At 45.5% G+C, this 140,478-nt stretch overlaps 11 protein-coding genes across 12 annotated transcripts; 9 read left to right on the top strand and 2 right to left on the bottom strand.

The window, feature by feature from the left end:
* The first annotated feature begins 47,590 nt into the window (after window positions 1-47,590).
* LOC117581994 (roundabout homolog 3) lies at window positions 47,591-88,792 on the top strand. Its single transcript, XM_034269489.1, has 14 exons — window positions 47,591-48,167; window positions 71,147-71,337; window positions 72,373-72,475; window positions 73,663-73,950; window positions 74,031-74,171; window positions 75,860-75,991; window positions 76,077-77,014; window positions 77,081-77,200; window positions 77,279-77,693; window positions 80,962-81,057; window positions 81,131-81,377; window positions 81,512-81,675; window positions 83,458-83,749; window positions 86,499-88,792. Exons 1-14 carry the CDS (start codon window positions 47,924-47,926, stop codon window positions 87,547-87,549), a joined length of 4,422 nt encoding a protein of 1,473 aa, XP_034125380.1. The 5' UTR covers window positions 47,591-47,923; the 3' UTR covers window positions 87,550-88,792.
* Window positions 88,793-101,017: 12,225 nt separating this feature from the next.
* On the top strand, window positions 101,018-101,533 carry LOC117582141 (kinesin-related protein 7-like). Its single transcript, XM_034269726.1, has 2 exons — window positions 101,018-101,091; window positions 101,179-101,533. The coding sequence occupies exons 1-2, from the start codon at window positions 101,077-101,079 to the stop codon at window positions 101,476-101,478; spliced, it is 315 nt and encodes a 104-aa protein (XP_034125617.1). The 5' UTR covers window positions 101,018-101,076; the 3' UTR covers window positions 101,479-101,533.
* A 2,048-nt stretch (window positions 101,534-103,581) lies between these two features.
* Window positions 103,582-104,510, bottom strand: LOC117581932. Its single transcript, XM_034269412.1, has 3 exons — window positions 104,373-104,510; window positions 104,198-104,311; window positions 103,582-104,131 (listed from the first exon to the last, which is right to left on the bottom strand). Exons 1-3 carry the CDS (start codon window positions 104,442-104,444, stop codon window positions 103,670-103,672), a joined length of 648 nt encoding a protein of 215 aa, XP_034125303.1. The 5' UTR covers window positions 104,445-104,510; the 3' UTR covers window positions 103,582-103,669.
* Window positions 104,511-111,108: 6,598 nt separating this feature from the next.
* LOC117581999 (insecticyanin-B-like) lies at window positions 111,109-112,099 on the top strand. Its single transcript, XM_034269495.1, has 6 exons — window positions 111,109-111,263; window positions 111,327-111,454; window positions 111,507-111,592; window positions 111,663-111,695; window positions 111,748-111,846; window positions 111,906-112,099. The coding sequence occupies exons 1-6, from the start codon at window positions 111,138-111,140 to the stop codon at window positions 112,043-112,045; spliced, it is 612 nt and encodes a 203-aa protein (XP_034125386.1). The 5' UTR covers window positions 111,109-111,137; the 3' UTR covers window positions 112,046-112,099.
* Window positions 112,100-112,264: 165 nt separating this feature from the next.
* On the top strand, window positions 112,265-113,595 carry LOC117582306 (apolipoprotein D-like). Its single transcript, XM_034269949.1, has 6 exons — window positions 112,265-112,391; window positions 112,461-112,584; window positions 112,890-113,020; window positions 113,076-113,155; window positions 113,219-113,317; window positions 113,392-113,595. Exons 1-6 carry the CDS (start codon window positions 112,372-112,374, stop codon window positions 113,529-113,531), a joined length of 594 nt encoding a protein of 197 aa, XP_034125840.1. The 5' UTR covers window positions 112,265-112,371; the 3' UTR covers window positions 113,532-113,595.
* On the top strand, window positions 112,357-116,427 carry LOC117582304 (apolipoprotein D). 2 transcript variants are annotated; one of them, XM_034269948.1, is made up of 6 exons: window positions 112,357-112,391; window positions 114,662-114,785; window positions 115,449-115,579; window positions 115,635-115,714; window positions 115,776-115,874; window positions 116,026-116,427. In XM_034269948.1, exons 1-6 carry the CDS (start codon window positions 112,372-112,374, stop codon window positions 116,259-116,261), a joined length of 690 nt encoding a protein of 229 aa, XP_034125839.1. In that variant the 5' UTR covers window positions 112,357-112,371; the 3' UTR covers window positions 116,262-116,427. The 2 variants fall into 2 exon arrangements, with proteins under 2 accessions (XP_034125839.1, XP_034125838.1); XM_034269947.1 differs by lacking the exon at window positions 112,357-112,391 and adding an exon at window positions 114,524-114,592.
* Window positions 116,428-116,604: 177 nt separating this feature from the next.
* On the top strand, window positions 116,605-117,562 carry LOC117582307 (crustacyanin-A2 subunit). Its single transcript, XM_034269950.1, has 5 exons — window positions 116,605-116,643; window positions 116,699-116,926; window positions 116,989-117,074; window positions 117,133-117,231; window positions 117,292-117,562. Exons 1-5 carry the CDS (start codon window positions 116,621-116,623, stop codon window positions 117,429-117,431), a joined length of 576 nt encoding a protein of 191 aa, XP_034125841.1. The 5' UTR covers window positions 116,605-116,620; the 3' UTR covers window positions 117,432-117,562.
* A 3,725-nt stretch (window positions 117,563-121,287) lies between these two features.
* LOC117582336 (pseudouridine-5'-phosphatase) lies at window positions 121,288-122,395 on the top strand. The gene is made up of 2 exons (XM_034269988.1): window positions 121,288-121,442; window positions 121,725-122,395. Exons 1-2 carry the CDS (start codon window positions 121,376-121,378, stop codon window positions 122,378-122,380), a joined length of 723 nt encoding a protein of 240 aa, XP_034125879.1. The 5' UTR covers window positions 121,288-121,375; the 3' UTR covers window positions 122,381-122,395.
* LOC117582337 (probable pseudouridine-5'-phosphatase) lies at window positions 122,388-123,206 on the top strand. Its single transcript, XM_034269989.1, has one exon. It carries the CDS (start codon window positions 122,465-122,467, stop codon window positions 123,179-123,181), a length of 717 nt encoding a protein of 238 aa, XP_034125880.1. The 5' UTR covers window positions 122,388-122,464; the 3' UTR covers window positions 123,182-123,206.
* A 119-nt stretch (window positions 123,207-123,325) lies between these two features.
* On the top strand, window positions 123,326-126,019 carry LOC117582335 (probable pseudouridine-5'-phosphatase). Its single transcript, XM_034269987.1, has 3 exons — window positions 123,326-123,447; window positions 123,513-124,332; window positions 125,909-126,019. Exons 1-3 carry the CDS (start codon window positions 123,336-123,338, stop codon window positions 125,988-125,990), a joined length of 1,014 nt encoding a protein of 337 aa, XP_034125878.1. The 5' UTR covers window positions 123,326-123,335; the 3' UTR covers window positions 125,991-126,019.
* Window positions 126,020-132,605: 6,586 nt separating this feature from the next.
* LOC117581840 (dynein light chain 1, cytoplasmic) lies at window positions 132,606-133,110 on the bottom strand. The gene is made up of 2 exons (XM_034269294.1): window positions 132,987-133,110; window positions 132,606-132,913 (listed from the first exon to the last, which is right to left on the bottom strand). The coding sequence occupies exon 2, from the start codon at window positions 132,875-132,877 to the stop codon at window positions 132,608-132,610; it is 270 nt and encodes an 89-aa protein (XP_034125185.1). The 5' UTR covers window positions 132,878-132,913; window positions 132,987-133,110; the 3' UTR covers window positions 132,606-132,607.
* Window positions 133,111-140,478: the final 7,368 nt, after the last annotated feature.

The following is a 140,478-nucleotide window of genomic DNA, read 5'->3' as shown; positions in this document are numbered from 1 at the left end:
TTATGGGAAAGTTATGTTGAAATTAAAGAGTTCCTCCCCAGAGTTCCCTTCCATTGCACACCTCGAAAAAAGGGTTCCCATGGGTGACACATAGCAGTCCCCTCTGCACCTCCCTCCCCACAACCATAATTCAATAAATAAGCTTCCCATTATAATTACTGAATAACTCACTCAAAACTTGCTCCTGTGGCATGCCACATGTAGTACGTACAAAACCCCAAAGATACACATGGTGCACGTTGCAAGCAAATGGAAATATGGCTCCAGAATGCAACAGCAGCAGCAGCAGCAGCAGCAGCACTCGATGGCTGCTATCGTGGGTAATTAATAAGCCATGGCAATGGCAATTTTTTCCACTAATCGTTGCAACAAATTGCGGCATGTGTGCAGCACACGTTGGGGCACACAGAGGGAGGAGGCAGCCCGCGCGCTGCATTTCGACTACAAATTGCAAATGAACGCAAATCGATTAAGTTGTTTGCTCTGTGGCTCCTCATGAGACGGCGACGCTGCGGAGGTAGGGGAAAATATGAAATGATCATGCAAATTTTAGAGGGGGGTGCAGGGGCAGAGGGTTGCACGTGCTGCAAGACAACACATTAGCTTTGTTCTATGGAGTGAAAGTATCTTTGGCTTCAGCGATCTTTTTCAATGCCTCTTCCTCCCTGCCTGCCCGCACACACTCCGCAGTGTTGTCCATGGGAGCTGTCTGGCAGCGTGCATCTTCCTTCTATTTGCAACATTTTGCGGCTAAACAATGCACTGCTTGGCTCTGCTGCCCCACCATAAACCGCTTGCCACTGCTGCGCCCCACCAACCGCTGCCATTGAACTGGGAAATGTTTATTTAAATGCGCAAAATGCGTTGTGACTAGAAGTACAGTGGGCAGTCGATGGCAGAAAACTGGTCAAAAATAATGTAAGAGTTTAGACACATTTTGGGTAATTTTTAGACGTTTTGGGGAACACTTTTCCATGTCAATTTCAATATTTCATCCATCATTTATTTTATGCCACACTAAATTCCCCTTTCCCAGCTCGGCCCACTTAGTGAGTTCCCACTGTGTGTTTACCTGCCGCTTAACTAGCCAACATGTTGGAGGCACACAACCAAAGCCACAAACACAAAGGCAGCCAGCCACAGAGCCACAGAGCAGGCAGCCAGAAACCACGGCACATCCGACCGAGGACCGAGCGAGCGAGCGAGCGACTTGATTGCCGGAGACCATTAAGTGCAGCCAAAGCCAAACTGTTGCGCATGCGCACAGCCTTCGCTCCATTTGCTACTCCAGGTGCCCCCTCCCCGCCAGCCCCCTCATTGATGGTTCCCCTTCCCAAGCTGCTGCTGCTGCTGCTGCTGCTGCTGCTGCCACCATTGAGCTCCTCCGTCTGTGTAAGCGGCGGCATAATGAGCCGCGCAGTTACATTTATTTTAAATCTGATATACATATTTCTCTCTTTTTTGTTTGTGCCTTCTCTTCTTTTGCATTGTGTTATTTGGGCCTTTGTTTTGGTTTGGATTTGCTGTTGTGGTTGTTGGTGGTGCTTTTTTTTTGGCCAGACTGCAGCTCAATGGCCATTGTTGCCCCACCGTCCCTCGTTCCACTGTAGCCGCTGGCTCTGACTCTGGACTCTTACAAAGACTTTAACCAAAAGCCTAGGCATGTGGCTTCTGATAGATTACAGGGTATGGAGAGCGTATTAGAGCTTTGCCATATGTAAATGCTGTAAAGGAAAGCACTAAGAGAAGAGAACGGGAGTGGCTTTTGCAAGAGAATGCAGAAATGCAGGGCCAATGGATGCAGGGAAGAAACTTTAGCCAAAGTAGTTCAAAAATGAATAGACATACATTTGTGTGTAAATTAAAATATTACTTTAAATTTCCAACAAAACAAAAACCAACTGAAGCATTTGTGTAGCAGGCTAACGGACAAATACATGAAATGTCTTAACGTCGCTCTCTTAAAGCGCAAGCAACCGATTGACTCTCTGAGCTTAGCCGAAGGTTTCATTTGCGAGCGCAATTACCGTACGCTTAAGAGAACGATAGAAAAAATAAAGAGGCGCCTCAAACGCAGGTAGCTTAACTTTCGTTCTCTGCTTTCACACTTGTGCGTCAATTGTTGATTCTTTTTTGTTTTCGTTATGCTTTCGATTCCCATGCAGTCGCACATTTAAGAGTCATTTAACATTCGTTACATTCCGTTCAGTGCAGCGAGCCTGCGCCTTCGCCTTCTTATTTTGATTGTGATTCGCTTGGGTAAGGTAAGAGGGTGGGGGACAGAGGACAGTGCCTGCCAGGCTACGCATGGGTGCTGCTGCTGCTGCCAGAAACGCAAATGTATGCAAAGAGCCATTGAATTTGCTGTGCGGGGGGAGGAGAGTGCAGGATGGGTTGACTAAAGAATGGTTGCAGATTCTTGCGTCTAGATTTTGTGTGTTATTTTGCCCCGAACAATGCACATGAATAATGTGTGTGAATCGCGAATCGCGCCCCGAAAACCTGTGCAAAGATCGGCCCGAGATCTCTACCCCAACCAAATCCCCTCCCCCTGCTGCTGTGTGTGTGTGTGTGTGTGTGTGTGTGTGTGCAGCAGTTTTGTGGCATTAATCAAAGCGCACTCGCCGACAGCCAGAGTCGCCATCTCACTCGTAATGACCAAATATAAGAAAATGAAATAAGCCCCGCAGGCCTGCAGGCCTGCCCGCCCCCCTTGACTGACCGACCAAACGGACCAAACAGTCAGATCTCAGACGGATCTAAATGCATTGGCAAACAGAAAGGCATTTGGCATTTCACACTTTTACAGCCGAAAGGCAGAGGCAGTCGACCAGCGACAGACCAGCGACAGACCACCGACAGACCGTACCAAACGTCGAACCTATTGATTTAAACAATCTTTTCCTTTCCTTTGGTTTTTTGTTGTTTTGTTGTTTTGTGTACTTTTGTGATTTTGTGTTCGGGAAAGCGTTAACTTTGTTTTGAGAATTAAAATTTGAGCGAAACGCTTACCCTCTCTCGTAAGCATCACAAAATCACCAAAAACAATGTGGGAAAAAAATCAACGATGCAGAGAAGCAAATCATGGGAGTTGGTTTCGTTTTCCAAGTTTATTTTTGATTAGTGGATAATAAACATAGTTTTTGTTGGTTTATTCATTTTTGGGTTTGTTCTCCATGGAACATCGACTGTACGAGTGCTTCTGATTCAATTAGGTTCTTATTTGGTGACTTTAGTTCCTTCCAGCAGTGTTGCAAACGTCTGGGAGCCAGCTACTTTTTCGTTTTGCAGCACTGTTGCTCGGGAACCTCTTATATTTCCAACAATTTTGTACAATTTTCCTTGCTTGAAATATTTACATTTCTTGTCTTGCAAGACTCTTAATCTTGTCATTAACTGTTTATTGGTTCTTAAAAGATTAAATTCTCCTGCGAATGCCATGATCCTCGGATCCTCTGATCCTCTTACTCGTGTTTTGTGTGGAGATTATCCTCCGCTCCATGGCGGTGCTGCTGCAGATCCTTTTTGGTTAGCCGAACAAGAAAGTTGAGCCACAACTGAACTCCAATATGACTTTCATAAAACTTTGCATAAAACATAAATAAATACATCAAAAAGTGCATTTCAAATTTAAAGCCAATCTTTCATTTGTCTTCTCTTGGGCTGCCTGCTGGTGTACCGTTTGTGGCCTTCATTATCATTTTGCAGTAGGTCTAGCTCCTGGCGCAGACACAAACTTTTGTTGGCTTTTTAATGGTCAAATAATATTACAGTTGCAGGCGGCATTTGGCATTTTGTTGAATCTGGAAATCTTTAGTCCAAGGCGGTGTTAACATCGCCCCCAAAATTCGTGACCAAGAAACGGAGGAGTTCTGCCACCAGCTGCCTGCTGCCTGGTGCCTGCTGCCTGAAATCATCATCATCTGAAGAGTAAATGTATGTACATGTGTGTGTTTGTATGTATTCGTACCTGTGCATGTGTATGTGTGTGTATATGGGGGGCTGCATATTGGCCTAAACAATTCCAATTCCTATATATTCAATTATTGTCTTTCTGTTAGTTGCTCGCTGGCGGATTCAAGGCGGATTCAAGCCAAGTGCCAGGAGAGTAGACGTCGCCGTTAGAGCTGAAGAATTCGGCAATGGCAACCGAGGGGATGCGCTGTAAGTACTTTTCGTATGATTTTTGTTGCCAGAGAGTCAAATTCCCAGAATTTCCTCTGTATTTTGCTTCACTTTTCAAGCTCCCATTTGATCTCCGATTAGAAGATTGATCCATTCATTTGTCAAATCTCTGACAGTTCCCCCAATGTACTTTTTGTGCATGTGGCAAAGCCATATGCTCTTGCAGCTTAAGTGTAGAACCCTTTCTTCTATTTTTTGTTGTCTACTTCTACTACCGGCGGCTGCGGAGTCAAAAAGTTTGTGGCTGCCGCTGCAACTGAAGAATGCAACAAGAAGCATTGATTTCAAATATATTTTGCTGCCGGCCAAATTGTATGTCGGGTGGCGGCTCTTTTCGGGATAGTTGTTTGCTCCATCGAATGGGTGCGGATCGGGTATTGGGTATTGGGTCTGAGGCTAGGTCTGGGTCTGGGTCTGGGTCTCTCGATTCGTGCCGCTTGCTGCTGCCGCAGCTGTGGGTGTGTGTCTTGGGTGCGCGCACAGAGACAGAGGCCCAGAGATATGGAGGGGAACAGACGGACATATACACACGCCCCGATGCAGGCGCTGATATGGGATGCATGTAAATGCAATCGTATCTTACGGCTGTGCACTTTCTAGTCAGAGCCAGGGACAGAGCCGCAGACACAGCCACAGCCACAGCCAGGGACAGGGACAGGGACAGAGCACAAGTTCAAGTTGCACGTTGCACGTTGCACGTTGTTCGCGCTGCTCTCCATCTGGCATTGTTTGCTCTTCATTGTTGTTTTGTTTTTTTTGTTTTTTGTTTTGTTTTTCGGGGGATCCGTTGTGTGGCGGTGGCTGCGGTGCGGCGCTTTGGCGCTGCTCCTGTTATTCTACTAAGTTGATAACCATGTTCAAATAAATCACCTTTTGCGTGGCTGCAAGCGAAAGGCGACTCTGGACGATGGCGATGCTGCACAAGCACAGATGTAGATGGCAGATGGAGAGAGAGAGTCGGGCGGAGGGTTACAGCTTCAGCCACATCCGTGTGGCATGTTGCGGCTGTTTGCGGTAGGACCAACTATGAGTCGCTTGTCGCTGCATTTCGGCTTTTATCTTTTGTTTGCAATATTCAGATGCATCTCTCAGATAATTTGTTGCTTTGCTAACCGAAAAGGTAACGTTGGCTTCGGTTTCGCTTTTGGTATCGCTCGATCCTCACTCCCCCAACCCAACCCAACCCAACAACTACAGCCACCACCACAAGGCATTACGGCCGCATGCCACCACCCACCCAGTGAGGGGAACAGTGGTTGCAAGTTCATTTGAGAGGTGCAAGTGCATTGGGAATAAGTGTTTTCAGGGTATGATTATGAGCAGTCAGATCTTATGTGCTCGGATTTATGAGCTTCCAATTCCCTAACTTGCAAAAATGATGGCGATCAAATCATTATTATAGCCACAAAAGAACAATTTTCACAGCGTGGCTTAGCGCTCTCATCCTCTCTCTTCCGGTTTCTCTTTAACAATTCTTCAAAAACACTTTCGCATCTTGCAGGTTCTTTAATGATTCTTAAACCTTTCCGTTCCCACAACCCTTTTCCGTGGACACTGCACCACTGTCCCCCTGGTCTATGTGCGATTATTTTAGCATAATAAAAATATATATCTGCAAAATGTTTTTGTTTATGTGGCTGGGGGCCCTGGATAATGGCATAATGTGCCGCAGCAGCAGCAGCAGCAGCAGCAGCAGCAGCCAGGGCCTTTGATGCCATATCGATTTCAAGGCACAAAAATTGCCATATCCGCCCCCTCAGTCGCTGTCTCTCACCTCGCTGTAGTATCTGTATCTGGCTCTGGCTCTGTATCTGTATCTTTGCAGCTGCCGTCAATTTCCAAGAGACTTGTGGGGGCCAGACTCAGACTCAGGCCCCAGGCTGTTGGTCTCATTAGCCAACAGCGAGGGCACAGAGCAGAGGGGGAACAGGGTTGCAACACAGACAAGTTTTTGCTACGTGACAAAGTCACAACACTTGACACACACGTTCTCACACACAGGAGCAAAGGAGCAAAGGAGCGAGAAGGAAAGAAGAGAGAGAGAGGGGAGGGGAGGGGAAACAACAAATTAGCAAAAGTTACAAATACTTGACCTTTTCCTTGGCCATGTACGTACCTCGTCTGATTAAGTTGTTGCTTATCAAATGACATTAACTAATGGCAAGGAGAAGCTGCGAGAACTCAGAGGGCGGCGCTGGCTTCGTGTGAAATGTCTCGAGGGTTGCTGTCCCATTTGAAGCCCATTTATAAATTTCGAATCTCTCTTTCTTCGTCTCCTTTTCTGTTTGTTCATAATCTCACATAAGACCCGCTTACAGCCTGAGTCCCATCCGCGACTGGTATGCCGATTGTGTCAACCCGCCCATTGGAGCGTGTAAAAGTTTTGCGCCATTTGATTTGGATTAGTTGCGCCGTAGAGGAAGGCCGAGGCTCAGCTGCTCCAACAAAGAATTGTCAACAAGAAGAAAGTTTTACTTTCGAATCGGACGCAAACTTTTGCCAGCAATTGTTTAGACTCTCTGGACGCGCGGAGATATTGCAGAACGTTAGCATAAAGTCGACAGCTGATGGAGCACAGCAGATGGGAATATGTTTGGGTGGGGGGCTAAAGGGATGAGCGGATTTTACTGCAATTGGAATGGAAGTCAACGTTAAGCAGGTAGCAAATGCCGACTCACACATAGATAATAAGTGGGTGAAATGGAAATAAAGGCAAAGCTAAGCAGCAGGTACCAGAGCTAAGTTGGAAGAGAGCGAGAGGGGGGAGTGGGAGGGTTGCCGTGAGAGCGAAACAACGGACACAGTGACGAACGAACGCAGAGAGCGCAATGAAACGGGATAAATGCGGTGCGCAGTGCGTTTTGTTTTTGCAAAGAACAAAAGCTTCTACCTGAGCAGTTTTTGTGGGCACGATCGGGGGGTGCCCAAAGCGAAGTGCAAACAAAAATGCAAAAATCACAGGAGCTGGCTCTTAACCCTAGACTGTGTCCGTTATGTTTTGTCATTTTATCGCTGTTGTTGTTTCGGACATCTCAGAAGACTTTGATGCGAAGCAGTAAATGCTCACTGCTCTGCCAACTTGCATACAAATGTTGATTGATTTTGTGGGAATTGTAAACATAATTCAACTTCAACTATTACCAAATTTCCGTTTATTAACTGATGCAACCCCAAAGTCTAGCTTATTACTTAATCGCCTGCTGAAATCCAGCTTACATTGTCGGAGCACACCTGTAATTAGCTGATTACCAAATGTTTCTCTTCTGTAATTTGAAATACGAAGCCTTTGACATGAGCCAGCTGCCAGGCTGATTTCTGACTTGTTAGCTATTATTTATGCCACAAAAAGGAAATGTGTCTCACATTTAAAATTGATTGTCATGTTGTCACACAAAACCAAAACCAAAACCCACCCACCACACACACACACACACATAATGAAACATTTGGCAATAACCAACTACAAAACCGAGAAAACCAAAATATGCATGGAGGAGAGCCCATGCCTGCGGAGAGAAAGAGAGAGAGAGAGAGAGAGAGCTTTGGTAAACGTATTTAATTACATTTGCCAATTGTCTATGAATATGTTAGCAGCGTGTAAATACAAATGAACAAATTAATAAATATGTATGCACAGAGGGCAGACGGGCTGCCGATGGCTGCCCAAAAACGGAATGGAATGCAGTCATCCAGCACGGCTGTTGTATTGTCCTTGAACATGCCGAAAGATAAACTTACTCCGTTCTGTGTTTGGGTTGTCTGTCCCTATGTCTGTATTCGCCCTCCCTCTTGTGTGCACAAATCTGCCTAAAATGTTTGCTTTGAAATGCGTATACCATTGATAAGCCCCTGGCCCAATGGCTCCCACATGGCTCCACGGCTCCACACCCGAGCCCTGGTTCCTCTGCTGGTCACTGATTGAATTTCCAGGGCAGACCGCAAAAGACCGAGCGAAACCCAAAACTCATTTACATCCGCATGCGGCGGATAGTACTCGTCCTATGTATGATGAAAATTATGGTCGAAAATTAAATACACATCTCTGTGCGCTATCTGGTTGGGGAGGTTGGTTTTTGTTCGATTTGTTGCCTCCCGCTGCTGCTGCTGCTGCTGCTGCTTCATTGTATGGTAATGAGGTAAACGATCCCTTTCTATTGTATACTAATTATTTTGCATTTTTAGTCATTTAACAAATATTTTCCTGAATATATTAATGTTTTTTTTTCTGTCTGTTGTTCTCTTGAAGCACCCTAGTGACCCTTTCGTGCAACTGTAAAGTTTTAATTCACTTTTGTGCAGTCAAAAGCAACGCAGCACATGAATAGAGAGGAATAGAGAGAAAGGAGCGGACTGACTCTCTTTGTAAGCGTTTTATGTATTCATATTTGAAAGTCATTTCATTGGCTTCATTGAGCTTTGATAAAGTAAAACTACAACCATTTATCAGTCACTTTGTGTTTCTTTTGCAATCTGTTTGAACAATAATTTATGGCAGATGGAGAATACGAATTTAATTTCTAGCTGGGATGTTGTTATTGGTCACCGTATAAGGGATAGCATTTCATCAGATTTATTAGCTAAAATATAAATTGGAAAATGTTTCACTTGCGTATGTAAATATGAACATACAAATATACATATTCTGATATCCCAGAGTTTTGTTGACAGGTTTTACGTTACTTGATCTCTTTTTACACAAGGATGAGTATGCTCTATTTTTCTTCTTACATCTCCTATACTTACACAGAGGACCCTAGCATTTTACTCCGCCACTGCGTCGCTTGCTGACGCATTTGGATATTTTTAGCACTGAAGCGAAAGCTCCGTTTCCATGACCAATGCAGGCGCTGAGTGGTGAAGAGAGGCAGAAGTGGGAGAGAGCGGCAGAAGTGGGGGAGAGAGAGGCTTCTGTTCGTGGGCAGCGGCGAATGACGCAGTAAACGCAGCCCACTGCAAGCGTAGAAGAGAGGAGCATGAGAGATTACCCAGTGATACACTCCGCACTGAAGCTTTTTTTCAACAAGCACGAATGAAGTCACTTTTTTTGGCTGTTGCATGTTTATTGATATTATTTCCTTTGAAATTCCTACACTGTAATCACGACCCAAAAGAGAGCAGGGGGCAAAAGAGATCATTTAAATGGAAAAAATTACTATTAAATGCAAATTATGTCAGAGCTTCAGTTTCGTCAATGGGAGTGTGCTGCCCCGCTACACCCCCGCCATAACTACTCCTCTCACTGCTAGAAAACTTTTCTGGCATACAAATTAACAATTATCGAAGACACGACACGATGGGACACAAAGCTGCCTTCAAATGGTTCTTTTTCTAACGCTTTTGGCTAATTAAAATGGATTCAATTGAAATTTAGAACGTTGCGCATGGCACGTGATTGTCGTCCGTTGTCTTTGTTCTCTTTTCTTTGGGCTGGCCTTTTATAAAACGTAATTAAAACAAGAGACAACGGTAAAAGAAGGGGAAACGGGAAGGGGAAAAAGATTCCCGTGTAATAATGAAAACTTTATGGCTTTTCGATAAACGGTTCCGAAAATATTCGTGGGACAACGTGCCTGGAAATTCGAATGAGGTTAAATTTTCTTTGGAGCTTGACCCACTGATATCTTTAGATTATCTTTAGAGGGGCTCTCTCGATTATCTAGTTAATGCGATGGTCCAAACTATTTGCATTTCTCTATGGCCCAGTTCCTTTGATGTTATTTTAACCCGAACATTTTTGTTTACAATTGAAAAGCTAAAGCATATTTTTTGCTTTTTATTTCGCTAGAACAACACAAAATAAATGCTTAAAATGCGAGTGACTGTGGGAGCCAGAGAGAGAGAGAGAGAGAGAGAACGCAACCGATTGAGTGTGGGAGAGAGCGGGCAAAGACAAGAAAAAAGAAAAAAGAAGAAAGAGAATGGGAATGGGAAAAGAAAACACCGAATTCAACCGGAAGCCAATGTAAATAAAGTGCCGAACATGTTTGTTGGTTCCGTCAAAGAACCGGGTGAAAAAAATAGCACTTTGATCTGTGTGTAAAGCTCTCGCTCGCTCGCTCGCTCTCTCTCTCTCTCTCTTCCCCCGCTGGCGCTCTTCCAGCGAAGAGTTTTGTCCATCGCATCAGTCAATGATAAACTTTCCGCGGGGGTGGCAGCCACAACGCACACTACTCCGGGAGAAAAAAAGGGTTGCCAATGTTGCTGCCTGCCGGCCTGCTTAAGTTTCTGTTTAGGAAAATTGTGTGTTCGTTTCCCCAAAATTTGTTTACACTTTCCATGGGGTCTGAGGTCTGTGGGCTGGTCTGGGAGAGGGCCAGGCCGTGGCCGTTGGTGGCTGCGTAATTAGCGGATATGGATGCGTTCGTTGTGTGCGCCAGCCAGCCAGCCAGCCAGCCACGTTTTTCGTCTGGTTTGCATTTCAAAGTGAAACTCAAGTAAATGAAATACTCAGAAATGGAAGATGTAGTTCAGCGCTAGAGATGGCAGCGTGACAGTGGAACGGATCGTGATGGCAAAGGTTAAAAATTTAATATCAAATCCAGCCTTGCACTTTCCCATCTCTAGCTGCATGTGCACAGTGCCCTGAATTGATTTATTTATTTGATTTTTTTGTATTTGTTTGTTTTTTGGCTAATTTGGTGGATGCTTCTCTCCCTTTTTTGGGCACTGCTGGCCCAGTCTCCTTCTTCAATCAACACTCGCCCTGATTGAGATTGATTCAATGTCCAAATGTTGTTTTTCTGTATAACAAACGAAGTTCCAGTGCCGCTGAAAGATCCGCGCGGAGAACATAAACTATTCACTCATTGACAGGAAATGCCAGCTCAGAGCAAACAACGCTGGAACTTCTGCAGTGGCAAAAAACAAGAAAAAACGAAAGCAAACTTCAACAGAAAATAATAATAAAAAAAGTGTGGAAAAAACTTAAGCCTCTTCACACTTGGGCCGGCACCAGCTCCAGCACTCGCTTAGGTGGCTTTGCAACGCAAATCCCCAGCTTCCTACATGCCACAGCAGCGGCAGTGGCAGCGACAGTGGCAGTGGCAACAGAGTAGCGATGAAACTAATGCCGCCCGACATCTTCGCATCTTCGCATCTGAAAACGTATAGAAAATAAAGTAAAATATCATCCTCATCATCATCAACATCGTTCTGGCTTACTCCCACATGGCAGAATGGGAATGGGAATGGGGATGTTGCCGCAACAATGTCTGCCCCTGCCCCTGCCCCTTGCGAATGTTGCACGTTGCGCATTTGGCTTGAAGCGCTCTCTCGTTTACGTTTAATTGAGTTTATTGATGCATATTTGAAGTTCGAATGCCTCCTCCATTCGATTCCTCACTCGATTGTAGGCGGAAGGCCCTCCTTCAAGGGCCCGGCCTGGGCTCTCTGGCTGCGGTTGCTGCTCCGGACATCCACTCGAAAGTGCAAAAATGCAATTAATTAAGCGCATTTATTTGCACACTCAATGGTCCGTGCACTGAGTGTGTGGCAAGGGTGGACCTGGCGGTGGATGTGTACGTGGGACCCAGTCGTGGCGTGGCACGCGTGTCGCTCTCTACTCTACCCATCTGTAGGTACAATCGATTATGTGGCCCATTATTCGGTTGCTAAATATTGATTAGAAGTCACAAAGTTAAGTGAAAGAGCTGGCATATCAAGTGGCGTACGCTGCTAATTGTGACAGTCGTTCAGGGAGCTTTTAGAAACCGATTTAAAAGGTTAATTTGGGTGTGTTAATGCTCCCCTGGCAGTTAGAGTTTAATATTTGTTTTGATTACAACGGTTTTTGTGCTTGCGCTCTTAATTATGCGTGACTTTGTCTTCGATCATTGAGCTTGGCTTGGTTCTCTCTCGCCGCTTCTAATCTCTTTCTCTGTTATTTGCTCTGTTAACTTTACAGCCTCTGTTGCAACTGACACACTGCAAAGAGCAATCTCTGCAAAGGGTTAGCTGTAATTAACATTTGCAAACACAAATGAAGAGAGAGGTAATCGGTATTAATCGCAAAGTAAAGTACAGCAAAGCACAAGTTCCGCTGTTCAAAGCAACTTAGTAAAGAGAGCGCCACTCTGTGTATTTTCGGCGCAAATGGTTTTTCTGTGCTCAAACCTATCTACACATAATTTATGGAATACAAAAATAAATATGTGCCTACATGCACATGTACTTATGAACATCCATCTTACATGATTATAAGTTAATTCATTAGTTCCGTCCTATTGATATTTTCCAAGCTTGAAATCCTAATTTAAATGCTGCTTCAATCGTTGCCCTGACCTCAAGTAATATATCACTTTGACCTTGGAGACCTGCTACGACCACTCGACCACGCGCTCTCTTCCGTTGCCGCTCTCTCTTTCTCTTTCTCTTTCTCGCCGCTTGGACCACTGGCCATTGCACGAAGATGAACGCAAGACGAACCGCGCTGCAACGAAGAAATCTCCACAAACACTCCCACACAATGTTGCTGCTGCCGTTGCATTGAGTTCATTAAACGCCGCCGCAGCTGCTAATTAAGGCGCAATCGAGTTAATTTCTCAACTTCTGTGCTCTTCTAGGCGGGTTAATTAAGAGCGCAGACAGTGTAACAGGCAGCGGGCAGTGCGGGGGAGTGACGGAAATTATGCACTAATGTGTCAGCCACAACAGCAGCGCTCTCTATACTTTGGGACTGGAATATGTTATGTGTGTGCTTCGTTTCGTTTCGGTTTTGCCCCCCTTTGGGGCATTTTCGATTCGATTGCGATTGGTATTCGATACGATTGTGGCGGCGGCTCCGCTGGGCATTCGCTTGGGCCATTGACTGCTGCTGCGGTCGGTCTCCAATGTTAATTCAATTAAATCGACGCCCAGTGGCTGCCTGCCATTGTGTTTAGCTGTGGTTTGTTGAACTCTCCTCGGAATCCGCCTTAATATTAATCCACACTCTCGGCCCGCATCTGAACTGCAGGCCACGGCACGGCACACACACTCCACGAACCACGAAGAGCCGCCCGCAGTTTCTGGGGCGCCATAAACAAGGTGACTTTACTGGCTCAAACTGTGCTTGCTTGCAGTTTCCTCCCAACGAGTCAGTCCCTCTGATGGCAGTCTCTGGCAGTTGGTAGTCGCCTTCGCAGCGGGCAGCCCGCTGGGGCAGGTGTGTGCCCGCCCGCCTGCCTGCCGCAAATGCATATGTGAATGGCAATATGGGAGTTCAAGGGGTGCGATCGATGAGTTATGTTTATGGGGCACTCACTCTAGGCTCTGGCGCTTTAAATTGCATCATGGATCAGGCTTCATCGTGTTATGAGTGGCTTAAAACAGCGTATCTAAAGTGTAATGGATGTGCCAAGAGGGTGGATTGAGGAGTTGGCAGGAAAGAGAGCTTGAATATGAAAGAAAAGCCATTACAAGTTGCCCCTAGAGGATTTTTTACTATATTTTCTTAACACAGTGTGGCTTAGCAACTGTTAAGGGTTGCCTAGCGATAATTCTAACTATACTTCTCTCTCACAGTGTGGCTTAGCAATAAAGAATTGAGCATTGAGGAATATTAATTCATGTTTCATCCGAAACTACAGATTCCACACTTTTTTCCATTAATTTTCATTCCTCTATTACTCTCTCACAGTGTGGCTTAGCAGTGGCAATTTTACTTCCTTTTTTATATCTCCTCTCGCACATTCCGCAACATTCAAGCCACATCTTTCGAGCTTCCTTCAGCACATGGCAGCACATCTCCCTCGCTGACTTAGTCACGTCTGCTCCGGCCTTATCCAATGGCTTCGCCATAAAATCCACGAGTATTAGCGAAAGATCTGCGCAGAAACCACTTCCAAATATCGATTTGAAGCTGGAAACTGGAAATTGGAAGTGTGAAAATTATAATTCAATTCAATAAAGTTGTCAGCCCCGATGATGGCATTTTGATTTTGACTTAATTGCTCAACGGCACTCGCCCTGCTCTCCAGCTCGTCCAGCTCTTTCCCCTTTTTCCTGCATGAAATGGCAAATCTTACGATTTCAATTAATGTTCAATGGCCATGGGGGGGACGGAACGGGTGCCATCAAAATCCTGGTCCACTCAACTCCTCGATGTGACATTAAATTACGTTTTTATTTCGTTTGCCCGTAAAACCGGAAATTGCGACATACGCACGGAAGTCAAGTCAATAAATGGTGGAAGTCCCCTGCACTCGCTCGAAAATCCATCCCATCCAATGTCCCATCGCTGGGAAAAACTAGTTACACAAATTGCTACGAGAGAAACTCAATAACATTTATGAAACTTGAGCGAAAGCCCCCGCCGACCACCTCCCACACGTGTCCTAAAAAAAGAGAGAGAAAATTCCCACACAAAAAGGGAAGAGAGGAGCAACAAAAAAAATTGTTTTTCAATTAAAAAGTTTATGTTTCTGGCTGTGCCACTGCCACTGCTGCGTGCAGACAAATTTGCCATTCAATTTGCCCGCTGGACACGAAGGTACGACTGTCCGACACCAAAGGAGTGTGCGAGGTGTGGCAAGGTGTCTGTGTGTGGTCGTCGTTCCCGTTGAACGTGCTCTCAGGTGTGCCCTCAGGAAGCTGCGGCATGTATCCGATCTGAGTTAATATTTGTTTGCCATCATTTTTAAAGGAAATGTAACAGAAAATGTTGAGAGTTTGAGCTAGTTTTGAGGGAAATCCACATGAGAAGAGGCAACAGATACGATGGCTTTAAGGCACAGACGTAAGGGATGATAATCAACTCTAACTGCTAAGCCACGCTGGGAAAAAGTCAGCGAGATGGCCAGCCAGGCGCCTTAAAAAAAACTCTTTAAATGTAAAGAATTCATACAATTATTTTAGCCTTAAGTTTGCTTTGGTTTTTACGCTTCCCTGCTCATCTTTCACCGCTTATCGACACTCAAATGTCGCACTTTTTCCACACAGATTAACCAACTTGCAGCTGTTCTCCCACACGTTTGCTAAGCATATCTTAAGGCCGAGGCAAACACAAGAAATGTTTCCACATTAAAAGATAAAAAACAAACAAATTTCCTCTCTGTTTGATCACATTTACTGAGAGAGAGTGATGAATCCATTGGCATCATTTGCAAATATTTACCAAAAATAAAAGTACAAAAAAAAGGAGAGACAGAAAGCCTTTTGATCAGAGAACACAACGCAAGAGGCCGACCGACATTGTTGTGGGGTTGCGGCACGCGTTGTGTGTTTGGTTCTGGTTATTAATCAAAACAACAATTTTTAATGATGTTGGCAGGCGACAATCGCAACCCCGAAGACTCTTTGTTGCACGTTGCACGACTGCGATAATATTTGGATTAGTTCAAGTCAATTGCATCTGTGGGGGGAGCGCGTGCTGGGGCCAACGAGTCTAATGTTGCACACGTGTCCAGTGTCCAGAGCGAATGTTGCACTCCACGGGTGGGTGATTGGTACCCCCAAGCTCTAGACTCTCGCCCCTGGGCCCAAAGATAGCCGCCTCAAGCCTGAGTTAAATGTTGTGTTAAGATTAACAGCAGCCGCAGCCGCAGCCGGCCACAAGCAGCTTATCGCAGGTTTCAATGGGGGATTGCCACTTGGACTGGGGCTCCTTGTCAATGAGAAGGGTTTTCGACGTGCCAAGCATTAATAATACAGAAAAAATACATCCCACATATCCCTGGGCCAAAGGACCCCAAAATTGTGGAATTTTTCTAACGCTGCTCCTATGCCTGGTGACTGCTAATGATGCCCCAGGAAATGCTGGAGCAGGTGTTGCCCGCAATCATGCCAGGCAGAGGCACGTCAAATATGCTCACACTTCTGCATAATTTATGGCACATAATGCAGGGACAGGGCTCCGACAGGGGGGGCGAAAAAAAAGAGCATGTTAAATGCTATGTAAACTTTGCCTCGCCGTCAACTTATCAATGTAAAGCGAAGTCGAAGCGAAAGAAATGTGCAGGAAGGTAACTTTAACACCTTGAAGACGGCGCGGGTGGTCGGGCCGGTTGTTCCGTCCCGCATCAGAGATAAAGAGCTGCTCAAAGAGGACATGCAAACAGCGTAGAGTCAACTATGATTTGATGGCAGTTCAAATTTGACTGGCAGTTGGACATGCTCTCTCATTGTCTCTCTTCCAGTGTGGCTTAGTTGCTTCAACTATTTGGGCAAGAAATTTGACAATTTGAAATGCCTTTGTAACATCTAACACGAGGCAGCTAAGACACACTGGAAGAGAGCATTTTTCTGATTTATTGCAAATCTCATTCTTCTGTGTTCAGACTGCGATCTGCTCTAAGCAAAAGACAGCTCAGCCACACTGGGAGAGGACATTTCTCCCTCTCTCTTTGCCACCGTTTGTGTCACTCCTTGCTCCCATCTATTGCATTGTCACCCCTGCTAGTCTCAGCTGTTCTCTGCAGTTCGATCTTTAAAACGGAGATACATTTTATAATTTGTTTGTATCCATTCCAAAATGTAAGGCGCCACTCCGAACACATCGGCAGCCAGCTGTAGCTAAAGTGGAGTAGCTCCCCCATCAGGTTATTGAGGCTAAGTGAAAGTAAATTTTGTTTGGTTATTTTTATGGCGGAGACACCCATGCGCTCTCGAATGCCATTAATGTTGCATTCCATTTGTGCGGCGACTTGTCAAGCATTTCTTCCATATGTATCCCAAAGTGCCACAGAGTGTTGAAAGCTCTTTTGTTCCAGAGAGTGCAGCAGGCAGGCACTTCACACACCGAATTGCTTAATCAGAGTGGGATTCTAGTGCGGCTTCCTTGGCATATCTCGGTGGATCTTTGTGTCTTCGATTGGGGCATAGGCACATTCTTTGTATGGCTTGACAAAGGCGATTAAAATAATTGGCCAGCGATGGACGCCGCCCCTCAGCCCCCTAACCGTTTTCGTGGTAAAAGCCATTTCCATCTGATTTATTGCATTATAAATTTGTGCGCATGCCTAAGTAGATACGATTTGAAATTTTTAGAAAGTTGTCAGCTCTCCGAAACCTCCATTGGAGAACACTCACGCTCCACTCCAGAATGAATGCTCTTTCGGATATTTTATTAGCGACTTTGCATCCATAAATTATGCCTAATGAGCCGGCTAGACGTCGAAGACAACAAAAGTCTCGTAGTCTGTCGTCTGCCTCCTTGGGGTGTGGTGTGCCGGTGCGGCCCCTCCGCACTTTTCCGATTGTGGAGCCAAAAATTGGTGTGAAATTGTAATTGGATTGGAGAATGCGCAATGAGGCGGAAATCTAATGCAAAATGTTGTAATAAGTGTCTGTCTGCTGCTTGTTTGTCAATTAATGTGTGACCATAAAACATGTCACAATTGATGAATGTCTCCCACCAGCGGGATTTCATAATTCCCCAAAAATAAACACAACGCAAACACCAAATAAATCGAGTTAACATTTTGTGGCACAAGCAAAAGATATTCGTTTCATTTGCTGTTCAATTTAATGGAAAACGAGTGGGAGTGTCGCAGGGAAAGCTAAGCTACTGTGGGTAACTCTCAGCTCTTCAGCCAGAGATCTTTCAGCGAAAGAAGCTGGGCTAAGCCACACTGTGACAACGAGGGAGAACGCTCATCCAAACATTAATTATTTTAAGTATTATTATCCTGATAACTCCTTAACCAAGCCCCCAAAATATCAATTAATTTCCCACAACCCAACATCAAAACCTTCGTTCTTATCAGCAAAGGGGGAGAGTCCCACATCCACATACTCGCAGTGGATCAGTCGACACATCATCAACGTAATCTGCAGCACCATCTTCATTTGCTTTCGGGGACAAGTTCTAAGTAAATAGGAACCCTTTTTTTTTGTTGGCCAAAAAGACTCCTAAAGAGGGTCTACTGGGGGTCACAGCGACAGCAATAATTCAAACGAGAGCAGACATTACTCAAAAGCGCGTTTTGTCTGCGTGTGTGCCTGTGACGGACGCCAGCGAGGGGTTTTCCCTTAGTTTTGATTCATGGTCGTTGTTGTTAGCCATTGGTCTGTCTCGGCCTTTGCCTTTACCTGGGCATAATCGCCTTGGCGACACCTATTCTCGTAGGCGCGACATATCCACTCCAGCATCCACAGCATCTCCACTGCTCAACGGGCCACAAGCCATGAGCCACAAGCATCTTTTGCCATTACCATTGCCATTGCCAGACCGTAACTAAAATGAGACGCCAAACAAAAAGCAATTACGTGTGTGCCTGGCCTTTTGAGTGGGGGTCTAGGGTCCAGGGTTTCTCCCCGAATGCTTCGCTTCGTTTTGGGGAACTGAATAAAATTCCTTATCGCCAAAGAGAAGAGTTTTACACTCGAGAGTGAAAGAGAATAAAAGAGAGAGAGAGAGAGAAAAGATTGGGGATGGCAGCGTGATTTGGCAATGGGAATGGGGGAGATGTGCACATACATATATGTAGAAGTGCGAAAGTTAAAGAAAGAGCGGGGATAAAAAGCAGCGGCCGGCTGCGCCAGCTCTGTGCATAGAAAAAGATCTCAGGCAGCGCAGTCGGCAGCGCACAGCGTAAACGCTTCGCGTGGCTTTGGCAGCGGCAGAGAAACGATTTCGTATGTCCTCAATGCACTATTGCTCTGCTGGCGTAGCGGCAGAGAAGCAAGAAACGTTTTTCGACTTCGTCTCTGTTGTGTGTGCAGTACCTGCCTGCCGACCGCGGATTTAAAGCTTCTTAAGCGACAGTCGCGGCTTTTAAAAGTGTCGCGGCAACTGCAAACGTTTGTTCTGATTATTCTTCAAATAATGCCTAAAATCAGAATTTCAAAATAAAATAAACTTTGCTCAATCTCTTACACAAATCTTATATCAACTATCGCTGCAAAACATCTCTTCTTAGTAGTAATCACGCTCCCATCGCTAACCCCGTTGCGTTGCCTAGGCCCCAGATATGAGCGAGTGAGCAAGTTAGTGACTCTGCCTGCCCCAACAAAGGGCTGCCTGCAATTAATCTTCGCTTCTGAGTTTCGGCCTCAAGGTGAATTGTGTGGCATGCGCCCTCGAGGGCCCCAGCCAGAGGTACGACTCCGGAGTCTTCCTCTGCCTTGTTGTGCGACGACTCTCGACTGTGCCTAATGATTTGGCGGGTTAAACGGCGTGCTGCATTCAACTTTAACTCTCATTGAATTATAAATTATGCCTGCCCCTGCCACAGCTTTGATTTGTGGAGGTACCGGGCGAGGAGTACGTGCCCAAGGAGAACTTTTGGCAGCCTATTTTAGGACCCCCCCTAATCGCCGTACCCTGCCCAAATCGCTGCCATTGGCACCATATGTAGCCAAAGCCACGACCTGGGTAATTTGCTTTATGATTCAAAGCCTCGACCTGAAACCCAGCCAAGGATGTCCGAGGGAGCGGAGGAACGTGTGAAAAGTCAGTCAGGCGTAAGTGCGTCCGGGATATTTTTGGAATAGAGAGAAGGAGACAGACAGACAGAGAGAGAGAGAGAGAGAGAGAGAGCCATCAGATTTGGGTTCCGTATTCAGTGTTCAGTGTTCAGTGCACGTGAAAAATATGCTACCGTTGCTGCTGTTGTTGTATGCAAAAGGATCAGGCAGGGGAATTCAGTCGAGTGTAAAGCAAATCACCTGGAAGTAATACCCATCGTATATCTATGGCACTGGACTGCACGTTGGACAATGCCAAATATTTTTCTGCAATTTATTGATTCTGTCTGACATTCAAACTGGAAGCCCGGATGATGTCTACATTTGTTGGTTAATATTCAAGATGGATGGGGGAAGTGACAAATGGACATTTCTAGGGTATAAGAGGGATGGGACGGGCAGGGATGACACTTTGAGTGATTATAGGAGAGCAGCCAGTAAGTAGCCTTACGAATTTTAGATGGCAAATATAATCATAAACTAGTAGCATTTCTTTGGGCTCAGATTTCTCATCTCGAATTCCCTGCAGCTGGCTTGTTGCTTTTGCATTCTCTTCATAAAAAACCAAGTGGGTTTCTGGTTTCTTAAGTTTTTTTGAAATCTATGGAACATCAGACTCAGAAGTGCCTGCGAGACTTGACCCACATATTATCCAGTCTTGGGGGCTCCAATTCGAACCTCATTTCATCTCATCTCATGGCATCTCTCTCTTGTCTTTTGTCTATGATTCCATTTGCTTTCAGTCGCATGGCTGTTTTTTTTTTCTCGGTCTTTGTTTTTATCTTAAGTGCACTTTTGAAGTGTTTTATTTATTGCACGGCTTTTTCCTTCAGTTTTCTCTCCTCCCTCTTAAATGCGGAAAGTGTTTCATAATTCAGCGTTGGAGTCGGAGTCGGAGTTGGAGTTCCGCTGCGGATTCTCCCATTGGTTGGGGACCACACGGGCGTCAGTGTCAGTGTCGCCAAGTGCTGGCAGGGCTGGAAAAAGATGTGTAGAAGATGATGGTATCATCCCGATTCAATGTGTGATTTGTGTGTGGCTTTTATGGCTGCAGCCATAAAAAAAAATAGGTTTGTGTTTTTGTTGTTGTTCCTTTTGTTATTTATATTTGTTACAGTTTGAGCTCATCATTTAGGTTGGTTTTTTGGTGGGTTTCCTGTATCTATCTATCTATGTGTATCTTTCATCTGGGCGCTGCCTCTAATTGCATGGTAGAACTGCGGCCGCCCCTTCATATATGGCTAAATATATGGGCATCTTCTTCACAGCTCTCTGTTGTTTTTTTTTTTTGGGATAGTTCTTCTTTGATTGCTGCTGGTCGACAGAGAGACCTTTAAGCGGTGTTTTTTTCGGCTCTCAGATGTCTGGGAACAACGCTGGTCTGCTTTGGCTTATGATTGAAGTGAAGCCGATGCGATGCGGTTCATAAATCCATAAAAATGTGCTGATAAGAGATCGAACTTCAACTGCGTCTAAAGTGAGGCAAAAAACATTCTGTGCAGACAAGAAACCTTTGAAATTTAGGAAAGAAATGTTACAGTTGTTATCTGAAATCCATTTACTGTTCCCATTGTACATCTCATTTCATTACGCGCACACATTGATTTTTGCCCAGAAATATAACGGAAAGCTTCGCTATGCGTTTTGTTGCTGCAGTTCTCAGCCGCTGCGCTGCCGCTCACGTACACGAGGAACTAATTTCAAGCATGTGTATGTGTGCTTGCCGAACACAGTTGTAGTTGTTGTAGCCTTTACTGCAAGCTTCTCTGCTGGCTTTGCAGGTAGAAAGAATCAACGCAGAAAACGAAGCTCAGTCCCGTTGCGCTTCGCACGAGCTTACGCATTTGCTGAGAGCGAGAGAGGCGTTTATCAAAGTGCACGCAAGCGAAGACGTGAATGCTGCTGAGAGAGCGAAGACATTGCGGGAGTTGAGAGAGTAAAGACATAGCGGGAGCTGAGAGAGTGAATACATAGCGGAATAATGCATTGCGTGAGAGAAGCAAAACCAAAACTCTCATTTAAATCTAATGATTAGAGTAACAAGTGAATAACACTCGTATATTTCCTCTTAAAGAGTCTTAATTTTATGGAAATCTTCGAGCATTATTATCCCCCACTTACAGCTGTCATAGAAACATCTCAGAGGCCTCCACGCCAGACGCCCCTTTAGTTGCTCTTATCAACATTAATTACTCTTTTGTTTATATTCCCATTTGGCTTTGGGGTTTTATTTCCTATCGAGTGTTAGAGGCATTTTTGAATTGAAATTTGATGCTAGAGTTTCTCAAGTGGAAACATGAACCCTCAGCCCCCCCCCCCCTTCGATCGAATATTGGTTTTAATTTTCTTTTTTTTATGATTTCCCAGTTGTTGAAATGCAGTTCTTATCGGCAAGAGTCGCAGATAACCTTCACAAGTTTCCAAAAGAGAACAAAGTACATTTGAAGATTGATATGAAATTTCCCGTTTTTCCCGCGCACTTCAAACTAACCCTCGACGAGGCCTGCCCTGTGCTCCCTTTTCCGATTCCCACAATTTGAGTTGTGAAAAGCAATTTGCAAAATGTGTTGAACATCTTTTTGGGTGATTAGACAGTCCGAGAAAGTCCTTGCAACACCGTGTGGCTCGTGTGTCATTGCCAGCCAATTGATTGATATTCGATCCAGAGGAAGAGTGTGAGAAGCGAACTCCGGAGAGATATTTACCAAAGTGATAAACCCCGCACGAGGGCCAGATTATGTTGTGATCCGATCGCTCACGTGCCACACGCGACCTTCGGTGACTGCGACACATTTTCGCAACATGCGGCAACCTCTTGAATTTCAACACGGGCAACGGCAACGGCAACGGCAACGGCAGTGGATACAGGGGTTGCCAGCCAGTCTGTGGCAGCTGCAGCAGCAGAAACCCCGCAAAAAAAATGAAAACTCTATATCCCAAAAGCCTTGCGTCTGTCTGCCGCGACTCCATGTCCTGACTCTTTTCTATGGCTTCCTTCTATTCCTTTTTTTTTGCATCTCTGCATGGCGCTGTCTATGCGGCAATAAACTAAATTAAAATCACAAATTAGCCAACTGCAGTGGCCTTGTGCTTTTGGCCATGATTTATGTGGAAAATTTAAGCTAAAATGTTGTCCGAATTTTGGTGAAATTTCTAAAGAGTAAAGTCGAAATATTAGGTTGATGAAATGTTGCAAAGGAAACTTATTATAATTATGATTATATTTATTGAAATATTTCTGGCTTTCCATTGATTGATTCCTGCCCGATTCAATTGCAGTTGCATATCTGATTACATTTATTTTCAATAAAGAAAGATTTTATAACCCTCTAGAGTCCACGTGGTTCCCAAAACTTCTTGCTGTCAATCTTTATTTCAGAAATATTATGAGTCTCCTCTGTGGTTTATTTCTGTGCCACATTTTGACACATTCAAAATCATCTTTACACCTAAAAACCTATTGAGAAGCCCACATATAAATCCCACATACAGAACCCTCCTCAAGTCCCTAAAGAATTCCAACCCCTGTCTGTTCTCCCTCAAAAAAGGCGAAATTCTGACCCAGATTTTGATAGTTTTTCACAACAAATTCTTAGCGTCCAGAAACCAATAAACAATTATCCTTCATGATCACCACGAAGGACTATTACCACCATATATCCCACACCCCACACACCGGCGCACACACGCAATGTGAGCGACCCCTTGCCACCGCATGTGGCAGCCACCAGACAATCAGTGGCCATTGAATTGCATTTGCGCGTTCGCTGACGCTCGGCCGGATTTATGCGCCATTATTTCGTGTAATCCCGCGCTGACCCATGTGAAATAGGGGCAATGGACATGCAAGAAGTACTCGAACAATTTCCACACAATTTTTGGGAGAATTTCCACTCGAATGCTGCTGCGCAAGCGTGTCCGGAGTTCCGGAGTGTCCAGAGAACAGGATCACATTAGCCGGATGTCCGCTCTATAGAGCGTTGTCCTGCCAGCACATAAAAGTCCTTTAGTTCCACGCTGCAAATTTCGCCAAACAATTCAAATTGCATTTGTACACGCAATTTAGAAACAATTTTGAAGTACACAGCCGACCCGGGCGGGGGGAGGCTACAATATTTGACATCATGATCAGCAGCCAACAAAGTTGTCGCTTGCCAGCTGCCACGCCCACAGCCCAACAACAAATCACTCAGAAGAAAGGACAGGAGGCCTGGCCCCATGTCAAGTCTTGAGACAAAAGAGTTTGAGGCTCTCCGCCACGGAAAAATGTTTAACAGCGAACAAAACTGCAGTTTAATTACCGTTCGACGTTGTTTACTTTTTTGTTGGTGTTTTGTTTTTGGTTTGCCGGCGGAAGAAGCATAGCAAAAATAAAGGGGGGGCGGCAGTAGGGGAGGAGGGAAGGCTCGTAAAACGGCACTCGGTGCGGCGCTGCCAAAGACAAATCTGGGGAAAATGAAAGGTTTATCTGTGGTCGAAACAGCAAAGAGTAGAAAATAAAACCAGCACAACAGCAACAACAACAAAAACGACAAATTATGAAGTAAACAACAACAACAATAAAGCTGGTGGGGTACATGTCATACAGTGCGAACAAATGCACAGTGGGATGAAAGGAGAGAATTGTTGAAGAAAAATAAATTCTGTAAGTAAATTCTCTTGAACAATTTTCCATAGTGTTTCGTCCCACTGTTCTTAGTCACATGTGGCCATCCATCGCCCATCGCTGGGGCACCACATCCCCGCCCAATCCCCATGCAAGAGCTCTGCTCTGTGTGGATGCAACATGTGTTCCGGGAATGAGCCGCGTGCCGCGTTTTATACACGGTATGCTATAAATTTTATTATTGTATGCGTGTTCTGCGTTGTTTTTCTTTGTGCGCGGAGTGCGATGTGCAATGTGTTTGTGTGTTTGTTGCATGCTGCAACGTCGGTGCCCGTTGTCTTTGCCTTTCCGGCCTTCCTTTGAAGCGCCTCGCCTTGCCTTGCCTCCACACAGCAAGCAGCAGTCAAAGGGCAACCCGATCATAAAGCAGCTGACATTTATGATAGATGTAAGCAGAAGAGACCCCCAGTCCGAGCATCGATGGCTAAGAAAATTCCCTCCTCCATTTGGGATTATTTGTCGCCGGAATATCTGTCGTATTTTTCATCTTCTTCCTGTGGCTGCCATGGCTGCTGCTGCTGCTGCTGCTGTTCCCAATGTTGATGTTGCCGCTGTGTCGCCCACACAAACTCGCAATTACGTTGTTTATTCTAGACGACATCCCGGAATGCTCATCCAGAACTTGTAGAAATAAAAACATGCCAGCAGCAGCAGCGGCAGCATTATTATTATCATCCCTTTGTCAGGGCATGCAAACATCCAGAGACATGGATGAGAAATTGTAAGAATCAAACGGCAAATAATGCCGACAACTACAACTAATGACAATAGGAAAAAAATAAAGAAAAAATAAGCTAGGAGTTGAGACTGGAGAACGAAGATTGGATGTGCTTTAAACGTACTTAAAAATATCTCTAAGTAATCCCTAAATGATCCCTTTCTTATGCATTTTATTGAAAGAATTCCTTTTATTTTTTACTGATATATTTCCCTGCCCCGCAACTCCCTGACTAAATCGAAGTGCTCTGCCGCACTGCAACTCCAAATCTATATCTAAGAATGCCACAGAGAAGCCACAACAGACAGACAGGCAGACAGACAGACAGACAATGCTGTGTCCTGTGTGCCAGTTTCCACTGGCTCCTTGTTCTTTATTTGTGCAGCAGAAATGTGGAAATAATTTGAAAATACTACCAGTACATGGAACATGAACACTTTGCTGTGAGGCACAATGCCACCAAATTATTTCATATTTCAAATGTCTGGGCTGTGCTCCTCCCTTTGGTCACCAGTTGGGGATCTCTCATATAGGAAGGAAGCAACATATTTTTGGGATTTCCAATTGGTTTTTGGTTGCACATTTAATGAAGCCCAGCCACATTCGTTTTGTGGCATTGTTGCCAAAAAAAATTAATCTGTGAATATCATTTGCTGGGAAAAACTCTCCAACAAAACTGTGCCCAGCGGCAAAGTTGATTTGGCAACAAATGGCGCCGGGAAATGGCAGCTAGAGCTCTCCCCTCTCTGGATTCTCATCAGCTGCTGTGAGTGCACGGTGCCAGTCCAAGTGCCATTTGCAAGTCAGCAAATTCCTGCATCATTAACTCCTTGCAACGTTCAACATTCAACATTCAACATTCTGCATTCAAGAGTGCAACGTGCAATCGCAGCACAATTCCCCCTTTAACAAGCAATTAAATCGAAACAAAAACTGGTGCCGGGAAGCACCAACCCCCCGGATGATGCAAGAGGTGTTAGTTTGTGCGTGCTACACGATGCGTTTTTCACCGATGGATATTCTGGAAGCTAGTTGGGGCAATATAACTTGGCATCGTTTGCAGTCATCTCTTTTACGTCATTTACTTGTGCTCTCCATGCGACTGTGCATCGGTGAAAAACGCACCGTGCACGCAAGTTTTCAAACTCTCGAGAGCGAGAGGGATTCCCGGTTGACATTGATTTATTTTAAGCAATTACAATGCAACGTAAATTTTATAATTATTGCCGATGTAAACAAGAAATCTGCACAAAAGGTGAGAAATGGAAAGCGCTAGAAAGAGTCACTGAGAGAGCAGCTAGAGAGAGGGAGAGCGGGAGAGCGGGAGAGCGGGAGAGCGCGTACCATGGAGGGAATGAAAAATGAAAGAGAAAACAAAGAGCTAATGCCAGCGAAATGTCAAACTCTCGAGTGGCAGCTGCAACAAAAAAACTGTAAAATTGAAAAGAATGAAAGAGAAATGAAAAAAAAAACCCTTGGCGCCTGGACTTGCTTGAAATAATTACTTTTCGAAAGTGAATGCAGGCTTAGCCCACCGCCTGCACCCCCAGCCCGCTCTAGAGAACAGCAGGGACACCCCTTTTTGACCACGCCCACAGTAAGTACCCCCCCACAGCCTTTAGGCACAGCTTTACATACACAATATGTACTATGTATGTATGTACATACATATGTCGCAGTTACGATTTTAATTTTGAAATTTATGCTAACAGCAGTTTTGAGAAACTGCCACAGCAGCACGCAAAAGCAAACAAGTGAGCGAAGAGAGAGGTGTGCGTATGGGCCACAGGGATACCCTGCACACGAAATATATCATGGAAGAGAGAAGACACTTGTGTAGAGCAAACGCTAAACCAAACCAGCCTTCTCTCAAGCGGTATTCAAAGCATATAACACAAAAAAACGCATCCATCAGGCAGGCTAAGCAGCAGCAGGTTGCCAAGGGGTTGTCCTCACAGCAGTGAAAAATATCTGGAAAAGGAGTGGGGGCAGGGGTGGTAAAGCAAATGAGGCAGCCGTATGACATTATTTGTGCAGCACTTTTTGCCATTTACCCAGCAACCCCACCCGAACTCCATCCACCCATTCAAGCGCTCTTCCTTGCGCTTCTGTCTTTTATTTTTTTGCAATGGACCGATGGAGTGGCTTCATCAATGGACCGCCGCTGCTTCGGTCGGTCGGTCGGTCGGTCGGTGTCCTGTTCATCAGCCTCCTCATCAACGCAAAGCAAATATTTGCATAATGTGCAGCTGTGTGTGTGTGTCGCATTCTCTCACTCGGTCTCGCCACCCATCCCCCGGTGTAATTTGTGGGTGGCAAACGGGCGACAGCAGCACTTGGCATGTTTACTTTACAAAATGCAATAACAGAAGCAGCAACAGAAACAGTAGCAACCCACAGGCAGAAGGAAGTGAGAGGGAGAGCGGCCAAGACCAGGACAAACCAAACAGCATTTGGGTTAGCCTCAAAGTGAAATGCTGAAGAGGGGAGACAGAACCCTTGCAGAGCGATCATTTTCAGTTTTTAGAGCATCTGTTAAGTCGCAGCATAAATAATTGGAAGCTCGCAGTGTCACCAAATCCCACACTAAAACCAAACATCTGACTAAAAGGCTAAAGTTTCCCAACATTTAGATTATAATTGTTCACTATAATTGTCCGCTTTGCCCACTGTGCATACATTTTGCTACCTGCTTAAGCTCCACGCAGCAGCGGCCGCTTTTTCGTCTCCCTATCCCACCCACCTTCTTCGTTTCGTACCAGCAATTGCAGCGCCCAAGCTCTAGCGTCGAGTACAGCGCTCTCTTTCTGTCGCTTTCGGGTAATTCAGCCCCCCCGACCCCGCTGGTAGCCAGAAGCTAATCGTCATAGCAACGAGCATCACTTGTCATCGTTCTTGCAAGCTCAGCAGCTCAGCTTGAAAAAGCTCGACAGCTCAACACCCTCAACAAAGTGCATAAAGAGGAGAAGAAAAGAAGAAGGAGATGAGTTGTCCCCTGCCGCGGCATGACAAAACGAAACATTAATTGAAATTGTATTTTGGGGGGCTCATTTGAGTGGGATAACAATATGCTCAATAATTATTCAAAAGCGATCGAACGATCCCTCCCTCACACCCAACTCAACGAAACTTGAAACTCATCAGCAGCGGAGCAGCGCCGTTCCCTCACAACATGATGTCATGGAAGAGGTTAATCCTTTGGAGTGCACCACGGAATGCAGTCAGCCCATCAGCGTAGTGATGAATCATCATCAATGAGGCCGATGATTGAAAGATGTACCATGTACATCTGCCGCGGGTGGGTAGGCGGGGGGTAAACATATTTTGTAGGGATTTGGTTTGTAAACTCGAGTGGAAACAATGCAGGGGACCAGAACCCTCATCTCCGAGATGATAGAGTGGCCAAAACAGCGGTGCGGCAGCTACAATGGAACATATTTTCTATTGTGTGTGGAATATTTGTACGACCAAAGTTCTAAGGAGAAGAAATGGAGAACGATTCATAGAGGAAATTCCTACATTTCTAGTAACATTTTTACTTTTATTTTTACCATCTTCTAACTATTTGTTCCTTAACTCCTTTAAATATTGCTAGTACCTTAGAGCCACTCCTCCAAGCATTAAGTTATAACTAATAACCCCTTCGAGTGCCCATAAATTCCCATCAGAAGTCTCTTCTCTTAATGGTTTGACCATATGACATTTATCAATTGCAGCGCCAGCAGCAGATGTGCGGCAGCAGCAGAAGACTATCCATTCCTCAGAGAACTCCTATCGCCTGTCAGTGACAAAAACAAAGCAACAAAAAAACCATATCGAAGTGTGCTTCAGGCCAAGTGACACGCCCTGCGCTATCGAGAGCACTTCAGCATTCGCCACACATGATTCCTGCTTATGTAAATAGCCGAAGATGGTTGAGAGGAGCGTCGTCGCGGGGTGAGTGAAATTGATAGTTTGTGAATGCAATCGACACACTGTTGCTAATTAAAATGGAAAATGGATGATCGATCGGCCATCGTTCGGGGAGGATTCGCACAAGGAGCAAAAACAGCCCTTGAGAACCAGAACTGAGTTCTCTGGCCTGCCCAGAGGGTGCCAAAACTAACGCCTAGCATTATCCTTAAGCCGGCTTACCGACACCTCGCTTCTCCTTCGAGCCTCAGGATCAACTCTCGCTCTCTGCTCCATTTCTTAGGGACATTTCCTGAGCGAAACACGCAAATCTCTTCTGACAACATAAATAGAAACATGATTTAAGAGTTGCGGGGGGATCAGCGTCAGAATTACAGCTGGGATTACAAACATCCATCCATCCGGACTGGGACTGGGACTGGGACTGTGGCTCTACGCATGCCTGCCCCAGGATGCTGCACGCTCGCGCCGGGTGGTTCCATTTTTTACCATTCATTTTCGAGGGTTGATTCGGATGTTGATTAGCCTTCTGCGCATCGCGGAAATGGGCTTCCACAACGTTTTCTCTCCTTTTTTTTTTCATGCGCTCGCACCATAAATTACAGCCCAGAATTGGGTCTGGGCTGTGTTCCCTATTGTTGCGATCCATGTAATTTGGTTTGGCATTGAGCAACGGCCATCGCCAGGGGGGTTCATAATCAAAAAATAACAAACTACGCAGGATAATTGCATTCGAGAGTTGTATCAATTCTGTTTGGGCGAAAACAATGGCCAAAGGTTGATTTTTACAGTGGGTGATCCCCGCACCCATCGCGCCGAATGCCATGAAGGGAACTTTAGTTTTTGTAACGTAAAATGAGAAATTTCGGTAATCAAAATGTGTGATCTAGCAAGCAGAGAGTTTGAAATTAAATAAAATTCTGTTCTGAATTTCTGTTCGTATAATTTTATAGCTCAAATATAAGTTTCAATTAATGTATTCCTTTGGGACTACCATCTTAAGCTTAAACTTCCTGAACTCATTTCCATTAGCCATCAGCAACGTCTTGCTCCCCCTTGATGTCTCGATCAGCTGCAGCTCGTAATCATCATTAACTGATCTTGTTTTCCAATTCCAGTGTTCCAATTTTAGAGCTTCGCTTGCAAATGCAAAGACTCCAAACAGCTGCAACGCCCTTAACAAGAGCTGTTGCAACTAATGTGTGGGGGCCAGGACCTATAAAATTAGCACAGAGCGACCCCGACCCCGACCCCGAAAAACTAATTGCATTAATATGTCAACATAATATACACACACGACGCGCACTGTTCGATGCTGACTGTCTGTCTGGGAATGGGAATGGACTGGGAATGGACTGCGACTGGGACTGGGAAGTGAGTGTTTCGTGCGAGTGTTTCGTGGATGAATCAGTGTGTTGGATGGGTTTTGAGTTTATGAGTGTGCACGCCGCACAACTTAAGATTACACAACAAAAACAACAAGCAGAAGAAAATATTTCGAAAAGTACTTAAAGATTTTTATTTATTTTGCTGCTCGACACGCAAAGCATGCGAGGAGGAGGCTGTGCGAAGTACTCGTAAAACCCCCCGAAAACCTCAACAAAAATAATAATAAAATTGATGAAAGCAAAGTGAAAGAGGGGCATAAACGGATGCCCCAAAATTAATTCAGTTGCCACCCACTTGGCGGCGCTACACAAAAATTTTGTTTTCTTTTCCATTTGCCGGGGGGGAAAACTATTTTTTCTTCACTTTTATGATTTATGCCAATATTCCAGCCCAGCCCAGCTCGGCCCTTTGGAGTGCCTTTGAAGTGGCTTTCCCCCTTTGTTTTCCAACACTCAAACGATGTGCTAATTTGGCAAAATATTAAAGCAACAATTAAATATCCATTCCAGTGTCAATTGCAGCACATTTGTTGGCCTTTTTCCTTTTCCCTTCGGATGCAGCTGCAGGAAATTTTTTCGAAACTCATGACACAACGTTGAAAGGGTTAATGGGGGCGGCTGTGTTGCATTTCGTTGCATAATCGATCATTATGAGGTGGCACCTATCGATTAATGAGCTTTTTTAGTTTGCCTTGAGAGTTTTTAGCTCGATGTTTATTTTGTTTTGGTTATTTTTGGAGTTTTAAAAGGGAAAATATATTTTCAGTGAGTGTTTCAATTAGGAAACAAATTTTTCAAAATATTTAAGGGAATGGTTTTAACAGCCAAAATTAATCTCTGCCAAAACCGAATGGAATTATTTATTTGTAGACTTTTAGAGAAAAAAAAAAATTTTAAGTATTTTCCATAGCCTACAACTACTCGTAAAAAAAATATAAAAAGTACATAAATAAAATATTTTAGTTTCAGTGAGCTTTCAACAGCCCATAGCCCATAACCTCCGCCTAATCAGCGCCACTCAAAAGCGTAGCTTTGGCTGCACGTGCAAGCTCAACATTTTGTGATGTTCGCCGCTGGCTGACAGATCGGCAGGCCAGTCCAGGCAGCGGCAGCCCATTGATTAGGCATATCAGCAGAGGCTTGTGTAGCGGACCCCCCAAAACACCCAGGAACAATGCAAATGTGGGGGCTGACTGTACTCGGGCTGTGTGGCTCACCCACTCACACACACGCACTGTCCAAAAATGTAATTTATGCGCTGGCAATTAAACATGCATCATTTACGTTCGCCTCTGGAAGCGAGCGACATTCGACATCGACATCATTCGACATTCGCCGGGAAACAGCGAACGGAGACAGCGACAGCGACAGCGACGCCAACGTCGACAGACACAGCCATAGCGACAGAGAGCGGAACAGCGACGCCGACAGCAACAGAGAGCGCAACAGCGGAGGCGGCGACAGCGACAGCGACAGCGACACGAGGCTGCTGCTTCGCTGCAAACTGCACTGCCAGACCCGCTCCACTTCCCGACCCCACTCCACAGCCAGCTCCGTCCATAGATCTGTCAACACTTGGCGCAAGGCAGGAAATTCGGAGAAGGAATGGAAGCGAATGAGCAACATGACATGGGGCCACAACTTGTGGCATTGTCCAATGTCAAAACTCCCCAACGCCCCACCCATCATTTGTCAATATTAACTTTAATTGGCGAATATTTCGACGACTTTTTGTGGTCTCTTTTTCTTTGGGGGCTTCTAATGAACCACAATTTGTTTTATTCGATTGGGGGGTGGCATTTACTTAATTTATGAAAAGTGCAAAGATCGTTTATATTCATTTATGTTTTTTGTGGGTGTGAAGAGATTTTATAGGGGAACTTAGGAAAGAACTCATCTTCTTTCTCCCTTAAAGAACTATCAGAGTTCCCCTCATTTAATGACACATTTTGTGACATATTTATTTTTTTATTCCACATTTTTTCTGCCTCAAAGCGATTGTTGCAAATGTTTTTCAATCCCATCGATTTGTGTTTGCAATTAATATTTAACGTTGCCAATTGTCAACACAAAAAGCATTCGCAATTAATTATTAACAAACTCATTTGACGGATTTAAAGCTACAAAACACTCAACCTTAATGTGGATTGCAGTTTGCACTTTCAACTGATTTAAGAGCACAAAAATCAAGCGAAATCAAGCGAAATCGATGCTAAAAAGTCTTTCAAATGGAAAATCTTGTATGTACATTTTTTCACATGTGGAATCTGCCATCAAGTTCGACCTCGATTGCCGTTAATTGATGAATTTTTAATAGAACGGCCGCTGGGGTAATACCTTTTACTTGTTGAACAGGAAGGCGGCTACTCCGACTCCACGGCAGTCCTCATTCGTGTTTTCTCCTCCGTGAAAGCAAATCAAATGTGTGGCCAAGAACGTGCGAAATCTGAAATGAATTGGTAATTTATTATGCAGTGTCATGGCTTTCATGTGGTGTGGGGAGAAGCTGCTGGGTGAAGGGGAAACCGGCAAGCTGCTGGGCTAATTAATGACCAAATGGATCTGGTCATGTCAGCGCTTATCTGTGGCAGAGAGAGGAGTGCGACTGGAAGGGAGTATCGACAACATTTTGCCAAATTAATGCAAATCATGCAAACACCAGAAGATCCAACGGATGCTGATGATGATGAGGGAATCTGCTTTCGTATCAATACCCAGCCTAATGAGTCAAGTGGCCAAAAAGGATTTTCGGTGGGTGCGGAACTTGCGGTTCGGCATCTCTCTCTGCTGTCTGCTGTCTGCGGTCTGGCTAAATCCCCTTCCCAGCCAGATAAAATGTATTTTACTGTGTGCACTGTGTGGCAAAATGAATGAATCACACACCACCACAAACTGGGGGTCAAGACAACACGGACAGTGTCAGGGATAAGACGAGATACCTGAGAGCGAGAGCGAGAGCGAGAGAGAGAGAGAGTGCGACTGCGATGAGTGGGCCACACAGCAACAGCGACAGAATAATGCCATTTGCCTTTATCAATTCAATCCATCATTCGACGCATTCAATGCATTCATTCATTAAGTTTCAGTGCGGCCCTAGGGGCGTGGCACAGCCACAACAAAAGATTGAGGTTGTCTCATGTGAACAATTGCGATTGAGAGGAGTCAAAATGTGACGGAGGATGTGTGGAATCTAAGAGATCAAGTGAGCGAGAGGCGCTGCTGCGGCAGAGAGAAGAATGCTCAAAAGTGCGTCTAAGAAGTGAGTAACGAGAGAGGCACACCTGGGCGCAGCTAATAAATTCCCCTTTTGAAGTGTTTCCCTTTGCTGCTGACATCTTTCTGGGTCAAAGCAACACAAAATGCAGCTCAGATAAGACAATGCAGTCAGCCACAGCACCGCAAACAATCCTCGGAGGACAAAACAACCCAAACAATCCATTCATAAAGACTTTGCGACTTCAGGGGAAACACACAAAAACTGCCAGAAAGATGGCCAAAAGATTTGCCCCTTTTGTGAAAGTGTGAAATATTTACGAGAGTTGGCCAATGAATCTCATTTTGGTGTGAGTATTTTTGGGTATTCATTGGGACTCAGGCTTTCTGCTGAAATGGCCTGACACTTGACGTGGCCCGAACACGAGACAGCAGGCAGGCAGGCAGGCCGGCAGGCAGGAGGGAAGCGAAGATTCGCGTTGAAATACGCACATCCAATGGCCATAAATAAATGCGAAATGCATTAAATGCCGCGAACAAGCAACCAAACAACAACAACAGCAACTTGCAACAACAATCGGCCACAACTTTGGCACTCCACTCGATGCCTTCCCCACCCGTCACGATTCTCTCACGTCTCAGTAATTAATTAAAGCATTAAGTGCTAATTTTACGACAACTCGATTTGTGCGTTGTGTGCACCCGTTCCCCCCTCTGCAATTCGCAATTTGCATGCAGCCACATCGAGCTGTAGCCATCGCTATGGCCGCTTCTCTCGCCATCGGAATTTGGCAGACGGCAGACGGCTGCCAGCAGCAGCAGCAGCAGCGAGGGGAGAAAAGGGAGAAGAAGGAAGCAAAAGTGTCGTACGATAAGGATGGGGGCGTGACACGAAAGTCGTTCAAGCAGATTAACAAACGGGGAAATAATCACATGAAGGCGGTTCATCATGTTGGCAGGAGGCGGAAGATGCTCAGATTGGAATCGATAAAAATGGATGCTCCTTTATGATCCTTCTTCTGATACATTCAACGATCTTTTATCATAATATTTTCACCCAAAAACAGCGCCTAATCACACGATTATTATGATAAAAGTAACTCTTTCTTTAACTTACTCCCAAAAACTAGCAACGAGCTTCTTTCGATATAATTTTCATTGAACTTCCCTGAAAATTCCAACTGCAACTCCCATCTCTAGGTCTCATTGCACCTCAAGAGACTTGTGCCCCCTCCAGCCCTGTGGTCTTCCCTGTGTCTCAGTGACTGTGTCGACTGTCAAACGTCAGTGGGGAGTCAGCTCGCCTGTCAGCCAGACAGTCAGCAGATGAAGACGAAGCCAAAACTGAAACAAGTTGCCCGGCGATATCCAACCGAAAGCCTATACGATACGTGTAACAACAACAACAACCACAACAACAACAACAACTGTTCAACATTTCAACTGTCGCCAAGATTTTCATCAGAGATTTTTATATTTTTTTTTTTTTGGTTTTCCTTTGGCCCCTCGGGGCACGCTGCTGACATCTCCCAAAACGTTTTGCAGTTTGCAGTTCATATTTTCCATGTGCCTCGGCCTTTTGTTTGCTTTGATGTTTATTTTTGAATGCAGTAAAAACGCTCATTTGTTGGCGCTGTCTCCCGCTGTAATTAATCATATGCATTTGCTTTCATTAGCCAGTCAGTCGACAACAAGAAAAGCAAAAGAAGATACTTTGAGGAGTATCTTACACATCGAAGGAAGGAACGAGCCGAGAGTCGAGTGCTTTGACAACAGAAAGTGGGCAATGGTCATTGGTTTTGGGTAAGGATGGATGAGCATAGCCTGCACAAAGTGAAGCTGCAATGGGAGAGAGAAAGATCATCAAAGATTTTACCAATCTATAAAGAAAATATCTTCCGCCCAGCTGTTCGAATCTTTCTCTTCAAACTCTCCCAACTTGTGGTTATTTTTAGCTCTCTTCCCATTTCCCCCCAGCTATCTACAGAGCACCGTTTTACTTCTCTTGCCACAACAAATGCCCGTCTCTTAGTCATCGTCGCCACACACAATGGATTAAGGAAAAAAAAAAGTGAGCAAATAATGAGCGGATATTTATCAGTCGGGCAGTCAGCCTTGTGCAGCTTTATAGACGGCCATTAAGGGATTAAAAACCGCAGAGATTTACCTGGTTGAAAAGTTTATCAATCCTTTGCGATTGTTGGCTTGAAGGTTGAACGATCTGAATCATTTGCTCGAATGATCACAGCCGGCAACAAATAAGTTTTTGCATAAAATGTCGACTCGATTTTCCCATTTTGTCCAGGTAGCTGCTGCTGCTGCTGCAGCTCGGATGGAAAAGCCATTAAATTTGTAGCACAATTGTTGGCAAAAATGTCTATAATTACGGAGAATGGACCATGGCAACCGTGTGGCAGGAGGCAGCACGGGGGGTTGCATTCTTGACTGCATTTCCGATTGTTCAGGATGTGTCGGTCGGTGGCTACCGGGGAGTGGTGTTGGTAAAATAATTGGTTACGGCTCGAAACATGCACAGAGCGAAATGTGTAAAACAAATGAAATACATTCGATGTGGTAGGGTGGGGGGTTGCTGCACGTAGCAGGCAGGGATTTGATTTCTCAGTTTTTATCTACGCATTTCCATACCCATTTCTGACGTCTGTCAGCCGCATTTTACGAGCAGAATATGTGCCCAGCCCTTGGCCCATGGCCCATGTAGTTGGAGTTGGAGTGGAGTTTGGTGCGTGAGAGTTTTGTTCAATTAATGCTTGTACATTTTTGCTTAGAAATCACATAAATTCCCTGGTTGAAAATAAATTGTGTCTGCCCGGTGAATTATGAATTCAATAAATAATAGCTAGAAAATAATAGTTGAGATATTTGTTTTCTCAGAAGTCATTTGTTTGATAAGTCCAAAAGAGAAAGAAAAGAAAATAAAAGCAACGCCTTGAGGGTAAATTTAATTTAAGTACAAAATATGTAAGGCAAAGTACATCAAATACTTGAAGTTTATAAGCAGCATTAAGCAATTTCCATTAATTTCTTTCCAAACACCTGAGTTCTGCATGTTCACAGTTATTGCCGTTCCACTCTTTACTGCTAAGAGAGCGGAGGAAGAGAGAGCGCGTGCAGATATCTAAGAGCGAGCTCAGAGTGAGCAAGAGGAACGCAGAGTGAGTCAAAAGAGAGCGCGGAAATTTCGCCATATATTTTCTTCATTGATTTCTTCATAAAAGTGATCCGTATTTTCAAAACACATCAAATCTTCCAGGCAGTAACAAAACCCAAGCCACACTCCCTCATCTGTTGCCCACATGAAGAACTTCCACAACAAATATTTTCTTCCTTCATTTCAATTGAACCCAATTGATGCCTTCATTTCAGATACTTCGCTGCACTTCCTTATGCAAATGAATCTCAGTTTTTTGGGTTGATCATTAATATTAATTCGAGCAAATATTAATGCGGCCGACTATAATTAAGCTGAAAACCACTCCCAAAATACACGGAAAACACGAAAACAATTCCCAAGTGACATATTCCGAGCTACTTAACAGCCCCGAATGACTTCAACTTAAGCCTGTTTTGCGCAATGATGTCTCGCCTCCCTCTTCGAATGTTAAGGAATGTTAATGCCGCAGATACAACAAAACATATTTCGAGTCATTAAGAGAGGAGGCAACCGCCTGCCAACATTGGCAAAACATGGACAGAAGGTGAACATCAATTTTGAAACACACGCACAACGCAGCACACCACACACTCTCCTCCTCAGTCCTCACTCCAAGAGGCATTCCAAATCGATGGGCACGCCCCCACATCGCAGAGCAGAGCAGAGCATAACATCCCATTCCAGCCCAGACCATTGCTGATTTGTAGGTGTTGTCGTCTTCATTTGGGCCGTTCGTCGTTTAGCCTGGCCCTTTTGCCGACTTACGCTGTGGCCACACAATTATGCTCATCAACATCCGTCAGTCAGTCGTCTTGGTCGTTGGTGGAAAAGTGTTAAGTAATGAGTTAATCTGCAACAAGACTCGCATGATTAAGTGCTCCGTAGGCCGAGTAGGCCGCTGAGGTGGCGGGGCTGCAGGATAGGTGGGGAGGAAGAGTGCTATGCTGAGTGCCTCTTTAAATAGATTTGTTCTGTCCAGGGGTAAAGGTGGCACAGTGGTGCATGGAGATGTACAAATTATGTACCACATTTCATGAGAAGACACCGCTTGATTTCGAATTGCTAGTCAGTTTCTATACTCTGAATGTCTCGAAAGTTACCAAATTACCCATCGCTTAATTGCTTCATTGTGCACAAAAGCTGTTCCATATTAACATAATTTTGTAGGACTTTTGTCAAACTAATTTAGACATTTATTTTACTAGGAACTATTATTATTACTACCACTTTTATTCGCCAGCGTTTTACCCCCATTAAGTACTGTGCTCCCTGCTTAAACGCTTTCATACCACTGTGCGATGCGCTAACTGATAAATTATGATTGTTGTTGCGTGGAGTCGTCGTCGTCGTTTTGCCTGGCGTGTTCCCCACCAGCTCTTTTGTGGGTCGGAGTGGAGCTGCGCTTATTATTTATCGCATAAATTGAGTTAATGTGGCCGAGATTAAGGACTAGCTCCGCGCGATCCATTGGGCAGCCATTGATCATTCCGTTCTTCCTCCAGACACGGTGGAGACGCTATCAGCATGGAACGACGGATGCACCACTGTCCCTACCACTGTCTTATCAATATGATAAATTACGATATAGATATTATTATACGAAATGTGCGTGTGTGGTGTGCGTCTATCTATGTAGGTGAGTGGTCAGAAGGGGGGCAGGCAACTGTGGCCCAAAGCTGTGATTGACATAATTGGGCGCACACCATAAAACGCGCACACAAAGTCAGACGGCTTGTCTGTACAGTGGAATACATAGTTTATGATCGCCACAGACAATGATCAATTACAATGGGCAATCTAAATCATAAATATTGTCAGTTTTGACGGCAGCAAAAAAAAAGTACCACAAATAAAAGGAATATGAAAAAAAAATACAAGTCAATGCGTTGATTTTTCTTTATGCCGAAACTCCAATTAAAATTGTGATTATGATGAAGCACAGAAATGAAGCAGGAGAAATAAAGCAAAGGAAATAACAGAGAATGCAGAGAAAAGAAACAACAAGAAACCGAAGATTTGAATACACTTTTGTGAAGAAGACTATCTGTATATGTGCAAAGTGTTCAAATCTCCCATAAAAACCATAAAAACTTCTTCGAGAGTGCATACAAAACAGCATTAAATAAAATATTGCTGCAGTTCCATACGTTCAAGTAGTTGGAGCATTGGTTTTTTTTTCGTTTGAAGAAGGTGAACACACAGCGAGCCATAAATTATAATTATCGACGAGATTAACTCTTTGCCGCGCCACTTAACTGCGATGACACACGCTCGCAAGACGTCCAAAGCCTCAGACAGAGCAAGAGCTACACTGCGAAAGAAAGAGAGAAAAAGGGGGGAAGAGATAACCAGAGAGGTGGATCTGTCGAGCTGGATCCGCAGCTCTGGTGAAAGAAAGCGACCGCAGATAAGCAACAAAGTCGACACTGAATCGTATGCGATAGCAGCAGCAGCGGCAGCAGCAACAGCAGGAACGAAATGTGAGCAACGACTAAGAGATGACCTGTAATGGATGGTAGGGTCTGGAGACAAGAGAAAAGTAACTTCTACATATCTTAGCCTTATTTTGTTTATCTATTAAGTGATAGAAGTTATTGCAGAATTTAAGTTTTAAAATGTATTCACGTTTAATGACACCCAAATTGCACGCAAGTCTTGCTTGCCCTTTGCATGCCTGCACTTCCGATCCGATCTAGCTGAGCGCAGCTTCGCGTAGACGTAAACAACGAAGACGCAGCTTCGCTCGGCAGCGACGTCGCGACGTAGACAGCGCAGAGAGCGTAACTTCGAGAGCGCTTAGCAGGGCAAGCAGGTACCAAAGCTTAAGCTGGGCTGCATAAGCGTAGCAAAAAGTTTGCAACAACAACAATATAACGATGTGGGTAAAGCAGGTAGACGTTGGGGTTGTTCTGCGAGCAACGGGAATTCTTGAGGGAACGTCATTTGCACACTAGCAATTTGCTAATTACTCTTCCCTAAACTCCTCTGCAACTCATATGTGAGTTGTCTCTCTCCAAGTTGTTATACCCTCAACCAATATGTATACCCTTACCCCACCCACTTTCATGACACATTCCCAGCCACAATAAGAAAAAACAAAACAAAAACGAAAGCAGAAATGCACTCGAAAATGTTGAAGGGGCCTCCCTACCAAGAGGCAGAACTCTCCGAGCTCTCGAAACATTCTTTATTTTTTGGCGATAACTTTGGCTTGGCGTCCGTCGGCTTCTTCAATTGATATCTTTTTTTTTCTGGACAAACAAAAAGCAAGAAGCTTGAAAATTTATGACCCCCCGTGGTTTTATCGACGCCTCTGCGACACAACCCTTCGGACGGTAAGGCCTGGGATACCCGGCAGCGGCTTTGTCCCCTGCCTGCGACTGTCGATTGAAAGGCGAATGAAAGATACGGCAAGGGGGAAGGGCAGGGCAGTCGATGTTGTCGCGCAGCTAAACAAAAACTATATTAAAGCGAGGCAGAGGAACCGATTGTGTGCATGTGTGTGTTTTCTTTTTTGTGTATCTTTTTGAAGTATGAATTTGCCATGCTCTCTCCACCAGATCCGTGTACTCATATCGGAGATTTAGTTCTCATCCGAGACCCATCCCAGACCAAGAGCCATCCCATTTTATTTCATTCAGTGCGCACTTCATTCATGGCTGCTGATTCGAGATGCCCTTCTACCCTCGTTTTTTTTTAGCTGTCTTTCCTTTTGTATCTGTATCTGTATCTCTGCATTGTCTATCTGCGTCTCGTTGCGTTGGTAATTTTCAATTTTTCATAGTCTTCTAGGGTCGCCAACACTCTTGACCTGCTGCTCAGTGGCAGTGATAAGAATTTGCTTCTCTCTCTCTCTCTCTGCCTGAGAGCTGTGCAAACTGTCGCCTGTGTGCCGATTTATGGACACCACAAAAGTTAATTCTGAATTATGGCAAATTGCAAATCGAGTCCCGTCGCATTCAGCAGCAGCAAGAGAATTAACACGAATTTGCTTTAAGAGTGCAAGTTCCATTTCCAATCTCCCCAAAGCTGGAAATATTTTAATTAGCTTCGACGATCATAAAAATTCACGGAGGGAACTGTGAACATTTTACGATCTGCCAGAAGCAGCAGCAGCTTCCAGCGGCAGTAGTGGTAGTGTCCCCCCCAGTCGAATGTCGAATGTCGAATGTCGAAAGAGTTTGCACAATGAAACGCCTTAAAATGAAAACACATTAAAATTTAATCATGCTCGCAAAGTGTTCGAACATGAACTGCTTGAGCTGCCACGGCACATAAAAACGGATCACGGATCAGCGTTTTGGTCATGAAATCACAGAGTGCCAGCGAGCCCACAAGCGGATTAGTCTACAAAATAATTTAGTTTTGCCTCTCTGGTGGTGGTGGGGGGGGAGACTATTACAAGGGTGCACTGAAGATTTCAGAGGAAACCTTTTTGATTTTGATTGTGTGAATTCTGTGCATCTGCTGATCTCTCGCTCTTCTCTGTCAGCTACCGAAATCTTCCACACTTTAAACCAATTTTTTCTGTAATTTCCTACAAATATCTGGAACCTCCTTCCTGGCCAAACATTAAGCGCTAATCCCAATGCACATTCATTCACCCAAGAAAATGAGGCTTCTGTCTTGCTGATTTCACTTAGCTTAACATGATTATAAGCTGTTTAGGCCACTCATTTTTTTTCAGCTAGAAAACTGTTTCTAATCCCAACTTCCAGGAACCATCCCCATCATCATCATTATCATCACCCGTGCGATCATCATTATTATGATTATCGATGTGCTTCCTGTGCCGATTTTGGTCCAATCCAAGATCCATAGGGCTCGGGCTCGCTGCTGTCTGCCTTTCAAACGTTATTGTGGCCATGGCTATTTTTTGCTTTTCTTTTATAAATCCTCAAATTATCAGTTTATGGGTGCTTTTAGTTTTATGAACCGATCACGTACTAACCATTCCGAGGTCCAACGGATAAACCAACCACAAAGCAAGTCCTCTCCCTTTCAGTCTATTTATTTCTCCCACTGAATGTCGATCTTTTTTGGTACCCTGTAAGGGGTGGATCAGCACCATTCGCGCTTCACTGTTCAGCAACTCTCTTTCCACTTCATTGATTTTCTTCGTTGAGCTTCAAACCCTTTGCCATGTCCATAAAATATTCCCACTACCAGGTAACACCCTGGTCGACTCTCTCTTTTTGCTCTCTTCTGCTCTCCCTCTTCCCACTGCTAATGATCCTATTTCAGTTGGGGCCGCTGTCTCTGCGGATCTCTGCTGAATGCGTGCGAATCTTTTTTCAGCGTTTTGTTTTTGTATTTCATTCTCTTCCCTCCCCTCACGCGTTTCTTTTGTTGCTTTTGCGTTCTTTACGGTTGCGTCTTTTCCGTTTCGCTTCATTTTCAGCGCATTTTTATCGACTGCACAACTAATTAAAACTGAAAGAACGGAGTTCCCGAGGGCCTTCGTGGCGCTTTTTAGGTTTTTGAACCAAAATTTAACAAATTATTTAATGATAGATGGTTGTTAAATTGGCTACCCGTCTGGCTCTGTATCTGTAGCGGCCTCTCACTCTCTCTCTGTCTCTCTCTCTGTTTGTCTTGGGATCTTAACTATCGGTTATTTAGGGTATTAAGTGATTGGGGGATAGACCGCATAGAGAGCTTAGCCAATTGGCATTAGGATCATCTGCAGCAGCAATAGGGGGAGGTTGATTGAAATTAGCTGTGACTAAAAATAGAATGAAGAATGAAGTTATGGGAAAGTTATAAGTGATGGAGAGGTCTGATGATGGCACATAACAGAGGTCTGTTTTCCTTAGATCTATTCCCCGAATATTCTTTTAAATTCACTGCTTCTGTTCAGTGATTGAATGAAAAGACTGCCACACAGGTTGCCCGCTGCATAGAATTTGCTGCTGTATATTTTTTTTGCACATCTTTGTCTTATGTCAAGCCTATTTTTGCTACTCCGAAACTCCCCCAAAGTGCTGTAACAGTGCTTGTCCAAACAAGCGACATTTTGCTGTAAATAATCCCGTAGATCATCTCTCGGAGGCAACTCCAAGCCGCCGCCCTGCAGCGTAACCTTTGAGCAAACAAAAATACAGGAAGCCAGACAGCAGCCTGCCCACACACTGAATGACCTCAACGAAACCCTGGGTGTTCTCTCTCTCTCTCCATCTCAAAGAAGAAAAAGAGATTACTCCGTACTCGATTCAACAATCTACGGCAAAGATCAACAATCCGCAAAACAATTCTCATATGGATAAAAGGGCAAAGCCACAGCCACAGCGCAGAGAAAAAAAAAAAACAAATGAAAATGAAAATGAATTTCTTGGTGAACAAATGTCACACAATTGAAATATGTAATTAATTATGCTCATGCGAGAGGGCCTGCTGTTTATTTTGTGCTACCAGAAACAACCGATCCGATAGAGATCTACAAAACTATTTGCCACAGAAGGGGGCAACGTACCGGGGACCGCCAGCAGCTTCAAAGCTTCGCTTTTTGTTTGTGTTTTTGTTGTTGTTGTTGTTGTGTTTCTTGTTTGCTTTGCTCATATTTCGGATTTTTAATGAATCCACTCTATGATTATCGCGCTTACGAAATAGTTCCCCCAAAAAAAGCTCCATTCAAATGAAATACAACTGACGCCCCCACAACAAAAAACGGAAGGCAGGCAGGCAGGCGGCGTCCCCTCCTCCTCCTCAATGCACGACTGACTGCATGACTCTCCTCCCTCTCTCTCTCTCTCTCTGCCTGTGTGTGTCTCCTTCCCACTCGCTTGCCTTTGTTGGTGGTCGTCGGCAACTACTGAAAATATTAATTAGAAGCCGGCGTAAAAACAATAAAATGTTAATAAGCCCCGCGCTATCGAAATTCAAATTTCAAATGAAAAGCCAAATGCAAAACAGAAAACACAACGAAACATTTGCCAAAATAATAATTATGCTCTAGTTCTAAGGAATTGAGGGAAGGATAATTGCGGGGTGTATAAATTACAGCTGAATATAATCAGAAAAATTTTATGTGGGTTTTTCGACGCAGGAATCCCCCGCTTCACAGTTTAAAGTTTTCTCGGGGTGCTCAATGGAATAATGGCGGATTTTTTTTTAATATTTTATGTACAAAAAAATAAATATTTTTGGCAACAGCAACTTTCATTTTGCCATAAAAATTCTCAGCACTAAAATGACTAGAATCATCCCTTTTATTACCCTAAATTGAATAAGTTCCACTTCAGCCACAGCCCCGATTAATTACACTCCATTGTTTCCATTCAAATGTTTAATATTTAATTAACTTGCAATTTCCATACACAAAATATGTACAATTTTCCGTCTCATTTTTGTGTCTGCTCCTAATTTATGAGCTGCGGAGACACACAGCAGATTCGTTGATTTTGTTGTTTGATTTTTATTGTTGTTCGAGTTAGTTAAACTTTTATTGACTTTTAATTTCATTTGTGGGTTGCATTTACATTTATTGCCAATGGGATTACATTTTGATGGGCGGCATTCTGTGCATATTTTTAGGTGACTGGATTAACACCACACACACCGCGTGGATTTGTGGTATTTGAGTGGAATTATTGGGCAAGGGAAACAGGGGACAGCTTTCCATGGGGAAGAAGCTTCATCAATTATCAGATGGATATTTTTAATTACAAACATTACTCAAAGCGCCAAGGAGGACCAGAGACACTCCTGTCCATAAATTTCACACTCAACTCATTTCCTGCTCATTATCATACGAGTGTGCACGAGCCCCAACAAATCTCAGCAATTGTACAACAGAAATCCCAATGCGTTTTGGGTTGGGTGAGGCAGAAGACGGCTCTGGGGTCTCTGGGTTGTCTGTCCAAAGAACCCACTCAATTGGGGTTTGGCTCTTGGCGAGTGGGCGACTCCCATGTCTTCTACGTCTTCTCTCTGCTGAGAGATTTGTGGCCTGGGCGTTTATCCAGAAGATGTTAGGGAAGGTAATCAGGCTGTCACAGTCGCTAATTTCAATTATCTTGAGTGTGCCCTTTTCATATGAACACAAAGAGGAGTATCCGCATGCTCTTCCTGCCTTCAATTTATATCCATAAGTTTTTCGGGTTGCTCCGCTTTTTCGTTGACAATCAAATTGTCATTTCATTTTGGCAGTGGAAGGAAGGAAGGAAGCTCTCGGCACAAATCCGCAATTGAGACGGCAACTTACATGTCATTAACCAGGCTTAAGCCAAAACGGATGCGACAAAGGGCAAAGGCAATGCCAAACCGACAACACAACCTTCGGTCTAGATGTTGCATGCCACGTTGCCAAAGTTCGGCTGAGAGCTCAGAGAGTGCAGCAGTTGCAGGCAAATGAATTACTTACAGGAAGTCTGAGGCAAGTGCAGACATTGAGGCAAAGGTTTCATTTTTTAATGCCAAATATTTTTTTATTTTTTTTATTTTTGCTTTTATTTATTTACATTGAATATTTGCTTATTTTGCTTTTTTTTAATGTTTTTTTTTTTTTAATTTTTTATTTTTTAGACAATATTTACTTCTTGATTTTATTTTTTATTCTTTTAAATTTATTTTATGTCTTATATGTATTAATATTTAATTTTTTTTTAATTTTTTTTTAATTTTCTTATATATATTTTTTAAAATTAAAAACCTTTTATGTGCATTTTGACACCAAAAAATACCCAGAAAACATTGAGAAACTCAACACATTGCCAGCACCCGCATTTTCACGGATTTCTTGTTGCAGTAACACAATTTTCACACCACATTTTTCCATGCCCTACCCCACGGCGTGGCCAAAGTTCTGCGCCCTTGAACAGATATCTCTCTCGCTTTTCCCTAAATTGGCCAATTATCGGCAGTTGAAAAATGGTTTACCTGCCACAGAAACGCGGAGCCTTTTTTACCTGAGTTCGGGAGGATACAGAAATGCACCACGCACCTTGACCTTTCGGGGCAAAGACAATGCACATTGAATATATGAAAAGAGAAGAGACTGCGACTGAGAGTAGTAAAACGAGAGAATGATGGACTCAGACCTAGACCGACACCTGCCCTTGTCCCGTCCCGAACCCAGAACACACCTCTATTTTACACTTCTGTGGCCCGAACCCAAAGCAACGGCAAATCTATCTGTATCTTTTGATGGCTCCAAGGGGGAACCCTAGACCCTAGGCATTAATGAACAGACTTCACACTCGAGGCCATCTACCTGAGAGCGGATGGGAAGGGAAGGGAAGGGAAGGGAAGGGAAGGGAAAAACTTGTATTGATTATGGCACAAATGTTGGGAAATTAGGCAGCGATTTATACGTTCAAACTTCAGGCTCTCGGATACTGAATGCACTTTGATAAATGAACACAACACAAATATCTACAGTATCGGGTTCTTTTGGTCAATTCAATTGACTCTTTTTTCATTAGCGGACCGAGAAGAAGGCCGTCTGATAGGGGGACAGTGTCCACAGAGGAACCACTTTGATTTCTATTCATTTTTGTACCCATTCTGTGAGGAATGATTGTGAAATGCCTTGGAGTGTGGTGTCTGTGCTGGCTTTAGTGCAGTTTGGAAATAGATGAGCTAACAGCTGGAGAGTGAAGTGGCGGCGCACTCGTACAGATTAGATAGCAGAACGGGGCGGGGCAGAGACTGGGGGAATCAGCATAACAAAAGTCGCAGAGGGAAAAGGCAATCAAAATGCAACAAGTATGGATTATCCACAAGCCGAATTCTGGCACTCCAATTGAGTGCAAGACGAGCACAAAGGTTGGCCCATTTGTTGACTTAGTAGAAGGCAACTTCAAGCCGTTTTTTACGCTTTTATTTTAATGAGAAAGAGATTCGAAATTCGATTAGTCTGCCCCTGTCATCTGCTGACATTTGTCAACACAGAAATCCATTTATTAGCAACAAGACACGACATGACATGACCTTCAGCTGCAGGCAAGAGTATTTTCTGTTTCTTTGTTTGCCAATATTACAGGGAGTTGCCCGAAAGGAAACAAATCTATTGTCTAGAGTCCGGGCTTAGCAGTGGATTTGGCATAGAAATTGGCTACCTATTTTCGGCCATTATCCTCGTGGAAGGTGCATCCTTTGAGGAGTGGCCAGCGGTGGTCTTGTCAGATGTGGCCCAAAGCAGATTACAGTCGCAAAACTTCAAAACACACAATTAAAGGATGAAGAAAACTCTTGAAAATATCTTAGATCATGTGGGAGGGCAGTCCTTCGCGACTTTTGTGTTTGGTAAGATTCGATCATCGTTTTTTCCATCTCAGTCTTGCCCATAGGAAAATCTCTTCTCAGAGCAAATTGTTTGCCTCAAAACCCTCTAGGAAAAATATTCAAAATTAATATTTAAATTGAGGTACATTAAGTCTTGTATCAAGATTTTGTTCACTTTTTCGACTGAACAAGGCAATATTTGATCAACTTTTCCAGAAATAACTCTTTCTGTAAGACAATAATCGTCAAGAAAAACACATTTTAGCCACCAAATGAACGACATAGGAATGTAATTTTATTCAAAAAGTATTGTTTAATCCCCTTTTTGCCACAGAAAACGCACTCTATAGAACAATATAAAACCCACTTCAGGGCTTCATTCTTATCAACAAATGTTATGCATCATTCAGTTCCATTTCGTTTCATCGAATGTTGCTCGGCCGCACACACACACACACACACACGCATGCACACTCACGCACATGGCCTAAGCAGAATTGTACCACACGAAGTAAACGAGTGGCAAATGGAACAAAACAAACCCCAGCGACAGAATGGCAGGCAAGCAAGTAAACAAAAGGTTAATACAATCCAAATGGAGTCCACAGCATGCAACAAGCACAGCCGAGCGCTGGCCGAACGCAACCGAAGCGAGTGGCCTTCGGCAGCAGTCGCTCGGTTCCTTGGCTTTGGCTGCTGTGTGCCAGCTGGAAACCGAGCGCCTTGGCCAGTTCATTTCTTGCGTTGAAAGTGTTCGGTTCGTCGTTCTGCCGTTCGTCTGGGTCGTGGTTGTCGTAGTCTTTCGTCGTTCCGGTTAGGCGGCGCAGAAACCAACCCCGCCATGGATTGAGATTGATTCGAAAACGATTCCGAAATAATTGTGTGTGCCAAAAGAATCAGCAAATAAAACAAAAAATCTAAAAACGAAAACGAAAACGAAAACACCGAAAAATGAGTGCAGTTCTATTTTGAATGAATGGATAGAGTGGCTGCCGGGTTTGTGCCAAGCAAGATTTTCGGGCAATTCAATTAAAGTAAAAGTAGAATAAAAACTTGACAAGATGCAGTTGCCACAGTTGCCACAGTTGCAGTTGCAGCATTTATCAGCGGAAAGTGCATTTAAAAATACCAACGACAGCGAGATCAAACGGCGAAGACATAGAAGAAACAATCAAAATGTCGACGCTGCGTCGCAGCCCAAAAGGCTAAAAATAATCAGCGGCCAGAGGATGTCAGACGTAGTATTGCCCATGCTGCTGATGCTCTCTGGATTAAATGGATTAACACAAGTTGCCGCGCTCAAGGGTAAGTGTCAGCAGATGTGTGGCATGGAACTTATACGTTATACTTGCAACAGTTGCAGCCAACATCAAGGGCAAAACTATGACTCGGAGTTTGACAAACTATTTCCTCCCACAACATGCAAATCCTTTCCACTTTGGCTCCACGACTCTCTCTCTCTCTCTCGGTCCACTCTCCCCCCCACACAATTATTTATTAGCGTCATTTGTTTCCATTTACGTGTTTCGTCTATTTTTGGTGGGGAGTGAACGAAATTAAGGCACTGCGGTTTATTTATGCCCCTCGCTGCCAGCGCTCGCTAATGGATTTTAAGGCCCATTTTTATAGACGAAACGCGACATCTCCACTGTGCCACACAGACACATTACTCATGGCAGTCTGCCGCTGCTGCTGCTGCACTCCAACAGCTACACTAATGCCAGAGAGACTCCCACGAGAGACAGATTTCCTTTTGGTGTGGAAGATCTGTTTATTTGGGGGCACAATTAGAGATTTGTATGGGTGGATTTCGGCTGGCTTAGAGGTAGATAGAGGGTCAATACAGCGCATGGCAGTGCTCAACTCTTTCCGCTATTTAATTACTCTTAAACACTGCCAGCAACTCCATAATTCCCCGCTTACCTACAGGCACTTTGCCTTAATTCACTCACTCAGGGACCTCGCAGACAGAACGCAGCTCGAATGCAGTGCAGCAGCTCCTTGGGGACAGAGAGGAGAGGATCACAGGAGATCACCCAAGCAAAACACAGCACAAAATGTTGGGAAACTAATCAATGTATTGTTGTAAATAGTTTTTCTGTGTGCCCCCCCCTCAAGGGGAACCTGATTGGCAGTGAGGAGTTCTTGCGGCTTTTGTGGTCTGTTGGAAAGAAGAGAAAACTGAAGCAAAGTTGGGAGGCTCGACAAAGTATCACATTAAAATACATATCTAAATGAGGCATGCAGCTGGAGAATGTTGTAATCTAATGCTTATTAAACGCTTTTCAAAGCCAACCCAACGCCCAAATGATATCTCCAAATTGTTGGACACACGCAATTGGGATTCGGATTCGGATTCGGATACGGATTTGGGATTCATTTAGCACGCAACAGCCAACAGATTTGGTATCTCTGTGGCAGTGTGATGTGTGGCAAGTGTTGCACGCGACGACGTCGCTCGTTTGATATAATAAATTGTATAAAATTATCTGCTCACGGCACACGACAGGCTCAGGCTCAGGCTCAGGCTCTCCTTCCAATGCTTCTGCCAGGGTGTGTGACTTGTACTTTTATTTGTGATTTTGCTGCGGCGGGTGGTGGGTCAATCCTTGCCTGCTTGAGAATCTTTCGGGGGTCGTACAAATTATTATGCTGCAACCCCCTCTAGCTGCCGGCCTGCCACTAATGCCACTCTGGGGAGCGTTTTGTACACTGCTAACTGCCCTGCCCCCCCACAACTGCCTGCAACATGCTGCAGTTCGCCTTTTTTTATGTGTGTATCTCCCGGGGGTGGTGGCACACTCTTTTTTTTTCTAGGTTCACATTTCGCTCTTTTGTCTTGTCTTTTTTTTTGTTGGGTTGTGCCTCAAGCCTCTCTGCCAGTTTTGTGCAATTTTCCGAGCCTGAATCTCAGCCTGAGTCTCATGTGCATTATGCGAAAATTGGGCTAAGTAGCGGGCTTCTCCCTCGCCCTCTCCCTCTCTCGCTCCCGCTCCCGCCTGCTCTTTGGCTTACTTTCAAATGGAGTCAAGTGCCGGTTCTGTGGCATGTTATTTGTTCAATCACATGATTGCCCTACCGATTTTGTTCAGGGCATCCAGCCAATGAGCTGCCATGCCCCGCTCCATTCTCCAGCATTCTCCAGCTGCAGGCCACATAATGAATGGGGCAGCAGAGCCGAGTTTTTCCATCGATTTGCCAGATTCGGCACAGAGTTTGGGGCCACAAAATGTGATTGAAAACTTGCACCGATGCTTGGCTGTAGGTGCCTAAAGATAGAGTACACATGCATCTGCCTATCTATGTGTCTGAGATGACCTTTGGGGCAGTAGATTATTGGCCATTTCGGGGCAGGAAGTTGCTGGATTTTGCACCTCTGAAACCTCGCAAAAACATTGAAAGTTTATCAATAAAATAAACAACAATTTGGATGAGGAGTATGTAGAAATAAATATGCGAAAATCTTAGCAACATCCATAGAACTTTCCACATCTTTTGGCCACCCAATCAAAGCCTCTCCTTTCTGACTGCAGAATTTATTTTCCTTCTTTCTGCTGTGTGTGGCTGCCTCTTGTTGTGGGGCCATTCGATCTTGACCAGGCTATTGGCCAACTAAACAATAATTAATTATTTAAAACAACAGTCGCGTACAGACGTTGCAAGAACAACGCAACAGCCACAAGTTTCAAGAGCCTGAAGAGGCGGAGGTCGAGCTGCGGTGGCGCGGAGGCGCGCAGCAGTTTGGACATGGTCCGAGCCAAGTTTTGCCTACGCAAAGATTTTTTTTCCTCTCTTCTTGGCTTCCTGGGAGCCAGAGCTCCGCTTGACAGCACCGTTTCAAATGCAGCTATGTGTCTGTGTGCCTGTAGCCGTGGGTTTTATGGTTGCTTTTTTGTGATATTAAAAATAAAGGAAAAATTAAGCCTGGCAGCCGCGTAAAATGCAAACTTGCAGCCTAAAATGTTGCAGCATTTGTTGTTGTTGTTGTTGTTGTTGCTGCATTTTTGCATGCAATATTTCTCTCTCTCTCTCTCTCTGATTTTTCCTGCCTCTTATTTTCTTTCCTTTATATTTTTGAGAAGGCGTTACTGCACTTTTGTTGCCTCTTTTTCGTGCTGCCTCCTAGCCTCGAAGCAAATCTGTGCGCTTTTGGTGAGAAAAAGGTTTGCAAATTGCATTGGAAATGCTATGTGTGAAGCAATGGGATAGCTGCAGGAGAGCAACTGGCTGGCAGGAGTAGGAGAAAGGTGCCAGAGCCGGGCAGGAGGATATGCAATTCTGGAGAGGTCAATCAACATGAAATTTGATGCACAAGCTATGGGAAAGGCAGGCACAATGGAAGTGGTTTAGAAGGGGTTTTGGTTGAGCGAAATAATCTTAATGTTTCGCCAGCAGCTACATTTTAATTTGCAGCTTATACCACTAATATTCCCCACTTTTCCCCACTGCTTTATGCAATTGCTTTCCCAAGAATTTCGTACAAAAACGGGAAGGATCAACAAGTTATGCCGTGGCTGTGGCTAATATGTATTTAATTACACAAATTTCTGGCTGAAATTTCCGGCTGCAGCCCAAAAAGAGTTTTGTCTCTGTCTTTGTCTTTGTCATTTATCCTTAAGGCAAAGTCGAGTGGCAGAGTCAGAGATTTGCATATTTGCACTTGATGAAGTTAAGGCCTGAGCAGTGGCTCTCTCTCTCTCTCTCTCTCTCTCTGTGGCAGACATAGCCGCCAGCAGTCGGCAGTCGGCAGTCGCCAGTCTCGGTCTCAGTCTCAGTCTCAGATTTTCCAGCGTTGCGCTGCCTACGCGCTCGGGCCAAAGAAAATTATGAAAAATGTTCAAAGAATTGCCTTGAGTCATCGTCGTAGTCGGTTGCAGGTTTGGCAACAAAACGTTGGCGTTTGGTTTGCTGCACAGCGAAAAACTTTATAATTTGTTAACAAGAGTGGAAGGCAGTGAGGAGATCGGCGCCACTCTGGGGTTCCCTCCCCTCCGCACCCTACACCGCCTCTCCGCTGCCTACGTTTTGGTCTGGGCAATTATGACAAGTTGACAAACGGCTTAATCTGCACCGGGGGGATAGAGCGCGGGGAGGGGACTTGACTTGCTGTGGGATCCTCGAATCACAGATTGTCGATTGTCGATTGTCGATGCGACTGTGACTTGTGGAGGAAGATGCCGCTGCCATGGCATTTAAATCAATAAAGCAAAGAGAGTCCGCAGAGAGTCCGAAGAGTCCGCAGAGTCGCCGCGATCGCCGTCGGACGTTTATCGCATTCGGGATATCTAATAAAGGAGTGAGGGGAGCAGTCGGTACTCGGGTGAAGAGAGTGCGACACATGCAAATTGGTCAACTTGTTGCTAAACAAGTTCTGCCCTCACAGCGCTCATTGCTCCGTGTGTTGCTCTGCCCGCCGCTCCCACTCCTCTTTGTCCGTTCTCCTCTCGCGTCGCTATGCGCCGCTTGTACTCACCTGCGTACGACGACGACAACGACAACGAACATGCAAAAATTGGATTGCGGGCTCTGCGTGCAAATAAGGCAACAAAAACGAAGGCAGCGAACACGAAGACAACAACCACGAAGGCAGCAAGCGAGGGAAGAGAAGAAAGAAACGGGAGGTTCAAGTCGAAGCTGTTGATGCTCTAGCGGAGCAGATGGAACAGTGGCGGCAGCAAAAACGTTGCATATATGCAACTCACTCTTAAGGCCAAAGAATCTTGGGTAAAGATTTGCATACTCAAAACTTGAGGCCCAATTGCCACGCTCCTACTTCCACCACAAGATCCACCCAGTCACAAAAATCTCTTAACACTTATAAAATACCCTCTCAAGGCAGTGTATCTGCTCCAGCCAACAACAAGTTGTTGTTTTTTTTTTGTCTATAAAAAGGCGCTGCTGCTGCCGTTGCCAGACAATCAGCCATAAATCTAAATGACTGTCAACCCAGGCGAAAACCTACAATGGAGTTCTTGTTCTTTGGCAACATGTTGCCAACTGCCAGCGTTCGCCAACATGTCCCCTTCCTTCCAACCTCCTCCGCGGGGTGTAAGTGTGCGGTTTCCAGGCTCATTTGCTGCCATTGACGGTGACCGCCTGATAAGACACTAAAATATGCTAAAAAGGCTCAAATAAACTTGATATTGATATGGGCAGTGGCATGGACAGCGCCATAAACCAAAAAAAGCATTTAGTTAGGATATAACGAAACGCATTAGGAATGCCATTTGAGGAGCCAAAGTGGTTAAGGAATGGGCTAAGGAGTGGTAAGAAGAGACTTTCCTTAGGCATTTCCAGCTACTTAAACCACTCTAAATAAATCTACGAGTTCGAAATTTCTCCTTCTAAATTCCTCCAAATAAATCTCCCAAACTTCTCCTACAAATTCTACAAATTAAAACATTTCTTTCGTGATAAGATTACCCATAAAGTTGTCTAGCAAATGACGCATAAATTGAGTGCAGGTAACCAACACCTTGACACTAAACTTAACCAGGCTTTGGCATATCGAATTAATTCGTATAATTTCATTTCATTTCCATCCAAAAGATTCAGAGTGGGCTGCAGGCCCCGTAGCCAGCCCACGCTGGATGGCTGTCTGAGGGGCAGAAGATTCCGTTGGTAGCTTTTGCCATTCAACGAGTTTGTCATAAAATTAATTTGGTTTTTAGCTGCCCGACTAAGAACCAAACACCAACCTGCTCTGCTGCCTCTGTCCTGAGCTTTTTACTGCTTTTTCATTTAGTTGTGCTGCCCCCCGAGCCGGACTTCAATTTATTGCAGTTTTGCGACGACGGCCAAATGGGGAAATGCGATATGCCAATCACTTCCAGAGTGCGGCGACACTTTCCCAAGACTCTCTCTCTCTCTTCGCTCTGCTCTCTGTTTGTGGCTTGCATTTAAGATAAGGCCTCCACTTGTGTCGCCGCTTGATGCGTTGCTTCTTTGGGTTCTTCTTTTCGATTTTAGCATTTTATTTACATGCCAAAGAGGCCTTCCTCCCTCCCTCTCCCAGTCACTCTCCTTCGTTTCGAGTTACACCAAGCAACGACATTTGTTTTAGAATTTGTAAACATTGCAATCATCATATAGAAAGAATATTGTGGAACTGGGTTAAATGGGTGTGTGTGTGTGTGCGTGTGTGTGTTCGGCTCAGAGTAAATATTTAGTTTGTGACGCTGGCGCACCTTTTGTGGGAAAATGGAACTTCCTTTGGGTTTTAGATTTCTGGGAAATTTCTGCATGTGGGCAAACGCTGTCAAGTCTCTGATTGATTTACTCGGCATTTATCTACACAATTTGATGGTTAATTATTCAGGCAAGAGGAGAGAGAGAGATCGGATCAGCGAGATGGCTTTCCACTTGAAATGGCGCAAAAATTAATTAAAATTGCAGCGGCAATTAATCAAAAAAAAAAAAAATAAATAAATAAAACAGCAAAAAAAAAGAGGAAGGACCCAACCAGTCTTGAATTTGCATAGCGAACAGACGATCGATGCCACACGATCGGCGGGGCAAAGTGATCGTCCGACAGCTGAGTGATCTTTCTTTATCTGAGATTGATGCGCATCGCGTGCAAACCAGAAACATTCTTTGGGGTCCGTCCCGCTCTCGGACTCCACTCTCCACCGGAGGGATCGCATCGGCCTCAGCACGATCATTAATAAACCGCTGTGAGCTGTCAATGGGCATCAACGTTCCGTGGATCTCGCATCCGTGTGCGATCAGTGATCAGCGGCTCAGAGATCTCTCTGGCTGGGAAATCAACACGAGGATCAGTGGATCGACTTGACTGACACTTGTTTGCCACTTGAGTTGGCTGTGATTCGGTCCTCTGTGACAATTGCCAATTGCCAATTGCCTGCACCCAGCGAGTGATAACTCTATTTTTAACACTGAGATGGGGAGAGACTAAGATATGATGGAGTAGATCTAGCGGGTTAATGGGAAGATCAAGGCGAGGAAGATCTTTATGGGGGGGAGATTTTATGGCAGATCGATTAGAGGAGGAAACTCATTTTGAATGTAAGATCGATCAAGTTTGTGGGAGATGAAGAAAGTTAAAGATCTTCAAATGGAAAGATTTGGTATTTTCTAGTATTTTCTGGTATATTTCTAGTATGTTCTCAGAAAATGAAGAAAATGAAGGAGCTTCATGTTTAAGAGATGTGGTATTTTTTGGTATTATCTAGTATTTTCTGGTATTTTCTGGTATTTTGATTTCCTTCAATTGAGCTCATTTTTCTAAGAATTTTAATATTTTCTGGTATTAATCTAGTATTTTCTGGTATATTTCTGAAATTATGTCTAAGATTTGTTTCCTAACTAAATCACATAATTTAAGAAACCTTCAATGGAAATCATTGCGGGAGCCTGGCTTGGGTCCTCCTTCTGGAACTCCGGACTGGGGGATATAAACATGAGGAGGCAGGCAGCCCTTTTTGCTCTCTTGTAAACATTCTCAGGATCGTGAAGTCATAATAATTGCCCCCCCCCACCCGACTTGCAGACACCCAAACATGTCGTTCGTTGTCTTATAAACAAAAATTCAATAATGCATAAATACCAACCAGGAGGAGGAAAGAAAACGCTGAAGAAGTGAAGCAAAAACAAGGAACATGACATCGAAAGGTAGGCGGGTAGGCGGGTAGGCGGGCAGGAGGTGGAGAGCGCGAGGACGCCTTTGGGGTTGAGCCTGCTGCAGCATAAAATAATGATGATGAAAATGTTGCACATGCCGGGCAGGAGGAGTGAGCCGAGGCTGACAATGATGAGGCATGATGACAGACCAACAAATCGAAGGGATACCAGAGCCAGAGAGCCTCCTGCTGCAGGCCCAAAGTTGCCACCGTTGTTGGTGGTTGGTGGTTGGCGGCGGTTCTACAGCAATCGTCATCGTTGCCACAACAGAGAGGAGACACACAGTGGAACGCATTGTAAAACATTCGCACAAAAGCCCGGCCAGCGAGCAATTGAGGGTAAAAAAACGATGATGCGACTGGTGTGTGTGATAATTTCAGTTTATGCGGGAAGAGCAATTCATAAAGAAGAAAATTAATTAAATGTTGATTAATAATTATCAGCATGAGCTGAATATATCAAAGGAGCATTCCACACAAATGACTTTGATTAAAAAACGATTATTTATGTGATGGCAGAACTTGTCCCTAGATGTAGGAACATTTTTCTACGATTTAGCCTCATCTTTTTTTGGGTACAATTTGTGAACAGCCACAAAGTTTCAGTCTTTGATTAATCTTTGTCCATCCCAGGAATCCCCTTCATATTTCCTGACCCCCGTCCAGCCATTAACATCACACTCAATTCCGTTCAACCTTTATCAGCTTTGCTTTATCGCTTTGATAAATCCCAAGATGCCATCACGCATAAACCTTATTGCCTCTTTCGACCCTTGCAACATTTTTTATGTCTGTCTGCCCCGTGCAAAAAAAAAAAAGAAAAATTGAAACAAGCAAAAATCTGCCGTCGGGCAGAAATTAATTTTTCATAATTTCTTGCGCCCTTTTTTTGAGCAGTTTTGTTGTTATCGCAACTTGTTTCCCGTGACTCCTCAGCCCGAGACTGCTTGCCGCACTGCTTGCCCGACTGCTTGCCCCACTCCCTCTCCGGCTTAACCCACGTTTTGTTCAAATATCCTCAATGGCAGCGCCCAGGGTCAAGGCTGTGTGGGTGGGGCGCGCTGCTTTTTGTGTTATTATTAAAGTTGATTGTCACATGCCCGCGCGCGGGGCCCTTAAGTGATTTTTATAGAGCTTTAATTGGGCGAAAGGGGCAGGCCCGCGGCTCTTGACGACAAAGAGGACAGCGGACAAGGCAAAAGGCATCTGCGGCTTAATTACTCACCGTAGCCAGGGGGCAAGGAAGAGAAAAGCTGCTCTAGGAAAGGGTTCAAAATTGCAGCAGCAAATGCCCAGCACCTAAAAGAGCAGCAACACTTTTATTGCTGCCTGCCAGAGGCGTCTCTCTCTCTCTCTCTCTCTGCCCCTTCAAGGTGCAAACTGTGTCTGTCTAAGGGGAGTAATTCGCGCCCGTCGATGGTTGACTTTTTGTTCGACTGCTGACAGCATGACGTGACAACATGCAGTGCAAATCGTGTGACACGATGCCCCAAAGGGGCCAGATAACACAAAACTCTATTAGGCACACTCGCAGATACAAACAGGTCAAGATATGCGTGGTGCCAGGCAGCTCCAGCCGAGGAACTTGCATTAAGTTGGCAGACAGACAGACAGACAGAGAGAAAAAAGTTGTATAATTTCGCATTGGCAGGTCCCTAATCCCCAGCAGGAAAAACCCACACAAACTGTGCGGAAAATTGCGTGGACCCACCGACACCGAGCAGAGAGAGAGAGAGAGAAAAGTATTTATGATTATGGTTGGGGGTCTGAGAGTTTTCCAATAGCAGCTGCTTTTGATGTTTTTCCTTTTCTTTCTTTTATTTTATTTTTATTTTTTTTGTACTTTTTGGCGAGCAAATTAAATTTTTCTTGTGGCGCAAAAGTTCGTTGCAATAAAAATTGAACTGTGTCTGTGTGGAGGTTTTACGATTATCCGGACAACAATTTCCATTTGGACAAAGTTTCTTCATTGCCTAATTGTGGCGGGAAACACTGATGCGGGCGGCAAGCCCAAAGCCTCGAGGAGTGGAAACATCTTTCGCAGGTAGAGCAACATTCCGAAACCCGAACCAAAGTCAAACACAATGGAAAAACAAGGAACGCAGCAGCAGCAGTCATAAATTTTCCAGCGGAAAAACAATACAAAACACACACAGGAATCGATGGTGGCCAAACAGAGGATGAAAAGGTTCTGTAAACATTGACGGCAAAATGTAGGTAGAAGATCCCGCCGAAGAGTGTCCAAAGTATCTTAAGAGGATTGTTCTCGGGGCTTAGGTAGACGAGCGGCTGCAGGTGTCACCCGAGCAAAATGTGTCTATCGAGGCGGAGAAGGAGTGCTGCGGCTCCTCAGATTATACTTAATGCAAGAGGATAGACTGGCAGGACTAGCACTAGATTCGGGCTATCTTTTGGGTCGGCAAGAGAACGAAGCTGAGGCATTGATACGCCGATTAATGGCTGCTTTCAGGCGCCTTAAACTATCTCCTTTCCCATAAAAATAAAGCCATCCCGCATGACACTCTGCAATCTTAAGCGTTTGTGTTCGAAAGCAAACCATTTTGCAGCTGTTTGCAGCACGTTTAGCCATGCATTGAACTCCACTTAGCCACAGCGATCATTCAAATTTCAGTCTTTAGCCAAATTACAGACCCACACACAGACGGTGCACAGATCTGGCGCCCACACAGCGGTGCAGCCACAAATGGCAGCCAATTGCAACTAAATCGAGTTAAACTTTCCCTTCTTTTGTCTCTCGCGAATTGCACGCATGAAGCCTATCTGTGTATCTGTGTATCTGTGTATCTGTGTATCTCATAGTTTGCATAGCTAATTAGCCAGAGACTGCAAGAGAGTCGCTGACTCTGTGCTCTGTGCAGGCTAACGATCGAAATGTATCTCACGGAACGTTCTCACATTAGTCACGCGTTTAACATATTTTTCGTTTCGTTTCGTTTCGTTTCGTTGAAATTTAATATATTTTGTGGGCAGAAGACAGCGCGGCATGGAGAGGGTATGCAAATATTTTGCTGTGCCGCAAATCAAGCGTGCGTAACCAGGAAGAAGTCCAAGGAGCAGAGCCACAGTCCGTTCTGTATCTCGCAAACAGTATCCCAAGACAGACCGAGAGATCTAAGCTCCCATCTGCATATGCTAAGCAGAGGCAGAGGCAGAGGCAGAGGCAGAGACAGGCGTTCCACCTCCTTCTCTTGGCTCTTGTGCAGCATTTTTTGCTTGTATCTGATTTGCGACAGAGTCTCCGCTGAATATGGTAAAGCGGCTGAGTGGAGGGAGGCTGAAAATGCTAGCGAATTAGGAACGCGGAATGCGATCGATACGTGCCCCGCTGCTGCTGCTGCTGCAGCTCGGCTCCAAGTCCAAGTCCATGCCGCAGAATGCCGCTTGCAACTCTAGAGCCATTTAGCTGCGGCTGGGGCTGGGGCACTGGTCAGTGCGAAGAGAAGCTTGCCACAGAAAATCGTGCTGGCTGCCAGAGGCAGCTGCTGGTCCGGCCGCTGCCATGCCAAATGGAGCGTCTCCTCTCCCCAATGGCAATTAAGGAGCCCAAAACGTTCTGCTGTTCAACCTGTCCCTCTGCTCCATGTCCATGTCCATGTCCAGGGTTGTCAGCCTCAGCAATTCTTAACGGTAATTATGTTGTTCGCGTTGGCAGGGCTGCATTTTGCGTAGCCCTCAAAGTGGATTAATTTGACAGCAAAATGCAAATGCGAAATTAAACTTTTAGGCGGTACTGCGGCACAGGAGAAAACCAGCAAAAGTGCAGCAATAATTTGTAAATTGAATTTTTTTGCTGCTGTTGTGTTCTGCACTGCTTTGAAGTAAGGCAAAAAGCAAGCAGCAGCTGGCAGACTGTACCTGGAGTCGAAGTGGGAGCTACTCTAGCTGCTGGTAGCTTGGAGCTACGATTTTCCCGTGCCACTTGGCATGCCCCAAAGTCGGCTTGCCCCTGCCTGGGAGAGTGTAGCCGCAGACAAGTTTTCTTAGGGTTTTTCTGGCGCTGCATTCTGCCCTGCTGGCAGCCCAAAGTCGGCATCGTTTCTCATATTTTGCTGCCTCACATGAGCTGCACTTTTCTCCCCTTTTTGCCGCTCCTCAATCTTTAATTTCTGCGCTTTTTTTGTTTGCCGCGCGATTGCTTAATCGATTTGCCATGACCACAGACCCCACTCTCTGATAAATGGTTGTGCCATGTGTTTATTAATTACAGCAAAAAAGGGTAGACTAGGAACTGCTCTATCGCTGCTTGAAGATAGACTCTTCCAGGTGGTCCCTCCAGACACGAGAAACATTCATTTTGGTTGCTGTTTTGGCCATTTACAAATGGAAATTGCATTGATTTGCTGTGCTTGTATCTGTATCTGTATCTGTATCTGTATCTGTATCTGCTGATCCATCTGAGAGTCAGTTGCAGCTTCCAGCTTCCAGCTCCCGCCTGACTATCCGCTTTGATGATGTATGGCCGCCCAAGTAACATTCCTGCCTCTTGGTCTTGGCCATATTTGATGGCCAACTAACATGTTACACGACGTTGCCTCCGCCGTCCACAAGTTGCTGTCTTGTTTGTGTGTTCAGTGGAGAAAGAAATAGAAAGATTTCTTGTGGCTTTTTTATTAGCATTTTGCCCTTTTGCTGAGGCTGCCTGTTGCTCCTGTCGCTTGTCAATTGCTGTGGCTGCTGCTGTGGCTGCTGCTGTGGCTCCTTCTCCTTCTCCTTCTCCAAATTCAATTATGTTTCATGTTCATGTTTGCATCGATTTACATTATAATTTGTGTTCGTAGCGGAAGTCATTAGACACAAAGAGACTCCATCTTAAGCCAAGCTTTAGCTTTATTTGTACATCTTTTTGAGAGGTTTGCCCACAGCGCACAGCCTCCATGCTTGGCTCAGTTGCTGACTCCATTCTGTAGCCAATTGTCTCATAATTCTATGATTAGTCAGGCCAAGTTGTAGCGCAACTTCACAAAGATTCCCAGGCCAATGCCCAAGTGCCGCTTTCATTAAGCGCATCGAATTTCCCCCATGGCAGTGCCGCGCTGACAGCTGTAGGAAATGTAAAATGGAAATGGAAATATGTAAGAGAAGGGAAAATATGTGCAGAAGAACGAAAGCGAAAGAGAAATGTTTCCACAAGTCAAATAAATATTTCAGCTGTTTCGTTTGACACCTTTGGACCATTGGCACATGACTTTTCCCCCCAGCCATCAGTCACTCATTCATCAATCAATTAGAGCAAGTTTTTCTTTTGCTTTTACTTAAGTTAAAGTGCATTTTAGTTAGTGGCCGATATTAAAGGTCGCTGGGCTGCTGCTGGCTCTTAACGCTCTTAATCATCACAGAGCAGAGCGAGTAAACAGACTAATGAGGGGTTGTGGGGGGTGGCACGGGTCTATGATCTAATGTTATGACAGCTCATCAAGTGTCAGCGCAGAATGGTGCTAAAGGAGCAGCCAGGCAGCAGCCAGCAGGCAGGGCAACATCTATTGCTCCCGGGGCCTCTAATGACATTTACTTTTAACGTTTATTAAATGTTGCTGCTGCTTATATGTGTGTGCGTGCCTCTGTGAGCAGCTTAACTCAGTTTTGCGCCACAAGCTGGACATTAGTTGAGCATAATAAGGGTTCATTTTAATGGGTTTTTGCTTCGAGGGTTGCTGAGTGCCCGTCTACGATGTTGCTGTGTGCCTTGCATGTGTTTTCAAGTTCTTTTGAAGGTTTTTTACCCTCCACATTTCAAGTGCATATATTTTGGGAGATTTTTAAGATTTTTTTAAGATTTTTTAGCTCAAATTTCCATCAGTAACGAAGGCAGGAAAAGTCCCTAAACAAAATGGGTTTGAGTCTGGCAAATGTTGCCACGATCTTCGGACACATTTTGTAGCTTTCAAGAGCTGTAAACTGATCTCTTAACGCTCTCCCATTGCTGTCGCTCTTCTTTTGCTTTGCTGCTCTAACCACCTCCCTCCACTCTTCAAGTTCCCCCTCTCCCAGGCACTAATAACAGCAATTTGTATCATCATCAAGCCGCTTCGACTGCTGCCGCTGGGCTGCCTCAATAATAACGCTTAGAATTTTTGATTTTCTGTTGTTTTCTTGTGCCTGTGTTTTTTTTTCTGTTTTCTGTTTGTGTTCCCTTCTTGATTTTCTCTTTCAATGCGATTTCATGGGCTCTTGATTAACTTTGTTGCGTCGCTGTTTCGTTTTCGTTTCACATAAGCTGAAGTATCTGACCTCGAACAATGGTCCAGTGCCAAAAAGCCTATTAAGTGGCTTTTTGATTCGCTTCTCCTTCGCTTTGCTTTTTGCTCCGGGGGGGAGGTTCAGTCAGTAAACGTGTATGGGACGATCCATAATTATGTGCTTTTGGCAATTAAATGACAGTTCTGCCCTCTGTCCCGCTCCCTTGCCTTGGAGCCAAAGAAGAGCCTCCTCCAAATATGGTTAGTGTCATAATTCTTGTCAAAAGCCAACCCCCAAGCGACTAAATTCCGCAGACGAGGAGGACAGCAAAAAAGAAAGAGAGCGGTGGAACGGAGAGCAGAGAGCGGCGACTGCAGAGCGGAGATTGGCAAAGCGCAGAGAGCGGCGACTGAAGAGTGAAGAGTGCAAAAACGCTGAGAGCGGCGAGCGGCGAGCGACGACTGAAGAGCGGAGAAGGAAAAAAAACTGCATAAACATTTGCTGATTGAAATCAACTTTGGCATGAAATCAATCATCGCCAGGCAACCCTTTCCGCTCTTCCCCGCTTCCCTTTTTTTCCATCATTTTTTCGGTTTAGTTCAAGTCGCGCCGTTGTCCTGCCTTTTTGCCTTTTATCCAACTTGGAAATCTTTGCCCAGGGGCAGCGCGTTGAATCTCCTGTGAATGGAGTGGAATACCCTGACCTAAAAGGGGTTGCCCTGTAATTTGATATGCATTTTGCGATAGTTTATAGATTCATAATTTGATGCTGGCTGGAACTATTGTAATTAGAGATTTTTTGCGGCTGAATTGGAGAGCTTTTTATGGCAGAAATCTGTCTAATATTTGTGCCCAAAACATGTTCACAATTCGCCACCCCAATTGCTAAACATTTTCATTTAGTTATGGAAGTCATTCCCTGCCATTAGCTTTCCTCTTATGAAATTTACCAACATTAAAAATCAATGAATTGGAAATGAAACCATTAAAAATTGCACTGCCATTAGCCATTAGCAAAGAGCATTCATAGAGCATTTGCTCTTCCACTTGAAGGAACGCTCTCGCCGGCACTTGCTGCCTCCACTCTTCGCTGCTTCGTCTTTCGGCTTTCGGCCAGTGTTGAGTTTCGCGCTTCGAGTGGCCCTAGACAGGACATGCAACATGTGACATTGAGAGCGGCGACTCCACTTCAGATCGCTTGCATCGGCGACTTTATATTTATGATGATGGGCAATGTCTGTCGGCTGCTGCTGCTGGGGGTTTTCTGCTCATTTATTCATATTTACATTTAACATGCGTTTTGGCTCTAACGAAGTCAAAACGTAAATCGATATTCAATAAACGACATCTGTGTGCATTTTTTTCCCCCCTTCGCCAGCGACGATAATGATCTCTTTGTTGCTGCAGCAGGAGGAAGTGGAAGGCAGAAGGCAGAGGGGCAGGGCAGGGCAGGCAGGCAGCTGGGACGGGCACCAGGTCCGGACGCGGGACCGACCCAGGGCCGAGCTCAGGGGTTAGCTGGCTGTTGGCTGTTGGCTGCTGGCTCCGATGCATATCTGTCAGGGATGTCAAAACGACAAAACATAATTTATGCTGCACAGACGGCAGACGTACTGGCTGGCCCGTAAACGTGGTTTATGTGCAATTGTTTATGGGCTCTACTTGAATCTGGTTTTCAATTTGATGTTGGCTACCGTTTTCGGCTCCCTTTTCCCCTGAATTCCACCAAACCTCACCTCATTTACCATTCCCTGCATGATTTACTAATAAATTGTATTTCTTTCTCTTATATTTTAGGTAAGGAAAACAAAAACTCCGAGACGCTGCCTGATCTTGCTGCCAGATCTTTCAGCATTCCCCCCATTCCCCCCAGAATGTGGAGCATTTTGTGTCATAAATCAGACAAGCCATTGACACATTTTCGTAGAGCTTTCCGTTTGTATATTTTATTTATATTTTTTGTACGTTTTGTACAGTTCCAACATCTATCAAAAATAATTAATAGAAAACTTGTCGAAATGTCAATGGGCATGACAAATGTAATTAATTTGAACTCGTTTCATATTTTTCCCCTCTCTACACTGACAAATGATGGAAACTTTTAGAAGCTTTTTCAATTTTTGGACTGTGAAATTTGTTTAAATCGGCTTACGGCATAAACAAAATAAAACACAATTAAGAGATTAGGCCGCTTGATTAATTGCATTTTTCCAAGCTTCGTTTTTTGTTGGTTTCCATCCTTTTTCTTTCTATTATTTAGTTGTCAAAAATCGCACGCTTTCTGGGGTGCGGGGCATATCGGTTACTCTGGGACTTCTGACAGGTGTTAATGACAGGCTGTGGCTTGGCCATTATTTATGCCCAAGTCAAGGCTATGCTGGCTGCAGGGTGCATGATGGTGCAGGTTTCTCCACGGGGGTTGTAGATCTCTTCGCAGGATAGTCGTCGATATTTGTACCACAAATAATGAGGGTGCGGCCCAAGTATCCAGCAACTTTTGGGAGAGTTGCACTTCATGAAATTAAACAGAACTAAATTAAACAACGATCAATGCTGGCGATCAATAAGTGTGTAATTTGTGTTGTGTTTGGTTCTCTTTCAGTTCTCTTACTCTTCCATTTGCATAATCAACTTCCATTCAGTCAGCTACAAACTCAACGCTGACTGACACCTTCCATAACTCATATGTTTATCACATCATCTTCTGACAAATGATCTGACATTATGATGCAGATTTTGGATTAGCATAGCGCGGAATAACCTCCACTTCAAGTTGGACTCAGCTCAGAGTACATTCCCTTTTGGCCCATCAATAAGGCCACAAAAATGTAGATGGGTGGATGGGAAACAAAGATATAAACTATAAAGAAGAGTCGATAAAAAGAGGAGTACGAAATATGACATTGATTCCCCCCAACTCCGTGGCTGTCCCTTTCCTTTTTTGCGTGCGCCTCTCATATATATTTATGAGTGGAGGGGGGGGGGGGGACTTTGTCCTTAAAAGGATTTCAGTGTTTTTTGTCATTTATGAAATTATTGATAAGCGCCGGCGACGGCTCCACTGCGGCAAGTTCTCTTGGCCACTGATAAGCGTGGAAGGGGAGAGCCAAGCGACTGAATCCCAAATTCCCTTTGGCGGTTTCCCCCCCCCCCCCATATGAGACTCGAATGTCGAATTTAATTAACAGCGCAAAAGTCGCACAAAAATGCCACGGCAGCAGACAATGGAGAGTTTTTCTAGGGAGCGGCGCAGCGCTCTGGGGGCTCTGGGCGAACCCTGTGGCGCCAAATGAACAATATGCGCACAATGTGCGAAAAAATGAGGTGGAAGGAGGCAGCTAAGAGGCAAGAACCACAGCCAAGATGGAACCAGACACATTCGGGCGGCTGTCTGAGCATTTTCCCTGGCACCTTCGGGCGTTTTGGCTCATTAGCGCGACTCTGGCCAGACTTGGCGCTTGGCGTGCTCTGGCATAAATTTGACATTGAAAATGCGAGAGCAAAACGGAGCTTGGAACAGTGGGTGTGGAGTGTGCAATAATGGAGCAAAACCTCTCGCACTGCCACCACTGTGCCACCCATTCGCACTGCTTGTCATCTCAGCAAGCAGTGGCAGGGCGGCGCCTGCCCTGCGGTTGCCCTCCTCCTGCTCTTTGCCTAATCAAATGCTCAGTCCAAAGGGGGCAGGGAGAGGGAAAGGTTCTCGAGGGGTTTTTGTGGCTGTGCTTCCAATATGTTTCAACATTTTGAATAATTTATTTGATTTTTTGATTTCTTGTGCCTTTTCTTGTAATAATAAAAACAAGGAGCAGTAGGGTCGAGAGAGGGTCATATGTTTGGCTCGCAGCTTGTTGAAAATCCTCACATTATGTGGACCATAATCCCATGTTGGTTTATTGCGGTTTTTATTGCCTGCCCGTGGGCATGGGTCTGGTCTTCGGCCAGTCCTTCGCTCGCTCGCTCTCCTTCAGAAGTTTCTTGTGATAATGATTTACGCTGCTCTCTCTCTCTCTCTCTCTCTCTCTCTCTGTTGGCCCACATCCGCCGCGTTGGTAGGTAAATACCAGCATTTAAATAATTGGCAACCAGGCTGCTTCCGCTTCAGGATGTTGTACTCGCACACGCACCCTCCCGCGGGGCCTAAGCAAACACACAACAAACAATCAGTGCTGCGGGGGGGGAGGGAGGCGGAAGAGGCGCGCAAATACAAAGGCAAAGAAATGAAAACAAAAACATGAGAGAAAAAACATTAAAAACGGGAGAGAGAAACACATTTCTCCTGCAGCTGAACAGAGGAAGTTCCGACCGACTTGAAGATGTTCTAGAAACCGAGAGGAAGTGTTGGAAGCAAATAAACGGATCAGCAAGCAGATTTTTTCCAATGAACAGCTGCAAGTGGAAGTCTTGGGCGAGTGCAAACTGTTCTGTCAGTGTTTTGGATACTTCCAAACAACATTATTTCCCCATCTTTTTGCCATTGCCTAAGGACTCCACGGCATACCCTTTCCCCCATTCAACACTGAGTTTGAAAGCAAGCGGGTGCAAAATTATAAGCGCCTTCGCGTATTTAACTTCACACAAAAACAACAAAACAAATCCTGCCTGCCCCACATCATTCATATTTACTTGTACAAAAGCTTAAGTGGCAAAAGTTGTGCAAAAGGCTTACAAACTCCTCGAGCTTTCAGACAGCCTCCCCTAAGGGTTGGGGGAAACCCTTTCCGCTTCGCATTTGGCCAAGTTGCATGCACATTAAAAATTAAACATTTCAGCATAAATAAATAATAGGGAGCAACAACATAGATAGAGACAGCAACCTCCATCATCTGGCGGCAAATCAAAAAACTTTTTTGCCATTGCCCTCCTCGTGTACCGAAGACGAAGAAGACGAAAGTCGCGTTGCACTAAAAGCTTATAAATTATGGCTGAGACTTCGTTGCCGTGTTGAAGCAGTGCCATTGCAATAACAAGCAGTGCGGGGAGTCGATCTGGGGATGCCTTTGCCTGCTGGAATTATTTAATATTTATTTCCCAAAATACTAATATTATGTCTGTCAAGTGGTGGCTACCACAGGTTAAAACAATCAACGATATTTCGCATGGTACAGGGTATACTCAGAGCAGTCCTACAGGAGAACCGAAATAGAAATTCCATAGAAAATGTGAACCAGCATAAAAGAGCAAAACGAAAATCAAAATGCCACTGGAACAACAACAGCAACAACAGCAGCAAGCTGAAGCGCTGTTAATTTTTTAACAGTCCCCCGACCGCCCCCTCCCCCTCTCTTACAGTTACTTCACACAGTCCTTGAAGTGAGAGCTTTCCGACCTGTCGCTTTCCCCATCGTTGTAAATGGGCAGAAAAAATAGCAAAAAAGCTGCAGAACTCTCTGACTCTGCCACAATTTGACATTTTCGGAACAGGCAGAACGGAAAAAAAATATATAAGAGAGGAAAATGGAAAAAGAGAGTAAACTTTTACTTTCTGAAGAGGGCAAAGATTTAAATCAGTAAAATATTTAAATGGAATTGAATAATTTCGGTAATGGAAAATGGTTTTGAACGGACTGATGGTTTAAAGGATTGAATTTGGCAAGGGGTTAATACAGATTTGAAAGGATTGAAGTCGAATGTACAGAAATCAGACAGCACCTGGGCCAGTACCTGTTCTGTAACTGTCAATTTCAGTGCAGCTCTCCCACATGTTCCTACATATTTATGTACATTCAATTACCTGCAAACATTTTAGCATACCTGATGATGGTTTTCCAGCAAGCTGCACCTGTCTGCATCCCAAATCAGTGTCCACCCCGCCACTTAGTTGTGGCCACGGCTCGTATGTTGTTTGATTACAAGTCTGTCTTGTGGGTGCGTGTGCGTGTGTGTGTGTGTGCAAAGACAGAGGATGAGAAATGGCCCAAGTCATTTGCATATGCATTTTGAGCAGCTCCCACAACGTGTAGAAGCAGCGCCTCTGGGTTACACGTTTAATGTTGCCGTCAGTTTTCGGGATAGTTGTGATTTTTGGTACCCCGCCTCCCGTGGGGTATGTTGTGTTTGTCGGCAGCTGTGTAACCACTCAGAGAGGAAATGCGCTAGGGAGTATTTGCTAGTCGTCATGTCGCTCTCTCTCTCATTTCTTTCTTATTGTCTTCCGTCACTGCGAGCACAGTGTGTGTTTTTGTGTGTGTGTGCTGTTGTTATTGACATGCTAATAATGATGCATATTGGCATAAGATCCGAGATGCTGAGAACTTCGAGTCCCTCTTTTAGCACCTACACTGGGCTCGCTCACAAACTCAAACAACGACAACAGCAAATTAGCAGAAATGCAACAGCAGCAGCCCCACTACACTAACAGTGGCATCCGCCAAAGTAGTGGCGAGCAACGACAGCGGAGGCAGCTGTTATTGTTGTTGCTGCTGGGATACACAATTTCGTTTATGCTTATGTTAGACAAACATACAACATAAAGAACAACAACAGCGACAGCAGAAAAAACAAGAGAAACTAGAAAGGAAAAGAGAAATAAGGGGGCCGAAGTGGTAGATACCCTTCTATGTTGATCAAGAATACGCTCCATTTGGCCTTTCCTGTTATGCCAGAACCATCCCAAAAAACTAAGACACTCCTGTAAAGGGTACAACACGATAAGCGAAGAACACAGAGAGAGAGAGAGAGAGAGTGAGAGAGAGTAGCAGCAGCAGCAGCAGCAGCATCTCCAACAGATTTCTTAACAGCAAAAACAACAACAGAAATGCATTTCCTGTTATTATTGTTGTTCTCCCGCAAGCTGCCTTCCCCTTCATCTGCCCCCTCCACCAGCAACACGTTAGTGGGTGCATTATGAGTTCTGCACTCTCTTCTTCGCTTACGGGACTCCGGCTCCATCCCGCAATAAGCACGCTTGTATGTTTGCTTAGGTGTACTGCTCGCATGCTTTCAACGCCGGCAGCACTTTTTGCTGCTGTTGCTGCCGCTGCCGCTGCTACTACGCTGCCGTTGCTGTTTATTTACTCAAGACTTCTTTAACATTTCCCCCTCCCATGCCCTATTACTCTTTGCTCACACGAAATGCATGCATAACATGCATTGCCCACAAACACCCCACACATACGCAGGTACGTACGAGACACGCACACATCACACAAATGAAGAGCACATGCCAAATGAGCGTAATTAAGTGCTGAAGAGAGAAGAGAAATGCATGATTGTGTGACACTAGGCGTGAGGCAAACAGTTTGATTAGGAATAATATATAACAAATAAATTGGGCTTTAAGTGAATCAATCAATCAGTTGCGTTGCTGAAATTAAAGTTAGTGTGGGTACTAACTTTAGGCAGGTGCTTCTTCTAGTGCCATACGAGCAGACACTGCATTATTGCTGAGAGTTGACTCAGTCCTCATCCGCTGCTGAGGCCTTTACTGCTTTTTCTGTTGTTCTCCTGATGCTGCTGTTGCCAAAGTTTCTTTCCAGAAATTCTCTTTTGTTTCTGCATTTTTACATATTACTTAATATGGAAAAAAAACTCTTACCTTTCCATCTCTCACTCTCTGTGCGTGTGGAAAACTCTTGCAGCAAAGTTTACATATTTAATTTTATCTGATTTGTTTTTCCCTTTGGGTTTCGACTGCACTGCATTTCCCTGTCTGCTGGCTTATCGAAGTTTTCCCTTCTCATACTCTGCTCCTTCTTTCTTTTGGCTTTTCCGTGTGGTTTCTCGTTTGCTTTATGTGGAAATGTTTATTCTCTGTCCGTCAGATTTTTGCTTAATTAAATATTTTGTTAGTTGGCAAAGAAAAATTCTTTTAGGTGGTTGCAGCAGCAGCAGCAGCAGCACAAAAATAACTAGACAGAAAGAATTATGTTGATTGAGAGAGCTCCCTTTGGGTGCATCTGGGCAACCCTTTTTTAATAAGCAGTGCGTCGTCATGACTGTGGAACTATTCAAGTATTTCGTCATTTAAATTAGCACACACACACAGGAGAGAGTGTGACCATGACAACGGGCAGCAAACGGCACAAAGGGGAAGCAGCAGACACAATAGCTCCTCGGACATGGCCAAAATCAGACAATGCCTCAATGGCGCTTTGTGTACTCCCTCTCACAACAAAAGACTGCTTGCTTTACAACATCAAAAGCATAGCAGCAGCAACAACAATTGACAAATGTCCGAGGTACAGTCGGTACTCATTCTCTCTCTTTTTTTTGGCCGTATCTGTTTCACAATTGACAAATGTCATCATTTTGGGTGCTGGCATGAAACAGAAATCACCAGAAATCACCAGAAATCACCGAGTGGTGATCTCTCAGGGTGATAACGATGTCACGATGTGATTTGCATAAAAGGTCACACTTTTGGGTGGGTGCTAGAGCAGCTCATGTTACAGTTACTTGAAAGATAAAAGAGAGAACTGTGAGAACTTCCAACTTTGCCAATTAAAAACGAAACCTATCTATTCCACAATAAAACTCTCCAAATTCCATTGATGCCAATCCTGTGATTTATGCAGTGACTTTTCGCATCTCCCAGCTCTCTGTTGGAGAGCTCTCTCTCATTACTATCCGCTTTCAATAAATCTGGAAAACTTAATTTCCGGCTAACCTGGCAGCACCACACCACAAGCGAGGGAGCTCCACCACTCCCACTGTGTCCACTCTCCGCTGGATTCCCTGTGGGTACTTCCTCCTGCTTCGCACTTCCATTCCATTCCGTTTCATTTCATGTCTCTCCTACACACACATTTTGCACCTTTAAGCGCTTTTCGTAATTACATTTCAGCTGTTTTCCCAACTGTTTTTGGTTCCATTTGTTCTGGCGCTGCTTGGTCCTGGCTGGCTGCTGCTTTTAATAAAGTTTATCTAGCGTTGTCCTTTGTCTCCTCATCCTTATCGACAGACACAAATTTATGTTCAGTCTTTAGTCAGTCTCCTCTCTGCTCTGCTCTGCCCTGCTTTGGGCGTATAAATATTTTGCTGGAGTTAATTGAATTTGAGAGGAGCCTCAAGTGACATTTTGTTGCTCTTGAACATAATTTCTGCTTGGATTTTGCGTTGGCCCTTCGGGTGGGGTCCTATGCCATTAATGGGATCTTAATTGTCGCCGCATTAAGTGACAAAATATGTTCAGCCGTCAGGAGAGATGAATCTCGTTTGGCGGCAAGTCCCAAGAGATCCTTAGATCACGCACATGTTCCCGCTTGATGATTGAGTTAGGATTTCGGAACCTCTCTGTGGGTTCTCAGGGTGCTCTTGAGCATGAAATATTAGAACAGTCGTAAGATCTAGGGGTGCTCTTGCAGTCTCCTCGCTCAAGTGGCTGTCTCCAGTGTTGGGTTACTCGAAGACAAGATTTCCCTTTTGCCCTTTTGCCCTTTTGCCCGTTTGCCCTTTTCCCCTTCCCTTTGTCAATGAAATTAAACACGTTTCCTTTTTTATTTCCAGGTGAAAATCCACGCATCATTGAGCACCCCATGGACACGACGGTGCCAAAAAATGATCCATTTACGTTTAATTGCAAAGCCGAAGGCAATCCAACACCAACCATACAATGGTACAAGGATGGACGCGAACTGAAGACGGATGCGGGCTCCCATCGCATGATGCTGCCCGCGGGTGGCTTATTCTTTCTCAAGGTATGCACTCGAGACTCTTCTCTATCATTATGGGTCTTGCAGCTGCCGTTGCAGAAGGAGTTGCAAGTTCCTGGGAACACATGCCAATCATTCAGGCCTCCGTCCCGTCCCGTCCCGTCCCGTCCCGTCCCTTCTGCCTCATGTGAAACGCAACATTTGTGCATAAACAGTGCGCATTTTTTTTCTCTGATTCTGATATTATTTTACGGGCTTCCGTCTGGTTGCATTCTCCAGTCGATAGGGAAAACAACAACCTGATGAACAAACAAAAGATGTTGTTCTTTGCTGTGGGGGTTAGACGACAGCCTCCCTCAGCCCTAATATCATTTCGTGCGTGCACATTTCACAATTTCTGCTAACGAGACTCCTTCTCAGGAAACCCAAACCCAAACCCAAACTCCACCACCCAAAATGGCAGCAAAGGGTGTGTGTGTGTGGCAGACATTGCAATATCCTCGGACTCTGTTTATATTAAATTCCGACTCGTAGCCCCCCATGAAATTTTCATTAAATGCAGCACAATTTTTTTCCCTGTGCTCCAAATTATGAATGGACGAGTGAGTCGTGAAATTTCCATTCAAATATTTACAAATTAGAACAGTGTCGAGCTGCAGAGGCACTCAAATAATTCCACACTTAAATTAGAGCTGATGCTCGAATTTATTTGTATTATCTTTTAAGCCCCCCAAAAGCAACTTCAACCCCATGAGTGTGCACCTTTGTTGCCAATTAAAATTGAAGTGGCCAAGTGATTAAGGTCCCCAACACACACACACACAGGCCCCCCCTTCGGGCTTCGTCTCCCCTTTGAATGTATTTTTTAATTAAATTAAATTGCGTATACGCAGACCGGACTGGACAGCAGGAAGGAGTGCTGGCTCTGTTCTGTGGCACGTTTCACTTTTATTTGATTTCGGATGAGCAATTTTGAGACTTCTTGATCTGACACGTGGCGTGGTCCAGTGCGGTCCCAAAAAACTACCTAAATCTTTCAATTCGTGTATCCTAATAATCTCTTTTTGTACCCCCAAACAGGTCATACATTCGCGCAGGGAGAGCGATGCGGGCACATATTGGTGTCAGGCGAAGAACGAGTTTGGTGTGGCAAGGTCCAGGAATGCAACATTGCAGGTGGCATGTGAGTATTAACAAAAGGAACTTGCTAACATCTATGGTAACTAAATTGACAGTAGGCAAAGGCAAACAATTATTACGGGGATCGCTTATAATTCAAAGCGAAAAGAATATTTTAATTATTTTTTAGATCTATTCCTGTGAAATTTTGCTGCACAAGTGCCAGCATCCATTAGAATCAATCAAGCTACAGACAGTTAACCTTCTGCAGACATTTCCTGCCAAAACCCTAACTTTTATTCAAATAATTTCGGGGGTTGACCATTTTGAATGCCCACCAAAATGCACCCCAGCGAAACCAGCGAAATTTCAAGAAATTCTTCTTGCCGCTTGTTGCTGCTGATGAATGGGCATTGCGACATTGATGGATCGAGCAAGTCGGGCCAAAATTTAGCAGCTAATGAGGGAGGGTTGCAGTTCACAGAACGAACCCCCAAATGCGAATGCAGCTGGCCCTGCTCCACCCCTCATTGACTGGCAGTCAGCGTCGGACTTTGGCTTTCTAATTAATAAAATAAAGCGAAATCGCGCGTCATCGATAGCCAAGAGAGCCAAGAATATGAGTGAAGTCCGCAGATTAATTAATTACAGATTGAATTTCCCCTGAAGCTGCTTTAAAGCCATGCAGAACCAGGACCTGGCCAGCAGCTCCTTGGGTCAAAGTTGCTCTCGGCCATTGAGTGTTTTCTCTGTGTGTGTTTGGTTTATTTACGCTTTTGCCTTTGGCCTTCACTGGAGCGCATTATGCGTTTATTGAAGTGCATTTTGCATTTTCGCATTTTACATTTTACATTTTGTACATTTTCGCATTTTGCTTTTGCACTTTGCCTGCAATAAAAGCGAGTCCTGCCGTTGGAAAATGTTGGAATAAATAAAATAGAGATAAAAAATACGCATTGCAAATGCCAAAGCTTATTAATATTTCTGTTGGCTGGTGTAGTCGGAGAGTTGTGTCCTTAAACCAGGGTTCGGCATCATTACCAAGCTTTTTATTGGCATATTGAGTGGGGCTGGGGCGGGGGCTGGGGCGGTTGGCTTATAAAATATGAAGGAGCGCATAGTCCGAGTCCAGGTCCTCGTTCTGCCGTTCACCTGACAGTTATTAATATTGAATCAATCAAAGCTCTTACTCGAGGGCAGCCCCTGCTATCTCTACCACACTGACATTTCTCTCTCTCTCTCTCCTTGTAGTTCTTCGCGATGAATTCCGTTTGGAGCCGCAAAATACTCGAGTGGCCCAGGGCGAAGTGGCCCTGATGGAATGCGGTGCCCCACGCGGCTCTCCCGAGCCGCAAATCTCTTGGCGCAAGAACGGACAAACCCTCAATCTGAGTGCCGGGAACAAGCGTATTCGCATTGTCGATGGAGGCAATCTGGCTATACAGGACTCGCGGCAATCGGACGATGGCCGCTATCAGTGTGTCGTGAAGAATGTCGTCGGCACACGCGAGTCGGCCACTGCCTTCCTCAAGGTTCACGGTACGTAAGAAGATTTGATGAAGATTTTGAAGGCACATTCATTTGCATTTCCCTATATCTGCTCTCTCTTTCCTTTACAGTTCGTCCGTTCCTTATCCGTGGACCGCAGAACCAAACGGCTGTGGTGGGCAGTTCCGTGGTGTTTCAGTGCCGCATCGGCGGCGATCCCCTGCCGGATGTCCTTTGGCGTCGCACGGCCTCCGGTGGCAATATGCCTCTGCGTAAGTACACTAGGGCTTCAATTAACTCTGTAACTGTTACTGCTACTGTTTCTGGGCCAGTTATTCACACACATACAGCAGCAGCCGCAATTTCAAATGAAATTAAAGCTCTTCGTGTTGCCCCTTGGAGTGGGAGTTGCTGCACACTCACACACAGCAATAGAGAAGCGGAGCAAAAAGTTAGTTTATGCGGTTGCCTTTGGCCTGTGGCTTTTCGTGTTTGGCCAATTGGCAGTGTATAAGGGAAATGCACTGAGCGATAACTACGCAGCACTCACAGTCAAAAAGGCAAAGCAGCGTCCCTAAACCCAGTGCATGGTAAACTGATCTCAGGCAGCGCAGTCGGCACAAACGCGCAGCGCTAAAAGTTTCGTGTAGCTTCGGCCTATGCACAGAGATCAGCCGCAGCGGCAGAGAAAGAACTTCGCATTGCGCGACTGCAGCAGCGGCAGAGAAGCAAGAAACGTTTTTGAGCAGAGCGCAAAGGTGCCAAAGAAAGCTCTCACTCTCTCGTTTACTCTCCCTCAGTGCAACTCTCTGCAAATTAAATACATAGTGAAGATCCGTTGCTCACGTGCTGCTGCGGCTCGCAGCGGCAGAGAAGCAAGAAACGTTTTTCGACTTTGTGTGACTACCTGCGTGCAGACTTTTCAGTCTCCTCTTTACACCTTTTTCCTTTGCTCCGCAACATTTCTCGCAGTGTCGTAAACACCTACAGCAGTGCCACAGTCCAGTTCTAGCTTGTTGTTGTTGTTGCTAGTTTCGGTTTTGGGGTTGTGCGGTTGTGGCCCCTGAGGCATCACATCTGTAGCGTACCACCACCCACCACCCTAGTACTGCTCTGGGCAAACACAACTGTAACTTTTAATTCCGTTAATTGCCAATCTCTGTTGGCAGCAATCAACAATTTTGCTTGCACAACACTCGACTGTTGCAATGTTGTCCTTCAGACAGAGACAGGCGGAGACGACTCCTCATTCAGTCAACCCGACACGCGCACCCCAGCCAAAAGGACTGCAACTAACCCCTGCAGGGGGGAGGGTGAAAGACTTGACCCCCGAACCACTAAGAGCGAAGCTAGTTTACGCTTCTTTAAAGACCTCAAAGAAAAATAGTAGACAACATGGCCACAGAGAGGTGGGGCCTCGGTTGTTGTCCTAAACTTTTGTTAAGCAAACAATTGGCACAGTGGCCAGGAAAAGCACTGAAGGGGGCATCCCTGCTATTCCACATTTAAAACCTATTTCGCAGTCAACCAACCAAAAAGAAAGCACAGCGAGAGAGATAGAGAGAGAGACCCGACCCCGAGTCTTTGTTTATTGTAAGAAAAACCACAAAAGGTGCTTCGCCGCCCGCTTTGAGCACATCCCTGAGAGTTGTCCGTGTCTATGTCTATGTCTATCTTGTCTTGGCTTAGTTTGCTGCTGCTGCTGCTGCTGCTGCTGCTGCTGCTGCTGCTGCGGTTATTTGGCTGTGTCGGGAGGGGGCTGGGGAGCTTTCGTTCCCTGGCCATTTTTACGCTACTTGAACTACTAACGAAGTAGAAAGAGAGGCAGCCCCAGAAAGTTTCAGTTTGTTTTTGACTCACACATGGAGCTTGGAGACTAACCCACACACACACACTCACGCTCTCCCACACTTACACTCTCTTTCTTTCTCTCTCTCTCTCTCTCTCTCTATCCGCACAGGTCGTGTGCACGTACTTGAGGACCGAAGTCTGAAGCTGGACGACGTCACGCTGGAGGACATGGGCGAGTACAGTTGCGAGGCGGACAATGCGGTCGGCTCAATTACGGCCACGGGCATCCTCACCGTTCACGGTAAGTTAATTGCCAGAAAGCTACGAGATTGACTCAAGAGCTAACCGGACACACTTCACCCACACTCCTCCCTTTCCATTGACAGCTCCACCCAAGTTTGTTATACGCCCCAAGAATCAACTCGTGGAGATCGGCGATGAAGTGCTGTTCGAGTGCCAGGCCACTGGCCATCCCCGGCCCACGCTCTACTGGTCCGTGGAGGGTAACAGCTCCCTGCTGCTGCCCGGCTACAAGGATGGCCGCCTGGAGGTTACGCTCACCCCGGAGGGTCGCTCCGTGCTGGCCATCACTCGCTTTGCTCGCGAGGATTCCGGCAAAGTTGTGGTGTGCAACGCTCTGAATGCCGTCGGCAGTGTGAGCAGCCGCACGGTCGTCTCGGTGGATACACAGTTCGAGCTGCCGCCGCCCATCATCGAGCAGGGTCCCGTCAACCAGACGCTGCCCGTCAAGTCGATTGTGGTGCTGCCCTGCCGCACGCTGGGCACACCCGTGCCGCAGATCTCTTGGTATCTGGATGGCATACCCATCGATGTGCAGGAGCACGAGCGCAGGAATCTCACCGAGGCGGGTGCCCTGACCATATCCGATCTGCAGCGCCACGAGGACGAGGGTCTGTACACGTGTGTGGCCAGCAATCGCAATGGCAAGTCCTCGTGGAGCGGCTACCTGCGCCTGGACACACCCACCAATCCCAACATCAAGTTCTATCGCGCACCCGAGCTCTCCACGTACCCAGGACCCCCGGGCAAGCCGCAGCTGGTGGAGAAGGGCGAGGACTCCGTGACGCTCAGCTGGACGCGTAGCAACAAGGTTGGCGGCTCCAGCCTGGTGGGCTATGTGATTGAAATGTTCGGCAAGAACGAAACCGACGGCTGGGTGGCTGTGGCCACTCGAGTGCAGAACACAACCTACACCCAGTCGGGCCTGGTGCCGGGCGTCAACTACTTTTTCCTCATTCGCGCAGAGAACTCGCACGGTCTGTCGCTGCCCAGTCCCATGTCGGAGCCAATAGCTGTGGGCACGGTAAGCACACTCTCTCCATGCTCAATCCTCCCTCCTTCCTAATCAATTCTTGCTCTCATTTTCCAGCGCTACTTCAACAGCGGCTTGGACTTGAGTGAGGCCCGCGCCAGTCTGCTCTCGGGTGATGTTGTGGAACTGAGCAACGCCTCGGTGGTGGACTCCACCAGCATGAAGCTCACTTGGCATGTAAGTAATCCATAGCCTAATCCTCCAACTCCATCGTCACCTCCACTCTCTCTCTCTCTCTTTCGCTTGTGCATGCAGATCATCAATGGCAAATATGTCGAGGGCTTCTATGTCTATGCGCGTCAGTTGCCAAATCCAATAGTCAACAATCCGGCGCCAGTATCCAGTCATACGAATCCTCTGCTGGGCCCCACCTCTGCCACGGCCTCTGCCTCGGCATCCGCATTGATTTCGACAAAACCAAATATTGCCGCTGCCGGCAAACGTGATGGGGAGACGCCACAGCAGCAGCAGCAGCAGCAGCAGCAGCAGCAACCATCGACATCGAGCACCAAATATCGCATGCTGACGATACTCAATGGCGGTGGCGCCTCCTCCTGCACCCTCACAGGACTCGTCCAGTATACGCTGTATGAATTTTTCATTGTGCCCTTCTACAAGTCCGTGGAGGGAAAGCCGTCGAATTCGCGAGTGGCACGCACCCTGGAAGATGGTGAGTGTACTTCACGTTTTGGGGGGCTCTAGGGGGTTAAGCTTTGACTAGCTGCTACCCATTTGCATGTGTGTACAGTGCGTAACAGTCGTGTAAGATGGGTGAAAAATAATTAGCAAACGAGCTGCACCCCAAGCAACTTTCTCCATATCTTTTTGCTTAACTTTTGCCTGTCAGTCAGGCTTTGTCGCTATGCCACCGAAACGCACTGTCTCTCTCTCTCTCTCTCTCTCTCTCTGCAAGATCTAATGAAGCATATGCCTTAAATCCATCGAAATGCAACAAACCGTATAAAATACCTTTACAACGAAAAACTACCCCCGATGGCAGGCCACAACCCCCACGGGCAAGGCCTACCCCTGGTTCCTCCTCCTTCTCTTTCGCTTGTGTGACAAATGCAGAAGGCGGTGACGGGGCACGGGGCACGGGGCACCTTTTGCATTTGCAACAATAACCTAATTCAATAAAAGGATATGAGCGGTAAAAGGAAATGGCAGGAGCCTTATCCTTCGGGCATCAGCTGCGGGGTCGTCAGTCGGACTCGTCGGAGCTCGCATAATCGGCAATCATTTTTGTTGTTTTTTTTTTTTTGCCGAGGGTTACACAAACACTGGGCGGAGATTTGTGTTGTTTGTCGGTTGGGGGGGTATGTAGGATATGGCAAATAATGGAAAGTATGTCAATCATCGACAAAAAGAGAAAGAGAAAGCGAAAGCGAAGCCGAATCATGCGTAAGTAAATGTCGAACAATGTCAGGCAAAGGCTTGCCGATGTCAGATCCATGGTGGGCTCACGTGTACACCAAAACAATTGCAGGAAAATCTGTACCAAAAGGGGCAACAAATGGGGAAAGGATTGGGGGACAGCAACAGAAACTCAAATCAAATGCCGGTCTTTGGGTTTGTGTGCGGAATGCTTGATCCAAGCGATTTACATGTGTGTTCTATGGAACATGACTCCGCCGAAAAGTTGATCCTTGAGTCTTAGCAAATCCATTGAGCCCCTGAGGTTAGCCACGAGAACGCCGAGCATCATTGACAGCCTCGAGATAAGATTGAGCCAAAGGGGAAAAACTTGGGCGAAATGCAAACTCAACGAAAGAAAGATGCCAAAATATTAAGGGACAGAGAGAAAAGAAATGGAAACTTTCCAGACAGGTTTATCACTTCATTCCATCACGAGAGCGCAGCAGCAGAGATATAAAACTTCGAGGGGCGAGAAGCTCTCTTGGCCAAACAAATAATTAAGAAACAAAAAGGAAAAGGCAAAAACAAGCCACACAGGGCGAGAGACACTGCGAACGGCAAACAGTGCTGGAGAGTGGTGGAAAAGGCGCGCCACAGTGCTGCCAAGCGGTGGGAAACTTCGCTCCTTAGTGCTGCAAATAAGTCAAACAGTTGGGGCAAAACCGCAATATAAAATGCACAAACGTTGCAAGCAACCCGAAAAAACTCTTCACTTGACTCCACTTCATTTTGCAGTGCCAACCATCGGCACTCCCTTTGCACCGCTCTCCCCATCCCAAGTCTCATCAAATCAAAACTCATTTCGTATGCATCGCATTTTCACTTGAGCAGCGTCTGACTGGCTTTCGTTGACAACGGGGGGGACCTCAAAGAAATTGCCAACGCAATTGTGTAAAGATAAACAACAATTATTGCTGCTATATGAGGCAACTGTACCCCGCTTAGCGCTCTCTGCGTCCCTTTGCCACAAAAATGTGCAGTGCTGGCAATGCAAATTTGATGCGCGTTTGCTTAAGCGAGAGGAGAGCTTCTTTCCCCTCAGACAGGAAACATTTTTAGCCACGTCGGAAGTCGGCAAATAAAGGTGTGCGCCAGGCACCAGGCATCAGGGAAAAGCTAGACGACAGCAACAGGAATGGGCAGTGATGACTGGGGAATGCTCTGCAGAAACTTCACAAACAAAAACTAGTGGCAGAAACTATGGGGAAAGTAGCAGTTGCTGCCTTAACTTAACCCTTTAGCTGCCAAAAAAAAAGGTGCATCATTCACTCCCTCAAATTGTTTACGATCAACCTCAGGACACACTTTTCCCGACCTTTCCTATGGCATTAATAAGGGTGTCCGTCCATGTGCCCTGAAACAAACTACATTCCGTCACGAATATCCCTGCAAGGGAGTGTTTTTTTTCCTGCACTGAACCTCAACCTCCACCCGAAGAACAGAAACCCAAATGACATTTTGCAGTGACTCCGAAATTAACCCCCTAGAAACCGCAGGGTTGAGTCATACTTTTGGCAGTGACTGTTTAGATAAGCGAAAAGTGTGATCACAACTGCAATTGGTGTGTGTCGCTGTGTGTGTGTGTTTTTTTTGCACTTTTCAATTGCTTTTTTGAGATTTCTTCAGCGAGTGCTGCGCCGGGGGGTCATTTGTGTCGCACAATGGCAGCTACGTGTTAAGCAGCATTGCATCATCAAAGAAGAACAAGAGCAGAACGTAAGCAGCGAACGGGAGAATGTGTAGAAAGCAGAACACAAAACAGCACCCCCCCCCCCCCCCACCCCCTCCCGCACAGACAAAAGGCACGACAAGCACTTTAGCATGTCGCAATGTCCCGAGGTACAGCAAAGACAGAGAGCAAAAAAAAAAAAAGAGTGAGGGGAAGTGGGAGAAGCGGCTCTCCCGCAGCAACCTATTTGCTAGGGGATCCCTATCGTACCTATTTAGGGATTTTATTCCCTTCCTGCAGACTCCTTCCGACTGCACCTTTTGTTTTGTCTCGTTGCAAATTTTGCACATTGCACGTGTGTGTTTATTTAAAGAAAATTGCTTCACTCAGCCGTCGCCGCAGACGCACACAAAAGAGAAGGCTGAGCGGGAGGAGAAGAGCGCGCGGCAGAGTGCGATGAAGAGAACGCGAGGGAGTGAAGAGCAGAGGGAGCGGGAGCGGGAGAGGGAGCGGGAGCGTAACAAAGACAGACAACGATTGGGTGCAATAAAGCAGAGGAGAGTGCGAGGCTCGAGCGACACTTGTAAAAAGCGACAGCAGGAAATAAATAAACAAATGAAGAGATGCGACGAGAGTTCCGTAAAGTGAAGTGCGGCTACAACTGCGGAAAAGGTTGCACAGTCGCCACTCCACGCGCACTACTTTCAGTTTGTTTGCCTTTGCCTTTGGACCAACTAAATGCTAATTAATTGCCCCAAAAACAAAATCTCATTAGGGCGGTTGCGTCTCACGTAACAATCAAAAAGTCATTTATGCAAACGATTTCCACCCTTTCCTTCCTTCCTCCTTGCAGTGCCCAATGAGGCGCCATTTGGCATGGAGGCGCTGCTGCTCAACGCCTCTGCGGTGTTCCTCAAGTGGAAGGCGCCAGAACTGAAGGCACAGCATGGTAAGTCTCCAAATTGCAGCATTTACCGAAGTTCCCCTCACTGAATAATCCCTTTTCATTGTCATTTTTGCAGGCATTCTCCTCAACTATCACGTGGTGGTGCGTGGCATTGACACGGCTCATAATTTCTCGAGGATACTCACAAATGTCACCATTGATGCCGCTTCGCCTACGCTTGTCCTGGCCAATCTCACCGAGGGCGTGATGTACACTGTGGGCGTGGCAGCGGGCAATAATGCCGGCGTGGGTCCCTACTGTGCGCCGGCCACATTGCGCTTGGATCCAATCACCAAGCGGCTTGATCCGTTCATCAATCAGCGGTAAGTACATCGACCAGGGGCAGAGAGAGCCTTCAACTATTCTGAGCTTTCATCTATTTTTGGTTGGGAAAGTCCCTTAGCTATTTTTAGCACTAAATAATTTATATTTCCAATTTTTGTGTGTGATTTTGCAGCTATCCCATCAATCAGGATCATGTTAACGATGTGCTGACACAGCCCTGGTTCATAATACTCCTGGGCGCCATACTGGCCATCCTCATGCTCTCCTTCGGGGCCATGGTCTTTGTGAAGCGAAAGCACATGATGATGAAGCAGTCGGCACTGAACACAATGCGTGGTGAGTACAACTTTACATACACACAAGCCCCCATACACCAGGCACATCCTGTAGCCAGTAGCCCGAAGCAGAGCTTCCTGCTAGTTTTTCGCTTCCTTCCTAGCCAGACACACACACACACACACACACATTTGCATATATAAATAACGCTAATAATGCGCCATTGTTGTAGCAGAAAAGAGAGCAACCAACAAATAGGTGCGAATAAATATTTTAGCAGGCCGAGAGGCACAACTCCCGCAGATACTCGGACTCCATATAATAGAAATTAACATTTTGCACGTGACGGCAACTTCCTCTGTCCCGGACATTCCCCCACTCTCAACTCTCTCTCTCTCTCTCTCTCTCTCTCTCGCTCTCTAATGGCTGCCATTGCAATTATGCATTTAGTTTTGTGTGCATTATTAACCAACAAATTGTGTCTGTGTGTGGGCCAAACCAGCCGCCAGATGGCCTAAATGGAAGTAAGAGCAGGGCACGGGCACGGGCATGGGCGGCTCTTGTGGTCTAATTGAAATTAGCAACATTACGAGGTGAGAGCACAGTCGGGGGAGAGCAGTCTAGGGAGGGACACAGTCACGAAGTGCTGCCCGTTGACTGGGGAATTGGGCATTTTGGTTTAGCGGGTTAGCCCCTAAATGGTTGTCCGTGCAATGGGCTCGGAAAAGGCAAGGAAACTCGGGGAAATAGACACGGAAAAGGTGAACGAGTGGGGGATAAAGGAAATGAATTAAATGAAGCGAAATTGAAAGAATATTTTGGGTGTCAAAATTGATTTCCAAATCAATTTCGGAGAGAAATATTCATTTTCAAGTCCATTTCTATGTGGGAAAATGTTTGCAGAACTTTTCAGTTTTAATCGAATTTCTCATCAAATCCCACCCAAATGCAATCGACTAAACGACTGCTTTAATTTGGCAAAACGCTGGCACACAACAATGGTGGGGAAACAAGTCAAAAATCCAAATGGTAAAACACGGACAAAAAAGTGCTGCATATTCATGGGGCGCCACTTACCATAAACTAAGCAGCAGCAGGGGGCGCAGCAGGAAGAGGTGCGACAGTTGAATGAATGCTGCTCACCTGCAGCAAAAAAAGGACACAAATTTGAGCACACAGAAAGGATTCCTAGAGTCAGAGGCAGGAGGTGGCAGGCCATAAAACACTCGCTTGATGCGCAGTTATAACCCGGGGACAGTTTAATTGGTTGCATTTTTTATATGTGCAACACAATTTGTCTCCTCTGCCGCAGTTTTTGTTGTTTTTGTTGTTTTTGTTGTTTCTGTTGCTGTGTTTTCGTGAGTGGAAAATTGACAATAATTTATTTGATTTTTTGCCCAGCAAGGAATGAGGGAAACGATGCCCCAAAAAAGGGGATAATATTATTTTAATGCGCTCCATTCATGGCATAGGGAATTAATCCATGGGGTTAAGTGTCAGGAATGTTCCAGCAATTGATTTCACGTATTGAATGAAAGGGAAATGTTGCATGTTGCATTCTGCAAAAATATGCACTTAAAGACAAACAAATTTTCCCCAAAAACTCCCCCAAATCGACAGACTCCTCTCGATATCCTTTTCGGGAACACAATCATGTCCATGCCATTTCCCACCATCTCATCGCATCTCCACCCATGCCGCTGCTTTTTGTATGTTTTTGTTTAATTTGCGGACTGCAATTTATCCAGCACCCCACAATTTGTTGCACAACATTTAATTGCTCTGACTGACTGTCTTCTTTTGGTGCTCATTCCCTTTGCGTCTGTTTTTTTCCACCTGCAGGCAATCACACGAACGACGTGCTCAAAATGCCGAGTCTATCGACACGGACTGGGAACGGGTACTGGCTGGATGCATCCACGGGCGGCATGGTGTGGCGACCCTCGCCCAGCGGCGACTCACTCGAGATGCAGAAGGATCACATCGCCGACTATGCGCCCGTCTGCGGTGCCGTGAGTCCGGGGACTGTCGGTGTGGCCGGTGCGGGAGGCCCTGGCGGCGTCGGTGCGGCCAGCGGCATCAGCGGCGTCGATGACATTCATGGAGGACATGGCAGTGAACGCAATCAGCAGCGGTAAGTTTTTCCAACGAATAAAAACCAATCCAGCAAATTGGGGGAGAACGTTAAGGAGTGGGAAGAAAAACCCAGTGAAAAAATACTTGAAACGAACTTGGGAATACACTTTGGAGGGGCAGTTTTGGGGTTTAATGCTTGGGTTGGCTCGCACGTGTTGCTGCATTTGTATGCACAGAGAACAGAAAATAAGTCGAAAAACGTTTCTTGCTTCTCTGCCGCTGCGGCAGCAGAGCAACGGATCTTCGCTATGCATTTACCTTGCAGTGAGTGGGAGAGTAAAGAAGAGAGAACGTTCCTTGCTTCTCTGCCGCTGCTGCAGTCGAGCAATACGAAGTTCTTTCTCTGCCGCTGCGGCTGATCTCTGTGCACACGAAGCTTTTGCGGCGACTGCGCTGCCCGAGATCTTTGCATACGCCGCTGCCGGCCTCTGGTTTATTGTGAATGAGCATCTTCCGAGGCACCTTTAATGTTCCCCCAAAGCCACAACACGCTCCACCTTCATTCGTTAATACCCCGCTTAAAGTCCAAGGGCAACGGCCAACCAACAACAACCTGGCAGGCAGCTCAAAGCGACGACAATAAAAATTCACCAAACTGTGAAATTGCATTTTTCTGCCGCGGCGAGTACCAAAAAAAAGAGCAGAAAAAATGTTCCCCCAAAAAGACTAACCGCTCCAGACACACATAGTTTTTGCAGCGACTTTTTTTTTGTTTGCTTTCCCTTTTGGGGCCGGTGGGAAAATCAAGTTAGGAATAGAAATGTTGGCCAGGCTATTTATGTTGATTTTTGGGCCAATGCCCAGTGGAGTTCTGTGCCCGTGAACAATGTAATTATCAAAGGCCACAAAGGACTGCGCTTTAAGCGCGACTTTAAGTTTCGGAGTCGTGTGAGGAGTGTCTGGAATAAAATATGTTGCGCATAATTTAACCCACGCATTTGTAATTAGTTTTGTGGTAAAATTGGCTGGCCTGAAGGGTTCAAATCAAAGTTGAATCCGGTTAGCTGGCAGCAGCCAGCGGCAATCTAATTTATTTGTCTGGCCGCTGGCAAGTGCAGCAAAATATTGTTTTTGGGTTCTGCCGCTGCTGTTGCTGCTGCTGCTGCTGCTGCTGCTGTTGCTGCTGCTGCTGCTGTCGCTGCTGCTGCTGCTGTTGCTGCTGCTGCTGCTGTTGCTGCTGCTGTTGCTGCTGCTGCTCTGGCATCGAAACGTAATTGTTATTTATTTGCGGCTAATTTTGTGTTGGCCGCAAATTATACGTAAAGTTGAGGGAAAGGCAGGAAAGTGCTATAAATAAAGTAAAGGGGAAATTTAATGTTTTTGAAATGCTGAAAAAAATGCTAAAGAAAGTGTAGAAAAATGTACTAACATTTAGGAGACTCCCTTCCAGCCTGTTCTGGCACTTCATAATCCCTTTATCATGGCAGACCTACTAAAAAATCTACAAAAAAGAATTCCTGCCAAAAACAGAGTAAAATTTAAAATTTAAACGTAGCAACAGCAGCTGCTGTCGAATAAAATTGCAATTAAATGCCAATCAAGCGTCAAAAGCTAAAGAGTCATGCCAAAAATAATAAAAAAAAGGCAAATATTCGTTTATTTAAATAAATAAAAAAAGGATAAAAGTAATACGGTGGCTGGCTGCTCAAATATTAATTGTAAATGTATATTTTTGCTCAGCGACTACTGTAAATAAAGAGAGAACCCAGCACCCAGATAATTATAATTATTTTTGCACACTTAATTAGCCATTAAAAAGGCAAATTGAAAATGAGTTTCAGTGTGTGTGCTGTGCAGGCAATTTAATGCAAATATTAATAATAATTGCAACAAAATAATAACCAAAGCAATCAAAAGTAATCACATAATAATGGGTGTCATATGTGGGCAGGAGCAGACAGCAGCAGAGTCTGTGGATTGTGGATGGTGGATTGTGGATTGTGGACTGCTATACTTCCACTCCCTCTCTTTGTGCTCCACCTCACAAATAGATTTATCAAATTTAATTCGCTTAACAAGTTGCAAATGTTTTTCGCTATTTTTGACAAGCTCATTACTAGACATTCGGCTGCAGAAGGCACAACTTTTATGCCCTGGCTCCGCCACTCATTAAGGGCATTAAAAGCTCTCTCTGCCTTTCCCCTTCCCCCCTTTCTCTCTCTCTCTCTCTGCCTGGCTGGCTGGCATGGCAACTCCATCAATGTGCCGTATATTTTTACAAGCTTTTCAGAGTTTTAAAATCATTTTTGTTGCCTCTCTTTGGGGTTCGTCTGCCGTCAGGTTAATCCGCTTTCAGTATTTAAATACGAAAATAATGCTAGAAATGTGCGAATGGACAGGGCAAAGGGTTAAAAGGATGTGGCTCCGTGGGGGAATTCCCGCTCCAAACATTTTTTAAGCTGGTCATTTATTTAGTCTAGGCGAAAACCATTCACTATTTTCTCTCACCTGATCTTGGCTGCGCATGCTGAAATGAAAATGCTGAAAATAAATGCACATTTTTCCACATGGAAGCCGCACACACGCCGCCGGACCTCAGTCGAAAAATGCAAATTTCCGCCGCGCGCCGCGCGCCATAAATTTCGTGCGCCCAAACCACGCGACCGACAAATTTATAACCGAACGGGGGGGAGGGCAGTGGGTGGTTGTGGGCTGGGGGAAATATTTTGTAATAAACAAGCCAAGTAATAACTGGGTTGCCTGAGTTAACTCGTTGTTAAATTTTGTTTTTATCTGTTCCTTTGCAGGTACGTGGGGGAGTACTCGAATATACCCACCGACTATGCGGAAGTGTCCAGCTTTGGTAAGGCGCCCAGCGAGTACGGACGTCATGGCAATGCCTCACCAGCGCCCTATGCCACCTCCTCCATACTGAGCCCACAGCAGCAGCAGCAGCAGCAACGTTATCAACAGCGAACAGTTGGAGCTGGACCAGGCACTGGCTATGGCCTACAGCGGCCCATGCATCCCCATTACCAACAGCAGCAGCAGCAGCCACAACAGATTCCCCCCGGCAACATCTATCAGCAAATGTCGACCACCAGCGAGATCTATCCAAGCCAAACGGGACCCGCCCGCTCCGTGTACTCGGAGCAGTTTTACTATCCCAAGGATAAGCACATGCACATGCACATCACCGAGAATAAGCTGAGCAACTGTCACACCTATGAGGCAGCGCCTGGGCCCAAGCAATCGTCCCCGAACTCCACGCAATTTGCCAGCGTGCGGCGGCAGCAGCTGCCACCGGGCTGCAGCATCGCCAGGGACAGTGCACGCTTCAAGGTAATCAACGCAAATGCTGGACAGCTGATGGATCAGAGCAAGTCTCAGACCCAGACCCAGACCCAGTCCCAGACCCAACAGAATCTGCTCGATCTGGACGGTTCGTCCTTCTGCTACAACGGCCTGGCCGACTCTGGCTGCGGTGGCTCACCCTCGCCCATGGCCATGCTAATGTCCCACGAGGATGAGCAGGCGCTGTACCACACTGCCGATGGCGACCTGGACGACATGGAGCGCCTGTACGTGAAGGTCGATGAGCAGCAGCCGCCCTTGCAGCAGCAGCAATTGCTGCCGCTTGTGCCACAGCATCCCAGCGAGCTGCTGCAGCCCTCGCCACATCATCAGTCGTGGCGCGGACAGAGCACCCGAGGCAGCCGCAAGATGCCCCAAGAGTCCATCAATGTGAAGGAGGCCAACGAGCTGATCTACGCCCCGGGCAGCGTGGCCAGCGAGAGGAGTCTGTTGAGCAACACTGGCAGCGGCAGCAGCGGCCAGCCTCCCTGCCACAATGTCTGACCCCTGCAGAGCGGTGGGTCCATGGGACAATTGGGCAAAATGCAGTCGGAAAAGCAGATACAGCACCAGTCGCAGTCCCCCTCCCAGGAGCAGTTGTATGCCCGCGAAGTGCGCGAGCTGCTGGCCTGGTGCGAGCGCTTCAACAATGGCGGAGTGGAGAATTTTGAGTAGGAGTAAAAGGGCCGATAGAATCAGTGAAACATTTCACTCGTTGCTCGTCACAAAACTGAGACTGAAGATGAGCGTGAGGATTACTTTTAATTTGCATTACTACAAGGTTTCGCTTCTATATTTATGTGTGAACCCCATAAGAACTGGGCGCTCTATGCTAGTGATAGACGTATTACCACCCTACTTTTAACTCTCCCTCTCTCTCTCGCTGTCTCTGTGTATCTTTCTCTTACCAAATCTCTAACTAAAGAAACTGCTCTCTATAGATTAAGTGATCATGATCAGTGATCATTGTACATGTTCAAGAAGTGAAGTATGATAAGTTCCTCCAAGTGTGCAGACGAAGACAGCCACTCGCTGCTTTAGCTATAGAATAAAGCTTAAAGGATTTAGGCTAGGGCGGAAGATGCATTCATTCAATATGCATAAATGTTTATCCACCAATGTGTAAATATTATATATCAATATTCGAATGTGAACATAATACACAAATACATATTTAAATTATTGTAATGTGGCGAGCGAAAGTGTACTGTTGGGGCAAATCATTTGCAAGTTTTTACCGAAGTTTAACTGCGGTAAATTACGTATTAAAAGTCCTTTTCCTTCAACTCTTTCATGCCCCAGCATGCTTCTAAGCCACTGCCATAAGTATCTTCTAGAATATGTTTAAATACAAGTGAATAAATTGTGCATATAGTAATTTAAAGTGTAATAATCATAGCAGTAGCCCTAATTAACTAGTTGTTGTTCGAACATAGTCTGCACATATAAAATAATACTTGTAATCCCAGGATAGATTTAGACACCAACAGCCAAGGCATCTATGACTAAAAACTCCTTCAATTTCGAGCCAAGAGAGGGTGCAAATTCGCATATTCTTTCCTGGTTTCGCACTTATGAACTGTACTCTAAGGCAGACAACCATATTTATATTTATATCCAGATGTAGGCCAATTCCCGGCCATGCCATGTCTCTGTGTGTCTATGTGTAATTGTAATTATTGATATTGAATACGTATTTACAATGTAGCAATTACGAATGCAAAAATAAATATACAAAACAACGCCATAATTATGAACACAAAACAAACAAATCGCAGCGACAGCTACGGCTTTTATTGTTATTTTTGGTTGGATTTTAGTTAACAATCAACAATCAGCGGGAATGTTTGCTGTTGTAATGCGCAGAGGCAGGGATAATAATTGAATTACTGAAACTTTGTTAGTAGATATGGAAAAGTGTTTTCGATTGGAATGTAGCAAGTGTGGAGAATTGCATAAACAAAACTGCGAGACGAGAGGGAACGTGTGAGACTCAAGTACGCCCGTTCAGCAGCCACATGCCTCATTTCTCAACATGTTTGCGTGCTGTGCGCCCAAAAGTATGCCGCACAATTATCGGCGGAAAGCGTAAAAGCGGCAACAGCTAAAACCCAAAGCATCCGCTGCACCTGTGTGTGCCGCTAATTGAAAAGTCACAACTTGCCACCTGTGAGCCACTACCCCTTCCCCGCACTACCCTCCCGAATGCGCGCGTCTGGCAGTCCTTTTTTTTTGCCGCGACTAATTTTCCACTGGCGACGCGCTTTTAATTAGCTGCAAAACTCTGAAACCCAAATTATGCATGACTCTGTGCAACACTGGCCGTGTGGTGCGGTGTGGCAGGAGTGTGGGGGAGTGCGTCTGGCAGTGTGTGCCGCTGCCGCTGCCGCTGCCATTACCGCGCCCATTTTAACTACAAAATAATTACGTGCCAGGCAATTACTGCCCTAAAATACTCGCATTTTTTTTTGCTCGCCCACGTGCGCCATGTGGCAACATCCGGAGGCCATTTGTTGCAAATCGACAAGCATTTCCGGTGCATAAAGTGCGGCAAGAGCAGGGGCCGGACATTTGCGAGCTGCGGTTTTTTAATGCGAAAGGGAAAACGATGCCAAATGATTATTTAATCAGCCATGGGCAGCACCGAAGAATCTCTATAATTACCTTCTATTCGGCTCGGCAATTCTAAATCAACGAGACCAGATCGAAGGAGAACTATGCAGGACGAAGACCGACAATCTGAGAGGCCTAGAGGCGACATACAGCCTGTGTGCCCTAAGGATCGCTCCCACTCAGGGAGCTGGTAAGAGAGAGACAAGAGATCCACAGGGCTGAAGCGAGCTGAAGGCTACCGCAAGGAGGAACAGCACAGCATCAGCAGATGGCAGACCCAGTGGGACGGTTCAGAAGCGCAGAAGCTGCAAGCCAAATTTGCCAAAGTTCAAGGCGCTGGAGGCATGTGGTAGATACATTTTTGACCTCTTCACTCTGTGCTAGATATTCCTACTATATTCACCAAACGTTCAGCGAGATTAGGTTATTCAATTACTTTAATATTTGATCACAAGTTCTGGGAACAAAGCTGATGCTCAGATGCCCCAGCAGCCACGCCGCCTCCGTTCGGGAGCCACCATGGGGAAGTGATGTGGCAGATGCGTTTGGCTTCAACTTGTCAGCTAGCGTTTAACGATAAATTTGCTGACAGCGACAACGGATAATTAGTTTCACTAACGAGAAAACTTCCACTGGGCTGCTACGAGCCTCGAGTGCGGCATGTCCGGTAGCGGTAGAGGAGGAGCCCAGCCCTAATGCAACATGTTAACCCCCAAGTGGCGAGGAGTAAACACTCAAGGACTCGGGTTAGGGGCTCAACTCATGATACGTACCATGTGTAAGGACGTATGGGCAGCAGGTATGCCCATGATTTTTTACACATTAATCGCCACTCCTGATGGGCAGAGGGAACGTTGTGAGAAGTTTACTCATCACACCAGTAGCCACTCTGCCTCATTTGCCAATAGTAATTTTTATATCTAATGGAAACGCGTCGTTGAACGACTGACGGAGAATGGCGGCAGAGCATCGTTTATAAACTGATTTGACTGCACGTCAGTGCTGCCACATCAGCTTCATTTTTCCCGCCAGACCCAGATTTTTTAGCGGGAATTTCTAATTAATTCGAGGAATGTGGCTGCTGCTGGAGCTCGAACGGCAGCAGCCACTCTTCCTCAGTGATGAGCTGCAAATGTACATCCCTTAGAATCAGATGAGAAACTGAATAACTATTTAACTAAATTAACAATTCACGACATCAAAACTTTTCAAGTTTTCCACTTGATAGTCACGCCCCCTCCAGGGGGTGTACATTTTTTGTTCTCATTGTTGGGTAAAAGGCAAACAAGCAAACAACGCAAAACGAACAATCGCAGAGACAGACAGGCAGAGGGACGGGGGACAGAAGGCGGAAGCTGGCAAACAAGCGGAAGGCTCTTCTGGCACTCAACTAATGGCAACATAATGCGTTTATTTTGGGGCACAGAATGGGGGCACCAGCCGGGGAATCCCCCAAAGAAGTGATAACCCAGCGCAAATGTCAACGCAAAAGTCAATCAATGCATTGATGGTGGGGTCTCAGCTGGCAAAGGGAGAAGCGCGCCATCAAAAGGGGGTGGCTACCATAGGCGTGGCAGACACACAACCAGACAAGAGGGGAGAGAGAGGCAGATTGGACGTAAAAGTACGCACTTTTCAATGGACCAAACAACAGACACAAGTCAGACGGAGCGGAGAGCGCATTCAAAATCAATTCAATTGAACATTTTCCCCAGTTTTTTGTACCTTAATACATATATATACCCTAGCAGAGGATATTGTGATTTTGAGCAAATGTTTGTAACGTAAGGAGTTGACGTGGTGACATGACGAATGGCATCATCTGCACTGTACATCGATTCTACATACAAACATGCATGCACATATTGTGACGCTGTGCATAGGAACAAATTTTTGGCAGCGCAGTCGGCACGCATACAGCGTAAAGCTTCGTGTGGCTTCGGCACTTGCACAGAGAAGCAGAGCAGCGGCAGAGAAGCAACTTCGGATGTGACCCATTCACAATTGATCGCCTGCCGCAGCGGCAGAGAAGCAAGAAACGTTTGGGAGCTTCGGCACTTGCACAGAGAAGCAACTTCGGATGTGACCCATTCACAATTGATCGCCTACCGCAGCGGCAGAGAAGCAAGAAACGTTTGGGAGCTTCGGCACTTGCACAGAGAAGCAGAGCAGCGGCAGAAAAGCAACTTCGGATGTGACCCATTCACAATTGATCGCCTGCCGCAGCGGCAGAGAAGCAAGAAACGTTTGTGAGCTTCGTCTCTTTTTTATGTGCATACAAACACACACACAGAGACTTTTGCTTGATCAAACGCTGGCTCGTTTATTTGTTATTGTGCGCATGTTTCGTACAGCTAGATCGGGGCCATGCAGTGAACATATAGCAGAAAAACGCTAGATCTAGTGGGAAAATAGCTAAATTGGCACTACTGGTTGTGCGACACGATCGTTTCTCGGCTCACAAGCACAAAACGTGACCGTAAATAGAACAAAAGTTGACAGTTATTTGTGAGCTTTGCTTCCACTGATAGCAGTAAGCAAATGTGTACCTAAAAGGGCACATAAAGCTTCGGTGCTGGAATCTCCCGCTTCTCTTTGCTTTTTCCGTTTTGAGGGTTGACTTTGCCTCTCCGTGTGTTTTGTGGGTGTATGACTTTTTTTCACAATGACTTGCCGCTTTTTGTGTGTTGACCATTGACTGGGAAATCACTTGAATTCTGTTCATTTTCATTTTCGTGTGGAAATGAATGATTTCCCGCTGCATTCAAAACGCTAATGAGACGTAATGTGATGGCCATGACGGGCATGATTCTCATTTCTCCTAGCTGCTGGCTGCTGGGCTACTCCAGGATCTCTGCTGTCTCATCAGGAGGAGCCAGGAGCAGCGACAATTAATTGCCATTGCTCGCCGACAATCGTCGTCGTTTGTCAAAAACTTTGTTGCATGCTTAGTGGCAGCCAGATATAAACAGCAACAACAACAACAACAACAGCGAGTGGCAGTGGCTGGGGTGGTGACTGAGGGATTGCCACATCATCATGCAAATGCCTCAACAGTTTTCAGATACTTATAGCTCATTAAGCATGGAGCTCTGGCATCGTTTCGACTTTCGCAAAGTCACGCCACGCCCACATAATGGCGAAACTCAAAAACTGACTGACAAATTTTCACAGCTCAACGGTTATTAAACTCGGCTGAAAAGTTCAATTAGCTGCAAGGCGCTGAAGCAAGGAAAAATAAGCAACAAAAAGGATACAAGAAAAGCTACAAAAATGTTGGATGCGTCGGAATGTGCTGCAAAATGAATGGAAAGTAAGGATAAAACATCGGAAACAAATCAACGAAGGGGCAGCCATACCAATGTAGAACTGAAAACTATATGAAGGAGATCTTTTTCAGACCATAAAGGAACACTTCTTGGCACTCTTTTTGAATATTCACTTGCATTCACCCATTCAACTTTCCGCTGCAAAGTCTAACGAAAAATCGACGCAACATTTTCACAGTTCGACTTCAAAGGACATTTTGGGCAGGAACTATCAGCGAGCAGTTCAATTAATTACACGACCATTCCCATTCCCGCACACTGCGCGAGTTCGCAGGGAAATGTTTTGTCTGAGTTTGGGAAATCTTTTTGGACGGGAGCGCAGCGGACGGACATTTGTCACACGCTCGCTTTCAGCAGCTCCATCAACATCTCGATTCGAATGGCCATTCAGTCATTGAGTCATTCGTTGCTTTATTCCTTTCGCCTTATCCTGATGCGAGTGCCCTGCGGGGGGGGGCTCCTTGAGCTTTTCAATATTAATTGCAGAGCTTCGCAAAGGGCAGACCAAGACGAATACGATGAGGGTCAGGCCAAGTCAAACCAGCACAAAGGACACACTGACCCATGTCCCCTTTTGCTTTGACTTTTGATGAATGGCCAAGAATTTGGCATGACATGAATGAGCATTTTAAATAAATTAGTTGGAGCTGGACGAGTAGCGTTTCATTTACGGCCTGATTGAGTCCTTTGATTGGCTGCAAAATAAATCACATGAAATTCGCTCCTAAAGTTCTTAAATAAACCCGCTGCGGAATCATTGCTGACGGGGTTATTAATCAACAAAATAAACCAGCATAAAAATGCTTATAAGTTAATTAAGCTAAATGAAAGGCTCTTAAGCATGAGAAACTCCAGACTTCAAGGTGAAGACCAGAGAGACGAGAGCAGTCAGAGGCATAAAAATGCCAGAGATAAATTTGATATAAGCAGGGGCCTGGCCTGGCTCTGGGATCTGGGATCCGAGCCCCAGACGCAGACGGCAGCAAGACAAATGTCTGGCAATTTGGCTAAATGGCAAACTTGGCCGAGTAAAACATGCACAGGAGCATAATCAAGACAATAATTATTATTGTCATGTGTGTATTTTGCTCAAGAAAGTTCTAGCCACCCAACCCCACAACCCACATCCATCTGGCAGATGAGGAAACTTTCAGTTTGGTTAGCCGCCGCCTGTCTGGCACTCGTCTCCTCAGCAGAGACTCTCTGTGTTAATTATGGCCATCGCCAGGAAGACTTCTACCCCGCTCGCTCTCGCTTTGTTTTCTGCTGAAAATCGCATTAGGGAAATTACCTAGAATGCCAAATACCTCAGCAAACATAAATACGTGTGGAGTTCTGTTCTCTACTCTGTTCTCTTTGGGGCATTGTCTGTCTGGCAGCCGCTTGAAGGCTTGCCAGCTTATTTGAACTGAGCCGCTTTGTTTCCGACTTGAACTTGCTTTAGTTTTGTCTAATTAAGCCTTTCTATTGGCTTTGTCTTGCTTGAGCTTTCATCTTTTGATGGGCAGCAGCACACTCTGAGGTTATCTTTCAAACTTGATTCTTACTTGAATCGCCTTAAAGCTAAAGCTAATTCTTGGTGCACTTCACATTGATTTTCTTTCCTGCTTTACACACATATTTTTGTTGCTGTAAGCTTGTATGCTATGCTGACGCAGCCCAGCTTAAGCTTCGGTACCTGCTTCTGCTGCCAAGCGCTCTCTCGAAGCTAGACTCTCTTTGATGTATACGACTCGACGTCGCTGCCGAGCGACGCTGCGCTCTTCGCTGCCTGCTAAGCGCTCTCTCGAAGCTAGGCTCTCTTTGTTGTCTACGACGCGACGTCGCTGCCGAGCGAGGCTGCGCTCTTCGCTGCCTGCCAAGCGCTCTCTTGAAGCTGCGCTCTCTTTGTTGTCGGAGCGTAGCTGCGCTCAGCTGCGGATCCCCAATGCAAACGCACTCTCTCGCAATTTGTCATTGCACATGCCTAATGGAATTTTGCCTGAAGCCGCTTTGGAGCAAGTAAACAAAAATCCGAAGGGTTTTGCGGGCAACTTAAATTATTTTCCTCTGTAATTTGATAAATAAATTACAACTTTGTTTCGACTCTACAGAGAATTAGCATTCAGAAACTCTTTTCCGTAGTGTGCCAAGGAGCTTTAATTCAATTGATGTACAGTCACGCCTCGGGCATAGATGACTTGGCTTGACCCACCCCCAAAAATGTACATCCTGTGCCACTGCCTAAGCAGAGTTATGCAGAGACAAAGTTCACAAAACTCTACCACTAATTGCTATTGACAGTTGTGTTTGGCCGTTGCCAAAGATGATTAAAAATGTAATGGCGGAGTGGGGATGTGCCCTGTGGCCAACCCCAATCCATCGCAACATCCGACTGCTCTTTGACTCGCATTCCAGGAAAAATCAAAGATTTTGGTCATGCCCAAAAATAGCCGGGGGCTGGCCATCGACCCTCGTCGTAGTTGGAGTTGGATTTTGGGGGCTGAACCTGATGGAAACTATGGAAATTTGTTGTTCAACTTGTTGCTAAACACACAAATATCCTCCTCTAATTTGATTACAAAGTTACCACGAAACCACACAGAGCTCGGATGCTCTGAAAATATCTCAAGGTGTTGGCTAAGTGCAGCCCGAAGGCTATTCAAAATCACAATCTGACAGCTGCTCGAGTGCTCTTTGCAGTTTAATGAAAAGTGAAATGATATTTCTGCTGCTCAACGCTGCCTGAAATAAGATTTCGGATACCCTGCATGGGGCGGCATAATGATGTGGAATGAAATGAGGTTGCAGTTGGTCCATTTATTGTCTGGGAAGTTACCTGAAGGTGTACCAGTTTTGACAATGTTTACCTAGACTCCCGTACTCATTCGATTCCCCATTTTTGGGCACCCTCCGCCTTGACTTCTGTTGCTGTTTGTGTAATTCGAGCTTAGTGTAATGGAATTTTTAAGCGAATGTCACAGAAATGCACAAAGCACAATGAGACAACAAGCTGCTCAAATATGCAAAGACTTTTACCCCCAGCACACACACGCAGGACACCTAGCAGGTTATTATGAGCAAGCAGCCCCAGGAACTTCCCCACTCAAGGACACCCCCCGCTGGAGCATGCATCGAGGGGGGGAAACGAGAAAAAATGGAACTTATTTTCGTAGACAAGAGCGAATCTTGTGATTATTTGCGCTTATATGCACATCATATATCATCTATCATCAGGTTGGATGTGAGTGTGGGGCACAGCATCATCATCAGAGGGCGTCTTGCACTCAGCTGGGATGCCCTTAGAGAGGGTTGTTGGATTTTGAAGAGAATTTGGAAGTGCATAGGGGAAGAATTCAATGACTTTAAGGAGTATTTTTGCTGGCATTGTGCAGCCAGGCTCCACTTCAATTGGAATATCCATCAGAATAAATGAAGGAACTGCCGGCAGTGTATCCCGACTTCGGTCTGCAGTTAGTAACCTTAATATTCCTGTTGTTTCCATCTGCTTTTGCTGCATCAATTTTCCCTGTTGCCATTATTATGATTGTTATTAACTTAAATAGAAAATACTTGACTGTTTCATAAATCTCACCCACTGGAGGGTACAGTGGGGCTTCCCAGAAGTGCGGAGTGGCTCAGTCAGGTTCAGGTCTGCGGTGTAGTTGGGGTCCTGCTGCGTCAAGTAGATTTATGTTGTTCTTGCCGCTGTTTGGCGTGTGGCGACGAGTTCCTTTCTGATTTATTTGTGCTCGAAATTCCTATGAAATTGCGTGGATTACGCACAAGAAACTAAAGCCAGTTTTGCCTAAGAAAATGAGACACAAAAATAGACAAGATAATGCTGGAAAATAAAGAAAAAAAAGAGGTTGATGGCTCTGACATAAAGACGGGAAGAAATACATTTTCTGCCTAGTGGAAACATTATCTCTTTTTCGTAATTGAAGACCCAATCACTTACCACATTGAGGCCCCACAGCTTCCGCCTCTTTGCACTCCACCAACTTTCAACCGCAAAATTCAATTTAAACATTTTGTGTTTCACCTCAAGAATTAGGCGAAAAACTAATTGGCCGCCTGCTGGGGGTATCCTTGCAGCGAAATAGGGTAAAAGTCACAGAGAGAGAGGGGAAAGTATTGTGTTTCCAAGGCAGACAAAAGGCAGGCAGAAAACTTTTAATAAATTCGCAAATTACTTTTTAAGCAACTCGGGTCGGGGTCGGGGTCGGGCTTGGATGACAATCAGCGCGATAAGAAGCTGGCATAAACAAGCCCAAAGCCGTAAACAACAGGCTGTTTAGCATTAAGCCGAAATGAAGGCAGATGGCAGACAGATGAAAGCAAAATGCGTCCGGCGAGGACAACAAACCCACCCACTAGGACACATTGGACTGGTGCTGCTGCCGCGTTGGCAGTTTTTATTTAGCTTTTGTAAGTTAATTTGTGCACTATTGTCCCGGGCCACTGCTGGACATGACTGCCAGTCTCCCCCGCTCTGGACTCGTTGAGTGAAACGAAACGAAACGTTTGCCTTTTGCACTTTTTCTCTCATCGCAAGTTCTTTCTATGCACTGCCAGAGGGTACACTGATGCTTGCCATCCCTTTTGTTGCTTTCCATTTGCACACAGAGACAAAAGTCGAGAAACGTTTCTTGCTTCTCTGCCGCAGCGGCAGCAGAGCAACGGATCTTCACTATGCATTTACCTTTCAGAGAGTGGGAGAGTAAACTAGAGAGTGAAAGCTTTCCTTTCTTGCTTCTCTGCCGCCGTGAAGTTCTTTCTCTGCCGCTGCGGCTGCTCTCTCTCTCTCTCTATAGACCCCACACACGAAGCTCTTACGCTGCACGTGCGCTGACTGCGCTGCCCGAGATCTCTTCTCCCACGCACAGTGGACACGACGCTGCCGTTCTCTGCTTGAAATCTGCAGTGTATTTGTCAATTCGCTGTGCAGTAACCAGCCATTATTGTTCTTGTTTTTAATGTAATTCAATTTCAATGAAATTTAATCGTCCGTACATGGCAGGCAGCCTCTCTCTCTCTCCCTGCTGGACCTTTCCTCCCCGTCATTTTGTGGTGGTTAATTTCAGTGCAACGCTTTTACTATTCAATTATGTTGCCGCTTGTCGCCTCATTCACGGCATTTTTTATGCACCTCCACCTCCTCCTTAGTTCTATTGTCCTGCTAATGCCTGTCGCCCTGTGTCTTGTTTGTCATCCTGCGCGCGTGTGTGTGTGTGTGTGTGTGTCCCGTTTGCTGTGCTTTTTTCCATTGTTATGAAAAATTAAATGGGCATAAATCATGCTAATGGCGCATTGAAAATTTATGATGCTTTAAAGCAGCGCCAGCGCCAGCGCCAGCACAGAATGAACTGACTATCCACCATCAATTTATTTATGTATTTGCAATTATTTGTGCACACATGAGGGTTGGAACTAACAGGACACAGGACACTGAATGGCATTCCTAGTTGGTGTTCCCCGGTGTGGGTTCGCTTGATCTCGTCTCGATTTCAATTAGATGATTGTTTAAATGCAAAAGTTGCCAATTTTTATGGGGGAATTTTCTAGCAGATGATGTCATCAAGGCAGTTAGAGCTGTGGGAGGGAAGAATTTCTATTTGTTCTGGTGTAAGAATTTATGGAAACAGATTGGAGTGTGGTGAGAATAAATTTCTTTAGTTTCCGATCAGTTTGATTCGCTCAATTCCATCAGTTATCCAGCAACGTTAACCCCCGCTAGAACCGGCCATCATTAACCCACCAAAGACCCCAGTGGCTGCAGCGCCTCCCAACTAATCCAGTTCTCAGGGTAGTGGGCTGTGGGGGAGGTATAATGCAAATTGCTCTTATAATTTGCACAGCAGCGACGTCATTCATCAGCCTTAGCGGAGGGAGTTACGGCAGAGCATTCCGAGGCTAGACAAATTTCCCAGGGATTATCAGGGCAAGGATGCGCTGGCTGCACTCTGTTGCAACATTCTCCTGCAGCAGCGCAACGCTTTGGCGCTTCATTCCCTTTATTATAACAACTTTTTGTTGCTTTTTTGTACATTTTTTTATTTTTTTTGTGTGTTTTTTTCATTGCCAAAAATATATTTCAAGCGTTTGCAACGGCGGTGCGCCATTTTATTTGGTTTTAGGATACAGTTTGTTGCAAACTGCTTGCCACACGCAGACACATTGGCCCTGCAGATACACAGATACAGATACGAATACAAATACACTTTTGGGGGCCATTGCAGTTTGCAGCAGCCCCGGCGTCCCGTGGTGAGATTTTCATTTAGCTCAGTGAGTATTCAGCCACAGGGGTGGCAAAAATTGGAAGTTCGAGGGGTATATTGGTCGGGAATGTAGTTTTGGGAAGTGGCAATATTATCCTTAACAATTAAATGAATTAAAAAATGTGGAAAAATGCAGCTTGCATTTTCAGGGAATAAAATAAATACAGGAAAATTCTCAAAGAATTATTTCTAGTAATCATTTACGCAAATTTATATTGTAATTTCTTCCATAAATTGAATTATATTATAAACTAAATATTTTTACAGGTCCTATCTGAGGCGACTCCAATCCCCGACCAACCACAAAATCATTCTTAGTCGATTTTTTCTTTGCATTTTGTGAGTTTTCCTTTTGTTTTTCCTGTCTCGTCGGCAGTCCGTTCCACTCTCCGCCTGGCTTTCATGGGTGGGTCCAGTGTTGTGTTGTTTACATGTTCATTCGCGGGATTTTTCACTTGAAATTGGAAAGTCGACGCTGGCACAAAGAGTTAAATCCCAGCCACAGAAATACACACTCTCAAATGGGTTTGGGCATGGGAATACTGTTGGCTGGTGCTGGGGAATCGCTTATTGTTCTGACCCACACATTGTGGCATTAAATGAAGGCAGCTCCTGCCCCTTTTGCGGTTGTCTTTTGCATTAAGCTTGTTAGGGCTTTAATTTAGGGGCATCCTTGGCTGGAATCGCATCAACGCAGCTGGAGATCGTTAAATAATTCATGTCAGGCCGCAACGAAATCGAAAAAAGATACGAAAAACTAAAGGAAGCAGCAAAAAAAAAACCAAACAGAAGTAGAAGTAGAACGAACAGCAGCAATGAAAGCCAAATTAAGCAGTTGGAAACGTTTAGGCAGGGAAAAAGGATGTGGGGCAAAAGCCGAAGCAGGATAGCCAGGAGCAACCGGGGGAAGTCCCAGCTGGGCGCCTGATTTACGTTGCAATAATTTTCATCTCATTTTCATTACGTTCTCCGGAGGCTTATCCAGGGGCAGAGCCAGAGCCATTGCCTGGGCTTGGGTTGGAGTGGAGTGGAGTTTTTTTTTTTGGTTTTGCAGAAGGCTAAAAGGTGCGAAGCTTTTTGGCCTGCAACTACGACGATGGTGGGCCACTTGAGCTCTTGGCTATTTATCATGCCCCAAGAGCTTATAGGCCATAACTTGCCTGCCGTGTCCATAGGCTGCCTCCTCTGTGTGCATAGGTCCTGCCGCCTGCTGCCCCTTTGCAGCTGTGAAGTTTCCATGGAATGGACGATGGTTTTTTCTTTCCCCCACTGCCATGTAGCCAAGTGCCCCTCAAAAGTTGTGAACAACAAACAGGAATGTAAAGGATCAACAAGGCACTCAACAGAGCAGTCTCAGGAAAGGGAAACAGGAAAACAACAAACGGAAAAGGGGAAAGCGGAAAATGACAACCAGAGTGTGACACTTCGCAGTGCCGACAGATTTACATCAATTATTGAACAGGTGCGTGGGTAACAGGTGGAAAGGCACACAAAAAAGGGGCACACAACTGACAACTATTTGTGGCAGCAACAAAAAAGCAGCAAGAACTTTTTGCTAGTATTTGATGTCGATTGGCATTGATGGTGGCTTGTGGGTTCGAGGTTTGATTTGAAACTTTGCGAGGAGTGCCCTCAACATCAGAATAATATCACTAACAAAATGTACAAATTAATGTACAACTTTGTGTGGTCTATTCGCGGTACATACTGAAAACGAGTTGGTATATTTGTGAGCGCCGATCGTGGCGATGCAATGCAAATATTGAAATATTAAAATATTGAGCTTCCGGAAGAGAAAATTAGGCAGCAGCGTGAACCAAAACCAAATCATGAGGCGTGAAAACGTAATTAAATAATTATGATTTGACAAAATCAAATAATAATAAAAGACCAGCAGCAATACATAATTATTAATTTTAACATTTGTTTAGTTGCAGTTGGCAAACTTATCGCAGATTTACGAGGCACAGCTCGCCCATGTGCGCAGCCGCGTGCAGGAAGCGACGCAGTTCCTCGACGATAAACGCAACGCTCTCAAGGCTAAGAAGAGCCGCCTCGACCGCCGCATTAAGCAGGTGCTGAATAAGGAGAACGAGGTGCGCGAGCGCGAGGAGCGTGTCAAGATGTTGGAAAAGGCGTTGGCTGAGGCCGAAGAGAATTTACTGGAGCGCGAGAAAATGATCGCCGAAAAAGAGAAGGAACTAATGGGCACCAAAGGGGAGACCAACTAGAATGAAAATGAATTCAAGTGTTCACAATTTTCCAACCAGTTAAATAAATCAAAAGTGTGCACAATTAATTATCTTTTATTTGTGATTTTGGGCAGGGATTTCATTTAAGGTAACTTATGTGGGTCGTTCCCTTGGCCGACGAGACCACCTTATATAGTTTCTTCATGCGTGAGACGCAGCATCTAACGTAGATCCACGCGGGGACGGGGAGAACACTCGTCCAGCGTAGTATGAGTCACCAGTGCACAGTTATTGCTTGGTCAGCGATGGCCGATTCTGCCCGCAGCCTCTGCCCGCGGCCACAGCTGCGCGACCGCGTGCCAGAGGGAGCGAGCAGAGATCACAGCTCATTCGCTCTCGCTCTTTTTCGTTTCGCTCATGTTTCTCCTACGTCCTGAGTTCCGTTAGTTGGACGCTGCTTTCGCTCTTTTTCATGGGCCTGCTGCTGCTGCTGCTGCTGCTGCTCTCTGTGGATCCATTTCTTTCACGCTTTCCACTCAACTTCCCCCCAACTATTATTGCTGACCATCGCTGAAAAGTTTTCTGTTTAACTTTTTGATTTTGCGTGAAATTTTGTTTGTGCCTGCTACCAAATCCACTCGCAGGCCGTGCTCTTCATTAAGCACTGAGCCTGGTCAAGGGGCTTGGGAACAACAAAAGCCATTTATGCCTTAAAAAAGGATTTGCAAATTCAAGAAGCACAACGAAATCCTTTTGCCAGCAACCCAATTAGTTGCACGCAGCCATTAGATATTCCGGGCACAGACCGAAGAACGATTGCAAAGCCATCAAATAGCCAGGGGCTCCGCCTTCGAATCCGGATAGATGTTGCGAGGGGTAGGGGCTGGCTCCTAAGAAGGGTAGGAGATTATTTTTTGGGTCCAGCACATCCCGGTCACGGCCCCGTTCGACCACACACAAAGATGTCACGCAGTGCGCCCAGTTGCCCAAGGGCCCAATGGGATTTGGACATTGGAACACCCAAAAATATTATATATGACATTTTGTTTTGAATACTAATGTGCGGCAGCAAGGGGCGGGACTGCTTGGCTGAAGGTCTTAAACTTTCCGACAAAAGAACACTTTGCATAGTCCACGAAGTAAGCGTATTTATTGAGAGTTTAGGGAACGCTTTTGTTATTGTGCTTGAGGATTGAGTTGAGTTCCACATTGACTTGGACATCCAAAATGTTCGGTGTCTAGTTGTCCGCATCATTGGATATGGACGGCAACGATGGCTTCAAGTCACTCTCCATGGACATAATGCCGCAGTTCATGGCCTCCTTCTTCGGCTCATCGTCTAGGTGCATCTCGGGCAACTTCTGCATGTCCGGGCTATAAACACTGGAAAATCTCTTCGGTTCCATCTTGTAGTAGACTCGCGGAGTGTACTTCGTTTGCAGTTGCTCAAACTTAAACAAATTGGCAAACATCTCCATATCGGTGGGCGCGCTTTCAACGCGGTGCGACGGCGACTGACTCATGCTAAAACAATCTACAAATAAACAATGTAAAATTAGTGTAAGACGTCTGCCATTATTTAACCAAAAACTGCCATAAATGCAGAAGAATATATTGAAATGAAAGTCTCAAATTTACTCACCAATTAAACAGAAAAAAGTTGCAGCTGCAAAATGTTTCTCGAGTGCTTATGAAAAACGAAAAGACGCGTTAGGGCGAACACCAAATAATCCCAAGTGGTCTTGAGTTGTGTAAGAAATGGTCACATCTTTGCTAATTAGCGAGTAAGATTCAAAAATTGAATTAATGATAGGAAATGTGTGCAAATTACAGATCTGCCTTCCAAGGAAGATTTAAGTGGAGTTCCTAAACAATCCAAGAGGCCTCGAGGCGGACTTCGGCACACAACCTGCAGCCAGCTTAAATTTAGTTAAAGAAAAACTACAAAAGACTTCAATTTAGATATTTTGCAGCTTCCAATTTCAATTGTTGGCCATTTCCTCTAGAAACGCCACAGGAATTAGCCTAGCAAAAATCAATTGGCAGAGCAGACGAGAAATGCGCCAGACAAACGCTGGCCCATTCGAGTGCGACTAATGTGTCTCCATCAGATATGGCCAGACAATAAATACGCCAGACGAGTGCAGGGGAGTCTTGAAATTTATATAAACCAATCAATAGACAACCGTTTGAATGTGCGCAAGTAAGTTTGAAGAATCTGGAAGCACTTTTAAGTTGAGCCGCGACAGATTCTGTTCAGAATGGGCGGCAGTGGGCGACCCGAGAGGCTCCTCACGCAGCGAGGCTCCAGATTGCGCAGCAGACTGCAGACACGCTGATGCTGAAAGCCGGCGTAGATAGAGCCGTTCCTGTAGATCTTGTCATCCAAGTAGACTACATCGATGCCCTCCTGCATGAGGCGCATTTGAAAGTGATTATCGTGTGGGCAGAACTTCAGCTCCGTGCCAATCTCCTTGCTGAGCAGCGAGTTGGTGTTCGCCTCGATGGTTTCGGTGCCATCAGGATTGGTAACGGACTTGAAGAGGTGCACTATGTACACAGCAAACTCTGCATCGCTGTGCAGGCTCTGGCCGGCGGGCATCACCGTCACCTCGACGACAACATTCCTGCAGCAAACTAGCTCCGGCTCGTAGGCCGGCAAGGCGTGGAATTTCAGCAGATCAGAATCGGTCTGTGGGGAAATTGTACATTGGAATAAAAGATACAACTTTGCTGGGAATCTCTTTGCGAAACTCACATCGAAGTTGTCGCGGTAGTTGATGAGCATTTCCATGGTGCCATAGATGGTGCCATGCCAGTTGGGTGGCAGATAAGCCTCAGTTTCCGACGAGGTCAGCAGCATTATGCCGTGCTTCAGCAGCACAAAAATAAACAAGTTAGCAAACTGCTTGCCATTTTGTGCACTTACTTACCTTATCGTATTCATAGCCCTGCACATTATCGGGTGTCACGTCTATGGGATTGCCGTTAAAATCGAGAAACATTTTGTAGACTTTTGCTGGATGTTCGGGGCCTAAAAGTAAAACAGAATTCAATTTGGTGGCAAACCAGAGACGGAGCTTTGTGCTGTCACGAGTGTGTCAATACCTATCGATAACGGACAATCGATAATTGCACCACAGATAGTTTTCCGGTGCAGATTTATATTTGATGAAAAGCTGAAAGTTGCGCCTTGTTTTTGGTTGCTGTTCGGTTCAGTCTTATTTCCCATTTCTGATTAGCTCCCTTTGTGGCGTTGCTCATAAATTTGTCCACGCCCTCCTTGCGCCAATGACAACTTAAGTGCGGTCATGTTTTTGGGGTCTCTCTCTGTTCCATTAGGAAAACAATTACAGACGACTCTGACAGTGCCAGTGCCAGTGCCCCAGCCCAGACAGCGCACAGACTAAGCCCAGGAAGAGATAGCCTACTGGGCGTCTGGCCGGGATATGTGGCCATAAATTATGAGTTTGTCGTCACATGCTGGCGGACAGTCTTAGCCAGTGGTCATGTCTATTAAGCTGCCTTTTGGGGCTCTGTCTACACAATTCTTGGTTGTGGTCCAGCCCTGCGACCGTTTATCAAGTGCAGTCTTTGGGGGCCAGCTAAATTTGTTTACTTTCTGCGCTAAAACCTTTCGGGGAAAGGCCTGCAAAACCCAAAAACATAAATTATATCCCAGAAATTCCTTTAGTTTTCAGCTCCCATCTCCAGCTCCCATCTCCAGCTCCCATCTCTCTTCTAGTTTAATTTGCTCACGAACTGGTGGGAGAGGGAGAGAGAGAGAGAGAGAGCGGGCGTCACATGTGTGTCTAAGTGATTTTCAATAAGTTGCGACTTCTCTCCGTGTCGTCGCTCGGGTGTGAGGTTTGGGTCAAAGTTTTTGGGGCACGATTTTTCACAGCTCCAGATGTCTATATGCATGTATGTAGGACTAACATAATTTATGGCGCTTTTGTGTAGGTAGAGTGGGGGAGGAGACTGTCAGTGTGTGTGTCTGAGCTGGCGGATTTTCGCAGGCGTCGATAATGACGAGCGATTTCTCATAGCCAAAAGTGAGAGAAGAGCGAGCGCAGAGCTGTGTGGGGGTCGCTCATTTCGCCAAAGCACCAGCCATTTGCAGCAGCTGCGACCGACCTTTGACATCCCCCAGGCCCAAGTCTGCCACGTTCTAGGAAGGGCCACAAGACCAGGAGAAGGAGAAGGAGAAGGACGCGCCGCGTACATGGCACGTAAAAACAAACTTGATTCTCGGCCATCAAAAAAATGCCATCCGTCTTCCAATTCCGAACAAGAAATGTTCCATTTTGACTCGGCTGCGCGACGTGATTCAATATTTTTGCGAAATTATTTTTTAATCAGACTTCGACAGAAGTCAAACAAACATTATCCAGCGAAAAGAGAGACAGAGACAGGGACAGAAAGCAGCATTTGGCAGGGCTGGTAGGAGAGGAGAAATACTTCCAAGCATATGAAAGAGAATAGCGGTACATGGATAGAGGAGAGGCACATCTAAAAGCTGTACTTGGCCCTAGGATGAGCGCAGCCAAAAAGTATGTGCCTATGTAGCTGTCCGGTTACAACGGGGGTGGAATTGGAGTCCCATTAGCCTACAAGCTTATGCTGCCTGAGCGCCGCGTGGATCGTAGCCAGAGAGCGAGCATCGTCGGGAGAGAGCGAGCGTCGGCGGCAGAGCGAGAAGCAGCGTAGTTGGAGAGTTAACAGACTGTTCCGGCTGTAGTGCTAACAGTGCGCGTACATGCAACGCTAACAGTCTGTTAACAGACCGTTCGGGCTGCAATGCTAACATTCTGTTGCCACGCTACAGCTGCTGTTACGCTTAACATAGCGGATTGCCCCAAGATTCGTTGCTTAATTTATCAATTGAAGTGAAACATTGCACGCTTTGGTCTTTATCAAATTATGACATGATTCACTCTTGTTCCTGCAGCAACCCTTTGTACACAACCCAAGCTGTAAACACCCCCCCAGGATATGTACAACATAGAACACCACAAAAAACAGAAGGGAAACCCATAGAAAGTCCGCCAAATGTGCACAAGAAAAACTTTTGTAATTTGAAAGATTTAGCAGCTGGTACGCGTATTGGTCGCGTCGCGTCGCGTCGCGTCGTCTCGGTCGCCTATTAACGCTCTCATCGAATGACGTTCTTGGCTCGGATACTTATGGTAAATGCCCGCAAAAATGTTGCAAATGCTGCTGCTGCTGCTGCCCGGCCTCCCCTCTGCTGAAATGGCAAACCAAATCAGCGAATCTCATACCATGTCACGGCCCGTTCCATCCTTAAAATTGCAATTGTGACAATGCTGACAATCTGCAGGCGACAGCCAAACACCAGAGTTTTGGCCCAAACAGGAAGGGGAGAAAACAGACGGCGGAATGGCAGTTCCGTCCGTCTACAACTCGTACAGCAATCTCCAGCTCCATCTCTCTGCTAGCCTCCATTTGTGTCCTTTGCCATCTCCCATTTCTAGTTCCTTCGTCCAGCTTTCTGCGCTTCTGTGGCAGCGTCAAGAAAACGGCGAGGCGACACTTACAATCAGTATGAAATTTACGCGATTTTCATTGCGGCAAATGGTTCGCTTTTTTCGGTATTAACATTTCTTGGCAGCCAAATGGGAGGCTGCATAAGGTGCGTGGGTGAGGGTGGGGGGGCGCTGAAGCCAAAGTCGTGCCAATTTTCATATTTTTCAGGCACTCTCTAGAGCCGGGGATATTGGGCGGATGTTGGGCGCAAACATAAACAAAGGAAACTTTAGGGAGAAATTGTTTAAAAATGTTCAAAATATTTCCAAGTGATTATCTATTAGGAAAGATCTCAAAGATCTCTCCAAAGAGTGCTCTCAAAGATCTCCCTGCAGAGCATACAAAATCTTCGTTGTGTTCTCCCACGAGTAATATGATTTGCCTCACAGTTTGGTGGCTTCCACCCTGGATATCCCTTTCCCAACGCCCTAACCGGCATAACAACAACAAGCAGGCAAACAGCTCGCGGCTGCCACGAGCCAAAAGTGGCATCAGCTGCGGCAGTTGGCGCGGATATATCTTCCTGTCCCTGTTCCTGCCTCTGCCTCTGCCATATCCAATCCCCCATTCCCCTAGAACCAGCTGGGCACGCACACGACTCTGGGGCTGGCTCCCACACTCTGGGTCCTGTCTCTAGCCGAGGATAATGCAATAAGCGTTGCCAACCAGGCCCCAACGTCTTCGTCGTGTAACTTTGAGCCTTTGCAGGAAACTGGCTTGCGGGTGGTACGCTGCACAGGGAGGAGCGAGCTTGCACATGTGTGCCAGACAGGTTATGCGCCATAAAAAATTTAAGAAGTTTCTAGCACAGCCAGCACCGAAAAAAACGACAATACTTTCGAGCATTTCACAAATCAAAATACTCTTCGAGGGCTCGCTCCCTCCTCCCCTCCCCCCTGTCGCCCTTTGTTGTCTGCCCCAAGTGGTTATTGCTCTTTCCTTTGCTTTGCTTGTTCTGCTTTCAGTTTGGAGCCAACTGATGCGTGTGTGGGGGGGGGGAGGAGTGCGAGAAACAATGTGCTAAATAAATAAATTTGTCCAGGATGGCAATATCAAAATAAAATGTGGAATAGAAAAAACTTTGGCCATGACTGACTGTGAATGACTTTTATCAGGTGGCAGGTAGAATTTTTGATGAATAGAAGTAAGAAAATTTGGACAGGAATGTGGACATGTCAGAACTATTTTCGGTGCAGACTCGGTTTAGGTTTAGGTACTTTCCTAACAGACTTCAACTTGCATGCAATATTGTACTTACAGTTCGCAGATCTTCGCCGTCTAAAATATTCACAAAAACTCCAGCGAACAGCCAAAGGTTTTATTTGTCTTATTACTCAATCTCCAATACTCCTTCAAGCTTAGCTCACACTTTCCGACTGTCTCTTGCTGCAGATCTTCACAGAAGTGCAAGCTCGATAGAGCCACACATACACCCACGCACACACACTGATCCCAAAGCGTGTACCGCAAGCAGCACTGAAAGCTGCGCGCTGCCTCTCGCGCTCTGTCCCACGCGCTCTCTTCCTTGCTCTCTCTCCCACGCGCTCTCTTGCCCTCTGCGTCTATCGAGCACCTGCGTAAACAGCACGGGTGCACGTAATGCAATATCAGCGTAAAGGGAAGGGGAATCAAATGTCCAAAATGTTTATGTTTACTTTAACGGAATGGCGACGACAATAACTGAAGGTGATCCCTGGGGTTGGATGTTTATGTTATTCGATTGGTTTATTATTTTAACATTGGCTCTCGTTGGCTTTGCTTTTGAACTAAGTGCAATTATCGCAAATGTTTGTTGTTCCTTTGATCACATAAAACGAAGTAACTTGACGCTCTCGCAGATTGATGCTCTCTCTTCAATTAAAGCTCTCTCTCAGCGCTGTCATCTGCTCCTCATGCCTTCCACTGCTGCATGCCCGTTTCACTCAGCTCTGTTGCCAATGCAAAAGAAGAGAAACAGCTCGTAATATCCTAGGAGAATGGCATGCAAAAAGGGGGCAGGCAAACGAGAACAAAGGCAAGCACAAATTGCGTCATGTTTTGCAATTCCCACGCATTCTGGGAAGCTCTTTCCCTTTCCCTTTCCCTTCCCCACTCCCACAAGTTCGCTTGGGTTGCTTGATGTTGCAAGTGCCGCCTCCTGCTGCTCCTGTGGCTATTGCTTTCCTCCACTCGGATGTTATTTAGCCGACAGTTTAGTGTTATCATTCCCGGTCCTTTTTTATGTCATCTGTTGATTGCCGCAGACAGTGGGTGCAGTGCACCCAAATAAACCCAAATGGCACTACAATAATAATCGAAATTAATTCAATTTTGGTGGCAGGTTTTAAAGGTAGCCACTTAATTAAATAGCCACACACGCGCTCTCCCATGAGCTGTCCTGTGGCCAGGATGTCCAGCACTCTGGTGCTCTGATTTTTTGCTGAAATCAAATTACATTGAACAAAATACATTGCCCATAAAGCGAATGAGTAACCGCAAAATATTCGAGCACTTAAAATCGCAAAAATGATTGAATTGTGTGCAGAGAGAGAGATTTTTAATGGATGTGCAAACGTGACACGACACGACAGCTCGTGAGTGGTGCGAGGACTTTCTCGAGGAGTTGTGAGTAATTGCATAAGGATTTATAAGAGATATTCCAAGACTTTTAATGCAATTTTGTTGGTTTTTTCAGTGCAGTTTTCATGCAAAACTATTCTCCTTTTTGGTTGAATATTTTTATCATCACCTCCAAAAAAATCTATAAAAATGCATTCCTTCCCTTACAAATTACCAACACATCCCTCAAAGGATTTACCTTTATTTTCGACCCAATACTCGATGTTCTGCCTCACGCTCTCATCTCACATGGCAATCTCTTCGGTTCTGCGGTTTACGCACCACAGTGACAGGGGCCACAGGAGGGAACTGCCGCAATAAATAATAGGCTCATCGGGCATACAAATGTATATTTAAACTACATACTTAACATATTTAATGTCGCATTTAAATACGATTCAGGATGCGAAGAATTATCTGTGCAAATACCCTTTAAGGACGACGCCACTGTCTGGGGACCTGGAGCATAAATGTGCCCAAAAAGCTGCACTCAGGGCCTTTAATAACCCACAGCCGGCTCTCTGGCTCTGCGTATCAGGCTACCCGTTTGCCGACTGGCTTATGGTTTGCCTTTGATCAAATTATCCCTTGCCCGCGCCCACCCACAGGCAGTGCCACCTGTTTTGAAGGCTCAGATGTCCGGTAAATGTGCGGTACATATTTTAAATTTAATTACTACACGCTGCACGCTGCACGCTGCATGCCACACAAACGACAACAAGCAGCCATTCCATTCCATCCATCCATCCATCCATGGGGCAGCGCCAATCCTTTCATTCCACGACCCCGCGGGGTAGACCGAGGGAAATGCGCTATGAATTCGCTTTTCCAAATAGTTGGCTGCCCATTCAAAATCTGCGCTAGTTATGCGGTTGTACATATGTCTGAAAATATGAATATGTATTCGAACGCAGGGGGATCGAAGAGTTCCTTTGGGAAATGTAATAGTTTAGAGGCTCAATTTGCTCAATTTCTGAACAATTTTAATTTGCAATTCTAATTTTTAGAGCATTTTTTGAACTGTTTCCCCTTGATCCTAAAGCGTTCTGTGATGGCAAACTCTTCAATCCCACCTGCCACAAAAACCCTCCATACATCAACTGCACAGGCACTGGGTCTCTTCCCTCTCTCTCTCTCTCTCTCTCTCTTCCACATGGTACTTCCTCTCTCTGTTCTGCCTTTGCTGTCCTTTGCTTTAACTCAATTTGTGGTTTACATTTAATTAATTTAATAATAATTTGCGGGGGAATGTCATTGCTCGTCTTCCCAGCAAAAAGAACCGCAAAAATCTCGCACAGATTCTGACCAGACAAAAAACACACAAAAATCAAGCAACAATGGCAAAGCACTCAACAGATGGCGCCACTGTCCGCGCAGGTGGATTGTATCCAGTGGAGGGCGCCACGCGAATGCAATCCACACGCGAGGGCCGAAGCTTTCGCTGGAGTGGGCGCAAAAAGTGTAATGGAAAATCAAGCGGAGAAAATGTAATTATTATGGGAAATCAAAAATATCCAAGACAAGTTGCAGTTGGGCAAGAGATTTAGCTAGAAATGGAGCTAAAGGAAAACTTTTTATTCATTTTACTCGTATTTCTGTGGGAGAAGGTTACTGGCTTGGACCTGTACCCAGGCGCGTGTCCCGTAATGAATCCTGTCGAGAAATTTGATTTAGATAAGGTCAGAAGCTGGCACTTAAATACCCTTTAGGCGCGCTTTAGTCATGATTTCTTGTTCCACTAGTTTCTGGGCGTTTGGTATGTGCAATCCCACTACCCATTCGACGATGAACCGCAGCTGGAGTGTCAGCATTTTCTCTATCAACGGCATAGTGGACGCTACTATGAGTTTGAGCTGCTGCTGGACAATAGGTGAGGCAGCACATGGACAATAAATTAGTCATATTCAAATTATGTTTCAAAGAGTTGCCAAAAAGGTGATGACTCGCTCGACTGTTATACGCTATGTGGATAGCACTGGAGGCATCGAAGTCAAGCGGCGCAATAGCAGTGAGTGCCGGAAAAATAGTTAAATAAATAGTGAAAAATATTCGAAAAATTCGAAAAATTCTCCTTACAGCCTATGATAATCCGCCGCATAGGAAACCTATACGTAAGTCTACAAATCCACAAATCTGCAGAGATTTTCAAGCTTCCCTCTGCAGCCACTCGCCCACATCGCTTTACCATGTTTCCCGTGGCTGTGGAATATGACTCCTATGTGGTCATGCTCACCTGCATTGCGCACAGAAAGGGCCACTACCGTGAGTAATGTTAAATCTCAGAGCTATTCCCATCTGAAATGTTCCTTTACTTTCCTTAGTTGGCGCTTGGATCATGACGCGGCACTGCAAGCCGCCGGGCAAGCACATTTTGGCCGCTCAGAATGCGCTCATCAAGCAGGAAATTGAAGTCGTGGACATGATGGATGCCAAGCAGTTCGATTGTGATGTCTATGAATAGTGACTAATACAAAATCAACACAACAATTTAGAATAAAAGCATGGCACATTGTGACACATTTGCGACTAACCATATTTGGGGACATTGAACTACTCCACTTGATCGCTGGCAATTGACTTGCAAGCATCAGGCGGAAGCCCTTATCTAGCCACAATTATCGCACAGAGTGCGTGATTTCGTCTGGCTATTTGCCTGCTCGGCCAAAGCTCTGCCCACAAGCACATATAAAGGTGAATCTCAGCTGCACTAGCGCTCCAGTTCTAAGCTAGAAGTAGAACAGAAATTCGTTTATTTTCTGCAGCGCTAACTACAAAAAATCTACCTAAATGATTCAGCAACGTTCGGGGTATGTCTCTTAATTGTTTACCAGTCGCCAGTTTGCAGTTATTTACATGTCGCTTCATCACGCTCACAGCTTGCATTTCTTGCTGCTCATCGCACTGCTGGCCGGCAGTGGAGTTTTGTTGGCGCACGCTCAGGTTCCCTTTCCCGGACAGTGTCCGGAGGTCAAAGTAATGGAAGACTTCGATGTGGAGGCGGTGAGTGTTTTTGTATTGGTTTTGCTTTCGTTTCTTGTTTGTTTATGTTTGTTGCGGGCTGGAGAGGGTGCGAAAGGTGCTGCAAAGTATAAGTTAGGAGCTGTACAATAATGTCGATAATTGATAACAATAATGAAAGTGATAGTCAGGCCGCAGAACAAAGTTGCTTCGTGTGTTTCTGCAGAGCACAAAGATAAGTAGTTACTAACTATTTGATAAACACAAACACAAAGCACTCCACAAGACACCGGAACACCTGTTGTGGCAAAGCTTGAACTCTGTTAATGTTCCACAACTCCTTGCAGTACTTGGGCATCTGGTATGAGTATAGCAAATATCCATTTTCATTTGAAACTGGCAAGAAGTGCATCTACGCCAACTACTCGATCATTGACAGTGAAACGCTGTCCGTAGTGAATGGCGGCATCAATCGACTGTAAGTTGGTTAGAAATATGTGTTGCCCAATACTAATTATGCATAATTTATGCAGCACTGGCAACCCCTCGAGCATAAGTGGCACAGCGAAGGTTCTAGGCCCCGCACGACTGGCTGTGGCCTTTTATCCAGGACGTAAGTGAAGCTCTACCGCATTGATAATCCAAATTTGATGTATATTATCTCGCAAAATTGTAGAGCAAACGACAAAAGCCAACTATCTGGTACTGGGCACCGACTACGAGTCGTTTTCCGTTGTCTACAGCTGCACTAACGTGGCATCTCTGACTAATATCAGTGAGTAACCAGTAACCACCACCCATTTGGCATTATGCATGTTAACCTTATGGCATTCCATTCATTCCATTCAGAATTCGCTTGGATCTTAACCCGTGAGCGTGAACCCACAGCAGCGACCATTGCCGCAGCCAAACAAATCTTGGCTGATAACAAAATCTCGCAATCCCCACTCATCGAGACACAGCAGAGCAACTGCCCCAAATTGGAATAAAGTGGCATTGAGAAGGGATGAGTATGGCTGCGAAGCTTCTACATGCGTCTCTACAATATTTTACATAAATATTTTACATGTACATGTGTAGTTGTATAGACAAATGTTATGTAGAAGTTCACAATGAATTGTTAATGCATGAAATAAAACATAATTTCGGTTATGGAAAAGATGTTTGTCTTTTGATATAAACTAAGACTTGTGACAGTAGAAAGACTTTAAAAAGTTGTACAAATCCACCTTGGAATTGCCTTTAGTTTTGCTCCTTCGTTTACCAGCGAATGAGCAACACTACTCCATAAGAGCCTCAGAGCTGAGCACCAAGTAAGCCAGTGAAAGACTCCAAAAAAGAGTGGAAAATTATCCGAAATTCTCTTTACAGCACCGACACGTTTAAGATCAAAGCGTGTTGGCGTGAGAAGTGTTGTAGATGTAGATGACAGGTGAAGAAAAAATGTAAAATTTGACAAAACACCGCTAAGGTGCAGATGTAGTACTGAGTGCGGGGTGTAAAAGTTGTGACGGGTAAGAAGCGTCTCACACGTCCCTTCTCGTTAAGAATAAAAGCATGGCACATGCGATTAACCATATTTGAGGACATTGAACTACTCCACTCGTTCGCTGACAATTCCGCAACACGCGGAAGCCCTTATCTAGACACAATTATAGCAAAAAGTGTTCTATGCATGCAAACATACATATTTACATACATATTTACATTTGCATGTAAATTATAAGCGCTCAGAGAGTGTAACGAGAGCACACAAACACACTTAGCCTCTCTCTTCCACTCTCTCTCTCTCTCTCTCTATGCCGGATCGTCTGCGTTGCACTTTTGTTTACATTGTCAAGCAGCGTCGGCGCAATCGGCAAAAGCTCTCATCCGCCCATGCGTTCGTCCGTCTACCTGCCTGCCCAGCAGCGACCTACCCGAAGCCCAAAGCTCTGCCCACAAGCACATATAAAGGTGAATTGCAGCTGCACTCGCGCTCCAGTTCAAAGCTAGAAGTAGAACGGCGCTAACTAGAAAAATCTATTGAAATGATTCAGCAACGTTCGGGGTATGTCTCCTAATTGTTTACCAGTCGCCAGTTTGCAGTTATTTACATGTCGCTTCATCACGCTCACAGCTTACATTTGTTGCTGCTCATCGGACTGCTGGCCGGCAATGAAGTTTTGTTGGCGCACGCTCAAGTTCCCTTTCCGGGAAAGTGTCCGGAGGTCAAAGTAATGGAAGACTTCGATGTGGAAGCGGTGAGTGTTTTTGTTTTGGTTTATGTTCGATGTGCATAGGGGGTCACTGGTGGGGCATTTTTAGAGATTAGAGAGACTACAAGACTTTTTGTTATCAAAAAATAAAAAGAAGATCCTTTTGGAATTGTAAAAATTTATGAATTAATGTTGATAATTGATAACAATAATGAAAGTGATAGTCATGCCGCAGAATAAAGTTGCGTCGAGTTTTTCCACAGAACGAAAAGACAAAAAGATAAGATAAATATTATTGATAAGTTGCTACTGTTTAATCACGCGAAAACACTGTTTGATAAACACAAACACAAGGTGTTTGAAGATACCGAAACACCTGTTGTGACAAAGCAAAAATTCCATGGGAATTAATTATACCCGGTACTCGAAGAGTCAATAGGGTACATTGTATTTGTGGGGAATAACGGTTGTATGTAACGCACAGAAGGAAACGTTTCCGACCCCACAAAGTGTATATATTCTTGATCAGCTTCAAAAGCCGAGTCGATTGAGCCATGTGTTACTGTCCGTCCGTCTGTCCGTCCGTCGTGTTGAGCGTAGTACTGTAGTACTGAGTTCCGGGTGTAAAAGTTGTGACGCGTAAGAAGCGTCTCACACGCCCTTCTCGTTTATATTTGAACTCTGTTAATATTCCACAACTCCTTGCAGTACTTGGGCATCTGGTATGAGTATAGCAAATATCCATTTGCATTTGAAATTGGCAAGAAGTGCATCTACGCCAACTACTCGATCATTAACAATGAAACGCTGTCCGTGGTGAATGGCGGCATCAATCGACTGTGAGTTGAGACAAAAGCTGTGTTGCCCAATACTAATTATGCATAATTTATGCAGCACTGGCAACCCCTCGAGCATAAGTGGCACTGCGAAGGTTCTAGGCCCCGCACGACTGGCTGTGGCCTTTTTCCCAGGACGTAAGTGAAGCTCTTCCGCATTGATAATCCAAATTTGATATATTTTCACCCAAATTTGTAGAGCAAACTACAAAGCCCAACTATATGGTACTGGGCACCGACTATGAGTCGTTTTCCGTTGTCTACAGCTGCACGAACGTGATATCTCTGGCTAATATCAGTGAGTAAACGAGGAAGTCAACTGGAAAATTATTATGCCAAGCGTTGACTCCTCCTATTTGGCATGTGCTCAACACTTTGTCACTTGTTATCTTTCTGGCATATTCCAAATAGAATAACTAACAAATATCGAACCCTTCCCTTCCATTCAGAATTCGCTTGGATCTTAACCCGTGAGCGTGAACCCACAGCAGCGACCATTGCCGCAGCCAAAGAAATCTTAGCTGATAACAAAATCTCGGAATCCTTCTTCATTGACACACAGCAGAGCAATTGCCCCAAATTGGACTCAAATGGCACGGACTTTGGCGCTGAGGATTTGACTGTTGGCGATCCGATCGATGAATTTGTTGGCACTGTGCTGCCAAATGCCATTGAGAAGGCATGAGAATGGCTGCGACGCTTCTACATGCGTCTCTACAATATTTTTATGAACTTTACGAGTTCTTAAATGTAATGTGTACATAAATATTTTATATACATACATACGGACGTGAGTAGTTGTATAGACAAGTGTTATGTTGAATATTAAAATTAATTGTTAATGCATGAAATAAAACATAGTTTCGGTTATGGAAAAGATGCGAGAGGTTTGAGAGGGATTTTAGTTGCCTAAGCTAAGAGCTCAAAACTGTATAAATCCACTTTGGAATTGCCTTTAGTTCCGCTCCTTGCTTTACCAATCGTTTTCGTCAGTTCCCTCAATTGCATTTTATTCCAATTCATTCCGAACGAAACCGCTGCAACATGATCACGCTGCAGCTCTTCGTGTAAGTGTTCAACAGAACCCACTGAATAGCTCTAAAAATCATTTTCTTGCAATAGTTTTCCCTTGCTTTTTTCATCCTCCCTGGCTATCATCGCCCTCGAAGGCCCTTGTTCCACAAATATGACAGCTGTGGCGGATTTTGATATCGATAGGTTCTTGGGCAAGTGGTACACCTATTCCGTTTATCCAAGTTTCTCGAAACGTGTGCCCAAATGTCAGTCGGTGGATTTTAAGAAAAAAAATGATAAGCACTACTTCATCAGAGCCTCAGAGCTGAGCACCAAGTAAGCCAATGAAGGACTCCAAAAAAGAGTGGAATATTATCCGTGGAATGTTCTCTTTACAGCACCGAAACGTTGAAGATCAGAAATGAGGAGTTGAAACATGTGGACGCAGCACGCGGCAGATACGATTTAATGACCAAAAACAGTGGTAGGAAAAGGCAATAATTTCATTTAATTTTCAATAACTTCAACATTCCTTTGCTCAGCCTTTCCTGAGGGCATTCAAATCTACGTGCTGGACACGGACTATGACACGTTTGCCATACGCTACATGTGCTTCGACGCCAGCAATGTCTTTAGCTTTCGTGAGTGATTAAATTATAATTGATATTTATTTATTTATAGCTCCAATATTTATATTTCAGATTGGGCTACCATTCAAACCCGCCTTCGTCTGCCTCCATCGGATGTTATTTTTACAGCTCAGACTTTGGCTCGCAGATCTGGCATTGTTTTGAGCAAAATGATCAAAATACCACAGGAAGCGTGTCCGCCAGACACTTAGGGCAGGGAAATACTTTGCTGAAGAAAACATTTTCTGGAAGATTGGTTCCAGGTAATGCTTTAATGACCCTGACTAAAGGTTGGTTTGGAAAGGTTCTCAATAAAATGTAAAATGTTTTCGGTGGCACCAAACATTTGAGTTTATATTTTGGTTTGGAAGGTTTGAAGAGCCGCACTCCCTTCTTGGAGTATTATGATCATAGATCAAACATTTTCCAAACTTCCAATCTAATTTGTTAACAAACTTTGACTACTACTTCCCTTCCTTCCACCGCTTTTCCTAGCCGCCTTTTCTTGTGTTTACAAATAAAACAAATGTCCTGGCCCACAGAAGGAAGCATAAATCAGAAAACCGCAGTCGGAACGGATGCGCATAGATAAACCTCATGCCCCTGGACAGCCATTCGGCAGACACACGCTCCCAGATATCGCTTCGTGCCCGCTCCCACGCCGAGTCCCTGGTCAGGAATAAAGAAAAAAGGACAATTGTAAAATTAAACAGCGAAAAGGCAGAACGGAGAAAGGAGAGCGTAGAATGAAGACAACTCACAGCAGCGTCCATTGGGGAAATTTTATGGTACAACGATTTTAGAAGTCGTACATATGCCCGTACATATTTACATACATTTCTACATTTTCACATACATATTTACATATATTTTATTTGGCATTTTTCTGGCTGTGTTTCTCTTGTTTTTGTTTTCGTTTCCACCCGCGGCGGAGTTTGCGAGTTGGGTTTTTGCATCGTTTGTTGCAGGGGTCACCTCCGTAGATGGGGCAAGTGATGTGGCAGGAGCCCAAGGAGCACACAGGCGAGTCCTAGGACTACTCGCTATGCATACAAAATTTGTTTCGTAAACAAAGTAATGCCATTACAAACAAATTGGACTTTGTGCCCATGTTTTGGCAGCCTCCCCAACCGTTTTCCGGGACACATTGTTGCAGCTGCAGACCCTTGGGGAAATCGCTCAAGGAAGAGACACAGCGAGTGGAGTGAAGTCCTTGATGATTGAGGGAATATGTGGCTGACATTTGAGCCTGCCGTCGGATAACATTTATTGAGTGCCAAAGGAGTTGCTCAATGGTGAGATGGCCAGCGGCTATTGGGTTACTCTTTGGGAGATTATACTATTTATTCAATTTGGTATTCCTTTGCGGTGGCCCAGAGGGTCGAAGTCGTTCCGCATGGAATTTTGGGTTAGGTTTGGGTCCAGGGAATTGATTATGTTTGTAGGAGGATGGATTTCAGGCACTGTTGAGCTGCGCGGCGGGGGTGGTGGCTGGTGGCCGAGCGTCACTTTACTCGAGCTTGCGCTCGGGAGCCGCGTGGATCGAGAGAGCGAGCGCGAGACCACTCTCAGAGAGCTGCCGGAGAGCGCCACCAGCACTGTAGACGGGTGCTGTTAGCAGAAACAGGCTGTTAAGCTGCGCTGTTAAATGTGGGAACAGACTGTTACGCTGTGCTGTTAACAGTGGGAACAGACTGTTACGCTGTGCTGTTAACAGTGCTGCCGCCACGGTAGCGACGCTAGTCGAACTTTAAGGTTTTCCTTTGCTTGTTTCTTTCTCCATTCAATTTCTTATTGACTCGTTGCAAAATGCCAAATCAGCTAAATCAATTTACGTGCGCAATCACATTCATTCCCACTACGTCGTCTTTCAGTCAATAAAATACATTTTAATTAATCGAACGAACACCCAGACGGGCGGCTGTCCTGTGTGGAGTATTTGTAGCGGCTGTATGGCGTCCGTGTGTCAGCTGTTGTGGGGCTAAATGAGTTGGTTGGAGAATTGTGCGCATAAATTATGCAGGAAACCATTTTGGTGGGCGCCCAGCATTTATGGCCGTGAGGGAGACTCGTTTTGTCTTTTTTTCCAACCATTTTGCCCAGCCACAAGGGACAACAGCCAACAACAATATGTTGTAAACGTTTAATTTCGAATGCACAGCCTCTAATCGCTGTCCTGGCAACGTGTGGCAGGACTCGGAGAGCCTCAATCTGTGTGCTGGCCGCGCGGTAATTGCGTTCATTGAATTGTTAACTGGTCGCCGCGTTGTCTACGACAGTCGACAGGGTGTGGGGGGGGTCTACTGTCTCCCCGTAACCGCAAACTTGCGCCCAAAAGCCGTTGTTATCCTCGTGGTCGCTGTGGCTGCGCCGCTCTGCCTCTGCCGTGTCTGTGTCTGCATCTGTTTCCCCTTAAGCAGCGTATCCCGGTCAATGCACATCAAACTTTTTGGCTCTCTCTCGCTGTCTCTGCATTTGGCATTTATTGGTATTGTTCCAATTAAAGTTGGACTTTGGTCCATAAAATATGAAAGCGCAGCCAACCAGTTGGGCATTCGATGGGATCCACCCAACCATTCAGCCAAGCAAGCAAATCGATTCGATTGCCAGAAGTTGGACTTCGATTTCGGCGGGCCCCACAGGACATTAATGCGTTACGGTCAATGGTTTTGACTGCAACAAAAGAGAGAGAGAGAGAGAGAGGAGCAGCGAAGTGAGTGCCAATAAAAGGTAATAAAAGTGGCCACACTTCAAATGGAATCCAAACTGCACTTGGAACGACGCGACGCGACTCGATAGACAATGCGGTCAGTATGAAGAGCTGCGCATTTTCAGTGCGCTTTTCAGCGTATATTGTGGGGCTTATTGGCTTAAGTTGCATTTGCTTGTGGGTTTAATGCACAGGCTTGATCTCGGGCAGCGCAGTCGGCACACGCTCAGCGCGTAAAAGCTTCGTGTGGCTTTCGCACGGAGAACCGCAGCAGCGGCAGAGAAAGAACTTCGGCAGAGAAGCAAGAAACGTTTTTGAGCAGAGAGCAAGGGCCAAAGAAGCTCGCTCTCTCTCGCTTGCACTCCTTCCATGAAGATCCGTTGCTCTGCTGCCGTAGCGGCAGAGAAGCAAGAAACGTTTTTGAGCATAGAGCAAAGGGCCAAAGAAGCTCGCTCTCTCTCGCTTACACGCATTCCATGAAGATCCGTTGCTCTGCTGCCGTAGCGGCAGAGAAGCAAGAAACGTTTTTGAGCAGAGAGCAAAGGGCCAAAGAAGCTCGCTCTCTCTCGCTTACACTCATTCCATGAAGATCCGTTGCTCTGCTGCCGTAGCGGCAGAGAAGCAAGAAACGTTTTTCGACTTTCTATCTGCTTTCTGTGCATACAAACGCACTTAAACATGTGATTACCTGCCTGCCTGAACTTCCCCAAATGTCCGCATATCATAAGCTTTCAATTTCCGCTAAACGTTCGCGACACAAGTAAAACCCAAACACCCAAAACCACGGATCAAGCAGCGCGAAGCATTCACCTTTCACACCGCATCCGCCGCAGCGCCCAAATGCAACAAAGTTTGCCACATGCTGACCCCGCCACCACACACCGCTCCATACCCCAATCCGATGGCACGTATTGGCTAAGCCAAAGTTTCGGCGACGCGTTGCCGCAACTTGCGTCTTGCGGCATGGCTGGCAACTGCTTAATCAATTACGCAAGTTTGTAACAACATGCGGAAGGCAGGAGACCAAGGAACCCGTTGCAAGCGTGCGCCGCATGCATCAGACTTAGTCAAATATATAAAAATGCAACGAACCCTCCACCGAGGAGGCGCCAACGAAATGACAGCTGAACCCTGCACGCAGCCCAACTCGACTCTTTTGCAACAGCTGGCTGCAACTTGTGCAACTCCCAGCACGAAGAGTGGGTGGAAATTCCCAAAAAGTTGCCAAAGTATGCGAAGCGCGGTGGAGAGACGAGGAGGCGTCGGCAAATGTCTAAATTGTTTAATTAAATCCTTTGAGAAACGGGCAAAGGCTTTGATCAGCCGAGGTTAGGCATCTTTGCTATAGCATTCAACATTTAATTTTCAAATTACCTAAGTCTGAGCCTTGTAGCATGTCGTAGTGGATGGCCAGAGAGCGGTCCGAGGAGAGGAGAACCGGACAATATGGCTGCTAAGTCCAGCTACAAGCCCGTCACGCACATCATTTTCGACAGTGATGGGACGGTTATGGGTAAGGCGACATTCTTTACAGCAGCGGTCGGCATGTAATGTGTGGACTTTACTGTGAACAAAAACACAAACAACGGACACAAAGCCACAAACGGAGAGAGCTTTCTTTGGCACCTTTGCGCTCTCGGTTCAAAAACGTTTCATGCTTCTCTGCCGCTGCGTTCCTTCTCTGCCACGCGAAGCTTTCAGCGCTCTGCGTGTGTCGACTGCTCTGCCCGAGATCGCTGCTGGCCTCTGCTTCAGAGTCTTGAATGTAATTAGTAATCCACCCTCCCTCTCTTAGACACCGAAAACATCTACACGGATGCCATAAACGAGATCGTCGAACCCTTCGGCAAAAGCTACACCTACGAGATGAAGCTGCGCTACATGGGCATGCCGGCGCTGCAGTCTGCTCAAAAGTTGGTCACGGAGCTGCAGCTGCCGCTGTCCCCCGAGAAGTACCTCAAGATATTCGACGCTGTGGTGCTCAGGCGCATTCAGAACGTGAAACTAATGCCGGGGGTCAAGGACTTTATACTCCATATGCACGATCATCGCATACCCATGGCCATTGCCACGAGCTCGGTGCGTGCCGCTTTCGATGTGAAGTCGACGCCGCACAGGAGCCTCTTGCCCGCTCTCCACCACGTGGTCTGTGGCAATGATCCAGAGCTGCAGCCGGGCAGGGGCAAGCCACTGCCGGACATCTTTCTGCTGGCCGCCTCTCGCTTCCATCCTGCGCCCGAGCCCAGCAAGTGTCTCGTGTTCGAGGACTCGCCCAACGGACTGCGGGCGGGCATTGCGGCTGGCATGCAGGTGGTGCTCATACCCGATCCCCGAGTGCCCGCACAGCTGCGACGTGGCGCCACTCAGGTGCTTGATTCGATGGCGGACTTTAAGCCGCAACTTTTCGGTCTGCCCCACTACGACACGTGCTCAAAGTTTGAGTTTGGCTAACGGACACACAGCACACCCATCACAATCCATCAAAATTCAAAGTTCCACAGCATAAAACAGAATCAAAATAAACTCCCCAAAAAGATGTCCGAATCGCAGGCCTCATCGCGGCACTGCTGCTTTCGGCCTGTCACCCATTGCATCTTTGAGCTGGACGGCCTGCTGCTCGACAGCGAGCGACTCTACACGAATGCGGTGCAGAAGATCCTTGATCCTTTTGGTCACACTTACAGCTTTGACCTGAAGCTGCGCTGCATGGGCTCAAGCACAGCGGAGGCGGCGGGCCTCATCATCGACAGCTTCCAGCTGCCCATCAGCCGCACGCAGTTCCAGCGTCTCCACAAGCTGCACAGCCGCGAGCATTTGTCTTCGGTGGGTCTGATGCCCGGCGTGGAGCGGCTGCTGCGGCATCTGCAGTCCTGCAATGTGCCCATGGCCATCGAGACGTGCGGCAATCGCGAGTTGTACGATCTGAAGGTGCGTCCCCACTCGCAGCTCTTCGGGGTCTTCCATCACGCGGTTGTCGGCAGCTCCGACTCGGAGGTAAAGCAGTGCAAGCCCGCGCCGGATATATTCTTGCTGGCTGCCGCTCGCTTCAGCGAGGATCCACCCGCAAAGCCCGAGAACTGCTTGGCCTTTGAGTTCTCGCTGCTGGGCATGCAGGCCGCCCTGGCCGCCGGCATGCAGGTGGTACTCGTGCCAGATCCGCTGCTCTCCATACGGCTGAGTGCTCCGGCTACGCTGAGACTGCGTTCGTTGGAGGCGTTCAGGCCGCAGTACTTTGGATTGCCACCGTTTTAGAGCGGACTAGCAGGAGGAAGATCGATAAATCTCTTTTGCTGCCAAAATTCTCCTCAGTTTTAGCTGTCAATTTTGGGTTACAACTTCCATAAATTCAGTTTGAAAATTCCGAAAATTTCCTCCAAGTGCGTATCTTATTTTGATCACCACCAAAATGTGCAACAGATGCCGTCGCCCACCGCCGCCCTGCCCCATTTGCTGTCCGCCCAGCTGCTGTCAGCCGAGGATATGCTACTGCATCTTTGATCTGGAGAGTGCGGTGTTCGGTGAGTGATTGAAACACTGCCCCAGGAGGTATTAATCCCAATCCCAATCCCAATCCATACTGCAGACACCCGCAACGTCTATCGCCGTGCTGTCATCGACATTGCAGCCAGCTACAATCGCGAGGTGCCCGAGCTGGTGCTGCTGCCCATCGGGGTCATGGCCACGGGTGAGATGGCGGAGCTGATTGTCCGCAAGTGCAATATACCCGTCACCTGGGAGCAGTTCCTGCTGCAAGTCAACGAACGCGCCTCGGAGCTCATCTCCAATCCGCCGCTGATGGACGGCGTGGAGCGCCTCGTGCGGCACCTCTACAAATGCTGCATAACCTTGGCGCTGATTAGTTCCAGCTGCGAGAAGCTCTACTGCCAGAAGATACGCGGACGGGAAGCGTTCTTTGAGCACTTTGAAACGCTGATCTGTGCGGATGATCCGCAGCTGAAGCGACCCAAGCCGGAGCCGGATGTCTATCTGATTGCCATGTCGCGTTTGGGCGAGGCGGACACCAGCAATACTCTGGTGTTCGATGGCAGCATCAAGGGCGTGCAGGCGGCAGCGGATGCTCGACTGAAGGTCGTCATGGTGCCCGAGAAGAAGCTGCCCTACTGCTGGTCGGAGTTGGCAGCACTGCGGCTGGAGTCGCTGGAGGAGTTCAAGCCCGAATGGTTTGGCCTGGCGCCACTCAGCAAGGAAGCACCAAGACCCAAGCCCAAGCCCAGTCCAGTGGTTGAGAGTCCAGGACAGCCCATGGACAAACAGGAGTCTAGGGAAGAGCAAGAGTCCGGGGAACAGCAGCAAGAGGATGATGCAGCACGCACGGAAGAGAATTCTGAAAATGAGGCGGCTGACATGGAAGATACTGGCTCGAAACGAGCCTCAAGGAACTGGTAAGCCGAGAGTCGGGATTACAAGATTGAAACTCTACAGATTGCCGAGCGGTGATACCTGCTATATTCTGCTGAAGATTCAGCTCACTAAAGTCTCTTCCAGACATGTTTCTAGGACGCAATAGAGATTCTTTTAGCTGCAGTGCAAGTGATTTAAACACACATCCTTCTATGCTATGCACTTCCTACTCAACAGATTTGCGGTTAAATCTTTGCCAAATGGCCAGCAGTAAATGCTGGCAATCTGACTAAAAGCTTTGCCCATTCAGACTTGCCAGAAGAGAGTTTTGAGCAGAGAACAAAACACATAGACTAAATATAAATGTTGCCAAGGAAAATCATAAACTTGTTCACATGCAAATACGAGCGGGAATATGGTAATGGTCCAAAATCCAAACCAATTAAAATTTGTTTACCGACATTGATCCGGAAAAAAAGCCAGCAACCATAGCTATGGAGTGCTCGTACTTTATTCATTGTTGCTTTTATCTGCTGCATAATGAAATACAATTTAATTGAAAAACACTTTCTGCCAAATGAAAACTAAAATGCAAATTCAGTTGGAGCTTAAAACGGATTAGAAGCAACAATGCCTGGCCAGTGTTCGTGGTTCAATTGGTGTATATATTTCCCATCAAGTGCCATTCAATCAAAGCTGATTAAGCATTTCCCATGGACAATAAATAAATCTCCAGGCTAAGAGTCAACAGAGCTCTGCCCCCATTTTGTTGTCTATTCAATGGCCAATTGTTTGAGAATTTAATTATTTACACACATTACGCATACGCAGGCACACACACTTGGCTGTCGTCTTAGGCCATATGCAGCTGCCAACTTGCAACTTTGGGCTCCAACTTATAATTACTTAACGTTCAGCTAGGAAAATGTGTCCCCTCCCAGCTTCAGCGGCAGACGGCAAAGTGAATAAACCTTTCAACTCTTTAGACACACTCTTTCCTCTTGCTTTTTTTTGTTCACTTTTCATTTTAGCTTTAGCTTTGGCTATAGCCGAGTCGTGGGAGGGTCGACGAGGGCATACTGTGGAACCAAGCAAAAAGACACTTTTCAAACCCCTAACTCTGCCCCTGTATCCTAGGTACTTCCTAGTCCATCCACTCTTCCTATCTAAAATTCTCTCTAGCGTTTTTTTCAACTTCTCCTTGCCGCTTCGCTGCCTTTCTTCCGCTTTTGCCTAATGAACGAACGAGCGCCACAGGAAGCACTCAAGGGCAAAAAGCGCTGCTGCAAAAATAGAAATGGAATTTGGAAATATATGCAAAAAAAAAATATAAATGCGCAGCGTGAAGGAGTAAAAATAATAATAATCTAGCTGGGGGGGATCTCAGAGTTTGTAATTTCTTAATTAAATTAAGTTACAAAAAAAAAAGAGCGCCAAACAGAATGGGGAACTGAAGCGGGGAAAGCGTTTTGGAAGGGATTTGGTTTGAGGTTGTAGAGAAAGAATCCTCAAGGCTGCATTAAATATTCTTTTAGATTTTATTTCACATTTTTAAGACTCAATTTTGATATTTTTACCATTTATTTATGTATATTTCCCCATTCTTTATAATTTCAGGGACAAGATACGAAACTCGGTGCGGAAATCAGTGAGACGCAGCCAAGAAGTGGAGAAGGATAATGCGCCTGCCAAAGAGTAAAAGCCCAGAGCAGACTCAGGTTTATTTTATTCCAAAATTGCAAATAGTTAAATATTCATTAAAAATTAAAACATTGTAATTATCACACGTAAAGTAAAAGTTTCCCTAAGTGAAAGGCATTTCTTGTGTGGCTCGGACATTGCCATTTCCCCTGCAAAACCCAATCGATTGGAAACCATCGTGAAACGAGTGAGAGTACGAGTAATTAAAGGACCTTCCCTCAGTGCCAAATCCCAGTGTTTTTGGGTGGCAACAATTAGAGCCACAACATTGGGGGGGATTAACATGTGTCGACGACGATGACGACTGCTGAAAAGCTTCTATGGCCTCCTGCAGCATTCCACTAAATTAATGTTAAAATGCAAGAACGATGGCGACACAAATGCCAATGGGCTGTGGTGTGGACGTGGTTTGGGTTCTCTTTTGTTGCTGCGGATTCAGTGGGGGGCTTTGTGCGCTGCTTGTTATAAAGCATTAATCAAGCATACCTGCTGGGCAGTCGCTGCCTCCGTCGCTGCTGCTGCTGCTGCTGCTGCGGCTTTTGCCTTTGCTTGTTTGCGGTGGCGACAAAGACTACCGCCCACTCAACTACCGTTGCAGCCAACCCCAGACCAGTGGCTACCTTCCCCCCCCCCCTTCAAAAGGGCACTAAATTGGCGCTCATTATGATGGGCCGGGCAAAGCACATGTGCGCCAGGGATGGCAGCGTGACAAATGTTAGCTCTTGCGATAGTTGAAGGAATGGCTAAGGATTGAATATTATTCACAGCTGCAAGCGAATGTTTTGCTACTGCTCAGACTCTTTGCATTTCAAGAAGGAGTTTTGGCGCATAAATTTCATATTATTAACACTTCGTGGCTTCCTCACGCTGCCAATTCCAAACGCCCATCTCTAGCTGCGCTGCGTTGCCGTGTGCGTGTCTGTGAGAGTGTTTCCCTTTTGCAATTTTCCAGCTAAATGGCATACATTAATTAACGGTTTTGTGCGTCTGACGACGGCGCGCTCGGGTCCAGGTTCAGATTCAGATTCAGGTTCAGGCTTCGGGCTCCGGGCACAGACCCCCGGAACTGGCATTCATTCTGACCCGCTCTCTCACACTCGGCTCGCTACGAAAAAGATTAATGGTGCGCTATTAATGTGTAATGACAAATGTTAGTGCCCTGGCCCCCGGTCAACCCCACTCCACTCCACTTGTGTGTGTGTGTGTGTGTGAGATCTCACTCTGACATTGAATGGATTTTGTAGCCTGTCCTTCCATTTGCCGAAAATGATTGAAATACATATTTAATTAAAGTTCCAAAGTGCAACAGCAGCAGCAGCAGCAGCAGCAGCACAAAAACGGGCTCCGACAACAAACAAAGAAACGAACAACTTTTGCTCTAAACTCTCATAAAAAATTCAATGGCACGCTCAGCTCAACAGTATATAGCGCAGGTAGAGGGAGAGGGACAGCGACAACGATGTGCAATAAAGTGCGGGCAGCAAAATGTGTCACCGTGTTACAAATAAAACCAAATGAGGAGTGGCAAATCGAATAGGGAAATGCTCTTAAATGCAGAGCTTAGTAGGGAAGGCAGCCATGTACAAACATAGCAGCAAGAGAGCAAGAGGAAAGTCCAAGCAGCAAGAGAGTTGATGTGCAAAACGAAGAGAGTGGTAGGTCAGGAATGAAGCCAAGGGCAAGCGAGAGAGCGATAGATCAAGGCAGCGGCAGATTAAGAGAGCGACAGATCGAGAGAGCGCAGCGATGGCAAAGCACAGAAAGAGGGGTGCGGGATGCCGTGGGGGAGAGACTGTGCGCTTACAGTGGGCAGCGCAAATGGCAAACAATGATTAGGATTTACTCTACTGCTGACTAATATTTGGCTGCTTACCCAAGCAGTTAGTGGCATACAAATACATCTAGCTATAATACTTTATCTTGTAACATAATCTGCTACAATTAGAGTGTAAGCACAAAGAGATCATAAAATTCCAAAGACTCTTTATCCCAAATAAAAGCACATAAAACAAAGCAAAGTCAAAAGCAAGCACCAGCAACAACAATAGCAACAACAGTTGCAACAACATCAAACGTCAGCGTCACAAGTGACAACAACAGGCAGAGCATTAGCAACGCACACGACGCAGTGAGCCCAGAGATCTCCTCTACGAGAACAAGAGAGACGAGAGACCAGATACGGGTGGGAGCGGGTGGAGCGGTAGGGAGAGATTGGATCAGTGTGTAGCTACGACACCGGACACTTTGGCCAACTGTTGTTGTTGTGGCAAACAAGTAAATAAATGACAAACTAAAGCCAAATTAAGTAAATAAAATTGTTGCCGCTGTCAGGCGCATAAAGTGACGTCTGACACGGACACGGACACGGACACGAAACATGGGCACGGGCCATACAGGACACGGCAGCCGGACATACTCTGACAGGACATACAGAACATGTGGTGCTCGGGCAGGCGTACATAGGTTGGAGGCCCTCTCTGTCCCTGGCATCAGACGTCGCAGCCACAGGGCCTTGAGTTGAGGCGCTCTGACAGACAGGCCTGAAAGTGTCACCAAGAAAAACATTTACCACAAAAAATAGATAAAACCGAAACAAAAGTTAAGGCAAAGAGGTTGAGGCTGACTGAGGTTAAAGGTCGGCGCAGAGGCAACGATTTGCTTGAGGTTAAAGGTCGACAGAGAGGCAAACATATGATTGGGGTTAAAGGTGTAGACAGACTTTAATGTGGTGGTGGGGGGTAACAAGTGCAGCACCAAATTAAAAACAAACAACCAAAAAGTGCAATAACCTTTGGGGTCTTTTCAGTACATTGGGCCTAGACGAATGCTTCAGCCCACAGTGGAGTAGTTCCCTCTCCGCTCTATGCCTCCATTTGGGCAGACAAACGCTGACATGTGTCAGAAGGAAAAGCGCACAATTTATCAAAGGCAAACAATAACGGAACAGTAGAAGGAAAAAAACAAATGGCAAAGATCTGAAGACTACAAAATACTCAGTAGTTACAGTAATTTGTTATTAATTTGTTAAAAAAATATCTAAACAATATTCTGAGAAGTACAACTTTCGAAAATTACAAATCAGCATTAGGCGCACTGCCCACTGTGCCTATATTTTGCTACCTGCTCAAGCGTACGCACTGCCGCGGTCGTTTTTTCGTTTCTCTATCCCACCCACCTTCTTCGTTTCGGACCTGCAGCGGCAGCGTCGCAGCTGTGCTCTCGCTCTAGCAGCAGCGCCGAGCAATTCTAGCGCTCTCCTATTCTCACTCACTCTCACTCTCTTCGAAGATCTTTTGCACAGTGCACTGGCAACATTCGGCACGTCGTTTATTTGCCGTTAATCAAGAGCATACTTAAGCATTCAGCTCGAAAAATATTTCGTCTTTCTATAAATGCCTCCATAATAAAACCACATAATATACTCCATGCATACCGTGCACCAAAAAAAGCCAAAAGAGATAAGATGTGATGAGTAGACAATGAGGAAACGGAAAAAATCCAAAAACTATACAGCCAGCCAGCAACAATAAGAAAGAAAACAACAATTGAGGCGCAAAGCTTTAAAGCGACAAATGGAAACAAAAGCAAGAGGGAGGGGTAGAGGAGAGTGTGACAGTCCGATGGAGTGGCACTGGTAGGAGGAAGTGTGACAGTCCGTTGGAGTGGCACTGTAGAGAGGAGATGGTCACGCAAATCCGAGTCCAAGCCAAGACAAGAGCTTAGAAGCGGCAGCGGCAGCGGCAGCAGGAGCACAAGAAGAACGACGTTGACGACAATGGAATTGGTCAGGCAGAGATACGAGCGGCAAAAGGAACAGTAAGAGAGGGGGAGAGGCGAGAGACAAGTTCTGGTTGATGATACGTAAGCCAAATGAAAAATCGACTCCCAAGTGGGCCGGCTGGCGTACGAGTATGTGGGCACATCCGACTCGCAGCCTCATTCATCACACAGCCAGCAGCCAGAGCACCCACCAAACACAAAAAAAAAAGAGAAAATGGGAACCAAAAGAAGAAAGTAACTTCCGCCAGGGCTCAGAGAAAAGCTCTTCTCTGTTCTCCCTCTCTCTCTCTCTTGGCTGTCTTTCTGGCTGCGATTACTTTTTTGTTTATGTCTGCGATTATCCGGAGCAATGGCTGTATGATATTTTGGCGCTGACCACGCCTACATAATGTTCCACATGGAACAGGACAGGGCATGACAAAATGCAGGATTTGTTGGTGGCAAAATCTGCATACAGAGTGGCATTTAAATGAAGTTTTAGCAGAATATTTTCACCCAAAGCTTCCCTTTATAGAGTACCAAACCCTTCGTTGCACATTTTTGTATGATTATCATTTTCGGTACAAATTTGTCGACATTTTTGTTTTGTTTAATGAGAATCTGCTGGGACTTTTTATGCCATGCGGTTGTTATTGTTGTTTGTGGAATCCCATCCTCCGCCCTGTCTAGTTTTGTGTTTCATTAAGATTCTGCGCCCCTCTTTCTGTTATTTTTTGTCATTGTCGAGAGTCGGCCAGCCCTGCCCTGTGCCAAAACAAATGTTGACTTTGGGCTGACCCGTTTTCCCTCTCACATATGAAAATACAAAACATAAGAGCTGCAAAAAATGGCAATAATTATAGCAGCTGAGGTCACACTACAGTAAAAAAAGGTTACATTTCCATGGCCATTGCGTATGGTTTTTCTGCGGTTGGTCCGGTTGATGTTTTTTAGTGGGGTTTTTTGTGTAAGCCAAGCAAAACGCAATTACACTCGTATCTATTGCAACTGTGTGTGAGTATATTTGTTCAAGTTATGTTTTGTAATTTTCATATTGAGGTCACTGCTACTGACAGTAATTTATAAAAGTTTTTGTTCATTTTATGCGCGGAGGTCAAGAGTTTTGCTCATTTGTTGCTGAACTAGCAGTTTGAGGGGTGAAGGTTGTTGTGTTGCTGCAAGGTTGTGGCAGTTAGAATAAACCACATGGAGCTGGAACTCATATGCCAAATGTGCAAATAAAATAAACCAGGAAACGTATTGCATGTGGAACAAAAACTTTTAGTAAAAATATTAGAAAATATTTTAAAATTATTTCTACACATTCTGCAGACTTGCCGGTCAATAAAACCCAGAGCAAGGAACCAAAACTGATAGATTTTCTTTCAAAAAACTCTTCAAAAACCCAAAACACAAAATTTTCCACTCAAAACTCTCTCTAAAAAGCAACGAGAAGTTTCTGTTCCCTTACTCGCGAGCGCCATCTACTCACTCGCCAGAAAGAAAACTCTCAGCCAGCCACTGCGCAGACTCAACTCGAACCCAAAAGCCGCTCCTCTTCGCATTCAGCCAGGCAAAAGCAGACACGAAGCAACGCTGGAAGGATAAACAACCAACAAACAGAACCGAGATCCATGAGCATCCATGAAACACTTTAACTGTTGACGCAAATCCAAACATTTGCCAACCTTTTGCCTGCCCTTTTTTAATGTCAAAGAGCATAAAAAATAAATATGAATGAACGGGAATGCCCGTTGAAATATTGTCCATAAATTGACAAGCGTAAAAAATATTAATAAAGATTTTGTGCAGCGTAAAACTGATTGCGTGGCACTTACATTTTTATGGCACGGCTTTAGCAGCCGAATTGAGGAATTACTTTCCTCTTTTTTGGGCTCCATATCGTTGTATCCTTTGGCGCATTTAAGCGAGCCATGAAACATGCATGAGAATCAGTCTGACTGACGTCAGCTGTCCGACAAGGCCAAAAGTCGTCGAACTGTGAAAGCGGCTCAGAGCCAACTCCCAACAATTCGCAATGGAAAATATTTCCATATGCTGAGTGTAAAAGTATTTCACAAATATGTGTACCCGCGCGAGCTCTTTGAGAACTTTATTAATATTATTTTTATGATTATTATTGCGGCTGAGCACTCGGACCAGACTCCATGCTGCGGACCGAACTCGCACGTGATCTGGCATAATTACCGAGCGACCGCGCTGGTCCAGTCCTGTCCAGTCCTATCCATAGCCAATCGCCATGATAATAAAAGTACATAAATGCCAGGGACACAGCACACACGGAAGCAGCAGCAGATGAGTCGACACGCTGCACAGCGACAATATTTTAATTAAGTTAATTAAGCAATTTTTTATTTGCCCATAACCAGGTGAGGCGGATGCTGCTGCTGCCACTGTCCTCGTCCCATTGTCTGCCCTGCGATGGACTCAAACGGAGCTACTGGCTCGAGGTGTGAATGAATGCAGGAATTAAACCCAAAAGGCATTATCAGTGGAGTTCAAACAGAGCAGGTTCAGGCTTCATTGGGGGAAACCTTTAAGGAAATTCCCTGAAAATTCGCAGATTTTTCAGAGTAATTTTGGCTGACATCAAAGAGGTCATTGATGCTTCTGTTCCACAGGGTTTGCACTCTCTTTTCTTATAGTTGTAATCTCCAATTAGTTAAACTCAATTTATCTAGCATCGCTAGCATTTAATTTCAAGTGTGTAGTTTGTGCATTTTAAATTTGTCTTTTTCTTTGCGCTGAATTGTTGGGGGCTTGGAATTTGTGTGGCCTTCTTGTCTATGGTTGTGTGAATGGGTTTCGCTTATTTGCTAATTTGTAGACCTCCATTTAACCGCTCTTGAACAGCAGCACGGCCACCTGGCCCAAATAGAAGTAAATGAAGTGACGCGTCTCGTGGGTCACATACGAGCCGAAGTTGCGGCCAACGATGACGTGCCAGGTGGGATTGTACTTCTTGTCAAACTCCTTCTTGATGTAGGCGGCAATGTCCTTCTCGATGTTGAACTTCTCCAAGGCCGCGGTGGACACGTCCACGGCATCCTGCTGCATTTCCTCGCTCATGTCTGCATTTTTGATCACTGCCTTGCGGTCCGACATGGCTTCAGCTTTATTTGTTCAAAGCACTTTCCTGAGCTACACAAATCTTTGGTTTATTATTGCCACACACTCAACTATGTGCCCTCATGTTCCGGCACAGTCTTCTTACCAGTTTTTGCCGCTGTTTCTATTTTTTTTCCCTTGCGTTTGTCGAAAACTTCGCCTGGGTTTCGCTTTAGCTGTTTTCGAGTTTACGTTCCAAAATTTACTGAAAATGTTGTTGCTAGCTCGAGCTCTGTTGGAATTTGATTGACAAATCACACAGCTGCACACCAGATCTGAGTTTTCTGATTGAATTTGACAAATTTCACAAAGTTCCTCGCAACAAAATTACTAAAAGCGTGGGAAAAATTCAGAGTTGCATTTGAGGGCTGGCAAACAGCTGTTCGTGCGATATTTGTAAGGCACGCGATAGCTATCGATAGTTGTGTAAGTATTTGTTAGATTCATCGATTTTCGAAATGAAAACAAAAGTATTTTTTATGATTATTCATATTCCTAGTGTTCAAACGCACCACACTTTGGCGCACTTTTTGATCGTATTTTTTGCTGATCCACTTTCCTGGTTTCCTGAAGGAATCAGACAGAGCCTTTGTTTATCCTATGCCAGGGCCGTTTACCAACACTGCTGATGTGATCAGCATGCAAGTCACATTAGAAACGCATTTGGCTGCAGGTGAACTCCATCAAATCACAATCGCCTGACACGGAATTGGCTGCCGGAATTTGCACTTAATACGAAATTCGTTAATTTCCTTGTTGGGTCCTTGCCATGGGTCCTGTGCCCCTCACACATTTCTCACACATCCGCGCTGCAAAAAGGCTGCTAAACTCGATTAGACATGCAATCAGCTGCTCCAACGCTGAACGCTGAAACGCTGAACATTTTTAGATTGAATTTTAATAACAGCTCCCCTAATCAAGTAATGCAACCAATTTTTGAATGTGAATGAGGCACACGACAACATTGTGAACAAATTTTGCTTGTTTTTCGTAATGAAAAAGCTAATTTGGCGGACACACGCTATGGTCAAGGATTTATTAGGGACAGGAGGGGCATGTCTGTGTGTCAGGAGAGGGAATTTTGAATAGAAATTGATGGGGCTACTCGCTCATAATTCTCACTTGGCACATCCGCCGGTAATCGAGCGGGGAATTGGGTTTATCATTTTCGGGCAGTCTCGAGACTTCATTTACTTAAAGTAACTTCCAGCAAGTTGAGTTTTTCAATCAGAAAATGTACTCTGATGGAGGTTTCTCGTGCCACTCAATGGACAGGACTCAATTGTGAAAATGAAAAATAACTTCATAACCGCATGTTAAATCTGAGTCCTGCCCGGACTGCATGCCTGTTCCTTGTTCCTTGTTCCTTGCTCCTTGTGCCACATCCGTACAGAAAGGGCAACAAGGCAACACAATCGCACAATATTTCCGGCCAAAAGGTAATAAATAAATTGCATACGTAATTAAAATCGACGACTCTGCACAAGGACCACGCCTCCTCATCATTCTCCTTCTTACAGCAGCAGCAAGAACAAAAGTTTTCCGACTTGACTTTTGTGTGTGTGCTTCCCCTTTAACGTCAACTGTACTTCTCCTTCACTTGACTTCCCTTCTGGGCTGGCTTTTTCCTTGGTTTTTGCCACGCGTTGGCAGCTCTTTTGTTTTTTACTCCGAGTGTTGCATGCGAACAACATGGAAATGGTTAATGGAGGTAACTGGTAGAAGGGGGAAATGGTCTGGAAGGTAAGCAGTTCACTTTGCTTCAGCTGCAGTTTCGCGTGGAAATACCCTAGAGAAGGGGTTACACTAGCTGTGGGAATATTTTGGGAAGTTCTTCTTGGAACTTTGTGTGTCATTTGTAGCTTAAGTTTCGCTCCCTAGAGGATTGCCTTTTGGGTGTAATTTTAAAGAGCATTCCACACTTCACCTTGTTCTGGCTGAGCCTTGTTTGCTTTTAATTTGACTTCATGAGCAATCAACGTCACGACTCTTGCTGCTGGTCCTCGCCCTGCTTGTTCAGCAATTTGCATGACAAAAGCTTTGGGTACGACTCCTAGGCTCCCGTCAAATGCTGAGTAGTATCTTTCATGGCGCCAACATAGATGAATTGTTGGCCATTGTTGTTAGCCATTATTCGACAAAAGTCACGCAGAGCATTCATTCACGTGACAAATTTTTCACGCTACGAAACTTGAGAGAAAATCCGTCATTAAAGCTGCCTGCCAGCCTGCCTGCCTGCCTGTTGCCTGCGCTTTAAGCTCGTGGGGCAGTTATGAGAGCAAGGCATAAATGTTGGCTTGTTGTCAGGCGGGGAGCCATTAAAAAATCAAAACAAGTTAACAGTAACCAACTAGCGAGGGCGAAGGCGAAGCCATTGGCGATGGTGAAAGGCGAATCGGAAGCCGGATGTTGGAGCAGGGCTGGTGCTGGTGCTGGTGATGGTGCTCCTTGGCCGCAAGTTTGCGGTGGCGGCGTGGGGCGTGTACAGGAAGCAAGCGCACAGCAAGCAGAGCAAAGGCTGAGCGTTATGGGAAGCCCTTGTTGTTGCGGTTGTAGCCTCAAAGCGGTCCTGTGTCCTGTGGCTACAAGCGCGAGCGTCAGAATCGCGTTAAAAAAGCGAAACAAGGAAGAGCAGAGGAGTCGCTGATGGCAAATGTAATACCCTGTAAATAAATATATTATTTGGTTACATAAGTTAGAAAACAACAACATAAACAATCTACTTACATTGAAACATTACATCAAATTATATTAAATTCTCTTACTTACCCATAAATAATACTCCTTGAATCCTATGCTCAGCAAAAAAAGCTCAGGGCTCTGGCACTGATGTGTATGTGTGCTGACATCAGTGACCCATGCATGTTGCCCCTCCCCTTGCCAGACACACCGAAGAAGCAAGCTCTGGAGGGAGACAGCAAACGAGCGGTCAGCCGCTCTCCCTGTCCCAACAATTCATGCATCGGACCAGCAACAAAGTGCCGTATTTTTTCAGAGCTTTAGGAAATGCTTGGAATATGCTCAATATGCGTTGCTGGAGTGCTCCACTTGGCATTCGCAGATGTCAGCATTTTGGTATTATAATGCCATTAACTTTGCCATAATTCAGTGCAGTCTCCGCAGCCACAATTTATGCATAATGAGAAGGCGACGCAGAACTACATGCACTCCATGCATATGCAAGTGGTAGCCCAGTGAGCAAGTGCAGAGCTAACGGAGAGAAGAGAATAAGGAAATGCTTGCGTCTCTGCCGCTGCGGCCGAGCAACGGATCTTCACTATGCATTTACCTTTGGGATAGGCAGAGAGAGAGAGAGAGCGCGCGCTTTCTTTGGCTGCTTTGCTCTCTGGTCATAAAAACGTTCCTTGCTTCTCTGCCGCTGCGGCGCGCCGAGTAATTGTGAATGGGCCACATATGAGGCTATTTCTCTGCCGCTGCGGCTGATCTCTGTGCATAGGCAGAAGCGACGCGCAGCTTTTGCACATAAGACAACTTTTCTGCAAGCGCTTGATCAAATGTTATCCGTTAAGCTTTGATACCGACGCCTTTGGGTTAGATGCATATTTTAAATGATTATATTTATAGAGTCAGAAAACATTGAGAGAGAATGTCTCCAAACACCGCTTTAATATCTCAATCTAACTCAAAACATTTCACCTGTTGAAAATCACCCGCAAATATGTTCACTGGGTTATGCAGCTGTTGCAGCCGTTTGAAAATGAGCTTCTTGTTGGCAAATGTCGCCCGCTGGGTACCGCTGCTCTGCCTGCACCTCAGTTGCAGTCTCCACCCTTGTTTTCGACTACTAGTTGGCAGAGTCACATAGCCAGCAACAACTTGACATGAACTAAGCTAGCCAGAGATATTAGCAAGGATGCAGCCAGGTTGTGATGCCAGCGTGTGTGTGGGTGTGTGTGCTTTAGCCCAGGGTTGCCCAGCGCAGGTGAAATTTCTTGGAAATTCTACCCAAACAGCGCCTCATGATATTTGAGCAGCAGAGTTTTGGGTAGCAGCTTTGGTTGCGCTGTGGGTTTTGGGTTTTGGGTTTCGGGTTTTGATAACGCATGACTTGCATTATAATTGTGTGTTTTATGAGTGTATGTGTGTGTGTTGGTTCCTGCATTTAGCACTCAGCTTGGAATTTTTGCTCTCGACTCGTAAGCGTCAGCGAATATTTTTCAGCTATTTGCTTTTCATGCTGTTTCGGGTAGGACTCGCCGGGTGGCTGCCAAAAATATATGACACCGCATGTACAATATACAGACATACATACATATGCATGTAAAAAAGAGAGGGGGAGCGTCATGGAATAGAGGAAACACACACACACTGGTAGGGCACTGTGTAAAAGTAAGCGCAGTGGCAGAGAGTGGCAAAAGGCAGCAGCGGCGAACATTTTCCACATTTTGCATATTTGCATTGGGCAAATTAATTTCGCCTGTCATATTTACATTTCCCCTTTTGGTCTTCCGCTCTCTCTCACTCTCTCTCTCTCGCTCTTTTTACGAGGCTGCCTAAAGCTGCCTGCTGTGGCACGTTGCGCATGTTGCCGATGGAATTTCACCGTCGCTATCTGATGATACTTGATCGTGGAAAACTTTGCACAATCCCATGAAAAAGATACAAAATATTAGAAAACTTGCTGAAAAATATTCGGCAAAGAACTCAACGTGTGACACCATCCTAAACATATTATTTCATGCAACTGTAATTGTGTGCGTGCTGTACACACACAAACACATATTTGGTTAATTAAAAATAGCTGAAAATTATTTGACTTTTATCACGAATTGCCTGTTGCTGCTGCCAGCACCCAGCACCCAGGACCCCGATCCGATTGCAGTTTCTAGTTTCTAGTTTCATATTCGAGTTGATTAAATTACGCTCACATTTCTAAGCCCTCAAATAAATCATTTTTGGAACTTTTGTGGTACGGGCACTTGTCGTAATTCATTTTGTAAGTTGCTTAAAATTGAGTATAAAATAGATGTTGGAGCTAACATTTCAGAGCGGGATTAGCTGGCAGCTGGAATGACTTATATTTGAGATAAAAAAGTGCCAAAAACCCATCGAATTATCGCTACATTTTGCATTCATTCCATTGCAACACACATCCACAATGTTTGCTCTAAATTGACTAAACAAAGTTGAGGCTGTACCAAAAAGGGCAGCTGGGGATGGGGATCGTTGGATTTGCATTGTTTGCATGCCCCTTGAATATTTTTAGGCAAGAACAAAAACTACTTTTGCCACTTTACCATCAAGACCAGCTGCTGCATGGGTGAAACTTTCCCATTTGTCTTTGTCCTTGCTGCAGAGAGCGAGAGGGTGAGAGAGATCAAAGTTTTCGGCTTACATTTTTGCATGCACTTCAAACACGCAATTGGCATGTGACGACGACACAACACATACGAATCGAATCGAGTTTGCTCTCCATCATTCCATTCCATTCCATTCCATTCCACTCTGCACTGCACTGCTCTCCCAGTTGGATATTTCAATTTGAAAAGTTTGACTTAGTTTTTGTTGTCGACGCTTTTCGATTAAAGTTTTGCATGCGGCAGATTAAAAACTTTCACATCTCTCTCCCTCTCGCTGGCGAAGTTTGTTGTACCTTTTATCCGACATTCTTGGCAACACTTGCAGGTCCTTTGGTGGCACTCACATCCAGCATTCGATTGCCAACAATAAGCCACAAAAAGTAAATAAAGTAAATACGGAAATTCAATGGGTTACTTGAAGGAATTTCAGCTGGGAATTGGGTGATGGAAGAGGTGTAAGAAGGTCAAGCTTAACATTTAGTATAAATAATAATCGAAAAACAAAATTAGTTTTAAATTATGTAAATATTAGTAGTAATTTGTGCAAAAATTTTAACATTTTCTGTGCCAGAGACAACTACAAACATCCATGCCCGAAGCGGGATTCGAACCCGCAACTGTCTTGGGATCGACGTGTGCCAGGAGAAACACATCTTATCCATCAATACCAAGCCAGTCGGCGATTAACGGATATCTGAACAGGCATATAAGTTGGCAAAGCATCAGCCAAAGCAGCTGAGCTGCATTTTCGATAACACTCGTCGATAACAATCGTGTGTTCTGCCGCGCTTCGGGCAGTGCAGTTTGGATTTTTGTATTGGAAGTTCGAACCGTTTATTATTACTTCCATGAACTATCTAATCCAACTTCAAATTTACTTATTTACGAGAGCTGATATTAAAGTTAGTGGCCTGTTTGAAACGCTTTAACTCCGATGATATTTTAACTGGAAAACCCTTTTGTGGGCAGAGAAAAGTGTCTTCTTTTATCGCGATTCTTTTCTCTTGTTATTAATTCCCCTCAAATGGACCTCCCACAGCCCAACAGTCACACCAACCCAAATGATTTATTTAAAGTAAAGCCACAAACACTCTGACATTCACACGGCCACACTCCCACTCAAAACGATTCCCACATAAAGGAACAAAACGTAAGCATTTTCTCTCTTAATGTTATTTGGGACTTGCTGGCGTTTTCGCTTTTGATGGGTCTTGAAAAAAATTTAAATTTTTAATGCTATTTCAGCGTAATTTGGCAGTTCGTTGGGCCTGTTAAGGAGGCAATCGCACACACCGAGCGACACATACAGAGACACACACAGAGCCACACTCACGTAGTGGCAGTAGACCCATAAATATGAATAACAACAAAAGCTGAATGAAAGCCTGGCAGTGCTGCTGGTCCTCGTCCTTCCTTCTCTCTCCCCTTGTGTGTGTCTCGTATGACACATCGTTATGCTTTGTTAATGGACTCTGTGCCGCGCCTAAACAATGAGGGAAAGGGAGACTGGGAAGCAGAGGCAGGCAGTAGAAAGCATGGGGGCAACGTCTCAGCTGGAAGAGCACATCAAGTTACAATTAATTATTTAAATAATGTTAATTTGCATGCATTTAAAGGATGATGACAAAAAATGACTCAAAGTACTCTCAAGTAAGAAAATTTCATTGGGAAATAATGTAATTTTAAACTGTACAAAAATTAAATTTATATGCAAAAATTGTTTACATTTCTATGCAGATATTTTATGCATTAGAAAATCATTCATTGAAGCTATTAGCTTTGTACCTGTAGCAGGTTATTTGTTCTAAGCACTGTATCTTTTGAATAAGCGCGCGTTCGTATCGTCCACGGCACCGATACATCGAGTGGAGATACCAATAGATTCAAGTGGATCACTAAGAACTATCGATAAGCGGGTAATCGGGATTGCGGGAAGAAGGGGTCGTATGCAAAAAGAGATAATAAAATAGAGCACAATTGAATGATACTCCGAGTGTGATCCTATTTATTGATTCGCCAAGAGCCGCCTACATACCCATAAAGCAACTATTTAAAGCAACGTTTGCCTTATTTTTTCCGACGAGACCTCCTTATATAGTTCCTTTATGTACATACCTTTCTTACATGCCACATGCTCTTCTTGGCAATTACCGTTTCCTCCATGCGCTCTCTCTCTCTCTCTCTTGCTAAATCTTGCGCTCTGCGCTGACTTTGATCGCTCTTGCGTTGGAGCTGAGCTTTTGGCTGCTGCTGCAGTTCCGAGCGCAGCAGCGCGGC

This window comes from Drosophila guanche, unplaced genomic scaffold (assembly GCF_900245975.1).
Source record: "Drosophila guanche unplaced genomic scaffold, DGUA_6, whole genome shotgun sequence".
NCBI classification, from domain to species: domain Eukaryota; kingdom Metazoa; phylum Arthropoda; class Insecta; order Diptera; family Drosophilidae; genus Drosophila; species Drosophila guanche.
Note: the sequence above shows the minus strand (reverse complement) of the source record. Positions and strands in the feature narration are given on the sequence as shown.

Coding starts and splice junctions, on each gene's coding strand:
- LOC117581994 (XM_034269489.1), top strand. CDS start 47,924: ATGCAGTTGCCACAGTTGCCACAGTTGCAGTTGCAGCATTTATCAGCG. Junction 72,476..73,662: donor TGCAACATTGCAGGTGGCAT/GTGAGTATTAAC, acceptor CTCTCCTTGTAG/TTCTTCGCGATGAATTCCGT. Junction 77,201..77,278: donor GCATGAAGCTCACTTGGCAT/GTAAGTAATCCA, acceptor TTGTGCATGCAG/ATCATCAATGGCAAATATGT.
- LOC117582307 (XM_034269950.1), top strand. CDS start 116,621: ATGATCACGCTGCAGCTCTTCGT. Junction 116,927..116,988: donor GCCTCAGAGCTGAGCACCAA/GTAAGCCAATGA, acceptor TTCTCTTTACAG/CACCGAAACGTTGAAGATCA. Junction 117,075..117,132: donor TTTAATGACCAAAAACAGTG/GTAGGAAAAGGC, acceptor TCCTTTGCTCAG/CCTTTCCTGAGGGCATTCAA.
- LOC117582335 (XM_034269987.1), top strand. CDS start 123,336: ATGTGCAACAGATGCCGTCGCCCACCGCCGCCCTGCCCCATTTGCTGT. Junction 123,448..123,512: donor TCTGGAGAGTGCGGTGTTCG/GTGAGTGATTGA, acceptor TCCATACTGCAG/ACACCCGCAACGTCTATCGC. Junction 124,333..125,908: donor AAACGAGCCTCAAGGAACTG/GTAAGCCGAGAG, acceptor TTATAATTTCAG/GGACAAGATACGAAACTCGG.
- LOC117582337 (XM_034269989.1), top strand. CDS start 122,465: ATGTCCGAATCGCAGGCCTCATCGCGGCACTGCTGCTTTCGGCCTGTC.
- LOC117581999 (XM_034269495.1), top strand. CDS start 111,138: ATGGAGCTAAAGGAAAACTTTTTATTCATTTTACTCGTATTTCTGTGG. Junction 111,264..111,326: donor AGAAATTTGATTTAGATAAG/GTCAGAAGCTGG, acceptor TTGTTCCACTAG/TTTCTGGGCGTTTGGTATGT. Junction 111,696..111,747: donor GCCGCATAGGAAACCTATAC/GTAAGTCTACAA, acceptor TTCCCTCTGCAG/CCACTCGCCCACATCGCTTT.
- LOC117582304 (XM_034269948.1), top strand. CDS start 112,372: ATGATTCAGCAACGTTCGGG. Junction 112,392..114,661: donor ATGATTCAGCAACGTTCGGG/GTATGTCTCTTA, acceptor TCACGCTCACAG/CTTACATTTGTTGCTGCTCA. Junction 115,715..115,775: donor TGTGGCCTTTTTCCCAGGAC/GTAAGTGAAGCT, acceptor CCAAATTTGTAG/AGCAAACTACAAAGCCCAAC.
- LOC117581840 (XM_034269294.1), bottom strand. CDS start 132,877: ATGTCGGACCGCAAGGCAGTGATCAAAAATGCAGACATGAGCGAGGAA.
- LOC117582306 (XM_034269949.1), top strand. CDS start 112,372: ATGATTCAGCAACGTTCGGG. Junction 112,392..112,460: donor ATGATTCAGCAACGTTCGGG/GTATGTCTCTTA, acceptor TCACGCTCACAG/CTTGCATTTCTTGCTGCTCA. Junction 113,318..113,391: donor GGCATCTCTGACTAATATCA/GTGAGTAACCAG, acceptor CATTCCATTCAG/AATTCGCTTGGATCTTAACC.
- LOC117581932 (XM_034269412.1), bottom strand. CDS start 104,444: ATGTTTCTCGATTTTAACGGCAATCCCATAGACGTGACACCCGATAAT. Junction 104,312..104,372: donor AGGGCTATGAATACGATAAG/GTAAGTAAGTGC, acceptor GTGCTGCTGAAG/CACGGCATAATGCTGCTGAC. Junction 104,132..104,197: donor ACTACCGCGACAACTTCGAT/GTGAGTTTCGCA, acceptor ATTTCCCCACAG/ACCGATTCTGATCTGCTGAA.
- LOC117582336 (XM_034269988.1), top strand. CDS start 121,376: ATGGCTGCTAAGTCCAGCTACAAGCCCGTCACGCACATCATTTTCGAC. Junction 121,443..121,724: donor CAGTGATGGGACGGTTATGG/GTAAGGCGACAT, acceptor TCCCTCTCTTAG/ACACCGAAAACATCTACACG.